At 35.0% G+C, this 139,462-nt stretch overlaps 4 protein-coding genes across 14 annotated transcripts; 2 read left to right on the top strand and 2 right to left on the bottom strand.

The window, feature by feature from the left end:
- Positions 1–14,269: 14,269 nt before the first annotated feature.
- LOC127851910 (copine family protein 1-like) lies at positions 14,270–27,892 on the bottom strand. Of its 2 annotated transcripts, none has more exons than XM_052385881.1 (7): positions 27,764–27,892; positions 19,076–19,296; positions 16,581–16,681; positions 16,150–16,266; positions 15,709–15,840; positions 15,196–15,396; positions 14,270–14,881 (listed from the first exon to the last, which is right to left on the bottom strand). In XM_052385881.1, exons 1-7 carry the CDS (start codon positions 27,784–27,786, stop codon positions 14,771–14,773), a joined length of 906 nt encoding a protein of 301 aa, XP_052241841.1. In that variant the 5' UTR covers positions 27,787–27,892; the 3' UTR covers positions 14,270–14,770. The 2 variants fall into 2 exon arrangements, with proteins under 2 accessions (XP_052241841.1, XP_052241840.1); XM_052385880.1 differs by having other exon boundaries at positions 19,076–19,317; positions 27,764–27,866.
- A 2,932-nt stretch (positions 27,893–30,824) lies between these two features.
- Positions 30,825–45,113, bottom strand: LOC127851909 (copine family protein 1-like). 7 transcript variants are annotated; one of them, XM_052385877.1, is made up of 8 exons: positions 45,008–45,073; positions 44,056–44,110; positions 37,817–38,052; positions 37,235–37,335; positions 36,486–36,602; positions 35,964–36,095; positions 33,672–33,872; positions 30,825–32,701 (listed from the first exon to the last, which is right to left on the bottom strand). In XM_052385877.1, exons 3-8 carry the CDS (start codon positions 38,007–38,009, stop codon positions 32,591–32,593), a joined length of 855 nt encoding a protein of 284 aa, XP_052241837.1. In that variant the 5' UTR covers positions 38,010–38,052; positions 44,056–44,110; positions 45,008–45,073; the 3' UTR covers positions 30,825–32,590. The 7 variants fall into 7 exon arrangements, with proteins under 7 accessions (XP_052241837.1, XP_052241839.1, XP_052241835.1 ...); XM_052385879.1 differs by lacking the exon at positions 44,056–44,110 and having other exon boundaries at positions 45,008–45,113; XM_052385875.1 differs by lacking the exons at positions 44,056–44,110; positions 45,008–45,073 and adding an exon at positions 44,800–44,962.
- LOC127851911 (copine family protein 1-like) lies at positions 41,795–47,966 on the top strand. Of its 2 annotated transcripts, XM_052385882.1 has the most exons (7): positions 41,795–42,204; positions 43,384–43,583; positions 45,025–45,125; positions 45,372–45,488; positions 46,320–46,451; positions 46,704–46,904; positions 47,624–47,966. In XM_052385882.1, exons 1-7 carry the CDS (start codon positions 42,164–42,166, stop codon positions 47,744–47,746), a joined length of 915 nt encoding a protein of 304 aa, XP_052241842.1. In that variant the 5' UTR covers positions 41,795–42,163; the 3' UTR covers positions 47,747–47,966. The 2 variants fall into 2 exon arrangements, with proteins under 2 accessions (XP_052241842.1, XP_052241843.1); XM_052385883.1 differs by lacking the exons at positions 41,795–42,204; positions 43,384–43,583 and adding an exon at positions 44,632–44,770.
- An 11,544-nt stretch (positions 47,967–59,510) lies between these two features.
- LOC127851908 (death-inducer obliterator 1-like) lies at positions 59,511–121,660 on the top strand. Of its 3 annotated transcripts, none has more exons than XM_052385870.1 (31): positions 59,511–59,574; positions 69,994–70,193; positions 72,412–72,540; positions 73,078–73,170; positions 75,429–75,606; positions 76,951–77,134; positions 83,029–83,188; positions 85,215–86,201; positions 86,621–86,716; positions 89,600–91,169; positions 91,423–91,534; positions 92,142–92,337; positions 97,022–97,097; positions 99,067–99,156; positions 101,040–101,149; positions 102,888–103,043; positions 103,978–104,131; positions 105,282–105,441; positions 106,507–106,666; positions 109,022–109,138; positions 109,540–109,668; positions 110,108–110,263; positions 110,809–110,898; positions 111,580–111,671; positions 113,028–113,178; positions 113,615–113,704; positions 114,016–114,211; positions 115,143–115,300; positions 116,166–116,316; positions 116,567–116,662; positions 116,811–121,660. In XM_052385870.1, exons 2-31 carry the CDS (start codon positions 70,011–70,013, stop codon positions 119,474–119,476), a joined length of 8,886 nt encoding a protein of 2,961 aa, XP_052241830.1. In that variant the 5' UTR covers positions 59,511–59,574; positions 69,994–70,010; the 3' UTR covers positions 119,477–121,660. The 3 variants fall into 3 exon arrangements, with proteins under 3 accessions (XP_052241830.1, XP_052241829.1, XP_052241831.1); XM_052385869.1 differs by having other exon boundaries at positions 59,517–59,665; XM_052385871.1 differs by lacking the exon at positions 99,067–99,156 and having other exon boundaries at positions 59,517–59,665.
- Positions 121,661–139,462: the final 17,802 nt, after the last annotated feature.

A 139,462-nucleotide genomic window follows, 5' to 3' on the forward strand; every position in this document is an offset into this window, starting at 1 on the left:
TGTATTCAATATTTCCTGTTTTATTTGTGTTTGATATTGTGTATCTAATAAGATACTGTTGTTAATTTTAAAGTATCCTGGGCCTCTTTCAGGTTGTATATTGTGCAGTTTAAGTTCAACTAGAGAGTGGTCAGTCATAAATCCTGGTTTTATGTTACATGTGTCAATAATGTTGCAAATAGACTCAGAAATTAAAAAATAGTCTAATCTACAAAATATTGTTGGTTTTGTGTTTGAGTGCCAGGTGAATTTGCTTTCATTTGGATATACTGTGCGCCAGATGTCTATCATATTGTAGTTTTCAAGTATGTTATTTAAAATGATTCTATTTTTAGGATGGGTATAAAGGTTTCCTTTCTTTTTATCTATTAATGGGTTCAGGACAGTATTGAAATCACCACCGATTATAATGTTTTTATCTTGGTTATTAATTATAAAGGATTGTAATGTTTCGTAAAATGTGGAATCATCTATGTTAGGACCATAGATGTTGATTAATGTTAATTGTGTTTCATGTATTTTGATATCTATACTTGCTAGTCTGCCAATTATTATTTCGTTAAAAGATTCGACTGTGATCCCTATATTGTTTTTAATTAGAACGGCAATGCCTTGTTTATTATTATGTTGTCCACTGAGATAGATGTCTCCGTCCCATTCATCTTTTAAGGTTTGTGCTAGAGTATGTGTCAAGTGACATTCTTGTAGTAGGCATACACTATATTTTTTTTCGTCTAACCATTTCAATATTTTTATTCGTTTATTTGTGTTATTAATCCCTTTTACATTCAAAGTACATATTTTAATCATTTAAAGAGGTGGAGGGTGATCTAAATGATAGTTTGTGTGTGATTGGTTTGTGTGTGATTGTCCAGTTAGTTTCTATTTTTAAATATGTCCAGTTGCTTTCCATTATAAGACATAAGATGTACATACATACAAGCAGAAAAAGAAAACAAAAAATATGGAAACATGAAGATAAATGTTCCATAGAAATGAAGAAGTATGAAAAATAATGACAAAAGTGAGAGAGAAAAAAAACAATAAACAACTAGTCTCAAATAGAGACACAAAAAGCGCACTTCCGTACACTGTAAATACACAAAAATGAAATAGATATAATTAATAATAAAGAATAAAACAGAACATATGCGATTCAGTGTAAAGTTAACATAGGACATTTCATATCCGAATATTAATGTTTTATTGCTTAGCTATTGTATAATTTCTTAAAATATTTAGAAGTAGATGTTAAAAGTTAATCAGTTAACATTTGAATTATTTTATTTTTTAAAGGGTACTTGAATAATATTTAAGAGTTTATAAGCGAGGTCGTTTTACATGTCATGTGCACACAACAATTACATAGTAATACTCATATGTTGTAACAATATATTTTTATAATATGATAAATGAATCTGGTTAAACAAAAGTTGGTTATATGCATTGGACAATGACATATACGACATCAAGGATTATAGTCATATTCAACAGCAGTTTTTATCAAGAAGCTGGTAAATAGTTTTTAGAGAAACAATTAAAATCAGGCAAACATAGGATAAACATAATCATAAGCACACAACAATTACATAGTAATACTCATATGTTGTAACAATATATTTTTATAATATGATAAATGAATCTGGTTAAACACAAGTTGGTTATATGCATTGGACAATGACATATACGACATCAAGGATTATAGTCATATTCAACAGCAGTTTTTATCAAGAAGCTGGTAAATAGTTTTTAGAGAAACAATTAAAATCAGGCAAACATAGGATAAACATAATCATAAGCATAAATTTTATAATAAAATAGGTTTTTGCTTTCTATAGAGATGGTTGTTTACATGTGGATTAAGGTCTTATACTGAAAGCGTTAAATTGCAAGTAAACAATGTAGATACTATTGATTATTTTGCATAAATTTATTTTTATAAATGCCTGAATTAGTTTTTGTGAGAAACATAATGATATACATTCTCCTGACAAAGCCTAAGTGTGACAACCATGCTACTTTTATTTCCTATATGAATTTTATAAGCCATTTATTATTTCTGGTGTTTGATGTAAATTTTATTAATATAAACTTTCAGGGGAAATCAATAATTTCACAAGAAAAGACGTTTCTTTACTAAATGTGTAGCTAGTATACTTTAGAAAAAGGATTGAATACTCTGGCCAATAATGTTGAATCATACAGTGAAATTTAATATAGCATCTCACTTTCATAGAACACTTTAAAAAAGCTTCATGTGAAAAACGAAAATGAAGCAATTGTATAGAAAAATGATGACAGAAGTTGAATAGTGTTAAATGAAAATATAAGAGATGATCTTAGCTTTACCACTTCCAATACCTTCAAACTTTAGTATTTATCACAGTAAACCCTTAAATGAAATCTTTTTGTGTGTGAAGGTATCTAAGTGCATACATTATTTTTCAAAGGGGACACTGAATGACTTGGTATTGAAATAAGGATTTACAATAAACAGTTTTATATTAATAAATATTGTTATTTTACACACACACATACACATAAAGACCTTAAAATAGCACTTTCATTATGGGAAACTTATTGTCTAATTACATGAGTAACAAATGATATAATCCTGACTTCAAACAGTAACTGCTTTGATGAAAATCTGATCATCAACTTTGTTTGCATATTCATTTAGAGCAAATAATTACATGAGCAAGTGTGTATACATAAACAGAGAGTTTGAAATAAACAAAACACAATTGTGCATAAAGGTTTCTGTAAGGAAATCAATGAAAATAAGATCATTAAATTTGTTTGTATACTCAGTTTCAGCAAACAGATACACAAACGCATGCATATAAATAAACATAAAGTTTGCACAAAAAATACATCATGTGCATAAAGGATTTTGTAAGGATATCAATTAAGATCATAATGTCAAATTCGTTTGCATATTCAATTTCAGAAAAAAACAAGATGTGTTTGTGAAACGCAATGTCTCCCTATATGACGTTTGACCTTAAAGGATGGCCTTGACCTTGACCCTTCACCACTCAAAATGTGCAGCTCCTTAAGATACACACGCATTTCAAATATAAAATTGCTAGCTTCAATATTGCAGAAGTTTTCATAAAATAAGCAATTTGGGCCACATAAATTTGACTTCTGACCTTGAAGGATGACCTTGGCCTTGACCTTTCACCACTCGAAATGTGCAGCTCCATGAGATACACATGCATGCCAAATATCAAGTTGCTCTCTTCAATATTGCATAAGTATTCATAAAATAAGCGTTTTGGGCCACATATATTTGACCTCTGACCATGAAGGATGACCTTAGCCTTGACCTTTCACCACTCAAAAAGTGCAGCTTCATAAGATACACATGCATGCCAAATACGAAGATGCTATCTTCAATATAGCAAAAGTTATTGCAAAATGTTAAAGTTGGCGCAAACCAACCAACAGATCAACCAACCAACCAACAGACCAACCAACAGACTGGGCAAAAACAATATGTCCCCCCACTACTATAGTGGGGGACATGAAAAACACATGAACACAAGCATATACACAAAAGAGAGTTAGCACACATAAAACAACAGACACATGCATACAGGACATTACTAGGATATCAAAGTGTTGTCAAGAACACTCGGCATGATATGTCAAAACAGGAAATTTATAAAAACACACATCAGGTTTATTATATACAAACAACTTGAACACAAGCATATATACATACAGAGAGTAAGCACACAAAAAACAATATCATATGCATAAATGACAATATTAGGATATCAAAGTGTTGTCAAGAACACTCAGTATGATATGTAAAAAAAAACAGGCAATTTATAAAAACACATATCAAGTTTATTTTATACATTATTTTGTTTAATTTTCTGTGACAATATAATCTACAACTATGAACATATTTTGGGAATTATTTGAACATTCTTAACATAAAAACTCACTTTTTATTTTTAATTAGTTACGAGGAATATCAGAAGTAATATGGATAATCAGTTCATGTTGGTTCAGCATCTTTAACTATAATATTATTTCTATACTATAATTCTTATTTAAATGACTGAGGTAAAGTTTTGTTTTGACTACTTTGACAAGAGAAAAGTAAAATAGACAGGTAATATTCCCACTGATCCGAATTAAAAAACAACAACTCAGAGCCTGGTATACGAAGATCAAAACATAAGTCAACATCAAGATAAAACAAATCTCTGTAAGTGAATAGTATTTTGCCAACAAAGATGTCATAAACGTTAAATATTAAGGCCTTTAAGTGAAACTTTATTTGCATGTATTCATGATTTTTTTGTTAGAAAGGGGCGTAACTGTGTTAGCAGAGGAAAGCTCTTAAGCACGTGCGTAGCATGATAGGTAGCTATACTTGGAATGAAAGACACAGTATGTTATGTATCGATATTATATTTAAACATTATTGTATATTATTTAAATTACATGCTAAGTTTTACCCGATAGATTGGTACTAATTTCTGAAAGACATCGTAGGAGTATACTCCATTTGTTTAATGTTTATTTTACAATATTTAACGTTATTGTATATTATTGTATATTATGATTTTTTATTGTAAATTATTGTATATGATATATTATTTGCTAAATACATCTGTTAATTTACACGCAATTAATTAGTTATAATTTCTGAAAGACATCATGGGAGCATACTTCTTACATGGACATATATACACATTGTTTAATCGGTTGATACACGCATGTGATAGAGAAAAAAATAAAAATAAACAAGATGCACAGTTTCTACAAATTATTTACGGTTTGATGGTACCCTGGATCTTTGACCATCGGGGTTTTCAACACAGTCGGAGTACAGTTTTTTTTTTGGCCAAGGCTTTTCCAACCAGTTTTTGAACTCTGAGTGTTTAATTTGCGTTGCATTTTGATTTCCTTTAAACAACGCAAATATTTTCCCTTCGAACGACCACGACTTTTCAACGGTGTCAGGCTGCTTTAGTCGCACGGATGCCAACACCTCTGCATTTAATTTCGTAAGGTCTTCATTTACATAAATTCCAGACCCTTTGAATAATTTTGCCTTTTGTAGTATATCAATTTTTGTCTGTCTCCTCACGAACCTTACAATTACAGGCCGATTTGAGTTGGGTCTGAACTTTCCGAGCCTGTGCGCTATGTCTATGTCATAAGGCTGAATTGGGATTCTCAAATGCGAGTTTACTAGCTCGACGATTTTTTGTGTCACAAACATGGAGGATTGACGGTCCTGGTCCTGTGGAACACCGGCTATTCTGATGTTATTCCGCCGGCTATACTGTTCAGTGTTGTTTGCGAATTCTTCGTGGTTAAGTGTGTCACAGGGCTGTTTGTTCCCTAAAGCTGCGTTTTGCGATTTTAGATCTTCAATCTGTTTGCTTTTTGATTCGCTTTCCTTTTTAAGCTGCTCAATTTCTCGTTTCTGCTCGAAAACGTCATTTTCTAGAATTTCTATACGTCGGATGACGTTACCTAGAAGTTTCTCTTTAAGCTGTTCCACGGTTTCTTTAATAATGTCTTTTATAAATGTTGAGTCATCTTTGGTAAGGACGTTTGATAGTTTGTTACTAATTTCTTCAAGACGTTTGTCTATTGTTAATTCACTTGAATCGCGATTTTCGTTTTTCGTGTTGGTGACGAAAGTTGACATGGTTTTTTGTTTTTTGGGGTCCGGTTTTGATTTTCCTTTAGCACTTTTGGTTTTGTAACTACTTTTGGCCGAGAGCTCGCTTTTCTCAAAAACTGATGTCTCCAGCAAGCTTGTATTCGTAGATGCTTCACTTGCTGTAGACGATAATGACCGCTTGCCTTTATTCATTTGCACTGAATTGAGCGCCCTTTTAGGCGTGAAAAATTGGGGTTTACAACTAACGGTAGATATTGCAGCCTATATCGAGCTGCTTGCACTATTTAATTATTCAATTTTGCTTCTTCAAGCGTGACGATCGATCTGTCATGTAGAGCGTGACGGATGAACGGTACTCGCAAGCCGCTCAAACCCGCTAAAAACCGCTCACAATAGCGCCATTTAGGAAAAAAATACCCCACCCAATGTATTTTACATAGACAGATTACAGTTTATCAAAGTACTACTTTGCTTTCATTTATTTTCACACGTATTTATACATACATTTTTGAAAGTCTGTCCTTATTCACATAATAACACTTTTAATTCTTCAAACTACACTGATTGCACACGTTAAAAAAAATAAAGTCTACATTTTATTTCTGTACTGTTTACACCGGAAACGCATATAAAACTTACTGTGTGTTCTCTTTGGTTTAGTTGCCTTCGTTGTTTGCGCAACGACTATTTGTCAAATTTCTGTCAAATCATCATGAAACGTGGGCAGAACATTTGTTTTCAAATGATATCTCAGCCAAGTTTTGGTCTGTTGAAATACTTGACCCCCAGGGGCGAGGAAGTGTTGCTAATATGGATATAGTAAAACATTGTTAACGCTAAATTGGCCACATATATTGCCCAAGCGTCATGTTGAGTCAAGCACATGATAAATAACCACTGTAGAAGGAATTTAACTATTTTCTGTTATGTCGTTTCTGTCGACTGTTAGTGTGCATATGGATATCTTGAAATGCCATTTTTTAGAAATGAATTCACACAGTGTAGGACCTTATTTTGAGGACAAAATCTAGAATGTAATGTTTTAAAGTGTTAATCCGATTTGGTGTTCTTACTTTATGGAGTCTTTCGTTAGTAAACATTTACTTGTTGAAAAAAATATACAAAAGCATAATGTTTAGAACACCTTTTACACATAACTTTCAATTAAGATACCATTAGGTATATGGGGAGGTTTTTAATTTATCATTTACCAACCCTTTGTAGTCGTATCAACCACTGATTGAACGGTTGGCTGTGATTGCTTAAGTACTAACATAATATTGTGATCTTTTTAATTGTGTATATGTTTGTTTTCTTACGCATGTCCAATAAAAGAACTTAATGCGTAATTGCTAAACCCAGAGAAGTACGTTCTTTTACAACCCATTCAATACATTGTGCAGCATTTATTCCACAAATAATATAGCATATCACTTACTTTCTGGAAGAGTGTATGTTTTTTGTAGAGATTGTATAACACGTGCAATACACCTAAAGCTTGCTAACATTCTGATGTTATTTCTTACTATGCATGTTGATAAATAGACCATTCCAAAATGTATAATTAGACCGCCGCCTACTTGGTTGGGCACTGTCTTGAAAATGCTGCTGAGGGAGGCTTTTCAGCAGGGTCATATAAGCGTATAATTAACAGGCCATAAAGACAGTTATCATGCTGGCATATCTCTTAACTAGGGTCATATCCAATTACCATATGCTCTTATCAAGCAGACATTTTCTTGAAAATTGGGTTTCTCCAGATCTCAGAGTATATCTTACATGAAATTAGCAGGAATTTGAAACCAAAGAAATTGTTTTGTAACAATTTAATATTCAATTTAAATTAATAAATGATGTACAATGAAAACAATGAAAACAATGTCACAATGAACATTCAATATTATACAGTAGTTATATACAGTTGTTAGGTAAAGTATATAATTTTGCCACAGTGTACTTCTAGTAAGTTGTACTTTTAAAACAAAACAATAAATATATACTACTAATGCTCGATTGGTCATTGTCAGTTTGGGTATTACTAAAAGGTACCCCGGGTACTCTTAAGTATACTTACATGTACCCTGGGTACGGTAGATATACTAAAATGTACGCGGGAAATTTAACTCTAAATCGGTCGTTGTCGGCTATTTTTTTTCAATCAATTTTATTCACATTTATGTCAATTTTCTGTAAAAAGGTACTCTATATTATCGAAACTCATACTCAAAAAGCATGTTGATGCAGCTTTTTTAAAAAGAGAGGTTTGTTTAAGATAATTGGTAGCGCGTTTTCTGACAACGGAGTTTTGGCGGGAATACAATTCGGGTACAGTCTATGGACCGGGTACAATTAAGAATATTTACCGCACCCGGAGTACATGTAAGTATACTTAAGAGTACACGGGGTACATGTAAGTAGTACCCGAGCCGACAGTGACCAATCGAGCACTACTTATATTTAACGTATTATTTTAAAAGTTTTGATTACTTGTATTTAGTTCATAACAAGTGAAAAATTTGAAATATAATTTCAGTAAAAAAATATAATTAGTTGTAAAAGAAACTGAATTTAGTAAAGACAACAAAATATTAACATCTGCACTGTGCCATAATATCAAATCATTTTGATGTAAAATACAAAATATTGAATACCCGTTTGTCAACAGCAGTAAAAAGTAACACTACTTCAGTTAAAACAAACATGTAAAAATAATTCGGCACAATCTCTTTACATTACATTTTCTCACACTGTTATCTTTCTGTTTTAAAAAGTCAAACAAATCTTCACAATATATGTATTTTTGATCACAGTTTTCATCACTAAACACTTCAAAGGTCCTTGCGAATTTCATTCTTATGATATCTGTAGCAAATCTGAAATAATTAAAAATAAACAATTCTGATCAATGATTTTGCACACTGGTTAATACCATATGATTTATTAACTTCGGAAATGATATAGTTATGATAATGCCCGATTTGTTTTTACTGATAATAAACTTAAAATGTACAAACATATTTAAACGCATTTTAATACAGGCTTAATACTGGCTGTCATATTGTTTTTGAAAAAAAGTTGTACTTGAACACAGGCTGCATGGGGTTCAAATACTGAATGCAGCCCAATCAAGATATATTTCATAAAAAATGTACAAGTTTTGTTAGTTTTAATAATTTCACTTTACAACTATTTTATCATATTAAATATTCGAATGCGACACATGGAATTCCTTCTATAAATGTACATAGAAACCACATGTATAAAGGAATATCTGTTAAAAGTATGTTACTTTGTGGTGTTTACTTATATGGTAAAATAGTTTTAAAGAGAAATCATTAAAACTAACAAATCTTCTTCATTTAAATGAAAAAAAGTCCGATCAGGCTAAATATTCAGTAATTTAACCCCAGTCTGTTAAATTTTCAATATCAATAACTGGATTACTATTAAAGTTTGCACAAAAAAAATAGTGCATAAGCACTTACCTGCTGAATCTTCAAATGTAGCATTCTCATCATGTACACAAAATAAAAACAAAATGAAAATCACATATTTATTGTTAGAGACTGAAATTACTGTGCATTCACATTTGTCTTGTCCAGTGTTGTATGAACTTAATTATGATATTTTATCTGCAGTTCTGTTTCCTAAGCTCCCAGAGAAGAATGCTAGAATGCTATTAATTAGCTAGGTGACACACTGTGGTGTCCGTTTTATTACTTGTTAATTATACGCTGATGATAAGCCTCCCTCATATGCATATTCCAGTTTGAGCAAACCTTATACCCATCCAGGGAAGGGTGAGTCTGCGATTCCAAAAGCCAAAGATGTAGATAATACCCGCTTCGCCGATGTCGGATAAATAAATTACTTAATGAATTATTTTTAGGCGATTATCACATATTTTGTTGTTAAAATGGTTGTTTAAAGTTGAGATTGATTGTTACAAATAGTATGTTAAAAATGCTTTCGTGTATTTGTTTTGTGTGTGTGTGAACACCTGGTAATCATCGGCGAACATTTGTCGCTCATATTATGTCTTGGATTAGACTTTTTACTTTTAACTTTTTACAAACAATTCACGCATGTATTGTTGTGTTGATTCTAATAGCCGCAACATCTAGCAGATTATATTTAAATAAATACTTCTTGCGCAATTAATTACCGCTTATTGTTTGTAATTGGCCTCAATTGGTAAAACTCTATATTCTATAATCATAATATATTATATTAAGTATGATATTTTTGATACGCTTTCCATTATTTTTCTTATTCTAGCTGAAATCAGAGATAAAAAATTGTTGTTTGGATTTAAATTGAATTGTGTGAGCTGGAATGTCACGTTAAAAAACTTTAAAACTTTAAGATTGATGCAAATAATCAAATGAAAATTATAGCATTTAATTTAATTACATGTTTTTTTAATGTGTCAACGGGTTATTTTTCCTAGATAAATACCTAAAAGTGCATCCTTTTCAAACATTTTTCTGTTGTAACATTAGCTTAACATCTCCCCTAGCAGAAAAACTTTATTTCATACAATTTGCATGACAAACACAAAAGTTGTATAAAAAGAACCAAGGCCATGTCATGACGGCCTTAGAATTTAGAAAGAAATGCATCCGTTGAATAATCGGTGCTCTCTTATATATGATACCGGTTGTTAGGCAGCAGTGTAATGGCGGTCGCGGAGAGTATTCAGGGGGAGATAATTGGGTTATGACTAAATTCTGGAACGGTCTATATGTATCTAAGGAAAACCTGATGATATTATGGTATGCACTCTTTTCGTTTATATTCCTTATTCATCAACATAGTTTTTCATGTTGTTGATTTGTTGTTCAATACCGATCAGAATCATCTCTTGAGTTGAGTGTTGAGTTATTGTACTTCTTCTTTCAAAATAAAAATTGCTTTACATTTATTTAAACCAAAATTGACAGGCTTTAAATGAAATTCAAATATATTTAAGTAACCCATTTTTAATGTAATCTAATTAATAAGAGAAATTGTAAAGTATTGTAAACATGTACACTGAACCTAAATTTTACTGCTACTGTTCCAAATCAAAATCAGTTGACAACGTTTATTCCAAACATCAGGCTTATTTACATTGACATTCTTTTAAATTTACTTCCAATTACTTATTTTATGTTGCATTTAAAGATACAAACGTTCAGATTGAACTTGTTTTAATAATATAAAAGATGTGTTATATGATCGCCACAGTCTTAGACTGCGCCTTTGGTTATTTGTTTAGGATTTGAGATTCAATCTTAGTCTTTTAAGTCACCACATTTAATTCAGTTTGAATTATCGCACTTGTTCCGCCTGATCAAGATTACGTCAATAATATTGATGTGTAAGGTACATGATCGAAATATGTATTTTGTCATTTGCTTATGTCATGTGGATTAGGTCGGTTTTTTGACGCATTAATAGCTGATAAGAAAATCAAAATATTGACACTGCTCGTGAGTCGTCGGGAACGGAGATAATTTTGTAAAGGAATTTTAAAATATGTGCAAGTTAATTGACTGTGCGAAAGCAATTGCATAAAATATTTAGTTATAAATATTTGTTCTCATTAAGGTGTGTAACCAAAATTTGATGTTGTATTATGTTTGGTGTATTGAAAATGTTAGTAGCATATTATAAAAAGAAGTATGTGCAAAAAAGAACAATTAATGCCGATTTATCTATTTTTCTAACTTAGTTTTAAATATGTGTTAAACATTTGCATAATATATAAAGAGCCAACTACTCGATTAAGATATAAAAACAACAGAACATTATTATAAAAGCTTATCTGACAATATAAGCTGTAAGGTTTAAACGGGAAAAATAATGGCAGACAATGTACCTTACTTTTGACAAAATATATATATTGTCTTTATAAATAATTTCTATATTGACCATTTTCTTTTATATTAACTCATAGCATTTTACCTAAACTAACAAGGATAACAAACAAAGAAATGTTGATTTTCCAAACCTGTATACGTTGGATCTTCCACATCATCAAATGTTAAACGGTAATAGCTTCGTACAAAAGATTACAAACAGATTATTGCCCTATATCAGCAAGTTACTTTTGGATTTTATTTTCCACTTCAATGTTCGATGTTTTCATTTTTTATTTTCCTGTATTCATAACATAAATAACCGTCTTCTTTAGATATTAAAATCATAGGCCATGTGAATTAATATCTGGTATTCCTATCGATGAAACACATTTTTAAAAATCTTTTTAGAAAGTAATCTTTGGAATATCTTTTGCTTTATTTAGTTTCTTAGTCATACTTGAAGTCGGAGGCGCAACATAGTTTTCTCTACCTTAGACCGATCTTTGGTTTAAATGTTTGGCCAACAGGTTTGTTTAAAGCTGTGCGTATTTTCTACGATCACATGGTCGCCTTCTTACATTCGCAAATACGTTTAGGTTGATGCGTTGAATGTTATTCAATCAAACGTCAAAAGGACATTGTGCCTTGAACGTTTGTCCGTCAAATGTTGTTCTACTTTGAGTTTTGTTGCGGATAAGCTTTGTTCTACTAACGGGCATAAGTCACATTTCTGTAATTAACAACTAACGGCAACCGCACATAGATTGATGTAGACAAAATAATAAGAACAGTGTAAAATGCAAACATATACAGTTATTTTGCCAAACCATTTCCACAGATACCACAAGGTGCATAACATATTTGGTTATTCTGAGAAGAGGATTTCAAACATCGTATTTTAGCAGTGCTATTGGTTGTTGACAGCATGTTAAACACATGAGTATAGCCAAGTGCTAAACGGAAGCTATTGTAAAATTATTAAGAGAGCTGCATTTTATGAGTGATAGAAACCTTTTTTAAGGAAATGTAACTTGAATAACAGAAACAAGAAAATGGCATGTACAGTTTAAGCAGGTCTTTTTGGATAGTCTAATGTCGGGCATACTGTCAGGAATCTGACCTGATAAAAAACTCCACTTGGGATTGTATCGTGTGTGGATACTAAACAGAAAAAAACGGTTTGAAATTTTTAACGCATTCATATATTGATATGATAACACTACAGTTGTTTGTACGTTGTATCTTGACCTTTATTGGAATCAAATTTGAGTAGTTGGAGTAGTTGGAGGCGTGGTTTCATTTTCTTAAAATATATAAACAAATGCATTCCGATATATAACCTGAGCATTTATTTTAATATTTTCAAAACGTTGTAGACAAAGATAAGTTAGATGGTTTGCACATAGGATCCATATGTTTTGTTGTCCTCCACAATACTTTTTTTAACACCTATTTAACAAATGGCCATTATGGTAAGCGGTACTTATTTGTGAGAAACGTAACTTTCAGCATCAAATAACTGCAGAAAACAGGAGCATTATTAGACGGAGTGTATCGCGTAATATCAAGGTTTCTGGGTCCATGATCAAGGTCCAATTAAGGAAATCAGTCGTGAACACATTGTCTGAAGCATACTTTTTGCAAGCATGGACGATTTTCGAAATAACTTATTATAAACTTTTTGGCCGCAGTGTCACGCGCAAGACAAATTACAAGACAAGGTCACAAAATACCTTGGTCAAATGAAACATTAATCAACCCGTAACCGCCTGTCATTGATTGGTTGGTAGGTCAATTGTACCGTTCAAAATTTTATTTATTTAACCAAATTTAGGGAAAAAACATTTTAAAAAGTTGTACCGATATATAATGTTTAAGCCTAATCTGCTCATGTGCAGCAATTGGTGAATGGCAACGTAGGCCCGGTCTAAAGACCGTCTGTGTTCCAGCTTGCGTTTTCCATCTTGCGACGTTTATTAACTCCATTGAAACGTTGATATAAAATTTAGAATGCTGAGGGGAAAATATGCCCCGTTGCAGGCAATACTTGTTTTTCTTATTTGTTTATAAATAGTGAAAACTTTCTAGAGATTAGTTATTTTGCATTTAAATCAGTTTTCAATATTGTTAATATAACGTGCTTCGAATCGCGTGATTACGTTTTATATATAATAGATGTATATATATATATATATATATATATATCATTTTGATAAAACTATGTCAACAAGTTTATCTATGATGTTAAATTAGACATCAAATGTATATAATTAGTAATGTTGACACACAGCCCGAGATAACTCATCGATTCCTGGCGCTGTTCACTGATGCACTTTAAAAAAGCCATTGAGGATTCAGAACCATGATAAAGCCTTTCCAAGAGTCAGGTGTCATTGATTCACTTATACTGATCTGATGTTTTATTCAAAACCGAAAGATCAACCACTAGCTGACGATGCTGTGCTTCACTGGTTACTTTAAATATTAAAAAAGAGAAAATCCAACCTACAAAGGGAACTTTTTTCAATTTATAAATTTATGAACGAGACAGTGCAACTCTAACTTGTTTTATTTGTAATATTGGGATGACCTACGCGTATTTAGTGGTGTAAACATCGCCAGTTTAAACGATGGAATATTAATAAAATGAAGAAATACAATTAAGTCTCTGTCTTCCCACTTAACTCTGGGCGGCAGTCTGAACTTGTATGGCGCGCAAGCATGTTTTCAATCTACCGCCAACAGTATTAAGCATTCAATAAAACAGCAGACACATTTTTTAATAACCGTAAGAGATATAAAAATAAATCTTGCACTGCTAACCACACAATTGTGTCTATGTCCTCGTACATTTTATAATTGCAAAACTTAAACATGTTTTAAAACAATTAACCAATAAAGATTGCGTTTGGGTGAATTCATATAACCATTAAATTAAAATATTAATGAGTAGCTATTATGCCGTGTTTGTAAGCAAGTGTGCATGTAATGCAAATCGAAGACGTCAATCAAGTTTACGTCTTCATCTACTAGTCAGACGCTGTATAAACTGTATTATATTGTATGAAACACACATGTATACAACATAATTATTTTAACAAGTACAGTATAGTCTAAGATATATAAAACAATTAAAGTATTAACAGGCCAATAAGCAAAATAAATTAAAATCTATTTTTAAACATGTAATTATGACGGTAAGCGAACAGATCGCCACTTATTTAACAATAAATTGTTTTCGCCAAGCCAGCCAGCATGAACTATGTTAAAGCCTTTCCACGAGCCCGTTGTCCCTGATATATTGGAACTGATCCGGTATCTCCATTAGAGCTGCAAGAGCAACCGCTGGTTGAGGATTACGTGCTTCACTCTTTACCTGAAATATTCAAAGAGAAAAATCTGGGAAACTATTGAGGTTCTATTCTAAATCTTGTTGTGAATGTTTTGCGTATTGAAGATTCGCAATAAGAGTCCGCCTAATTAATGAATGTACCAAACTCCGCGTTGACACTGCAAACTTAAAAATAGCAGTATTTGCACCATACGAAAGTATCGGCTCGGTGATTAAAATTCCAAATGTTATTTAAATTATTTTAGGACCATAGATTTTACTTAGTGCCTTTCGATATCCATAGTACAAAGACAACGTCGGTATTTTTCATTATATATTTTAAACTTGATAAATCATACCTTGTGGAAATCCACAAACTGAAAGTTGTCAAATCTTCGTTCTGGCAATTTATCATCAAAGTCGTTCATGACATCCCACGGTCCGTCGCCTACCCCGATGACCACGATGGACAGTGGATACTCTGAGGCCTCTATGATTGCCCTCACCGTGTCCTCTTCGTTGGTCACCTGACCGTCAGCAACGATCACCAGAATATGGTACTGAATAATAGCATGGTAAAAAATTATCTAAGTCGTGTACCTGATTGGTCTTCCTGCATTAAATACTAATTAAAATCATGAATTATAAATGTATACTTGAATCGGAAACAAACAACAAATGATTGCTTACACAAATTGTGCTAATTTCTGATTTTTAACAATCAATTTAGTCTGTCTGAACTTTAAAAGATAATGTTTTAATTGGACAAAGATTGATTAAGGACGGACCCAGCAAAACGAACATAATGCAGATCTCGTCTTTTATATAGGACAAGGCAATTCCATACCTCATGGTTTTAATCATACATATACCTGCTTCTTTTCCTTAACAATTCTAACAGCCTCGTCAATGAGAGGGGCAAAGTTTGTTGGACCACCAAGCTGAATTTTAGGCGTTACAACGTTGTAGACTTCAAGAACTTCCATGAAACCATCGCAGTCTCCCTGCATAAGAACCCAATATTCACATTGCTCCAATAAAATATAGCAATACTGGAACTCCGGAAACACTTTAAGAAGTGAAAATATTTTTAAAATTCGATAGTCATTTATTTTATACCACTTAAATGACTTTTTGCCTATACAATTCATGAAACCAAATGCAACGCAAAGTTAAACATAATCATTCAAGCTTCGAATACTTACTTTTACAACACGCGGAATGCTTATGTAATAGTTATAATGGAGACAGCTCAGCGCTGTCGCTCTTTCAGCTGTCAAAGAATTCTGGATAAACACATCTTAAACACTCACATTTGCCTTGAGGGGAAATATGCCCTTGTCTTTTACAATCCTATCTCCGAAGCCGTACGCTGGTATAATTCCATCGTCATCTAACGGTTCTAGCGTCTCTCCCAGGATACAGATCACCTACAGTGTAACAGACATTTGCATGTATATATATTTCCAAACCAAGCGCATAAGAGCCGATCGCGTTTCTTCAAGGTCAATACTCAATAGTGACATACAATTATCACTGACTGTGATTGTATTCTATACTACGGTAATTCTATATGTTGATTTTTGACGCCACTGTTTTTAAAACTGAAGTCAAGAAACGATTCGGTTTTATTGCGATAGACGTTTGCAAACGAGATTAATGCGTTCTGAAAGAGGACAAAATAAACGTGCATATTTGATGAGGCTGCACTTGGATTACACGTGAATCAATCAAGATAACTCACCTCCTGGTACGGGTTGGTCTTTTTGCTGGTAGTGTCATGTAGACTCAGTCCATGGAATGTGTTCATGCCAGATACCTTGTTGCTCAAAGTGTAGTCAATGCCTTAGGGAAAATATGGAAACCCAACGTTTTGTTAGAATGATTTAAATATAAATGAGGAAAACGATAAGTGAATAATTTTATAAGTAAGCTGAACGAATATTGAATGATAAAATAATGAAAAGCACACGCAATCGCAATAAATAAAATCTTCGCTGCTGTCTATTATTTGACATAACAGAATACCTAGGATTTACAATTTCACGTTTGAAGTACTATTTAACAATTATCAAGCGTGTTTATCATTTAAACTAACAAAATGTTATTAATCTACCAACATTATTATAATAAAAAGTGAAATTTCCTTTGTATAAACAGGAGATCATCACTAAGAAATCATTATTTACTCCATTTTAGGCACGAGACCATTTCTCATACAGGTATATTCATGACCAACACAGTGTAATGTAACGGTTTATAATGGGTATATTTCAGTAAAATGTATATGCAATGTTAAGATGAAGTTTGTGTGTAATGTAACAGTTTATAACATATCGTTTATCATTTATTCTTATGAGTTTATTCTTATGATGGAAATTAATAAGGATAATATGTATATTTCAATAATATGTATAAGCAATGTTAAGATAAGTTTGAGAATTTAATAATACATCTTGGGAGGTATTTACATAATGTAACACTTTTTCTGTTTAGTCATCATTGTCCTAGTAACTAGAGATGCATGGTCACTGGCGAAATACATAGTGGACAACAATGACCTACATTCGACCATATCTGGCGGTCAACATAGTGTTAATTATACACGAACTGCTTATATAAACAGCTTATATAAACAGGTTAAATAAGCCTAAATAGTAAGAAATAGTTTAACGACCAGAAAGTGATGGACATTGTTATAACCCGTTTTAGCTATATTTTTATGGTTATGAGCTTATGTCAAAGTGATAATTAAGGCTGTTTACTCCCTAAAACAAGTGGGTCGACGCCAAGGTCACCATTTTTGTATAAAAGGACCGTGTTAGAACCTCTAGAGGAGCCGAGCCACTGTCGATAGAGAATCGCACAATATGCTTCCCAATTTCTGGCTCCACGGTTAGGTTAGGAAAATACTACAGCTAGACTAAGAAAATAATGTTTAAACTATAAATACAAATCTGATGTTAGGAAATAGTTAGAAAATAAAAGAAATCATTTTGAGAAGTCAGAGACTTGTTTTACTTTCACCAAATACATTGACACTCGATTACGTGACAACAGGACGAAATCAGCAAAAAAAACATGGGTTACCCTCTGAAAATGGTCAATGAAAATCATAAGATTACGGGTTGAAAACCGGTAAAATGGTTAAAAACATCACATTGGGCCCAGCCCTATTCACAAAACATGCTAAGTGTTAATACAATTTAACATCGTACCATCACAATTCAAATCGAACTTCAATAACAGAATATAAAATAGAATACACTTAAATTTCAGCTTTATTACACAATGGTCGTATGCTTTCTAGAGCACCAGCAATGTAACCTTCCGAGCCAAGATGAAATGTAACAGATATCAACTACATATCGTCTATTAGTAAATGCTTTAGAGATATAAAATCGTAAGTGTTAATGTTCAGACAACTGTCATGTTTTATAAGGAGGAATGTGTAATTTTGGTTTAAAAGCATAATGACATAACGCTTTGCACGCGTTTCTATCAATCTAAATACATTGTTTCTTTGGTTCCTACATTTATAAAAGACAAAAGAATACTTATGCCAAACTACTTTGAGCGTGTTCTAAACGTTAAGCACATGTATTTAATGATGACAGTAAACAAAGGGTCGTGAACTTTAAAACTCATATTGTGGCGTAATCATGAAATTTGCGCACAATGTGGGCTTCCAGATCCGAATCGTTTGTAAGAAACCTAAGCGTGGTAAAGCAGAAAAGTCATCATAGTTAAATTGTTTTGTAAATCAATAAAGCAACTTACGAAGTTTGTTTTAGTATTCATTTCAGCAAAAAAATTACAAAAAAAAACACCATATAACTAACATCATACATAACCAAGAAGTAGGCTCAAAATGTATAACTAGTATATTAAATAGCTGGAGTGAAACATCTGGGTCGAAAAGAAATTCATTTGCTTTAACCTGGTTCTCACACATGTAAACCCATGTTCGATATATGTTTGGGATTCTCGTCAATAAAACGTGTAAGCATATGTTAAAGAAAAATTTACAAGTTACCAAATATCAGTCCAAACGGGTCCACTATGAGAGAGGTTGCGTAAAAACAATTTAAACGATCATAAATCAGAAAGAATACTTAATCTCAGTCACGTGTACAGTGCATTCGCTTTAAAATGCTTACTACACCTCCAAAACAATTTACGATGTTTACGCTGGGATTCAATTTGAAAGAAATTCAAAAAGTTTATAATTAATGTTACCAAATATCAGTCCACATGGTTCCACTTTCAGTCGTTTTAGTGCAGAGGTGACTTCGCCCAGACTCTTAAAACGATCGACGATGACATGCAAGTGTTTCTCGTAATCTTCTAAGCTCCCATAGTCTAGACCTATATCGTCCAGATCCACGTCGCTAGCACCCAGAGAGGAGTCCGCTCGGTCTGCCACGAATTGCAGGAACAACGACGGCTTTTTGCTCAATCTTTGAACATGGAGGTAACAGCTATAAAACATGTATCAATTATTTGTTATATTCATTTCGGGCGTGTGATTATGTAGTTATTATCCTCTGCCATAGGCGGTCTGATATTGTTTCTGGCATTGTCCGTCCGTCTTTCCGTCCGTCCTTCCGTCCGGCCGGCACTTGTGTGTCCGTAGCCATATCTTGGAAGTGCTTTGGCGGATTTTATTGAAACGTGGTATGAGTATATATATGGATAAGAGGATGATGCACGTCATATGACATTGTACACCATCTGTTAATAACGGAGTTATGGTCCTTTTTGTTTAATCTATAAACATGTTGGTAAAAACTATTAAACATATTTCAATTAGGTGCTATATTCAGTTCGGGATTGCGATTATGTAGTTATCTGATTGTAAAAATACTTCTTGATAGGATTTTATAAAATATTGTTAAGTGTCCAGTTGTAGATACAAATTATAATCGGCCATCATGTATGTACATATAGCGATAAATAATAATGTGTGCATCACAATTTATGTATAAAACTCCCAAACTAAGATTTGAGTTATAACCGAGAGACAAACATTCTTAAGCGCATTTCTAATGCTCGACATAGCTAATGACATTTGTGATAATGATTAAAAGAAACTAAAATCTAACTGGTTTATAATATGTTGTGTGTTTCATTATAGAAACGAAAATCACTGCTTCAAAATACACAAACTATGATAAATCGCTTATTATCCTACAAAATGATTTTATTTAACAAATAACGACCGTTGGATAAAGATAAGGTTTATCCTACAGGTTGACTTTATCCAACGGCTAGTACACGTACATAGGGACTACTGTTTTTGGCCTTTCACATCTGGTTAAAGGTCAAAAACAGTGATGACTTTTAGACGATTTAGATCTAAGTAGTTAAATGTATCAAAATAGTTAAATAGTTAATTTGCTATTAAAGAACTAGGTTCACTTAGGGTCGAAAATGGCCCTATGGAATATATTAACAAAATTACCTGAACTAATTATTTAATGTGTTTAGTTTTTAAAAACATGTATTTTAATATGAATTGAATGTTTAATTTTCACATCAATATTCCTTTATTAGTGAAAGTTATCAATCCAAATGCAGCAATTCTTTAAAATTTTCAATTAGTTTAGTTGAAATGAAAAAAATCCTGAACCAAACGGGCGATTGAACTAATGTCTCCCGCGTGGTTACCAGACATTTTTTTCCGCGGCGCTAAGAATTTAAACAAATCTTCATATGTTAAAAAAGAGCGTATTTCACTACGCAGCTAGACCTTATTTTACTATACAGGTGGCGAAATTACTTGATTGCTTCATTCAAATTACGGACGCTAATGATGTAATGTCTGCATTTGGTACGAGTGTGTACAGGGGCGTAGCAACCCGTACGCAAAAACGCAGTTGCGTACACATTTAAAAATCGAAGTTACTTTATAATGCATTGTGCGTACACTTAAGGGAAATGTAACGCAGACACCATATTTGAGACAGTATTAGGTCGAAAGTTCCAGCACTCAACCCATCTTGCTATTGGAGGCTAAATATGTACCTCCAATTCGTTAACCACCAGTCCTGATGTCGGAATTAGAAACAAGACTCCTGGCATCTGAGCCCCGGGACATAGCTCAACATTTGCTCAACAAATACGACGTTAACTCGACAAGATTTTAACTACGAATGCATTCCTGACTGACTAATGTGGTTATTTACCCTCGAGGCTTCGGTTAAAAACCATTGCCCGAGCACACTGCTTAACATAGAACTCTGCATAAAAAAGCCGAAAACGGCCATAAAATGGACAGCCCGATTTTACTGGGCTGTACCGTTGGTATAAATATAAAACTTTGCAGTGTTGGTGCCTTAATTAAAATCTATTGGTTTAAAAATATCTAACATTTATAAGAAGCGTTAAGAAGACGCAGTGCTTTACAATGGATGGGCCTAACGCTGTTAAAAAGCGGCGTTTTTATTGGTTGATGTACTTTTAAAAAGCTGGCGCTGATTGGCCGAAATTTCTTATTAAGGATTGCAAGTAGGTCAATCCGTTTAAAAATAGATTTTCCCACGGCTGACGTTGTACTTTAAGAAAAAGTAAACAATAATAGTTTATATGCAAAAATATAAATGAAAGAAAAGGATGAATTAATCCAAAAGAACTTGGAGTTGTTTTTTAGTATTAGATTACTATGTTTATGTTATGTTACTGTACTTATTATTAATTATTATCATTAATATGATGTTGTTATTGTATGTTATTGTTTGTTTTGTTTTTTAAGGAGGAGAGAGAGAAAGAATAGCCCAATTTTTATAAGTAAAGATGGTGAAAACACACATACTGTTGTATGTGGCATCATCATTACCAGACCCACTGTTCAGTATATACTGCAATGGGTTTGTTGGAGTCTTTAGACTTTGTGATCTGTGTTTTAAATGTTTGAATCCAAATAGGACTATTTTAATATAATACTTATAGAAAAAGGGATACACAGATGTGTAGTATGTTTGTGTAACAAAATAATAATACTTGAGGGTTTTCCAGATCACAAAGTGGTTGAACATTGCCACAATATGTTTACATACATAGTCAAGTACCATTTTTATGAGTATATTTAAAGTTTAAACTAAATGCCACACAACAAGATCTAATCATTGGAGAGATATGTTTATATCTATGAACATTAATTAATAGGGATGCCAGAGCCTGATTTAACAGCTCTCAAATGTAGAGTGAAGTTGCATGTGTAAATGCAATTATATGAGAAGGAAAGGAAAAAAGACAATATATGATAACACATAGGGAGTACAACTCTCAATTATATATTAATATTGCAATTGAGTATTGAGTTGTTAAAAAAAAAATATTGAGTACAAGTTTATGTATGTGGCTCAATGTTAAACACTTGCAGACAGGGAATATAGCCGTAATGCTCCAACATAAGACCCTGTCTGTATGGAACTTAAGGAGGATTGGGCTATGGAGAAGAGAGGTCCCCCCAGAGTGGCATTAAAACAATATTTAAAAGTGGGTTCAGTAATAAACCCTTATATGTTAAGGGCAATAACTTACGTGTCTCCAAACGGTCACCTTCATAGGGCTACATAAAAATTAAGAATGCCGGACAAAAACCCTCCCGGATAAAAACCCTCCCGTCAGTTTTATAGGGACCGGACGAAAACCCTCCCATGAATGAACGGGGACGGACAAAAACCCTCCCATGAAAAAAACGGGGGAGGACAAAAACCCTCCCATGAAAAAACGGGACCGGACAAAAACCCTCCCGTGAAATCTGAGCCACGAATTCAAGTACCAACGATTATTTATGAATTTTTAATCCGAAATCGGTCATTTCCGAATGTCATTTCCGACATTTGTATTTTGTTGTCGGTTATCCGAGATATTTATTTTTAACAAAAACCAACATTGTAGACACTTGAGAATACAAACAAACACAATTGCATTAATCTTACACAGTTCACATACACTCCTAAACGTGAATACGAATGCAGTGCCCAACTGCAGCCAAGAAGTCCTGTGCCGTCTTGTTTCCCGACGCTACCTCCTCACATAGGCGTTGCATCTTCTTCTGATGAAGAAGGGTCCCCTTCCGGACTCGCTTTGCTAACGGCTCCCCGTGTTCGTACCGGTACACCTCTGCTTCGGCCAAGGCGTTGTCCTACTGCAGACGTGTGATGACGTTCCACAATGACCAGCACCCGTGCATCGGTAGATGCATTGTCATAGATAAGGAATGACTTGTCCCCATCTGGGTGCGTTGTGGTGTACTGCGGCGGCAATGGGATGCCGACAGAACCAGCTGGCTCTACTGGTACCACGCAACGTTCCTTCCTACGGATGGCCCGCTTCAGACTCTCCGTCTTGCCGATAGCTGCTCGGACCTCAACCGGACGAGTGATAAGTGGTGATAATTTCCATTTTGGATGTGTGCCTTTACACAAGCAAAAATTTATATGTTGCAAATTCACAGTATGATATTTTGAGCAAATGTTGTCAGCATTGAGTGATTTTTTCGGATTAATGAAGTTGCAGATTCACAGTTTGCTATTTTGAGAAAATTTTGCGGATTAATGAATGCAACAATGTGTGAATCAATTGCATTTGTCGGTGTTTAATTGCTTTCACGGGAGGGTTTTTGTCCGCAGTTGCAGATTCACAGTTTGCTATTTTGATATATATTATTGTATGCCATTAACTAGTTAATTGTTATGATTAGCTGATTAGTGGGCCTAAATAACCGAATCATTGACATATTTGACAATACAGTATGCTTATATATTGTCTGCAAAAATGCAATTCAAAACGTTACAGTCAAAGATAAATTAAATAAGTAATTAAGACAAATTAGTTACATGCTAACGAATTGTTAGTTGTTAACAGAATTTTACTTTCATTTTCGCAAAGTTTTCATAAACTTCCCGGAAAGCACGTTTTTTGATTGAATGAGCGTATAACGCGATTAAACGTTGCACTGTACCGTATTGGGTTCAATCTAAATTTAAATTCACTTGTCTATAAATGGACTCATTTTATGTTTTAATTGATGTTGATATTATATCGGATTATCGGATATATATGCACATTAGAAAGCGGTATGTTTACAGTTAATGGATACACATTTTCTTTCAATTTCACGCCCCTGAAAACACAATACACATTACACACAATGGGTAATTTTGTCGGATTAATGAATGCATCACTAAGTGTTAAATTTCTTTTACGGAAGGGTTTTTGTCCGCCTCCGTTTTTTCATGGGCGGGTTTTTTTGTCCTCCCCCGTTTTTTTCATGGGAGGGTTTTTGGCCGCCCATGTTTATTTATGGGAGGGTTTTCGTCCGCCCCCTATGAAAATTACGGGAGGGTTTTTATCCGGGAGGGGTTTTGTCCGAATTCCAAAAATTAAGGGTAAGACAATGTGCTTTACAGTTAAAAATGAGACAAAAACAGCTAAATTTGTACAAAAGGTACATTATTTACAATATGTACAGAACTATATGCATTTATATATTAAAATACATGTTGCCACCCTGGAGGGTTGAAAGAAGGAGAGATTTTTGGAAGTGTAGGCCGATGTGGGTGGGGGAAAAGAAGAGCCAGCAGAGGTGGTGTCACTCAGTTGTACTAAGGGGGGTAATTGTGGTGATGGAGTCTACAATGGTTGTTTCCCCTGGACCAGAGGGAGTGCACGGTAAATGAAAAATAGTTTGTATACTATTGACGGAAAATTGATAATGGTAAGATGTAAAATGGTAAAAAGACCAAATATTACCTAGATGCATTAAAATAAACCCAAAAAGCTCTAATCTAACCAATATTATTATAATAATGCATTCCTGATAAAATTGTTACTTATAAAACACGGTATTTTCGCGAGCAATCAGTGTTGGATATTGGTTAACAAAACATCAAAAAGCCGTACATTCATTTGTCTAAACTGTTTTTTATCGCGAGTTCGATAAACGTGTCAATTACGTCTTCGCTAAAAGCCCCCACTCCCCGCAGTTCGCTAGTTAAATTTTCGCGAGTCAAACAAAACAATGGTGCAAATTATCAAAACTAACCCCTATTTGTTATCATAGAGGTATTGATTTATTGCTTTATTGCTGTGTTTGTTGACACGTTATTTATTACCGTCGACTGTGCGGCATGTTGTTTTAAGTAGTCGCCAGCGCAATTTGGCAGTATGTCACGCGAAAAAAAGTTAAAATGTACAAGTAATTCGATGAAAAAAACACAATCAATTTTTTTCCCAGGTTAACCTTTTGCCGAAAATATAACCGGTTAACTGGTCGTTCGGTAGGTTAACCGGTTAATCGGTTAACCTCTTGCATCCCTAGAACAAACACATTTACCCAGGTACCTTTGCTATAATTAATGTATATGGTTGGATGCCTGTGGCAACCGCTACAGCTGAACGTTCCTTCAGCACCATGCGAAGGGTAAAAACATACCTTATGAACATAATGATAACAGTGAGAATGTCCGGATTAGGTTTGCTCAACATTTATGGGGAAAAAGAAATATCTGCAGAAATTGTTTTGGACATATTTACGCGAAAATAAAAGAAAGCAAATGGGCATTACTTTTTCAGGACTGATCCGACTGAAACAATTATATTCAATTAGCTTAACAAAAATTGTGAAACAAGATACATTGACCGTGATAGGATCAGAATCTTAGGTTTTAAAAAGTATTACGATCGTTTATTCCTTTTCCACAATGTTTTCTAAGTTTTTCATAGTTCTATTTTTTTCGGGAGGGGGGCACAGTTGTTTAAAAATAACTGTCCACAATATTACAAATTAAAATATCTAATTGATGGTGAGATTAATAGGTTGCGATCGAGTCGTCATTGAGATTTTGACACAATAACTCAGACGATAGCGATACACCACTTTTAACCGATTGTAAAAAAGGGTACGGAAGATCGAGTTTCCGGCTCGGCGATCTTTCTTTTCGACGTTTTTTGTCATTATTTATTGCTCAGCCGCCACTGTTATTGTGGGGGAAGCGGCCCAATGCTTACAAATATTGTCGTAAAGTACCCGAGGAGATATCAGGTGAACAGACCGCCGAAATAAAACTGAAATACTGTTGAAAATGGCGTTTTGCACAATCCAATCAATAAATCAAAGCACTCTGACCGGGTCTCGGTGACTTCAAAATATTGTACTAAAAAACGAGTAAAATGCAACCAAATTGCGTCTTCATTTTAATTTTTTTAGGAGTGATTTCCCATACCCCCCTTGTGAGAGGGAGATTACCTCATCCCACACCCTCCCCCGTCGTGGCGCTTCGCACCTCGCCAATGCCGTAGAAATTGGAAGTTGCGTACACTTCATTTTCATCTAGCTTCGCCCCTGGTGTATGTTAACGATGGATTATTATAAACAAAATGAATACATGTGTTGTAATATATTACTCGCATTAACACGGTGAGAATGAATTTTTGAATAAATGGAAAAGATTGATGGCGATGAAGAATACATTTTAATAAGTAAATGGGTGCAGAATTTTCAAGGAATTTTCTCGTCATGGAACCAAACAAAACTTGAAGAAAACAACATGGTAGTAACATAAGTTTGGTGAATAGAACAAGGACCAGTAAATGTTTGACATTTTTATACCAGTGAGTAAAAGTGTGTAAAAATAATAATTGTTTTTTGACCAAAATTAACAATATTGGCGGGGATAAATGCTTAATCATGCTTGACGAGTGAAATAAAAAAGGCAGCATTTGTTTTGTATTTTGCAGTGGTGAAACTAGAATTTAAGTTTGAACCAAATCATCTTTGTTCTACTTGAGTGTGTAACATTTGGAATGCTCATTTAATTTGAATCTAGGCATATAGCAATGTTTTGTCTTTTTACTCTGCTTGTGCGTGGAATATTTGGGACTATTTTGAGTGGCGTTAACGGGGACGATCACAAACAATTTTAATATTACTACGCAATGTTAGATAGAGGATATATGTTGGATTCGAGTGAATATCGATTTTAATTCACGAGTGATCATAGAAAGTACTATTTTACCGAAAACAATGACGTCATTTTATAGTAAAACAGTGAAAAATATCGATAATTTTCACTGTTATTTTTCACTGTTTGATACAGTGAAATATCAGTTTTATTTCACTGATATTTCTCTTTAAACCACCGGAAAGCATTAAGTAAATTCAGTTAATTAAATCTGTTTTTGCTATTCGTTTAGCAATTTAAGACTTTTTTATTGCCTCGGGAACAAATTTAAAAGAATATTGTATAATAAATAGAATACTATGTTAGTGTGATTGTGAACTTGAATTTATCCGACTCGTCTTAGAAAGGCTTACACGGCTCGGCAAGCCCCGCCATGTAAACCTTTCTTCAACTCGTCGGATAAATTCAAGTACACATTCACACTCTAATAGTATTCTCTTTTTATTTTATGTTTTAAAACAACTGAATATAATACTATAACAATAAAACGGACTGTAACGAAAAGATAGTGATAAACTTAAGAAACAGAAATATACTGCAACACAAGAACGTTACATCTTTGATTTACCACTAGAAACACATAAAAGTACAAATATTAGTTTCATCTTCTAAATATCAACGAAATACTTTTTTTTATCATTTATCAATTTACACATATTTCAAATATTGTTTATCTTTCTTCATTATCATCGGATATTATATGATAATAAAACTATTTGATCTGATACCAAAACAATGCAATTTTATAAATGTTCATAACAATTGGTTATTTTATAATGATAAAACTATGAAGGAAAAACATTTCCATATTTATAACATCATTTTGCATAGACACAAGTTCACTATAAACATCGGTCATTTAGTCACAATAAAATGCATTTAACACATTTGCTTCAATAATCATATAAATTATTGCTAACAAGTCCCTAATTAAAGATGAACCAGTAAACATTACCTGTCTTCCGAAGATAATGACATTTTAGAAAACCTATCGATAACGATATACAGAATGAATTTCTTACTTCCTTAATTTAGGTGAAATCAATCACGTTCACGTTTTAAGATTATCTTGGTAGGAGATAACTTCACTCAAATAAATATTTAGCATAAACAACCATGAGCTCTTTAAAGGGGCCTCTTCAGATAATTTTGCATGTATTGATGTTTGTCATGAAATTCTTTATATTTATAAATGTAAACATCGGATCTAAAAAGTTGCAGTAAAACAACAAGAATACAAAAAAAGTTACCCTAAACTGGGCTCGAACCACTGACCCCTGGAGTAAACGTCTAGTGCTTAGACCACTCGACATTCCGTGCTTTTACGATTTGTGGTGTATTTTATACTTTAAATAAGCAATCTTCGTCTAACGACAGAACTCTCCAAATTATTCAATCGTTTTGCGTTGTAGCGCTTTATAATTTTTAAATCGTCAAAAGATGTATATAATGGATATTTCAGAGCATGGTAGATGTTCAGTATTACTGTTTAATCACATATATCATAACTACAACGAAAATATGCGAATCTTAAACTTTTTTTTTATTTTGTCAATTTCCAAAACGTGAAAAGGCCCTTTAAGGTATACACCGTGAAAGTGGAAACATTCGCCCAATGATCAAACGAATGATACGTGGATTAAACAACTTAACATATTTATTGAACAACAAGTGTCATATTTTTCCCCAAAAAACAGCGATTTGGATGTTTGAGGTATACAAATAAGTATGTCAATATTAACACTCATGAACAACAAGATGAACAACGATAATTACAATTTTTATATCGACTCAAAATGGATCAGAACACTTTATTTGGCAATTTAAGTGAACATATGTCTGTACTATACTCTGGACAAGGAATTCTTTAATGCAGTTTATTGTACACAGGGGTCAGGATCACACGTGTTTGACAGAATGTAAACACACCGTAAAGAACATAATTTTTGAAAATATCTCAAGTTTTTGAAATACATTTTCAAAAATCTTTAGTGCATACAAGACTGTTGTTTTTGCTTTTTGTGTCGATATCTTAGAATTTAAGAATAAATCTTTGACTACGTCTGAAATCGGTGACAAAATTTCACGTTGCGTGTAGCATAACCGTAAACATGAATGCGTTACACATCAAATATTTGGCCAAGAACACTGCGGCTTATTCAATAAAGTAATGCTGAAGTATTTTCCGTTGCGAAAAGCAGCATACAAAACTGTCGTTTATGCTCTAGTTGAAATTCTTAAGAAAAATTGTTTTGAAAAGGTATTTGAAGAAAAGCACCACACACCGGTGTGTTTACGTCCATTCACGTTCAATTGAGAACCCCCGAAAGTCACGTGATCCGGCAACCTGGTAGTGTCACAACCATAATTGTGTTGTTTGTCTTAAGAAAAATCAGCGATATCATCTTATTAAAAAATAGTGAAATAAACGTCATTTAAATTCTTTAAAAGTAATACCGCATTTATTTGCTGAAAATTACTTATCTGCCTAAAGACTTCAAACTATAAAATTTATTACCGGTAGACCTTTGGAGAAAACCCACCATACCCATATTCATTCTATACATTGATGTTGACGTCACTACGTTATTGTCACCTCTATACTAAACCGCATCACATTCCTCTTGTTTGGGGAATTATGCTTCCGCCAAAGAAGTCCTGCGTAGGAATTAAAATGTTAATAATAAAAGAACAATCGATTTTTTAATTGTGTATTTAAAACGAAATATTGTTAAACTAAATGTTAATTAATTGTGATTAAATGTGATTTTGAATCTTTATTAAGACTGATAGCGATTATCAAAAGCACGATTACCTGACCTGCTTTCGCTTTCACTTTTCACTCGTAAAAGAAGTGCTACCCACAATTCATTTCGCCTTAGTACACAGGTCAGTAAGACCGGTGTGTTCACAATGTACCCATATTTGTATTTTGTTCATGAGGTCGTTCTGAACCTGAGGTTGCCTTATGTGACGACCCGGATTGTGTACCAGAACTCCTACACTTTCTAGACTGACGGAAGATTGAACGAATTTTAAAATGCAAGTATAGCTGAAATGGCCAGCGCCTGAGTTTTACGTAAAAGTATTTAATATTGGTGTTTCCTTGTTTTTTGGGGGGCTAGGCCGGAGTATCCGGAAGAAACCCTACCTGTCCGGTATGGCGACTATCCACCTATCATACATGCGCTGGGAACGGGGTATTAAGCCCGGGTCGACAAGGTGAGAGGCTCATATGCTCACTGGACAACCTACCATGTTTAAACGTTGTATTACAAAGCAAACTGCGTGCGTGTCTTATCTTGAAAACATGACATCAAATTCCTGTATTGTAGTAAGGGTTTATGTATCCTATATGATCCATATAATCATTAATCAAGTACAGCTTTAACTGTTTCGCTTATCTTATACCATGTTGAAAATATGTTCTTTAGCGTTGTGCAGGATTATTCAATGTCCTACTTCCTTCCTGATGCATAGAATTATCACGTTTAAGATTTATGATCATCGCGATAAGAGATGTTGCCTACGCTCAAAAGAAATATATATTTATATGGTACATATTTATTACCTCTTAAAGTTTAATGAATGTGGGAGTGCTTTCAAACAGTTATATTAAAGAAGTACTTTTGAGTTGGCAATATATAAATAAAATATAACGACATAACATTGAACGTGAAAAAGCGCCCTACAACCGTTAAACAAAGTTTTTTGCTCTAAATGCAATCTTGACTGAATCTTAAAAGCTGTTCAGCGGGAAATGAAAATAAAAAGTTACACCTAAGTGTTGATTAAGTGCTAATAAATATTTATTATTTCAACCCATTATTTTAAAAATATACTCACAGTCTATCTTCAAAGACCAAACTAATATTCTTTATTTGCTTTGTCAGGTTGTAAAAAGGACTTGTTCATAAAATAGCGATTAATGAATTTCCCGATTTTGTGAATCATTTTTAAAAGATAAAAGAACAATGTTCCTAGTAGTGCAAAGTAAAAATACATATAGAGACCTAAACAATTCAATCGTTTATTTGTTTCAAATGGATACAATTATAAAGTATACACACACACACAAATGATTGAATAATTCGGAGTGTTTGAATTATTTTCGTCACGAGTTGAGCGAACACATGTATTTCCAACATAAGCTAAAATACGCATGATGTACTGTACTACACGGGATGGTAGAGAGGTCACCTCGGTAAATTATTTTATCCGAATGATCCGAGTTCGAATCTGGGGTGGTATTCCAGAAGCATCTTAAGTTAAATTTTATTTTTATCCTTAAATTGGGAATTTTTCTTAAGTGTTTCATTTCATACTCCAATATTTAGACATCGAAAATTACATAAAAATAACATCATTATGTCAATGTTATTTGAGGAATACCAAAAAAACATGCATGTGTTTATTTAGTAAAGAAATACAAAACATTGTAATTTTGAACTTAAGTGAAAATATTTAAGAAATGACTTAAGATGTTTCTGGAATACGACCCCTGGAGTAAACCTTTTTGAAATCTTCTGTATGTTAAAATTGGTTTTAAACCTATTTATTTTAGCTCGATTGCATAGAAAGCCTAAGACGTATTTGAAACGTTCTCGAGTCCGTTTCCTGGGACTAGAACCAGTACTTGGTGTCTATGAGGCAGATCTATAGAACGCTCCCACAGTGGGGATTGAACACGTGGCCTCCCGGTCGCCTGGCGGACACCACAGCCATTACATCAGTGCGACCTGCGCGTGTTAAAATAAGTTTCATGATAATACATTTTAGCTCCTTAACTTAGTTCAATAAATGCTTATTAGGCTTTTATTACCGAATAACAAATATGTAAACAAGTCCTTTTTAATAAACATCTGATTGAGAAAAACAAACTTAATCTTCGATACAGAAGGATTTATGTTGTGTTGTTCTGATAAGTTCATACATCCTCGCACTTGAATTAAGGTTCACATTTTGAAAAAATCAACAAAAGGTCATTAAAACCATAATTATACTCTGTATTGTCAACACGCGATATGAGATATGGTTTGATTTACTAAAGAACACAATTTAACTATTCAAAAATGCTTCACTAATCTAAGGTAAAACATGCATAAGCAGTATTGACATAAATATGAAAATGTGAGCTTAAAAAAAAACATAAAGCAATTTAAATATGACTAACATTTTACTGTTAATCGTTCAAATAGCTAATTCATTTTAGTCCGGATTCGAACTATCGACATGATTTGTGTTTTATCACTTATTTAAAAACAGAAAAGAAAGTGTGGGTACACTTATACTATGTCAACAATACGTCAGTATTCTAAAAGAAGATTGTGCCGAGTATAAAAGAAATTCCAATAAAGGAAAAGACGTATTTTACTCAGGATTTTACTTTTGCCTATTTTGCCTATGCTATAAACATTTAGAAAAATAATGCCGAAAAAATCTACAAGTTCACGTCTAAATAGCCAACATTTCGACTTTTAAAACGATATCACGTAAAATGTTTGTAAAAGTTCAAAATGAAACACACTTGGCTTTTTAAACCAACGGAAGACATTGTAATAGGCCAGTGTATTAGTGTATAATTATATTGTAATGGATTGCCAATGTTTGCAATTATTCAGTACTCTTGAATGTTTTGCAAAAATTCATGAACAACGGGTTGCACACTCTGCTTTCCTCCTTATAAAATTGTCATGTTTCACAATTGTACACGTCTTTCATATTGTTCCCTGTACGAATCATGAGCAAAATATCACAGTTTCACGCATTTTCTCGCATTTTCTCACAGTTTCTCAATCAGTTTGTTGTCTCTGATATATTTAACTTGGTCCGGAATCTCCATAAGTGCTGCTAACGCAACCGCGGCCTGAGGATTGCGTGCTTCAGATTTGGTCTGCAAAAATCAAAGGACATGCAAGGACTAGTTATAAACAACCCGTATTTCCAACGAAGTTAAACAATGTTATAAAGGTGTTTTAACAGACTCACGACTTTGAATGTCTGTAAGTATTGATGTAGTTGCTTAAATGTATTTTTCACGCCATCGTAATTATATTTTGCAAAGTATTGCTTGTGTATTCAAATGTTGTTACATGTTCAATTCTATATGTGTTTCAGTTTCAGAGGAATGATTTGAACTGCGTTTGCTACTATCTGCTGCATTAAGCATAAATTGATTAATTTATTGAGGTTCCTAGTTATGTTCACCCGTTAGTATGTTAAGCTCAACGAAGAAACACGTGTTAAGATAAGCTATTCGGGAATCCTTGATCTCCGTCATCCGTCCGTTAATTCCTACGTTTGTCCATCAATTTCATCTTCAAATTGCATCTCTTGAAACGCTGATATATTTTACAAAACCTCAACCAGCCAGGCCAATGACTCTCATATTGTGTATTTGTCATCATCCAGATGTCCTCTACAAAGAGTTGTTATTGTTTCCAAATTATGTTGCCCTGGTTAAAGATATCAACTCCCCTAATGTCACATTTTAACATATAATATTTATAAATTAACCTCAACTTTACTGCATGTGTTTATTCTATGGGAAAAAGCAATTCAGTGTCATAGTTGGTATGCATTAGGGTGGTTCTCTTCTAATTATTAGTCTACTTACTTCTTATAAGTCACAATTGGTTGACATGTTTTAACACTTATACAGCGTATCTTTTTCAAAATATGCCGATGTCGTCAAAAGCAGACCCAAACCATTGAGCCACAGTTTCTGCGGTGTACGTTCAAGGATCCTCAGGGTATTTTTGTTTTCAAAATTAAACTATGAAATATGCTTTTACCGTCTTCAATAAACTACAAAAATTGCCTTCAATAAAATGCAGCAAACCTCCTTGATAAAACGTACTTACCGAATGAAAATCCACGAACTGAAAGTTGTCGAAGCGTCGTTCCGGCAGTTTGTCATCGAAGTCGTTCATGATATCCCAAGGTCCATCACCGACCCCAATACACACGATGGACAGAGGATACTCTGAGGCCTCCACGATTGACCTTATCGTGTCCTCTTCATTTGTCACCTGACCGTCCGCAACTATCACCAGGATATGGTACTGGAAATCACATAAATGTAATTGCTAAAACAGAGAATTTCGAAACTAATACGCTTTTGGGACCCAGAACATGTTATAAGTGGCAGTTTTGATTATAATAAGCATACAGTATGTATTTATATAACGTTTTATATTTGCTTATTTGTATATGTACCTTGTTTTACGAAAATTGAAGCTTTTTTACATGTGTTAACAGTTTTATGAAATTTTGCATATTCACACAATTACGTCTGTTCCATTCTTGACCGACAATCAATTTGTATACCTCCTTAAAGACATAAATCATACACAGTTAAAAGACATGTCTGATACAATAACAGAGTTTGACTACATGTATGATATTAAATATGTATTGCAAAATAAGACATAATTAAATTAGTTTCACAATGCTTTCACTGTTAATATTTTAAATGTCACGTGGCGCGTCGACTTGCAGACCGAGGCTGAACGTGATAACTTTCTTGTCCAATGTTATGCAAATGGTTGAGCATATTGATAATTATAGAGCAGTTGATTGTTATTGTTTACATTGTGGATGTTTGTTATAACATTATTACATTATGGGTTTAATCAACAAATTGTTAAGTAATTATAAAATAAACGACATAATATTTTGTACATTAAGTGAAAAGTTATCAATTGTATTTCGTTTTTATTAAAATAAGGGTTTAACATTTTATAAAAAATAAGGGTTTAACATTAACATCAAAGTAAAGGTGTTGTGAAGACTAGCCATCGATAATTACTCAAAACGAAGATATAACTTAGCCGCAAACTTAATTACATATTTTAAAATACACCGATAATCATAATTATCAACGGGTGTGTTGGTATGTGATATGTTTCATGACAATCAATCGTGTTAGAGGTGTGTTGAATCAACCATTAGATAACGCACTTTGCTTTTTAATGCACTTTGAACAGCAAAGTGCATGACACTATTTAAATGTAATGTAAATGTTATTGTGCATTAAATAATGTTTAAACGTGATTGACAATACTGAAGATTATAATATAAAAGTGAAAAAAACGGACCCGGTGCAAATCGAACTGTCTATCCCTGTATATTGAAATCTTTTCATACATGATTATGAGTGATAAATATGAAGCATTTAATATAATACATCTGTCTTGTTTGTTTTTTCGGAAACATTCTTTAACCCCCTTTGTGGTCAAACGAAAAAACTTGTATTAATCATGTTTTTCCAAACCCTGCTGTACACTCTGTTTAGGACTACGTCATGTTTCATTTTCAGTTCCATTTTACCGCTACCCGCTAAATACGTTAAATGTTTTGATATAAATTTGTTAAACATTAAAAATGCATAGGTATTAAGCATTGTATTATTATGAATAAGCTGGCTAATATATACAGTATTTATTTTTTGGCAATTTGTTTGGACATATTACTTTCAATTTTACATTGTGTTACATCTAATTACATCAATAGTTGAGTATTCGGTGTGGTATTATTCCAGTAAATGACTCTCCTCCGCGAGAAGACATAGAGCTACATGTATCATAAATGTGTTTGCGGACCAGACTCCTGACACCTGTGTTTGTGGCGCCATGTTGTTATTTAGTTTTTGTGTACACAGTATCTGATCATAACGCGATAATGGGCTTGTGCAGAACACTGGGTCAATTTGACCACAGATCTATCAATTAACAAGATTATTGATAGATCTTTGATTGAACACCGCGATATAAATGCTCAAACGAATGTGTCAAAATTTGTTCAAACACTTGAATAAAAACTAGTAGATAACTTCTTTTATCAAGAACATGTATTTAATGTATAGGCACATACAATGGGAAGTCTAAACTTACTACTAAATCTGACGATGTCATCTTGTGTTTATAATATCGAGACGTCGCTGTTATATTCAAACGCTTGAAGGGTTTAAATCAGATGCGGCATGGCGTGGAACTATTATAAATGGCATCACGTTCAGCTTCGTTCTGGAGTTCAGCTAGTCACGTGACTTCGCGCTCTTATCAACTTTTGCGTATTGTGAAAGGGTCTTTTGCTTTAAACTAAGATTCACTGACACAATACGTGTAACCGATATATTTTATAGTTATACCTACCTGTTTCTTTTGCTTCACGATACGAACAGCCTCGTCAATAAGAGGCGCGAAGTTAGTAGGTCCTCCGAGGCGAACGGTTGGCGTGATCTCATTATACACTTCCAATACCTCTAGGAACCCATCACATTCGCCCTGAGGAAAATACATTATATCAGCAGCTTTCATCAGTGCTTATGCTAAATGATACCTTAACTAAGTGTTGTTTTGTATTTCATAGGTCCTTTCTTCCATACATAAAAAACGGATTTTAATACGGATTTCTCCTCTGATTCTTGTATTGTTAACAAAAAAAGCTTTTGAGCTGCTTGTTTACTGTGTGCTTTCTAAATCGACTTATTAGTAAAGATTTTTTTTTTAATGGGATATATATTAGCATTTTGTTTTCGTTAGATTCTGTAATATCACACGTTTCAAAGTCCAAAAATGTGCACGTAAATTGTTAAAGAGCTCAAATAAAGGATAAAGAACAAACAGGAATGGATAATTCGGTACATACAACTATACGGAAGTAACTTTATTCACCTCTTTTTTGAGCGGAAATATCCCTTTATCTCTGACTGTTCGGTCCCCGAATCCATACGCTGGAATGATCCCATCGTCATCCATCGGTTCGAGGGTTTCACCCAAAATACAAATCACCTGAAATAATTATTGAAAATGAGGACTAGTATAAAAGATGTCATCGGGTCTGGAAAATAAAACGTAATATGAAGTTGCAAACAACTCTGACTTATGTAATGTACCAATGAATGTATTTTATGAATGGTTCAAGTAATTATTGTCAATACGGTATGTGCCTTTGAATTGATTTTAAATGGGTAAGCCTGGTTTGTACCCTCAGCTTAATGCCATTTTTAATCTTGCACATTTCGGAGTAAGTATATTGTCTAATATTTAAGCATCTTTATTTCACTTAGTCTAATAATTTAATGTCTTTCACTCGATTAATTTTCATAACTGGTCTCGTATCAAGACGAAACAAATATACGTTGTTAATAAAATGCACTTTTCTATGGCATAATGTGATCATACTATGATCACCATGTTATCCATTTTAAGTTTTTTGTATTATGTCTCTTCTGCCATACCTGTTCAAAATATTGCAGTCGTGTATGTACACACTGCGCGACAAAGTGCTTGGATTTGATTTGCTCAATTGGAGATATCTATCTAAACTAAAAATATGTACTTCTTCAATTTTTATTTTCACCTTTGCAAAAACATACATGTTCATTATAGTTTTATGTATGATCTCAAATAACGTGTTTTACCTCCTGGTACGGGTTATTCTTTTGGCTGGTTGTGTCATGCAGACTCAGTCCGTGGAAAGTTTTTTCGCCAGATACCTTGTTGCTCAATGTGTAGTCAATGCCTGAAGTGAAGAAAACACAGCCGGTATAAAAGATGAAGTCATTTCTTGACTCTCAGAAGACACACTTGGTGTAGAAGGTAAAGTCAGTTCCTGAATTACAAAAAACACACTCGGTATACAAGGTAGTCATTTTGATGAATTTCAGAAAACACAACCGGTATACAAGGTGAAGTAAATACCTGAAGAAAACACAACAGGTGTTAAGAAAACAAATCCGGTAAATGAACAATGAAACTCCGGACACATTTTAATCTTCAAAAGTGTATTTATGCGTTAATCACGTATACTAAGCTATATATAAAAGACAATACAAACAACGATAGAAATAAAATGAAATTTGTTATTATTTGATATCGCCATATTTAATAATAAAAGGTAGGGGATCAATGAATAAAGCGGCTGTAAACAGTGGTCTAATTCAATACTTTATGTAAAACTCGTTCAACATCATTCGACAGAAATATGGCTCTTGATACATTACCAAAAATGAGGCCACAGTTGTCGATGCCCAGCCGTTTCAGTGCCACAGTCACCTCGCTGAGAGAATTGAAGCGGTCGGCAATAATGTTAAGATGATTGCCATGATCATTCGACGCCTTACGTGACTTCCCAAAGGCAACACCCCCGTCTTCGAGATCGCTAGCCAGCACAGAGGAGTCACATCTCTCTGCCATTGCGAATTGCAATAGCAGCGGCACGTCTGGATGTGGCCGTTTTCTAATAGAGACATATCACAGTTTCTTGTAAAGCTTCTAATGGAGACGGCAATCAGAGTTTTGTTAAGCTTCTAATAGTGACGACAATCAGGGTGTTTTGTTAAGCTTCTAATAGAGACAGCAATCAGAGTGTTTGTTAAGCTCCTAAAAGTAACGACAATCAGAATGTTTTGTTAAGCTTCTAATAGAGACGGCAATCAGAGTATCTTGTTAAGCCTCTAATAGTGACGACAATCAGAGTGTTTTGTTAAGCTTCTAATAGAGACAGCAATTGTAGTGTTTGTAAGATTCTGATAGAGACGGACATCAGAGTGTTTTGTTAAGCTTCTAATAGTGACGACAATCGTAGTGTTTTGTTAAGTTTCTACTAGAGACGACAATCAGAGTGTTTTGTTAAGCTTCTAACAGAGACGGCAATCAGAGTGTCTTGTTAAGCTTCTAATAGTGACGACAATCAGAGTGTTTTGTTAAGCTTCTAATAGAGTAGGCAATCAGAGTGTCTTGTTAAGCTTCTAATAGTGACGACAATCAGAGTAGAGTGTTTTGTTAAGCTTCTTATAAAGACGACAATCAGAGTGTGTTGTTAAGCTTCTAATAGTGACGACAATCAGAGTGTTTTGTTAAGCTTCTAATAGAGACGGTAATAAGAGTGTTTTGTTAAGCTTCTAATATAGACGACAATCAGAGTGTGTTGTTAAGCTTCTAATAAAGACGACAATCAGAGTGTCTTGTTAAGCTTCTAAAAGTAACGACAATCAGAGTGTGTTGTTAAGCTTCTAAAAGTGACGACAATCAGAGTGTCTTGTTAAGCTTCTTATAGAGACGACAATCAGAGTGTTTTGTTAAGCTTCTAATAGAGACGACAATCAGAGTGTTTTGTTAAGCTTCTAATATAGACGGCAATCAGAGTGTCTTGTTAAGCTTCTAATAGTGACGACAATCAGAGTGTTTTGTTAAGCTTCTAACAGAGACGGCAATCAGAGTGTCTTGTTAAGCTTCTAATAGTGACGACAATCAGAGTGTTTTGTTAAGCTTCTAATAGAGTAGGCAATCAGAGTGTCTTGTTAAGCTTCTAATAGTGACGACAATCAGAGTGTTTTGTTACGCTTCTTATAAAGACGACAATCAGAGTGTCTTGTTAAGCTTCTAATAGTGACGACAATCAGAGTGTTTTGTTAAGCTTCTAATAGAGACGGTTATAAGAGTGTTTTGTTAAGCTTCTAATAGTGACGACAATCAGAGTGTCTTGTTAAGCTTCTAATAGAGACAGCAATTGTAGTGTTTGTAAGATTGTGATAGAGACGGACATCAGAATAGAGACAGCAAACGTAGTGTTTGTAAGATTCCGATAGAGACGGCAATCATTGTTTTGTAAAGCTTCTAATAGAGACAGCAATCGTAGTGTTCGTAAGATTCTGATAGAGACGGCAATCAAAGTGTTTTGTAAAACTCTCTATAGAGACGGAATCATGGTGTTTTGTAAAATAAAACTGACCGATCTGTCACAAAAGGACAGATTCATTTATTATTAACCAGATGTATTACCTATTACTATTTAATAAAAATGCTTAAAGCTATTTATGGCATTTTCGTCGCATAGGTTTAAGGAAATCACTTTTGCTATTATGATATACGTCTTTATTAAAGGTTGTTGCTATTTAAAAAAAAAGATTAACTCTTAAAATCCGTTCATAAATGACAATACCTCTAGATCTAAGTTCTTATGATACAAAGGCATGGTATATGTTTAGTTTTAAGTACCGTTACAGTTTTACTACTAATGTCGAAGAAATGTAGGATTAAGTAAATGGGTCTACGTATTCATAAAATAGAAAGTAAACTTAATTCCTGTGAGTGTTCCTTCGATTCACATCTAACGCACAATTGTTGGTTAACTATTTTTAAATAAAATGTCTTATTACTAATTTAAATAAAAAAGTGCATAAATATGCTAATTGTGGAAGTATAAAACTCTTGTTTTGAATAACCTGCCAATAATAAAAAAGGTAATAATAGCAGTTTAAAATATTAAAGTTGTAAAATATACATAATACATATTTTAGAAGTCTGTTGAAAAGTATTTGAAAATACTCGATTAACTTCCAGATCTGTATATCTAAATACGATTATATGCACATCGCTGAATATCGCGTGTGGTTTACAAAAGTGGTATTGAATAACATGATTTACAGTCCTCAAACCTACGCAAAATATCTGCGTAGTTAAAGTGTTCGAGTGTTTACATATTTGTGTACGTATGTTATTTAAACCGTTGAACCCATTTGCAATTGTTCTATAGACTTGTAAATAATATTAGTTTGATATCAGTTACTTCTTTAAACGGTGATCGATACAGGGTTATTTATGATTGATAATTAGTATAAACCTAAGGTTACTTCGTAGTATTCAATTACTTTAGCACACTTGTAAGGTATTGTTAATGGTGTATTCTTACTGGGAAAGCTCGGAGTTTATCCAACGAATATATCTTCTGTACATAATTTACCTTCCGCCGACACTATCCCCTAAATCTTGAGCCATTCTTCATTTAAACAATCTTCATCTTTTCTCCATGTGAACAAGAGTATTTAAACACACCGTTCTGTTGTTATTTCCACGTTATAACTCATCAACTTATCAAGGAAGCTTGAATATACGTTCTTCAAATCGAGCACAAGCTTTAAAAAAAAAACACGACGAGTTGTAACACGAGTACGCTTTATTACTGCTTGATAATAGACGGCGAGTTAAACGTATCTTGAATTTTACGGTTGATTATTAATACCCGCAAAATGGTCCTATTCAATAACTCACACACAATTACTCAAATTACTCAAGCGACGAGAATTTTCCAATACTTAAATAATTAAATAGCAAAATGTAAACCACTTGGCCACGTGATTGCGTGTCTGTATTTATATTACACAAATGAATCATAATTGTTGTTAACTTAAATTCCGAATATGGATTAACGTAAGGTCAAAATTGTTTTCAATGCAAATTGTTCAACCGTGAACGGGGTTTAAAAATCTATCAGAATGACTACCGGTATAAGACACTACTGTTGTATATTTCTATTGATGATATAAATACAGAATTTGTAAAAGTCCACAAATATTATCAGAAGAATTGATGCTATGATCCACCAGTATTTTATTTATAGCAATTGAAAAATCTTATACATAATAAGTCTACGTGTCCAACACCTATCGTAATAATGGTCAAAGATGGGATTTCTACCTTGATATTGTTATTACAAGGAAATTAAATCTTATTGAAAACAGGTTTCTCTCTCACTCTTATAATTGACTCTAATGTTGTTTATGTCTTGCCAATAAACGTAATGCTATTAGAGGCAATGAGTTTACATAATCTTAACCTGGACGCATAGGTTAACACTTCCTCAGTCTTATAGAAATTAGTTAATGAGCATGTTTATTTACCTTAAACGCCCACGAATTCTTATGTTAATATCACAGCTGAAGTTCCTGTTATATTAAGAGATAACCCGGTGCAATAAATGATGTATACACTCAATCCGGACTAGATCTGGTGCAATGTCCTGCGCGTTAAGAGAAAGCTAGCATATTGATCAACAATTTACACAGAGAAACCGTATACTTTTTTGGCAATTAACGTTTACTACTCTCAAGACCAGGCCCCGTGTTCACAAAACAGTTTTTGCAATCGAAAATCGATTTTGCTTGACATTGAAAATGGATTTCCATTGTAGTTGATAGGCAAAATGAAAATCGATGTCAGTTAAAATCTATTTTCGATTGCAAAAATGTTTTGTGAACACCAGGCCTGGACTAATTGTGTGTTCTTTATTATGAAGTTTAACAACAATAATTGTGTTGTTTGTCTGATGAAAAATCAGCCAGTATTATATTAGACATAGATAAGTGAAATAAACGTCATTTGCGTTAATTCAACCTAAAACCATTTTTAAATTATTAAAGTATGCATGTACAAAGAGACTTTAAACAAGTCCTTTACACCTCTTAAAATCTGGAGATTATAAAAATACATACCATCCCCGCTTTCTTTAAACTTTTTGTTTAGATAGTATACTTTGTGCGTGATTTATCTGGAAATCAATATGTTAGGAGATGTTTAGTTGCTTCTCATCCGAGACAGATATGGCAGAAAGGTACACTTTCATTCATCAGTATGTTTTGTGCATTCATGAACTGTGTATAAATTGTGCATCTCAATCTCACTTAAACTATATAATAATATAAACGTGATCGATCTATTTATTTATTGTTATATTTTGTTCTTTAGATATACTATGTATAATTGAATTTTACACATAAGAATACTAGTATTATATTTTTTAATTGTGCAAGCTGTCTGTGTGTGTGTGTCTGTGTGTGTGTGTGTGTGTCTGTCTGTCTGTCTGTCTGTCTGTCTGTCTGTCTGTCTGTCTGTCTGTATGTATGTATGTATGTCTGTCTGTCTGTATGTCTGTCTGTCTGTCTGTCTGTCTGTCTGTCTGTCTGTCTGTCTGTCTGTCTGTCTGTCTGTCTGTCTGTCTGTCTGTCTGTCTGTCTGCCTGTCTTTCTGTCTGTCTTTCTGTCTGTCTGTCTGTCTGTCTGTCTGTCTGTCTGTCTGTCTGTCTGTCTGTCTGTCTGTCTGTCTGTCTGTCTGTCTGTCTGTCTGTCTGTATGTCTGTCTGTCTGTTTGTCTGTCTATATTGTCAAGTTCTAGTAACGACCGCTTCACTTTTGCCGGTTCAGTTACAATTAAATTAAGACAATTTAGACATATTACACCATGCGTTAAAATCATATATGTTAAGATTCAATGACCCAAAAACTTCGGCAAGCAGGCATTTAAAATTGTAAAAGTAAATTGTCAACTTGGGTTTATTCTTAAACTGACTGGATTAAAAAAATCAGTTGTTTTCAATAACAATATATTGAGATTAATACCAAAAACACAAATATGAATCAGAACCAAAAATGTATTTTCATTATTACGTTTATATGAAAATTATATATAAACGCTCTATGAGTCGGAACACTTTTAGTGTAGGTCGAGGTAATCAAACGAACATATTTTAATCTTTAAATATATCCAGGGCATTACAGCATAAGCCATAGAAAGAAAGCAGCAAACGCAAGTCGCGCGTTTAACCACTAAAAAATAGGTCAAGTATTGGTATTTTAATTGTGTTGTGGTTTTCAGGCAGTTGGCATTATGCATACGGAAAACCAGAAATATCTTTAACAGGAAGTTGGTATTTTGCGAGCAAGTAAATACCAAGTGTAGATTGTATTTTTTATTGGCTGGACGTTTATAAATGCTCCTTTTTCTTAATATTAAGATCGGGCAAGAAATCTACATCTTCGATAGTACAATGCGAGGAAAACAGCGCAGATGCAGATTCGTGTCAGGGTGCCACCGACGAGTGTGTCGAAGACGAAGGGAAGGGCTTTAACATGAATCCCGACCGATTTGAGACTTTGAAAGAGATAAATGATGTGCTGAAACGACTTAACATTCAACCCTGTGGACTGATTTTTGGTAGCAGCTAAAAATATTCATAAACGATGTCTATAAAAGATTTCATTTAAAGTGAATATTGGAAGCTAAATGAATATTCATAAACGATATCCGTAAAAGATTTCACTTAAAATTAATATTCGTAGCTAATAGAATATTAATTTGCGATGTCTGTAGAAACCATTTCACTTAAAACGAATACCATCACAAATGCGAATTGCATTAAATATGATATTAGTACTTTTGAAGTAAGTCATTCTCTCAAAGACATTTCTTGTTTAAAGAGGTTTCATTTACAAGTTAATGTGTAACTTCAAAACAAAATAACCCGATTATAAAATTATAAATGTATAAACTGTCAATTTTAAAAATCAAGTATTGTTTAAAATTATAATCATAATATATCCTCGAAGGACCAAATTCCGTGGGGGTAAGAATCGATTTTAAAAAAGAAGTGAAAGTTAACAAACACAACACAAAATTGTGTACATACCTTGATGGAAAAATCCTCTATTTACATTTACCAAACCGAATTTGGCAAATATGTGCTTAAATAAATAAGTTTCGGCTTCGTAAAGTAGCCCTGGTCGAAGCTGTCCGCCATTTTTGTGAGAGGACCTAATTCCGGTGACGTCATTCAAAGGGAAATTACTCAAACCTAATGGTGTATTTAGGCCAAGCAACTGCTATTTGTTAGTTTTTCTGTATTTTTTTTAACTTGGAAATATTCTTTATTTTTTTTTATAACAGTCAAAATATATAAACTTATTTACAATGCATTTGTATTTTCATTCGTTGTTTCTTCCTTATCACAACACAAACAGAGTAAAGTGTCACCCCTCCTTAGAGCTCCAACTTATAAATATTCTTTTAAAATAACTTTTTTAACAGTCAAACACATAAATAGGTTAACTTATTTACAATTCATATGTGCCAGCAGTTTATTCTTCATGATCTTCACATTCAGCAATTAATTGCATATAATTGAAAAAATATGAAAAATTAGTCTAAGGGATACGACCAGCAACCTAATAGAAAAAATAGGTTGGCCTAATTGAAAAAACGGAAACTTCCGGTCTACTTGTACGAGTCAACTCCAGCCAACAATGCAAACGGACTGTCACATGTTTAAAAGCGAGTTTGGGACCAAATAAAGGGGGTTTAAAGGGGGCCATGAATTAGGAATAGCAGAAAACATTCAAATTAAGGTATGAGAAACATTATACACGAGTGTTACCTGTTGTGGTCTCATTTCGAGCGTCTTTTCGTAGGTGACAGATGCGTTGGCATCTGTCAATATTTACCGAACTGCGCGTGCGTGACGTCATCTTAACTCTCGCGATACGAGACAAAAACAAATGTCACCGGAATTCGGACCCCCACGGAATTCGGGCCTTCGAGGATAATTCAATCCTATATCCACTATGAATCAAAATGTCGTCTACCTTTATCTTTATTGTAGGCATTGACTACACTTTGAGCAACATGTTATATGGGTTGAAAACATTCAACGGACTAAGCTTGCACGACACGTCTTATCCAAACCATAACCCTTATCAGGAGGTTCGTATTTTGTCTGTCTTATCCTAGTATTAAACTACCTTTTTGATTTAATAATAAATAAATATCATCCGGGTTGTGGTGGTTAATTTGTGTACTATTAACCTTGTACAATTTGGCATATTATAGCCTTCGCTTTTAAGATGTGTGTTACCTACATAAAAAATTATTGGAATAATTTAATTTTTTTTTTAATTCTGATCTGTGCGCCCAGGCTTACTGATGATATATGTCTCTGTATAAACACAGGTGATCGTTATCATGGGCGAGACAATTGCGTCATTAGATGATGATGGTATTATTCCAGCGTACGGCTTTGGAGATGCCATAACGAAAGATGATAGCATATTTCCCCTCAAGAAAAATGTAAGTGCATACACCAATTTCAATCGCTCCATATGTTGCATTAATGTCAGCTTAAATAGATCTAGTTCAACATGTCGCAGTTTACCTAAATTAGCACGTTTAATGGTTTGAAAACGCAATACGTGATACCAATGTGATCTAATAGTATAGACATGTCAAACAAAAACGTTTAAAGGGGCCTTATCACAGATTTTGGCATGTATTGAAGTTTCTTGCTTTATATTTATAAATGTAAGCATTGGATCTAAAACGCTCCAGTTAAAAAAAAAACAATAATACAATTAAAGAATGAAAAAAATAGTAACCCGCAACTGGGCTCGAACCACTGACCCCTGGTCTTTCGCTTAAACCACTCGGCCGTCCGTGCTGATACAATTAGTGATGTATTTTATACTTTATACAAGCAATCATCGTAGTATCACAAAATATAACGACGACAACAGAACTCTCCAAATTATTCAATCGTTTCGCGTTGCAACGCTTTATAATTTTCAGGTTTTTAAATTGTTAAAAGATGCATATAATGGATATTGTTGAGTATCGTAAATATTCAGTATTACTGTTTCCTCACAAATTTCATAACAAAAGCTAAAATTTGCGAATCTGAAACAATTTTTTTTAATTTTGTCAATTTACCAAAACGTGAAAAGGCCCCTTAACTATTTTTCCACCAATGAAACGATAATCGCATGGATGTTTTCAACTGCCTGACTGTCAAAGTCTATCAACAATGTGTTTAACAACAACATTATGAATCTCTGGTGCATATGTTACAGCGCAATACCAATGCATTTAGTGTTTCGTTAAGACATTGGTGGCATTTATTGACAGGGGGAGTGCAAGGGGTTCATGGAAGTTTTGAAGGTCTACAACGAAGTCACGCCTACCGTACAGCTGGGAGGTCCAACAAACTTTGCCCCTCTCATTGACGAGGCAGTTAGAATTGTGAAAGAAAAGAAGCAGGTACATGACATCGTAAAACATTTTTTTATTATTATAGCAAACAAAAGTGAATAAAAAAGTACAGAACATTTTTTCACTAAGTTAAGTCATCCTTCTGTTGAATGATTATGTTAAAACTGTATTTTAATTACTCACACCACCAATCTATATGACCTGCTTGTACATTAATATATACAGATAATCGAATAGCTTTTATATATCCAGTCTCATGACTTTCGATTATTGTCTTGATGCACAATATTGTATCTTCAGTACCATATCTTGGTGATCGTTACGGACGGTCAAGTTACCAACGAAGAGGACACGGTGAGGTCAATCCTGGAGGCCTCTGAGTATCCTCTTTCAATCGTGGTCATCGGGGTGGGCGACGGACCGTGGGATGTCATGAAAGACTTTGATGATAAATTGCCGGAACGATGGTTCGACAACTTCCAGTTTGTGGATTTTCATAAGGTATGTTGGTTAATACAGATTTAAACTCATTGGAGACTTGTCTCTTCATAACAAATTAAGATACTCCACATAATCATAACATTAAGTATAACGAATGAATAACATGGTTTTGCAGATAGAAACATGACATACAGCTAAAGCGCCTTTAAAGAACCATGTAAGACAGTGATGAAAGTTCATACCAATTAAGGGCACTTGTTTTGTTATATTTATGTAATCTTTCAGGTGAAGACGGAACCAGGAATTCACTGGAGAACATTTACCTCTGCAGTTCTCTTGTGGATGCCTCAATATGAATAATATGTTTTGAAATGTTATAGTTGAAGTCAAATATGAATACATTTTTTGAAATGTTAAATATGAAGTCCAATATGAATAGTATTTATTGGAATGGTAAAGGTGAAGTCCAATATGAATACTATTTATTGAAATGGTAAAGGTGAAGTCCAATATGAATACTATTTATTGAAATGTTAAAGATGAAGTCCAATATGAATAGTATTTATTGGAATGGTATTGGTGAAGTCCAATATGAATACTATTTATTGAAATGGTAAAGGTGAAGTCCAATATGAATACTATTTATTGAAATGCTATAGGTCAAGTCCAATATGATTACTATTTATTGAAATGCCATAGGTGAAGTCCAATATGAATACTATTTATTAAATGGTTATAGATGAGGTCCAATATGAAAACTATTTATTGAAATGTTATAGGTGAAGTCCGAAGCCCCTCGCAATTTTCAGACTGCCTTGGCGCTTGCAACTCTTATGGAGATCCCCGATCAGTTTCGATATATCAGGGACAATGGGCTCTTAAAAAGGCTGGCTATAACATGATGACTTCATGGCAACTACATGGTCTCGCCTTGACGTCGACATAACTGTATAGTGCTATCCAATGTGTATATTTATATGTTTGTAAACAAATTCTATCTTTGGATTCATTTATATGAAAATATTGTACATGCTTTGCTAGCCTATAACATGTATACTAAACTTTATTTTTCTCATACAATCGTTTCGTTGTAATGACAATAAAACTATCAATAATCACTAATTGCATAGATTTCACTTATCCATCTTTGAACATCGATCCCAATACTTGAAATAAATATCACGATAGTTTGTGTATGCTTTTGAAAAAAAAAATAATATTCAAGAATACATATAAACAACGGCACTGCATTGGTAACAGTTAATTTTTGAGCTCCTTTGATTTTATTTGTAGAACACCATGCTACTGTGTCTTCCACTTTCTATTATTTGATCAAGTGGTGACTTCGTTGACGCTTATGCTCAATTTATACCCATATCGGTGCTTGAAAAGCACGGGCGGCTTTTTCTCCTCATATCGTTTAACGTTTAGTAATTAATTTATATTCTAGATATCCGCTATAATCTATGTGATTCTTTTAAGAATAAACCAATCAATTGCATCCGTTCTTTCTTCGCATTGGTTGACATTTCTTGTATTTCATCAAAGACAACTACTAATAAAATGTCAATGCAATCATATTGAAGCATACATGAAATTGACCTTAACTTGAGCAACAAACCTAGTGCAATACTTACATCGTTTTCTCCAGAGGCATCGCATCGCCAACTATCGTGTAAACGAGACTAAACGATCGATAATTATCACCGTTAGTAGTTTATTGATTTGCGAAAATTAATTGGGTTTTAATATGTTGGTCTATAAGCTGTACAACTGACAAGAATTCTGCAATGTTGTTTTAGTGTGTAATTGTTCGAGTGCAGCGGTAATTTACAATATTGACATCAGCCCCCATTCCCCCCCCCCTCCCCCACCAATCCCCGAAAACTTATTATTTGGGTTACAAGCTATATTGTCACTCTATTACACTGCGGTTCATTACTTTCATGTTGAGGCACGAACGACATCTCTGCGATGAACAAGAGATGCCTCATTCAAATGTCGACCGTTTCAGTTCCCGGCGTGAAGCATATTGAAACATTCTCACTCGAATATACTAGCTTTCAAATTTTGGTTTAGCGGGAAATCGATTCTGTGGCCCCTGATTTCTGGTGCCAGTTTTACCACTAGTCCACACATTCGCTTAAAATTAATATCCGTTTTTTATAGTATTGATGAAGGTTTTCCTAGCATCTTTAGACTCGACATGTGATTTAAAAGGTAAAACAATATTATGTGTTGCCTAAACTACATTATCTTGTAAAACCATATTGTAAATAATTGCGTTTAATTTTGACAATTAATACATATGCATATGTATATCGTATTGTATCAATTCTTTGTAAAAAGGCTAACATAATATCTGCACACCCTCGGTTAAGTATACTATATTTGGATTGCATACCTATCTTAAGGTAATACAGAATCCCTGGAGGACATTTTTGAATAAACTATATTTAGAGCTGAAATGCTTTGTTACCGGTATTTTAATGAAGTTTATTTGCAACACTTGATTGGCAATAATAATGTATGTATTAAAGTACAGAATATATTGTTTACAAAAACAACAGACAAATTAATTGTTATATCAAATGCGATAGAAAGATATAAAAAAGCAAATTAAGAGTCAGCATTACAAGTATATGTTAAATAATACAATTCCAACAAGATCAATTTATTGACATGATGTTTATAAGCAATCGGTCACCGCCTTAAAGAAGTCCAGTGATGTCAAAATTAACACGAGGATATGAACTCTAAAAACTTAACTTGCTTAAACATGTATAAATAATTTACCCGGAAATTAGATTTTATTTAAAATAAATGTGTTGTCGTTAAACACAAAATAATATGAGTGACACATTTTAATCCATACTAATTTGTACATGTGCGTGACTCTTTTTTTACTTGCGTATATTTTAGGAACGTCTGAAAAAACGCAATAATATTGGGAGTAAAACATTATAATTTTGTGCAACTAAGTCAAACATTAACATAAATCGCCAATTTTTGGAAAAATCTACAACAGCCGCAACATATATCATGTGCGCATGCGCGAAAGCATTCGTTCCTTCAAGTATGTCAATATATTGTTGCGAGAAAAAATATATACATATTGGATAGAAAACAAACATAAACATATACAAATAACGAAAATTGATTTTAACCGTAAATATGACTGATACACTTCGTGTGTTTTTTCACAAAGTTTGACGCTGGACAAATGAAGAAGGGACTCACTGTCAGCAATACCGGAAACAATAATGCGTTGCCGGCTAATACAAGAATCGTAAAAGGGTCATTCCAAAAGGGAGGCGGAAAACTACAACGGGCGAGGCATGGTCAGGGGTGATAACCCCAAAAAAGGGTTAGGGTAAGGGTTAGGATTAGGGGTCGGGTTAGGGTTAGGGTTGGGTTTAGGCTAACCCAAACCCTAACCCGACCCCTAACACTAACCCTAACCCTAACCTTAACCCTCTAACCCCCCCCCCCTTGCGCAATACCATACCATGCCTCGCCCGTTGTAGTTTTCCGCCTCCCATTCCAAAAGAGTATCATGGCAAAATGCAGGGAATGCCGAGGATTTCTTGTAAAAATGTCAACAAGATCATATAGGTGTGCCAAATGCGCTTTTTAACAGAATAATAGTATAAGAAAATTGCATTTCGTTTTACAATACTGCCTCTACATTACACTGTTGTAAGAATTATTCATATTAATATTAAACCCGTCAATTTTTTTTACAGGCAACTGCAAGAGTGTCAGCATTTGCGTTTAAAAATGTTCGGAAATGGATTTCCTGGGCACCATATAACTGGCGAAACGATACAATACTGGCACTGGATATTAGTAATATACGAAATCAATTTATACTCAGAAAGATAAATGTGAACATCGTTTGTGCAAACGTCTAAAACCGTACCTTGAGTTTGTGATCGTGCTCATATCATCAGCATATGAGTAGACAATGCTCATAGCATCACATGTACATATGCCCTGTTTTGTTGAATTCTCCCTCCATAAGGAATCATGCCAGCAAAGAGAAACATCAATCAGGGACGACGCGTTTCGCTTTCATGGTATTTTTAGTTTAAGGGATGTCGCTTCTAAGCGTAAATTCAGTTAAGCGGGAGGTACCTTCCTGATAAACCTGTGCGGATTTGCTAATCTGTGACGACACTTTACGTTCAATCATTAAGACCGGTTTTCCCAGAACGAGGCTCATATTCTTTAAGAGCCGCGATTCGACGGAAACCCAGCAGCTCACCATGGAGTGGCTTAATAGTTAGAACTAATAATTCATTAGATTTTTATGAATGCAGGTTTTAAGCATTTATATTTACCTACAATGTCTGAACAAAATTCTGACTTGTATACAACAGCTGTAGTTGATTGTAGATTAATAATGGAGATGTTGCAACAAATAAGTGTACGGTAAATCTGCACCAAGCTTAATCAAGCGTATTGCACACTAGTCAACCATTTTTATGTTTAAAAAAGTAAAACCACGCGGTTTCAAAATGCCGCTCACACGATCTCGATTATTCGTTGTCGGCTCTGGTACTACGTTTAAGTATTCTATGTGCTCTTCAGTATACTACAATGTACCCCGGGCACGGACTCTAGATGAGACGGATATGAAATGGGACCATATCGGCAAATAGCTTGTCGATACTTTGTCACGTGACCGGTAGCTATCGATTAGCGTACATCGAAGCGCCGAGGTTACACATTTTGATGTACCCACTCACGTCTTTTTTTTATATAATTATTCTTTCATTTCTTGGCCGATTTTGACAAATTATATATCATTAGAAAGCCTACGTTACGTAGTTTTCAGATATATAAGTATATATTATGTTTTTCTTCTAATTTGGGCAGCCCGGCGAGTTATAACTTTAACTTTTGCTAATATCACACCGTTTTAGAATCTATATTTACGGTTGACATGTTCGTACTTTATACCGATTTGAAGCGTTTATATTTGAAGTTCAGTTTTAAAAATTACATCTTGCTTAGGAAAATAGAATTCTGTATACGATAGAAAAATGGTTTTAAAAATGAAAGTAAGTAGAGAATGAATTTGTACGAAAGTATCGCGCGGTCCTAACGAAGAGAACTGATGCTACGGTCCTGGCAATTATGCTTTTGTTTAGATACCGGCCATTTAATTTCCTTTGTCATGATTATTATATTTTTATGGAATATATTGAAAAATTTTGTTCACGAAACATATTTATAAAGCTAATTATTATTGAAGCTTAATAGATTAACGATTTCAGCTCTTGTTTATAACACAAAAAGGGTGTTAATTTTTTATGACGAGACAGCCTATATAGCGGACCCTTTTGATATTTTTCGGCCGGGATTTTTAAGAATCTTTAAATAATTTTAACTAATTGATAATAAAAGGTAAATTACCATTAATATAATTATACATTATAACCTTTTTGAAAATAAACAACACACGATAAATGTTTTGACACCCATTTTATTTGAAGTATGCAAAGCCGAAAAATATCAAGAGGGTCGGCTATATACGCTGTCTAATCATAAAACTAACACACTGTCTGTGTTATAAACAAGAGCTGTAATCGTTAATTTATAAAGCTTCAATAATAATTAGCTTAATTGATATGTTTCTAGAACAAAATATTTCAATTTATTCCATAAAAAAATATAATAATCATGTCAAAGGAAATTAAATGGCCGGTATCTAAACAAAAGCATAAGCGCCAAAACCGTAGCATCAGTTCGGTGCGTTAAGACCGCGCACTATTTTCTTCCGTCTTCATTCCTTACTTTCTTTCATTTTTAAACCACTTTTTTATATCGTATACAGAATTTTATTCTCCTTAGCAAGATGTAGTTTTTAAAACTGAACTCTAAATATAAACGCTACAAATCGGTATAAAGTACGAACGTGTCAACCCAGATTCTAAAACTCCAAACGTTCGGAGCGTTACGTACAAATTAATTCCTTATATACTTTCATTTTTAAAACCATTTTTTTCTATCGTATACAGAATTCTATACTCCTAAGCAAGATGTAGTTTTAAAAACTGAACTCCAAATATAAACTCTACAAATCGGTATAAAGTACGACCATGTTTACCGTAAATATAGATTCTAAAGCGCTTCATATATATTTTTATATCTGAAATTTACGAAACGTAGGCTTTCTAATGATATATAATTTGTCAAAATCGGCCGAGAAATAAAAGTAAAATTAGAAAAAAGACGTTAGTGGGTACATCAAAATGTATAACCTCGGCGCTTCGATGAACGCGAATCGATAGCTACTGGTCACGTGACAAAGAATCGACAAGGTTAAACGCGCTGGGGTAAAACATACAATGTTTATTTCTCGTGTTTAACTCGCTATACATCCATTAATAACAACGGAAATATACTAAACGTTATATTTTTTGAAAGAGGAATAAATAAGCAACAAGATAACGTATAAACCAATAAAATCGGATGATTAGTTTTTGCATAAAGTTGAATTTACTACAGTAAAGGTCAAATACTCGATTCAACTCCTGTCATTATACGCTCCTTGTCCCGGATAAGGATAATATACGCTTTAAGGCATCCTGCCATACTCCGTTGTAGTTTATTATCCGTACCTCGGGTACTGTATGGTATAGTTAAGGTTACCCGAGGTTCTTTTAAGTAGAACTAGAACAATTGAGACGCTGGGGCTAAAACCTATACAGAACCCGCTCAATTAAATGCATGCCAGATACTAGTGCTCGATTGGTCATTGTCGGCTCGGTACTACTTAAATGTACCCCGGGTACTCTTAAGTTTACTTAAGTGTACCTCGGGTACGGAAAATATACTTTCACGTACCAGCTAAATTGGTCGTTGTCGGCTTTTGTTTTCAAATTGATTATGTTCCCATTTATGTCAATATTACGAAAAGGGATATATTTATTATCGAAACTCATACTCAAAAATGAAAGTTGAGGCAGGTTTTGTTTTGTTTAAAGAGAATTTTGTTTCGTATTCCGTACCGCGTTTTACGACATCGGACTTAGGGCGGGATTGAAACTCGGGTACAGTCTAAATTTTCCGGGTACGTTTAAGTTTATTTTCCGTATTGGGGTACAGGTTACTGTACTTAAGAGTACCCGGGGTACATTTAAGTAGAACCCGAGCCGACAATGACCATTCGAGCGTTACTGGTATATCATAACAAGTAAACCGATCCGAATAACAGGTTTAAAAAAGGAAGTGGCTAGAGGTACGGATCCGTATCTCTAGAATCTGGTTCTAGAGGAACGGATCCGTATCTCTAGCCAAACCACTAGGTTTTTGCTATAGGTACGGACCTCCCGTTATCACATATTGTGTGCCCTTTTTCAAAGTTAAATTGTTTCACACTTATGTAAGATCGATAACAACAAAGTATGTACCATAATTTTTAATGAAATTTTGGAAAATGATCGTCGCGTCAGGATGCTTACTTGGTTTGTGGATGAAAGCATTTCAACTGAATGTGTCAGTGGAGATAGACTAGTTCGGGAAACAGATATAACTGTAACTGCGGACACTGTTCATCTTGCGGCTAGTGAACAAAATTTGGACATTGTTAAGTGTCACTTTGAACAAGCATCGTGGGATCATGTGACGACAATTATTGAAAAAGCGAAAACCAGGCATTGGACGTGTAAAGTTTGTGTAGAGGCATTAGAGACAAGGTGTGTGTGTTGCGATCTCTGCCTATCCTGGCTACATTATCATTGTGCCGCTCTATCAGCTGTCCCCAAGAAAAAGTTTTGGTTCTGTGTGGACTGTGCAATCTTTTGATAACCGGGAAGGGGTGGTTGTTAAAAAAGAAAAAAAAAGAAGAAAAAAAACTACAGAAAATCATGTATGATATGTGTTTATTGTTCTTGTAAAATATGTACATTACACTTTAGTACGATACTCTAATGCTTTGTAATTAGGTTTTGCTCGATGTTCTTTTTTGTTGCCTTCATTCATGAACATTCATTAACATTGGTAGATTTATCAAGTTTTGTCAACATATAAAGCTTTTTATTTTTAATCTTAATACCTTTAAAATAGTACAGTTTTAAACTTAAGATTTTTTTACTAGTGTAATTAATATGACTCTGATTTAATTTAGATCAAATTAAAGTTTTCCAGAAATTTAAGCTTTTGCACATGTAAATGCACAGTACACATTCTCTATTATCACTTATATTTCTTATTTATAAAAACAACTTAATCAATATTAAAGTATTCCCAATGATATTCGATCAGACAATTAAAGTTCAACACATTTGTATCTACAACCTTCAAATGCGTACATTTCTTCTTTTATTCATTTACTAATCTCTTAAATTACTTCCATCTTCATTTACAAATCTCTTAAAATTTCTATTTTTTATTAAAGAGTCTATGTATCCATATTTTACCTTACACTCAAATAGATTTTATATTTTCTTTACTTTCGGACTTTATTTTTCAAAATTAAGGGCCATGGACAAGAGCGCCTCCACGTGGTGTGGCCTGGATGTATTCTGACATAAGTGCAATTATTAATTTAAAAATATACTTGTAAGAATTATTATGTTGCACCTCATATGGTCACTATGTCAGACTATAACTGAACGCTCTCCCATCCCTGAGACGACAACGCTTTCACTTAAGTGCAGTAATAGATTATACTATATACCATAACCGGTGTTTCTGGGTATGACTAAAATACGAAAACAGTACTGTTTTCGCGTAAACAGTACTGTTTTCGCGAAAACAGCAACATGCACCGAAAACAGTTAGAATTTCCAGCTTTACAGCGTGATAGTGGCGCTAAACTATGATTTTGATTAATGTTTACAACAGTACGCAAAATGATGCTTTATATTAATTATTTCTTTTTTACGACAAGCATGTTATTACTGTTTTAAATGAAAGCATTATATAATACGAGGACATGATACCGAAAACAGTAACATGTACCGAAAACAGTTAGATTTCCCACCTTTACATCGTGATAGTGGCGTTAAACTATGATTTTAATTAATGTTACCAACAGTACGCATTTAAATGATTCCTTATAATAATTATTTCTTTTGTACGATAAGCATGTTGTTACTGTTTTAATTGGAAGCATTATATAATACGAGGACATGATAGCGAAAACAGTAAATTTACCGAAAACAGTTAGATTTCCCACCTTTACATCGTAATATTTCCGTTAAATCATGATTTCAATATATGATAACGTTAGAAAGAAATTGAGCGAAGATTCAAATATGTTCAAGACGGTACCTGTAATTAAGTCAATGGTTATATAAAAGAACACATCATCAAAATATATATTTTATTAATGAACACATGTTAAATATTGGTATTTTTGGTAGAGTAGACAAAATTAAATTAAATGTTTTACATGAAGACATTATGGGAATAAATAACATTTCATAATACATGTAGATGCATATTAATTATGACGTTCGGTATCGGAACGTGTTTAAAAGTTTAAACATGTGCTGATCGCAACGACAATCAAGACAACAGCTTAAAAGTCACATGCCTATAAATAATCCCACCATAAGGGAATTTTAATCACAGCATAAAGAAAAACATTTCATGCATAATGTGTCGACAGTTAAGGCAACAGCTTGACATCAAGTTTTAAGGTTTTCTTTTTGCGGATGGCGTTCTTGACCGCTCTGCTCGTTTTCTTTTTCGTAGGCAGGGTTTTTTACCGGCTGAGGGTGTTTTGATCAGTGTTCGTGATCCATCAGTGGAAACCACTACATTTGGGTGAGACTTCCCGTAGTCACATAAGAATTTTTTTATTTTCCGTTCTCTTTGTTCTTCTGTTAACATCTCCCAATGGTCGATGGACATATTTTCTGGTCTCATTTAACAATAATTGTAACCATAATCACTATCAAAACCCTGATTGTTTGTCAAATTGCTTAAATAATTGTATGTCCTTTCAAATCAACGATTCCATGACAACAAAATTACAGTAAAAAGCACTTCTGAATGCGTGTGTATAATTGAAAGGGATACAAGCATGATAATATGAGTCGCGATCTGATAAAACTGGGCATAATGCATGTGCGGACTGAACAGGCTAATCTAGGACGACACTTTACGCACATGCATTATGCCCAGTTTTATCAGAACGCGACTCATATAATCGGCTCTACGTTGAAATGCTTTAACACAGAAATTTGCTAGCCGTATCTTTACATATTTTCTGGTCTCATTTAATAATAATTGTAAACACAATCATTATCAAAACCCTGATCGTTTGTCAAATTGCTTAAATAATTGTATGTCCTCTCAAATCAACAGATTTCATAACAACAAAATTACAGTCCAAAATTATTAGTGCGAATAAATATAAAATGTACAATTTAAAAAAACGAGTAACGTAAGCAAAGGATATAATTCCTACAATACATCTGGCATTTTACGTTCATTCGCATGTAACATACCGCAATTACTCTAAGTATTCTGTTAATATTTTTGGTGATTCTTACTTTTCGGACAGTACATTTTAAAGCGCTATTTTAGCAGATTTCTTCCCTATTTTCACTTATCAGTCTGGTGTCACTTCGATCAACATTTTTATGACCGGATTAAGATAATAATGCAGATAAATCCCTTGGGGGCAATGGCACATTACAGTTGCGTAATTGGATTACAATAACATGTATACCGGTATTAAACAATGGTTTCACACATGACAGATAACTGTGACAATACACTCCAAAAAACGTAATGAACCCCTATATTAATACAAACAATTGAAAGTGTTTGACAACGACTGATGAACAAACAATTAATTCATAGGTTGCATATTTTGTTATTTTAAAGTAACAACTTTCTGTACAATAATAAATGATGTGAAATTATTTTTACTAAAATGCAAATACATTAAAAGTAAATATAGAATGTGAAAGTCTTGAATATTTTATAGTCAAGTACAGATGTCAGTACCGCGCAAAATTCTTTGCTATTGACAATTAATTATTAACGCATGAAAAATAAGTCGTTGTTGAATTACACAATTATAGGAAAAATACGGACTATAAATATTTAAGTATATCTCTTACCTCACACAGAATACAGCTATCCGTACATATGAACGAACACACGTTACACTTGTCAATTGCCATTGTAAGTCACTCACACGTTATCACAAGGAATTTGAACAGTATTAAGAAGGATTCAAGACTGAACTTCCAACTTTTTATACCCAACGATTATGGAAATGTGATAACAACAAACAAATTATACTTATCATGTTCTTTAGTTTTTCTCTAATTACAATCCATTAATGATCTCAGTTTGATATTTATAGAAAATGCAACACAAAAGAACACACGAACCGCTACTTTAATCATACATTGCCGACTTTGCAAACTAATATATTAAAGCGATCAATTATAACACCCATTTGGTATGCTGTTTGTGGTTTCTTGAAATAGTAAATTTCATTACAAATGAATAAAATAGTATTGGTTATGTTTTATCGATATCTATTTCTTGCTAACATGTTGAATACATACTGTTTTCGTATATTTGTTCACTGTTTTCGGGCGTACATTTTACCGTTTTCGTATATCAAAAAAAGAAAATGAATGTGGATTTTTTTATTAATATAAATTTTATTAAAAAGTTTTAACATATATGTTGAAATTTCTTTAAACTACTATTTTTTTTTTAAAACCATGCATAGGAAAAAGCGATGTTTTACTCTTAATATTCACTGTTTTCATATAATAATACACTGTTTTCGGGCGTACGTTTTACTGTTTTCGTATACCAAAAAAAAGAAAATGAATGTGGATTTTTAAATTAAAATCATAGTTTAACGCCACTATCACGATGTAAAGGTGGGAAATCTAACTGTTTTCGGTACATGTTACTGTTTTCGGTATTATGTCCTCGTATTATATAATTCTTTCATTTAAAACAGTAATAACATGCTTGTCGTAGAAAAGTAATAATTGATATAAAGCATAATTTTGCGTTCTGTTGTAAACATTCATCAAAATCATAGTTTAACGCAAAATCATAGTTAAACGCCACTATCACGCTGTAAAGTTGGGAATTCTAACTGTTTTCGGTACATGTTACTGTTTTCGCGAAAACAGTACTGTTTTAGCGAAAACAGTACTGTTTTCGTATTTTAGTCATACCGGGTGTTTCTTGGTTATTATCGCTGACCTGAACAATGCAAACAAACGAGTCCCGCCGAACGTATAAAGTGCATTTCATTTAAAATTATGGTACATACTTTATTGTTTTCGATTTTACATAAGTGTGGAACAATTTAACTATGGAAAAAAGCACACAATTTGTGAAAACGGGAGGTCCGTACCTGTAGCAAAAACATAGTGGTTTGGCTAGAGATACGGATCCGTACCTCTAGAACCAGATTCTAGAGGTACGGATCCGTACCTCTAGCCACTTCCTTTAAAAAATGCTGCTAATGTCGCTGAAAAAGGATTGTATTATGCATTTTGCCCAACTATCTTTTGTTGGGCTGCTTACCGCTATTGTAGTATATTCAATCAAACTTTCAGATGCCTGAGCCTAAAAAAAATAACACCGTTTTGAAGTAGTAGTGGTACGACGCCTTTATCTTGCCTTCATTTTCTCTTTAGGTTTATTCAGTATTTATTTTGTCACGTGACATATTAAAATGGCGAAAAGCATGATGTTGTTGTGAAGAAATGACATCAGAAATGTGCGTTTTGCAGGCGTAAAGAAAGCATGCGTTCATGTTTGACGGTGTTGTATAAATGTCGTACTAACCATTTGCGAACTGCATGAATGTGGTGTGTATACTATCTGGCGTTTTGCAAATTTCATTGAAATTGATTTTCTTTTAGTTGTAAAACGAATTGCAAGACTTGTGACTAACACATCGTGACAAGGACAAACATTTGCAAGGGTATGATGCAAGCTCGATTTATTTTACTTTGATTTTTTCCCGTGTAATGCAGCAATATCGAATCATTAATTGAATGAAACTGAATATTCAATGTTTCCAGTGCTCCAGCCAGCTTTTCAAAATAGAGGGGAGCTTCCCCAAAAAGGGCACATTTCACACGTTATTTTGGAAAATGGGGCATTTGGTTATAAATATACTTAAGTATATACTGTGGTTATACTTATTAATTGTAAGCGCTAGTGCATTGGATGACTTCACCAATTGTATGCTGTTCTCATTTTATGCACGGATTCTAGATTACACGGATAAGAAACGGGACCGTTACGCCAAATATCTTGTCGTGTCTAAGTCACGTGACCGTGTCGTAACTATCGATCTTTTATCGAAGCGCCGAGGTTATAAATTTGATGTACTCACTCACGTATTTTGTTAAATTATAGTTTCATTTCTAGGCCGATTTTGACAAATTATATATCATTAGAAAGCTAACGTAACGTAGTTTTCAGATATATCATTATCTATTGAGTTTTTCTTCTGATTTCGGCAGCCCGGCGAGTTATAACTTTAACTTTTGCAAATAACATACCGTTTTGGAGTTTTAGAATCTAGATTTACGGTTGACATGTTCGTACTTTATACCGATTTGTAGCGTTTATATTTGGAGTTCAGTTTTAAAAATAACATCTTGCTTAGGAGAATAGAATTCTGTATACGATAGAAAAAAAAATTGTTTAAAAACTAAAGTAATTAAGGAATGAAGGCGGGAAAATGTAGCGCGCGTTCCTAACGCTCTGAACTGATGCTACGGTCTTGGCGATTATGCTTTTGTTTAGATACCGGCCATTGAATTTCCTTTGCCATGATTATTATATTTTTTATGAAATATATTGAAATATTTTGTTCTAGAGACATATCCATAAAGCTAAGTATTAATGAAGCTTAATAAATTTACGATTTCAGCTCTTGATTATAACACAGAAAGGGTGTTAATTTTATGATGAAACAGCGTATACAAATGTATAGCGGACCCTCTTGATATTTTTCGGCTTTGCATACTTCAAATATAATGGGTGTCAAAACATTCATCGTTTGTTGTTTATTATCAAAAAGGTAATTATGTAAAATTATATGAAAGGTTATTAACCATAAATTATAAATTAATTAAAATTATTTAAAGATTCTTGAAAATCACGGTCAACTGTCTATGCATGTATATTGAAATATCTTTATAAGTTAACAGAGTTATAAATATATAGAATTCTAAATTAAAACACTGTATTATTTGTATTTTTCGGAAAGATTATTCATACACTCTTTATAGGACTACGAAATGACGGAGTTTTTTTACCGGTACCCGCTAAATACGTTAAATGTTAAGTATTAGATTTTTTTAATGTTTAAAATGTACATGTATAGGTATTAAGCACTTATAATTATTGTGATTTAGCTGGCTGACATCTATACAGTATTTAGTTTATGGCAATCTGTATGGGCAGATGACTATAAATGTTTTCAATACGCTACATATCTCATAAACGCAAAATTTACATTACTCCAAGAAATGACCACTAATACCACGAGAAGACATGGAGGTATCATAAAAAGTGTAATCTGACCAGACATTGCCACCTGTGGTTAGGGACCAATATACAAGTATAGGTCCCTGCTGTGGCGTATGACACCATAGTGTTATTTAGTATTGGTCGGCACAGTATCTGATCATAACGAGATAATTGGTTTGTGCTGAACACAGGGGCAATAAAACCACAGATCTATCAATAAACAAGATTATTGAGATATCTTTTTTTGAACACCGCGATAAAAATGCTCAAACCATGGACTCTAGAATACACGGATAAGAAACATGGCAACATTCTCAGAATCATCACTGCTATATGTGTAATCACCTAACAATTCGTCTAAAAATAATTTATATATTTGAGTTGAAGACGATGTACTGTTGTTTAAGTCTGAATAAACTATCTGTCTGCCTGTCTAAATCCAAGCCGTCATCGTCCCGGTGAAAAAATCTGATTTTCAATAGTTGGACATGATGCCCTGATGTCAAAATACGAAATGACCTGCGTAACACGGACCGTGATTTTCAAGAATCTTTAATAAATTGACAATTTAAGGTAAATAACATTTCAAATAATTATACATAATTACCTTGTTGATAATAAACAGCAAACGATGAATGTTTTTGACACCCATTTTATTTCAAGTATTCATGCAAAGCCGAATAATATCGAGAGGGTCCGCTATATACGCTGTTTCATCATAAATTTTACAACCTTTCTGTGTTATAAACAAGAGCTGAAATCGTTAATTTATTAAGATTCATTTATAATAAGCTTTATTGATATGTTTCGAGAACAAAATACTACAATATATTCCATAAAAAATATAATAAGATGGCAAAAGAAATTCAATGGCCGATTTCTAAACAAAAGCATAATCGCCAAGACCGTAGCATCAGTTCAGTGCGTTAGGAACGCGCGCTACATTTTCCCGCCTTCATTCCTTAATTACTTTGGTTTTTAAACAAAATTTTTTTCTATCGTATACAGAATTCTTTTCTCCTAAGCAAGATGTAATTTTTAAAACTGAACTCCAAATATAAACGCTACAAATTGGTATTAAGTACGAACATGTCAACCGTAAATCTAGATTCTAAAACTCCAAAACGGTATGATATTTGCAAAAGTTAAAGTTATAACTCGCCGGGCTGTCGAAATCAGAAGAAAAACTTAATATATATTGATATATCTGTTTACTGCGTAACGTAAGCTTTCTAATGATATATAATTTGTCAAAATCGGCCGAGAAATGAAACTATAATTTAACAAAAGACGTGAGTGGGTACATCAAAATGTATAACCTCGGCGCTTCGCTGTACGCTAATCGTAAAAGATCGATAGCCACGACACGTTAAAACGCGCGGTGGTAAAACATAAAATTTGTATTTCTTGTGTTTAACTCGCTATAAATCCATTAATAACAACAGGAATATACTAAACGTTATATTTTTTTGAAAGAGGAATTAATAAGCAACAAGATAACGTATAAACCAATAAAATCGGATGAATAGTTTTTGCATAAGATTGAATTTACTAAAGTAAGGGTCAAATACTCGATTCATCTCCTGTCAATATACACTCCGTGTTTTATGTTATGATATTACAATCAGTGCACGCGTACTTTTGGAAAATAGGGCATTTGGTTATAAATATACTTAAGTATATACTTTGGTTATACTATATACTTATTAATTGTAAACACTAGTGCATTGGATGTGTGTGGGGGAAGGGGGATTTTGATATTTTTTGTATCACCTATCATCATTGAACTGCATGTTAATCTTTCAGGTTCCAGTTTCAGCATCAGTGGCCTTTTAGAAGAAAATAAAATGAAGAAAACATGAAATAAATTCAGGGGTTTCACTGGGTCAAAAAAACGTTGTGACTGTCACTACTTAAATTCATTGCTTTAAATAACTTTGAGCCAATGCTTTTCCACAATAATAATATTAATTAAAACAAAAATATATATTGACAAATTTAAAGTCTAAACAATGAATCAATGTCACCATGAAGTAGCATCCAATTCTGGAGATTAAAATGAAACATTGTTATTGTTAATAATAGGATATATTTATTTCACAACACGTTATTTCAACTAATGTCAACAACGTTGACAGTTTTTGTTAGGTCGCGAAAATATATGACAATATCAACATTACATTTTACTTGCAGAGTGATAAATCCTCCTTCCAAACAAGTTCTTTATTTGTTGAAATTACAGTGTTTACAAGTTCAGAAATAAAATCCAAACACAAATATGTTTTCCATGCCGTAATTTCGAACTAAAAATTAACCGCATATTCGCATTAAAAAAAGATGATTAATTTTCAAATGTTAATAGGTATTTTGAATTAAAATCACTATTTTTGCAAACAAAAAAGTATAGCCAAAGAATTCAGAAGTTTAAAAAAATCAATAGTGCTGAGTTTGATTTCATTCGAGTGTGATTGTGCCTAACCAAGTGTGACCTCAGAGATAATCTTTCACAGCATGTAACTATCGTCTGCAACAATAGGCGAATTAGTGATCTGATAACAAACCATGCCCTTGGGGCTTGTTTGTTCACATTGGGTTGACTTAATACACCCCAGGCAGTCATGTTATCAGTGTATTCATGTCGATGTTTCTGGCGATTTATACGGCCTGAAAGCAGGAATTTAGAGATCAAAAGGGCATTTGACAGAAAAAAAGAGGGGCGCTTTTTAAGTGGGCAAATTTTAGAGGGGCGCAGCGCCCCTCTATTCATTGCTAGCTGGAGCACTGGTTTCCATAGGGTTCGTGCACAATTAATTCGAAGCTAGTCAACTCGTACCTAAGTCAACACGTACCTTGGGTCAACTCGTACCGGATTTGGTTAACTTGTTCCCGATTTTTGGTTAACATGTACCCGCACTAGTCAACTCGTACCCGAATTGGTCAACATGCACCCTCCTAAAAGTTATTTTTTATATCAAAGATGTGAAATATGTTTTTTTTTTATGTTTTTGATATGATTATAGGTTATAATTTTTTTCTTGCTTTTTTGTGATTTTTTTTCAAAAGTAGACAGGTTCATTATTTTTCACACTTGTATAATAATAAACAACGTGTTTGCCGTGCCTATAACTGACATGTGCTGTAATTTTCGGCGTTTTGTTTGATTAAATGTTGACTAATAACACCTTTATGACAACAGGACCGTTGGCAATTTGTTAAACAAATTGTTTGTTGTGCATCTAAAATGACACCTGCAGTAGTTGTTGGCATTTTCTTTAATGACATGTTTGATTGAAAACACCGCATGAAGACATAACCAACCAAGGTATGATCCACTTTGAAGTTAAATATTAAAATAAATAACGGTTTTCTAATTCCAGTTACCGGTAATCACAGTTAATTATTGTATTATTTGACTGTTATTATCCCCACGCTTTTTGAAAAAAAGGTGGGGATATTGTGGTTATCTCCGCCGTCCGTCTGTCTGTCCGTCCGTCCTGGCCACTATCTCCTCCTACACTAAAAGCACTAGAACCTTGAAACTTACACACATGGTAGCTATGAGCATATGTGCGACCCTGCACTATTTGGAATTTTGATCTGACCCCTGGGTCAAAAGTTATAGCGGTTGGGGTGGGGCCGCGTCAGAAATTATCACACATTTTTTTAGGTTATTTTACATTTACTTCTTTATTTCTACACAGATTCACTTCAAATTGATACTGGACCTCTCTTATGACAATACGGTCAATCTCAACCATGCATGGCCCCATTCCCAACCCTGGGGCGCCCCGCCCACATAGGCCACACCCACCAAAAATTTCCATTTACTATAATTTTTTCATTTCTACACGGATTCACTTCAAATTGATACTGAACTTTTGTTATGACATTAGGGTCAATCTCAACTATGCATGGCCCGAATCCCAACCCTGGGGCGCCCGCCCACATAGGCCACACCCACCAAAAAATTCCATTTACTATAATTTTTTCATTTCTACACGGATTCACTTTAAATTGATACTGAACTTCTCTTATGACATTAGGGTCAATCTCAACTATGCATGGCCCCATAACCAACCCTGGGGCCCCGCCCACATAGACCACACCCACCCAAAATTGCCTTTACTATAATTTCTTCATTTCTACACCGATTCACTTCAAATTGATATTGAACTTCTCTTATGACAATACAGTCAATCTCAACTATGCATGGCCCCATTACCAACCCTGGGGCGCCCCGCCCACATAGACCACACCCACCCAAAATTGCCTTTTACTATAATTTCTTCATTTCTACACCGATTCACTTCAAATTGATACTGAACCTCTCTTATGACAATACGGTCAATCTCAACTATGCATGGCCCCATTACAAACCCTGGGGCCTCGCCCACATAGACCACACCCGCCCAAAATTGCCTTTTACTATAATTTCTTCATTTCTACACCGATTCACTTCAAATTGATACTGAACTTCTCTTTTGACAATACGGTCAATCTCAACTATGCATGGCACAATTACCAACCCTGGGGCGCCCTGCCCACATATGTCACACCCACCCAAAATTGCCTTTTACTATAACTTCTTCATTTCTACACCAATTCACTTCTAATTGATGATGAACTTCTCTTATGACAATACGGTCAATCTCAGCTATGCATGGCCCCATTACCAACCCTGGGGCACACCTAGGTCAAACATTCGGCGTGGGGATACGCGTCGGCCTCTGCCGCGCCATTTCTAGTCTTTTATAATGTTTCCGAATTTAACAGAACTTAAAAGACTTCAAATGACAATTAAATTTTGCTTTAATTTGTTTCCTGAATAAGTATTTGTTTCTCTTTTAGTTTTATATGAGTAAATCCCGAAATTACTATAATATATAAAGGCTTTACAGATTGGCTTTAATCATTAATCATTAATATCTTGAAACGAAATATGGACTCTGTGTTTCGTGTCTTGGACGTAATTTCATTTATGGTTTATTGTGGATTATAATTTGTAAGTGTTTTGTTTCTCTTTAAATCCGTTGGTTTTTACACAATAATCTTAAAGGGGCCTTTTCACAGATTTTGGAATGTATTGAAGCTTGTCATGAATTGCTTTAAAATGATAAATTTAAACATTGGACCTAAAAATCTGTAGTAACAAAAAACAAGAATACAATTAAAACACGGAAAAATAAGTAACCCTCAACTGGAGTCGAACTTCTGACCCCTGGAGTCCTTGAGTAAAAAGTCTCCCGCCTAGACCACTCGGCTATCTGTGCTCATGCGATGAGCGGATGTATTTTTTACCTATATAAGCAATCCTCATAGTTTCCCAAAATATAACCACAACAACAGAACTTTCCAAATTATGCAATCCTTTCACGTTGCAAAGCTTTATAATTTTCAGGTTTTCAAATCGTCAAAAGATGCATATAATTGATATTTTAAAGCATGTTAAATGTTCATTATTTCTATTTCCTCACAAATATCATAACTTAAACAAAAATGTGCGAATCTGAAACAACTTTTTTTAATTTTGTCAATTTACCAAAATGTGAAAAGGCCCCTTTAAAAGGGCCATCCAACAGATTTTGGCATGTAGTGCAGCTTGTCATTAAAAGCTTTATATTGATAAATTTAAACATTTGAACTAAAAATCTCCAGTAAAAAAACAAGAATACAATTTGAAAAAAGGAAAAAAAGTAACCCTCAACAGGGCTCGAACCACTGACCCCTGGAGTAAAAAGTCTCCCGCCTAGACCACTCGACCATCCATGCTCATGCTTAGAGCGGATGTATTTTTATGCCCCCGGATCGAATGATCGGGTTTATATTGTTTTTGGCCTGTCTGTCTGTGTGTCTGTCTGTCTGTGTGTCTGTCACTAAACTTTAACCTTGGACATAACTTTTGCAATATTGAAGATAGCAACTTGATATTTGGCATGCATGGTCATCTCATGGAGTTGCACATTTTGAGTTGTGAAAGGTCAAGGTCATCCTTCAAGGTCAAAGATCAAATATATGGCTTCAAAGTGGCGCAGTAGGGGGTTTCTGACAAACACATCTCTTGTTTATTTACCTTTATGAGCAATCCTCGTAGCATACCAAAATAAAACGACAACAACAGAACTTTCTAAATTATTCAATCGTGTGCGTGGCACGAGGCTTAATAATTTTTGGTTTTCAAATCATTAAAAGATGCATATAACAGATATTTAAGAGCATGGTAAATGATCAGTAACATAATTACTATTTCCTCAAAAATATCATAACTAAACGAAAATTTGCGAATCTGAAACAACTTTTTAATTTTTTTAATACTTTTAAATGTTATATAATATTTTGTATAATTGTGCAATATTTTTTTTTGGTATATGTGAATTTCCAATTCACATATAACAAAACAAAAAGCATTAAATAGCACATTCAGGCAAGTATATATAAGCCCATATAAAAACTGACAATCACAGCAGACCAAAGGTAGTTATAGATTTAAGGTAAAAGCAGATTTCATGCTAAAGAAAATAATACTTTAATCATGAAAAATGTTCATGGTAAAAATGTTCATAGACTGGCATCAAGCACATAAAGACTGACAATATTTTGAATACTTCTTAACCAACACAACCCTAATCTATAAACAAGAGCAGACAACTGTATCAAGCATTTTGTAAGAATTATGTTCCCTTTTTATACTTGAAAATTTGGTAAAGTTTTGTGGTTAGGTCCACTTTATTCCAAAAGTATCAAAGCTATTGCTTTCATACTTGCAACACTTACTAATTATAATAAGGGGAATGTGCAGGCAAAGTTTTGTAACTCTGACTGGCATTTTGACAGAATGATGGCCCCTTTTATATTTAGACAATTGAAATTTTTGTGTTTTGGTCCATTTTACTCCTAAAGTATCATAGCTATTGCTTTCAGAATTGGAAGGCTTGCTAACTATCATAAGCGGACTGTACAGGAAAAGTTTCATGTTGGCATGTTGACGGAATTATGTCCCTTTTTTGACTTAGTAATTTTGAATATTTTGTTAAATTTTGTGTTTAGATCCACTTTATTTCTAAACAGGAAAAGTTTCATGTTGGCATGTTGACGGAATTATGTCCCTTTTTTGACTTAATAATTTTGAATATTTTGTTAAATTTTGTGTTTAGATCCACTTTATTTCTAATCATGAGGGTACTGTACCTGGCAAGTTGAATTTGACCTTGACCTTTGAATGACCTTGACTCTCAAGGTCAAATTATTAATACTTTGACAAAACAACACTTACCTGACATACCACAATGGACTCCACCCAAACCATCCCCCACTCCCCACCCCAGAATCCCCCCCCCCCCCCAAAAAAAGTAAATATTGTTTCCCTTTTTCCCTTATTTTTAACCAGGTTTTCCGAAGGAAAAAACTGGTTATTAGATTGGCGAATGCGGGCGGGCTGGCTGGCGGGCGGGCGGAACAAGCTTGTCCGGGCCATAACTATGTCGTTCATTGTCATATTTTAAAATCATTTGGCACATTTGTTCACCATCATTGGACGGTGTGTCGCGCGAAATAATTACGTCGATATCTCCAAGGTCAAGGTCACACTTTGAGTTCAAAGGTCAAAATTGGCAATAAATGAGCTTGTCTGGGCCATAACTATGTCATTCATTGTGAGATTTTACAATTATTTGGCACATTTGTTCACCATCATGGGACGGTGTGTCGCACGAAAGAATCACGTCAATATCTCCAATGTCAAGGTCACCACAACTTAAAATAGATTAATTTTGAAACAAACTTACAAAGGGGGTTAATTTTGTTTGTTCATTTCAAAAGTTCAGTTTGAGTTGTCTCCCTTAATCAGATTTTTTTTCACAATGAAAACCTGGTTTTGTGACAATTTTGTCCCTTGTTGAAAGATCATCTAAGAAATGACCACACCCTCACATTATACCCCCCTCTCCACCCCTACCCCCCCCCACCCTAATTTTTTTTTGAAACATGGTAAAAAAAACACAAATATTTATTTATTTTATTTTTGAAGGACTGTCCAACCATCCAACCCAAGCTATTGCTATCAAACTTGAAATAAAATCTTATTTGTTTATTTTATGTCTTTGCAAATGTTTGATAGATTGTGGAAAATATACATGTACCTGAAATCAGAATGGTCTATAAAGTACAACTTCTTTAAAACATAAGTGATCAATATGTTTCAATTATGGTCCTCTTTCACTTAGAATATGAGTATATTACCTTGACCTTATTGAATATGAACAATTTCCCCATGATGGCTTGCGTTATACTGTACTGTCAAGCACTCAAGTAGTCAAGCGCGTTGACTTCTGACAGCTCTTGTTATATGTATTGCATCATGCCATGTTAACATTCTGGTTTAAATTATAGCTTGGGCTATTTCACCACAAAAAAGTCATGAATAAACTAATATTTTATGATAATCTGAAAAATAAAATGTTACTCTCAAATTATTAAATTTTGTTGTACATGGTGTGCCAGATCCACGAATTAAACAAAAACCCATAGGAAAAGGACTGACACAACTTCTTCATTTTATTGCAAAATCATACATTTCCAAGATTTGATTTGTTAAAACACCTGGCATTTGATGCTTGCAAATATAAATAATTTTACAGTACTTTGGTCATTTCAGGAATTCCTTTGTTTGCAATGAGCGGAACTTTGGCGGTGAGCGAAACTGAATACGATAGCCAGAATTTAGAGCCTAGGACCGAAAAGCCTACGTTATTGGTTCCTGCTTTCCAGTTGCCAGAACTTGTTCACAGAGAACCAGTGAATAGTGGGCACCAGTCTCAGAACATCAGTGATTGGGCATTTGATGCAAATATGGAGGTCAGTATTTGAATCTTTCCATATATGGCATTAAATTTAAATTTCTTGCTGGAAAATAAAAATATGGTTTTGAACAGTTATTCCAGTCCCAGTGGTGTAGTGGATATGATGTCCGCCTAGCGATCGGGAGGTCAATGGGTCTTATCCCCACTGTGGGAGCGTTTTTTAGATTTCCCCCATATACATGTGTACACCAAGTAGTGGTTCTAGTTCCAGGAAACAGACTCAAGACCGTTTCTAATAAGCCTTAGCAGGGTTTTACATTCATGTCAAATTTTAGGGATCCCTAGGACTCTACTAATAATTTATTTTCAGGGGACCTGTCAATAAAAATGGGGTCCCAATAAATATGCTGGCTGTGTCAAAGTCAGTTAGTTAAAAGTATAGTAATAGATTATTTACGTAAACAATAGCAAAGATTTAACACACACGTATACAATTAAAGATTGTATTTATTTTTATATTTTAATCTTGCTCTCCAGATAATAAGCTATCGTAACCTCAGTAAGCTTTTCTTTCATAGCGACATAAATAGCTCACACTTACGCAATGTAATCTCAATTCGGGACTTTGCACCTAGCAACATCAGGTGCGCGATAACACGATTGGTTGATAAATCAACAAGCGAGACAACTCTTACATCCTTCTAGAAAATTATGTACTGCAGTTGTCTTTCAGAGTTTCTTGTTGATAATATGAGAGCCAATACGTCAAAATGATTGTGCGTCCCATGGGACGCAAATTAACAATATTTATTAATATGACGGTCCTGACTGGCATTTTTTGCGTATTTGACGCAGAATATCACGCCCCATAAAACCCAGCTTAGGCTTTCTATATAATCGAGCTAAAATAAATAGGTTTAAACTAATAGTTATTGGCTTTGTTTTTAGTTAAACCCGTTTATAAGTTACTCGGCTTGTCGGGCTGTGCTGGGTCCTAACAATCGATACCTGTACAAGATATTCCTCTTTGTAAGTTCATCATCTCAAAAAAAGGAAATAAAATAGAGCATGGTGCAATCCTGTGCTGTTTTTGTCCTGTACACTATTTTAAAATCATTATTCATGGTACATCAATTTTTGTTTATTTTAATTTAACACGAAACATAGGAGAACTCCTCATAGTTTTTCCAAAACCAGAAATTGACAAATTTATGTGTCCACAAAAAAGTCATGGTTTTGAATCACCAAGAAATTTCATGCAGAAAAACTGGGGGTCTTCTGCTATATAAAAAAGGCCGTAAAACCATCATATAGCAAACGGACCCAATGCCAAACGGAAATTATTACAAAAATTCCCAAAACATATAAGGCCATAGAAAATAAATAACTAGATTCTCATCCAAATTTTGGGGAAAATTGGGGCGGGCTTTATTTTTTACTTTTTATTTTTATTTTATATGTCAGACCTATATATTAAGTAATGAAATGTTCACGAATTTGTTAGTTTATATGCATAATGCCTATATGTATGTATGTATGTATGTAAATTTATATAGAATAAAAGAAATACATTATCAAAATTTGACTATTATGTTTTATTTTACCCTTTTAAAATCATGTTTAACATGTTCTGACATTCAATAAAACATTGACTACACAAAGTATTAAAAAAAATACAAATCTGTAACAGAACCCTTTAAATTATTGTTTCAGTACGACTTAATATTGATTAAAACCTGGTATGCATGGAGATTAATGTGAGGTTTCAGGGGTGTCTCCAATACTAAAGTAAATAAAATTTCCTAAACAGCCGACAGCTTGACTAACTGTATCATCGGGTGACACCTGTGTCAATTCTAATTTATTTCGGCCGACTAGGGCACAGACGATTTTCGGGTGGTCAACTTTCAATGATGGGGCTTGATCATACGAACCACAAATGAACTCATGTACAGGTCCGCGAGAGTTAAAGTTTCAGCACATTTTGACACCCCGTACCAATCTTTTCCGGTTGTAACGCCGTTTCTATACCTCAAAATAAAAAAAATTGTATTGTTGTATGATTTTTTTCCCAAATTGCCAGGAAAATACCTGTTGGGTCAATATTTGTTGATAAAAAACACCCAATTTGTCCTTTTTGTTGATACAAAATTCCCAAATTTGCCACTTTTATCGATAAAAAAATCCAAATTTGACCAGACTCCTTTTCCCAAAGTGGCAAGAAAAACCCCTGAAAAATATTAATGATTAAAAAAAACTCATGCTTGTTACAGGAAAAGAATCCATTTAGTGGCTTTTCTGAGGAACATCTCAGCAAGTTAGACGAGGTCCTACAGTCGGCTAGTGTCCAAGAGTTACTGCAGCAGTCTGGACCAGACCTGGGACTGCTGAGTCTAGACCAGGTTTAATTTTAACCCTTTACCACTTAGATACGTATTTTGACGTGTTTGTAGTCTCTTAGAAAGTTTAATTTAAGACTAAATTCATACTAAATTCAAGTTTCAAAGGCTTAATTTTCAACCCTTAGGTTCTGATTAGCAGCAAACAGCATAAAACCTGAACAGACTGCGAGTTACTTGCAGGCTGTTCTGGTTTTATGCTGATTGCAAAAGCCATTTTCACTTTGCTTCTTATGGGGGAAAGTGTTAAATTATAAATCTGACCATTAAGTTCATCTCCCATCCAGCGCTATTAAATAAATCTTCATAAATTGGTGTATAATAATATTAAAAAACACTTTTATTGTGAATTTTTATTTGTTAGTGGACAACAACAATACAAATTTCCTAATTTTAGTGAAAAGTGATGCAATTTTTCTCCATCCAAGGGCCTAGGCTCCAATTTTCAAAATGGTGAAAAAGAAACAAAGAATACCATTGTTTATAAAGCACATTAATGGTTTTCATGTACATAATATTAGGAGAATTGTTTCATTCCAGTCGGACCACCTTACTGCTACGCCCATTGGTATCCCTGGTGACGACCAGCAGCCTTCCACTTCAGCTATGCACGATGGGGATGATTTGTTAGCGGTAGGTTGGGTGGGCAGTCATTCCATTTGATTGCTTCAGGTTGTTTTCACTGCTTTTAATATATAAAAGTCTTGCTCTTGGAAATTGGGGCTTAATGCATGTGCTTAAAATGTTGTCCCAGATTAGCCTGTGAAGTCAGCACCAGCTAATCAAGGAGGACTCTTTCTGCTGCAATGGTATTCTTCCTTAAAAGGACACCTCGTCTTTGCAAAAATCCAGTTTAGTTGGAAAGTGTTGTCTTAGATGAGCTTTTGCAGACTGCACAGGCTAATCTGGGTTGACAGTTTACACATAATTTATTTTATGCTTTCCGGTGGTTTATAGAGAAATATCAGTGAATTAAAACTGATAATTTCACTGTTTCAAACAATGAAAATTATCAGTGAAAATTATCACTGTTTATGTTTAATGACGTCATTTTTTTAACGAAATGAAGCAAAATTCTTTGGTTAAACTCTTTTACAATGCATATAAACTGTGAAAAAAGGCATAGAATAAAAAGAATATTTGTTGGGTTTGGTGGATTATCGATTTTAATTCACTCGTGATCTTATAAAATATATGATCACTCGTGAATTAAAATCGATAATCCACCGAATCCAACAAATATCCTCTATGCTTTAAGCCCCATTTTACCAGAGTAAGGCTCATCTAGAAATGTGTCATGCAATCGTACAAAATTGCAATGTTTTCAAATACTTGTGTGTTGTCAACATTAACTTAAGAAGAGAAACACAAGTTCAAACATGCGGGTCTGATCAATGGAATAAATGAGCAACGCTCTGTGAAAACTGGGTTTAATGCATGTGTGTTAAGTGTCGTCCCAGATTAGCCTGTGTAGTCTGCACAGGCTTATCAAGTACGACACTTTACGTTTTTATAGTATTTTCTTTTGAAGGAAGTCTCTTCCTTACAAGCCATCCAATTTGGTACATGGTTGGTTTGTAAAGGTTCTGTATATAAAAGTGATATTATGCGCATTTTTAACCAGGTTTTCCGAAGGAAAAAACTGGTTATTAGATTGGCGAATGCGGGCGGGCTGGCTGGCGAGCGGGCGGAACAAGCTTGTCCGGGCCATAACTTTGTTGTTCATTGTGAGATTTTAAAATCATTTGGCACATTTGTTAAGCATCATTAGACGGTGTGTCGCGCGAAAAAATTACGTCAATATCTCAAAGGTCAAGGTCACACTTTGAGTTCAAAGGTAAAAAATAGTCATAAATGAGCTTGTCTGGGCTATAACTATGTCATTCATTATGAGATTTTAAAATCATTTGGCACATTTGTTCACCATCATGGGACGGTGTGTCGCACGAAAGAATCACGTCAATATCTCCAATGTCAAGGTCGCCACGACTAAAAATAGATTTATTTTAAAACAAACTTACAAAGGGGGTTAATTTTGTTTGTTCATTTCAAAAGTTCAGTTTGAGTTGTCTCCCTTTATCAGATTTTTTTTCACAATGAAAACCTGGTTTTGTGACAATTTTGTCCCTTGTTCGCTGTTGAATTGAGCTGAAAAGAATTAACAGGGCAAAAGAGTTAGTTATAAAATGTGGTAACTGACCAATTATTTACAACTCATCTTGCTACTAGTTGTTTATAAAAAATATATATTATATTCAATATTTAACATGACTGTCTCAGTCCTCTAAGCCGAGCGGAACTGTCTTTTTATTAGGATTGGAGTTAGTGTTCGTCTGTTGTATGAACAAATCTGCACTAAAACTAAATTTAGATTCACATCGTACATCAAATAATTATTCAAATGCATTATTTTTCTCTTTCCGGGATATTGTTTTAGTGTGTTGATGCTGCATTAACAAATATAAGTGTATATGATGTGAAAACATCAAAAATAAACAACGGTTGCGATAGACACCTATAAACATAGCATATACTGTTAGATGCGCATGATATCACTTAAATATTTCCAGACCATATAAGTGGATAGGTATTTTGATTTTGCATTTTCTGGAGATGTTCACATTCATATGTTTGAGTGTTCGTTTTGGTGACTGAACAATTTACACACAAAAAATGTGAATGTATTTAGTGACACATATATTAGGGTTCATTATGTGAAATTCAAACTTTTATTTGTTCATTAGTTGTCGGGAGTAGTTCAAAAGTGTGTTTTTCACAAACCATGTGTTTATTCTGGTCAGAGCAACACAAAAGTCAGTGTATATTTCACCTTGAACAAATCTTTGTTTCATATTCAAATTTTCAACATCTTGCCATCTTGCAATTTTCAGGACACCTTATTAAGTGTGGTGTTCTCAGACCACGGTTACTGCATGAACCCACTGCGGGCCCCAAAGCCTGCGCCCGTGATCAATATGTCTGTTAAGCCTGCGCCTGTAGTGGTGACCCTAGAGCCATCCAGCGTGGATACCCAGCTCTCTATGCTGCCTACGGCACTGCTGGCGGGAGGTAGGAATTGGGCTGGCATGAATAAAATGTTTGTTTGAGATTACGCAATCCATAGCAAGGCAGTTGGGAAGCTGATTTTGATTTGGGCCATAGATTTTGCAAACACATAAAGCTAAAGTGATGACATTATATTTCGATTGTGAACTGCTTAATTTTTGTTATAAGGATCACAGCGTTCTTTTTCTTTCTTTATAAAATACCGGAAAACAGCACTTTCCCAATCAGGAAAAAACAAATTTCCCAAATGCTGTAAAAAAAATCCCAATTGAAGGTTTAAAAAAAAAAAGCAACGTTTAGTTAGTTTCTCTAACCCTGGGTTAGGGTTAGGGTTAGGGTTTAGGGTTAGGGTTAGGGGGTTGGGTTAGGGTTAGGGTTAGGGGGTTGGGTTAGGGTTAGGGTTAGGGTTAGAATTGATTCTAAGTAAATATAATATTGTCAACTTGACGACACTTGGTTATCAATTTTGAAGTATCTGTGAGCAAAGCAAAACCAATATCCCAATGTGAAGAATACACGACGCAAATTTTCCCAATTTCGAGGCTTTTCGCGCAAATTTTCCCAGTTAGGCTGGTACCTGTCCTATTCCCAATTAGCAAACACAAATGCTGGGCACAGTGGGTCAAGGTAAAAAATTAAGGTCACTGTTAGTTAAACCAGAAACATAGTTTCCATTCAAAATCAAGGTTTTATGTGTTTCTCATAGAATATATTTCAAATAAGAAGATTGGTTACTTACTTGATAGCGAAAATAATTACTACACAACTTTTATTTGAGATTCTCTTGGTCAAAAGGTACATATTTTTCCATATTATGACTTCAAAATTCCCCTGTCAATGTCCCACTCAATGTCAGCTAAATTTGGAAAAGAAATTAAAGTAATGTTTTTTTGTATAATTATGTTCTCACTATTGTCATCAAACCAGTTTTGAGCGTCAATAACAAAGAAGAATATGTCCATTTGGTCATGCATATACACAAAACATGATTTCCCTTTCATCTTAAAATTCCCCATCAAAATGGCCTGCAACCTTTCCTGCAAAGGTTAAAAAACACTTTATATGTATCAAAACATATTGCAACATGCTGCTTTGGGGAGTATTCTTTGTCTCTATTTTTACAAATTATTGTTTATAATAATAATCACACACGTGCATGTAGATGATTATAATACTGATAATGATGTAATAATATTTACATAAAATTATGCCATTACGTAAACAAGCAATAAAAAAAAAGTCCGGTATTTTGGGGAATACTTTTGCACATAAATATATAAATATAACATCTTATATCTTAATTCACTAAAGACATTTAACAAAGCTCACCCCCGTCCTTTCCATCAGACTCGGCCTCGGATGCAGAGCAGGCCGACACTTCTGTGACGGATGATTCCCTGTCGTCTCCAAGAAAGTCTGGCCGGGTACCGATTCGGAGCAAGTTTGCGGATGAGGATTGGATAACGGGAAGTCCAACGAAAGGTCGCGGGCGAGGACGAGGTGCCATGCTTTCCTCACCATTTGGAATGAGGTATTCACTGATGACTACACATATAACTATATAAGAATTAATGAAGTATGACATGTTTTGTATTATTCCATAGCAATAATTTAATTTAGAATGTGTACCAGGCAATCCCGATTTCTTATATTTTTACTTGAGGAAAAACATGTTTATGTTCATATTTGTAATGCCCCCGGATGGAATGATGGGGATATATTGTTTTTGGCCTGTTTGTCTGTCATTGTATGTGTGTGTATGTCCCAAAACTTTAATCTTGGTCATAACTTTTTCAATATTGATGATAGCAACTTGATATTTGGCATGGAAATGTATCTCATGGAGCATTTCATTTTAAGTGGTGAAAGGTCAAGGTCATCCTACAAGGTCAAAGGTCAAATATATGGCTTCAAAGCGGCGCAGTAGGGGGCATTGTGTTTCACAAACACAGCTCTTGTTTTTAGCTCTACTGGCCGAAGGCCTGAAGAGCTTATGTCATGGCGTGGTTTCCGTCGTCCGTGCGTGTGTTAGACTTTTTCTTGTTTATGCAATAAAGTCCACAGTTTTCATCCGATTCTTTTCAAACTTGTTCAGTGTCTTTATGTTAATGAGGACTCAAACCCTATTGAAAATGGGTTACATCAGAGTAAAAAGTCCAGTATTATCTCGCCTTGAATTTGAGAAAATTGTGAAATAAGGCTTGTTTACGCAATAAAGTCCACAGTTTTCATCTTTTTTATGTGACAAAGTCCATAATTTTCATACAATTCTTGGCAAACTTGCACAGTGTCTTTGTATCAATGAGGACTCAAACCCTTTTTTAAAAAGAGCAATATTGAAGCAATAAGTCCAGAAGGACTTCCCCTTGAATATGAGAAAATTTTGAAATCCTGCTTGTTTACGCAATTAATTCCACAGTTTTCATCCAATTATTTCCAAATTTGCACAGTATCTTTATATCAATGAGGACTTGAACCCTATTGAATATGAGCAGTATCAGAGAAATAAGTACACAATAATCTCCCTTGAATTTGAGAAAATTCTCCTTGTTTGCGCGATTAAGTACACAGTTTCCATCTTATTCTTTCCAAACTTGCACAGTGTTTATAGCAGTCAGAGCTACAGATAAGCTGCGTATTTGCATAAATACGCAATCAAAAATAGGTGGATACGCAATTTTTTTAAAGTCTGTGTGTACCAGTACGCAAAACAAATCGCGGATTCCCAATTCGAGCTGCCTTCTATGCGTAATGAAAAATCCCATTTTGTTTTGGCCATTTTGACTCGAGTCTTAATAGACAAGCGTTTGTTTTATCTGGTAACATACAGTCAAAACCCAATGGCTCGAACTCGTCGGGACCGGCAACAATAGTTCGAGCCATCCGGAATTTGAGCCATCCAATTTCTTATAAACTTTTGTTTACGAACAAGTCTGCAGTACATTTTCACCTCCAGTTGAAGAGTACACATATTGCTTAAACTCCGTACTACTTCGCACTACTTACTGCTTTTGAATTAATAAGTCAATAAGAAACAGATATATACTTAATACTTTAATTTACGAATATTTTTAAACAGTTACAAATACAATTAACAAATAGCATTTAGAAAATATCAGCACGTTTTAGCGCAGCACATTTTAAGGGTACACAGAGCACTGAAGAACAAAACATGCATCAGCACTATATACACATTATTTACATACGAGACAGCACTACATTTCTTTATTATTTATATCTTTTTGACATAATGTCCGTTTGTTTTGCGTTCCGTAGCTGTCGTCAAGAAACGAATCTTTCAATGCCATCCAGTTGAGACTGAAGATGATGTGAGTTTTTGCACTCCTCGAGATATTTTCTGATAACGTTAATGGCACCCATGGCTGACTTCGCGAACGTCTTTGGTGGTGGATTGGATGTGGTCTCTTCTTCGTCTGATGATGCAGCATCTCCTACCCTTGTCACCATATCCCGGAGGTCTTGCAAAATGTGGTCGTCGGCTGTGTCTTCGGTTGCTGGGAGATTACTGTCGATGCTTAAGTAGTCCTCCATTGTTGCAGTAGATCCGAATATTTCTGCTAGTCTTGCCAGTGGAATATCATCATCTGGGTCGTCCGGCACTTCATGGTACTCCTTGTCGTCGTCGTCGATGGTTTCTTCTTCTTTCCGGAATCCGGCGTGTTTGAAGCAGTTCTGGATTGTAGTAGCGGTCACTGATTCCCATGCTCTTTTCATCATTAGTAGTGCTTGCAGAATGTTCACTTTGAGTTCCTCGTCGTTATCCTCAACTCTGAACTTCTGTGTAAGGATCTGCTTCCCGTACTGGACTTTAAGATTTTTGATTACCCCTTGGTCCATGGGTTGGGTTTTACTTGTTGTATTTGGTGGTAGGAACACCAGCGTTGTTGCTTTGAGGTTGGCTACATTGGCGTGTTCCGGACAGTTGTCCACCACTAACGCTATTTTGCGGCTGTTGCCATGGTGTCATCCAGTTTATGGACCCACTCTTGAAAGACAGATGACGTCATCCATGCGCGTTTAATTGATGCATAACGCACAGGCAGAGATTTCACATTCTTAAAACATATTGGTGCTTTTGATTTACCCAGCACCAACAACGGGAGCTTGTCGCTACCATCCATGTTTGCGGCCACCATGACAGTCAGTCTTTCTTTGTTTGTTTTTCCACCATGACACTGAACATTTTTTATTTCCAGAGCTTTGTCGGGGAGGGCTCTGTAAAAGACAGTGGTCTCGTCTGCATTATAAATGTCTTGTTCACTGTATGTAGACAGAATGGTTTGTAGATGACGCTGCCATGACTCAAATTAATGTGTGTTACAGTCAACAGAGTTAGCATCCCCACTGACTTTTTTAGCAACGATGCCGTGTCGTATTTTAAATCTGCACAGCCATCCAACTGAACCGGAGAATTCATCATCCGGTATTCCTAATTCATTTGCATATTCTTTTGCTTTACATTTTAATGTTTCTCCATCTACAGTTGAGTTTTTTGCGCGTTGGTTTTTAAACCAACGAACGAGTGCTTCTTCAAGTGTGGGCCATTTTGATGTACGGGCAAGTTTTTGCTCAGGTTCAATTCTTCCAGCGAGAACTTTAGATTTTATCTCTTCTTTATTTTTTAACCATGTTGATAGTGTATTACGGGGAACTCCTAATTCTTTGGCAATTTCTGCTTTTGTTTTTTTGCCACTTTCAACTGCCAAAATGGCTTCATATTTGTCTGTGTAGCATTTTACGTTCAACTTTCTTTTTGTCCCTTTACTTCCTACAGCGGATCCCTTCTGTATTGCTGATCTAGATATCCACCCGGATTGGGTACCGGGGCCTTCTCTAGATTGCTCAGCAAGAAGCGATTTAGCGGTTGCAGCCATTATGCCATACAGCATCTACGAGAACGCCAGCTTTTATACAAAATGTCTTTTACTCAAATCAATTAACGATTGAGTTTATGACATGTTAGCAAACAGATGTTAAATCAATTATTGTGTGCCTTTAATCAGGCAGTCCTAATCGATTAACAGTTTATGCGACCGGTGTTACATCAATTTGTGCGTGCCTTTAATCAAACGGTCCTAATCGATTAACACTTTTTGGGACCCGAAGTGAGTTCGAGCCATGAAAACTGTAGCCGGGACTGTGAAAACAGTTCGAGCCATCAGATAATTCGAGCCAAGCGAGTTCGAGCCATCGGACACAATTTTATATGAATATATAGGCATAAAAATCAGTGCTTTGATGCGAGTTTGAGCCAACTGGAAATTCGAGCCAAACGAGTTCGAGCCATGGGGTTTCGACTGTATTTACCAATCGTTAAGATGATAACACATGCGAGTCAAACACAATGGCGTCTCGAGGCAGACGAAAAGTTCGGCAAAAAATAAAAAAACAACATATAGATTCCTTTTTTCGTGGTAAATAAATCTAAATCTAAAACAATTGCAAAGGGCATAGTGAATGACATTATTAACTCCATGTTTTGTTCCGTGGACATCTGCGGTTGTATTTTTGATGAACTTGTTGATGGGGTGCACATGGGGCTGGAACGGTGTTGGGATAGTATAATTAAGTGTTTTTAGACCGAAAGTGCCAAAAAATAATTTTTAATATAATAATAATAACAAGGGTTTCAACTAAAAAAATTTTTTTTCTGACAGCCATCAATCACAGTCCGGTTAAATTGCCAAAAAATAATACAAATCAACAACTTTGACATGTGCCGTAGCTAATACATAGCTCTATCTAAAAACAATAACTTGTATTGCAATTACCCAATTCACTTGTTTGTTTTGGTACAAATACCCAATTATTTTTTTATATGAGCGGGTATCATACTTTTGGATACCTAATCGTGTTTTCCATTCTTTCATTCCTATAATGAAGGGTATTACCCAATTACCCCAAAAATCTTATCTGTAGCTCTGATAGCAGAAGAGCGATTCAGGCCCTCATGGGCCTCTTGTTTTATGTTTTGAACACTTTGGTTTAAAAAGGATGAAAGTATTAATTATTTTCTATCATTTTGTAAGCAGTATACAATCAAATTTCAAGACCGAACATTTGATCCTTCGTTATGACTTTAGTGCATCTTACAGTAAGATGTTCCTGAGTAATTCCATGTGAATTTCCACCCAGATGTTAGTTTCAAACGATGTAATATGTTGACTGGGACAGAAGCCAAATTAAGGTTTATAATTTTTGTTGATTGATGATGTTGAACTTTCTTTGAATGTGATTTGGTGTTGATGCTTTCCTTTCTTTAAATTGCATAAGTGTTGTGTATTCTTTGTAAATATATCAAGTTTAAGTCAAGTAACAAGTAATGATAAATTCTTATAAATGGTTGTAACCTATTTTTTAATTGACAACGTTTTTCTTATTAAAGTGGTATGATGTTGCTGTATTCTGTATGTGAGCCTTATTCTGTGAAAACTGGGCATAATGCATTTGTCTAAAGTGTTGTCCCAGATTAGCCTGTGCAGACACCTTCCCATTTCATGTTTATTTTGTATAAAGGAATTCTTTTCCAAACACAAATCCAGTTCAGACAGACAGTGTTTTCCTTGATTAATCTGTGCAGACCTCACAGGCTTTTCTGGGACAACACTTGACGCATTTTCATTACGCTTATTTTCCCCAGAACTAGGCTCAAATTGATTTGGTGTTGGTGTTTCCTTATTTCAACACAGGGATATTTTAAAAGTCAAGTAATATGCGGTTTTCAAGAATTATTTCCAAATTGTTGTTAGTTGACAACATTTTGTTTACATTTTTAATTTGATGAGGTGTTTGTTTAATCATGCTTCACGCTGGTGATATGTTTTAAGTCAACGATCCATGCTGTCAACATGCTGGTGTTATGTTTAAGTCAACAATACATCCTGTTGACATACTGTTGTTGTGTTTTAAGTCAATGATCCATGCTGCTGACATACCAGTGTAATGTTTTAAGTCAACGATCCATGCTGTTGACATTCTGGTGTTATGTTTTAAGTCAGCGATCCATGCTGTTAACATACTGTTGTTATGTTTTAAGTCAATGATCCATGCTGCTAACATACTGGTGTTATGTTTTAAGTCAGTGATCCATGCTGCTGACATTCTGGTGTTATGGTGTAAATTAATGATCCATCCTGTTGACATACTGGTGTTACGTTTTCATATCGGTCAATAGCGATACATCGCTAATGTTATACTTGTTATGTACAAACCGACGTAAAATGAAATTTGTATTTGTCAACGATCAATGCTGTTGACATACTGGTGTTATGTTGTAAATCAATGATCCATGCTGCTGACATTCTGGTGTTATGTTTGAAGTCAACGATCCATGCTGTTGACATACTGGTGTAATGTTGTAAATCAATGATCCATCCTGTTGACATACTGGTGTTATGTTTTAAGTCAACGATCCATGCTGTTGACTAGGACCAGTACCCGCATCAGCGATGCTAAGCAGCGGGACCTCGCCGAGAAAATCATGCTGGCCAATCGCCAGGCCATGGAGGCAGAGAAACTGCTGTCAGAGTCTACTGGGTCTGATGGAACCATGTCAGACGCCACGGTGAGTGATCATTAAATTTCTGTTTTAATTTCTTGGCATGGTCACATTTGTTTTATTAATATATAATTGATCATCTTCAAGTTTTTATGTACATAATTTTCCCATAACATAACAAATTTTTTCGCAATTTAGCAGCCAGGATAGCGTTGTATCAAATATAACACGCACAAACTTTTAAATTTGAAATTTGGAGGTTTAAAAATGCGCCTAAAAAAACTTACGGTACTTAAGGGTAAACCCATTACCACTTAGATACATTTTTTTACGCATTTGTAGTCCCTTAGAAAGTTATATTTAATTAAAGACTTTCCTTACAAGATTCAAGTTTTCAATGCGTCATTTCCAACCCTTTGATACTGATGAGCAGCAAACAGCATAAAACCTGAACAGACTGCGAGTTTCTCGCTGGATGTTCTGGTTATATGCTGTTTGCACATAGCCATTTCCTTTTTGCTTCTGAATGGGAAAGTGTTAACTACTTATTGTTTTGTCTATCAATATATTAGGCGACTGACAGAAGACGTACATTTTGCTAACCCCCCCGTTCTCACAGATCTGCTACTTTATGACAATCATCCTGATCAAGCCTCGATCGGAAAAAGGTTTGGATCAGGGCAAATCGAGGCCGATTGGAGTCTAAATCTAGCAATTTGGCAAATTATTGTCTTCATTTCGAGTTTTTCTTTCTTTTCTTCTTTTTTCTTGTTGGCCACGATCCCGCCACACTTGTTTTGAGCATGTTCAAAATAAGGGTGGCGAGAGCGTAGAGCTCTCCTATCATGAAGACTATAGCGCGATCATACTGCGCTTATGAAGACTCCACTACGTTTCTCCTGCGATTTGTCTAAATCGGCCACGTTTTTGGCCATGCTTTGATCGTAGTAGAAACGGCGTCTATGTGTAAACAGGGGGGGTAACAAAGCGCAAGGATTGTCCCAAGATTGTCTTGCGACAGCTCTTGTTAACTGAAGTGCTTTCTGAATCTTGAACTCTTAATAATTAGAAGCTACAAAAAAGTGGAGAACAAGTCCTGACCAAATTGTTCTCTTTGTTTTGTTTTCAGAACCATACACTGTTATGAAATGGTACTGTAAAACAGTAGTGCTTTTTGAACGTTTGTTAAATATCTTAACAAATAATCTAATTAAACAGTGGAAGTATTGTGAAATATTAGATCTGAAGGTTGGGCTTTGTAAGGCCTAAATTAATAGCGAAACAAATTAAAAAAACAGAAGAAAAAAGTCAGCTTCAAAGAAGAAATTATAAGAGCCAAAACACTTTCCCTTTACACAATTTTTTTCGTTCTTTGTAAAGTACCAGTAAAAGCACTTTCCCAATCAAGTTTTTATGCTCCTGAAGAAGGGCATATACTGATCGAACTGTCCGTCCCTTTGTCCGTCTTTCCGTCACACTTTGCACTAAGGTTTTGAAAAATGCTCATGACTTCTATGTCGCTTCAGATAGCAACTTCATATTTGCATGCATGTGTATCTCATGAAGCTGCACATTTTGAGCGGTGAAAGGTCAAGGTCATCCTTCAAGGTCATAGGTCAAAAAAACAAATCCAAGAGAAGTTATAAGCTTAAAAGGGAGATAATTATCTGTACCTGCTAAATTATATATTTTTTTTTAATCAAAGCGGCGCAGTAGGGGGCATTGTGTTATTGACAAACACATCTCTTGTTTTATCAAAATGTCCAATTTACGTGCAATAAATTCCCAAAAGGAAGGAAATGTGTATTAATTTTTTCCAAAATCACATTATATGCAAGTGAACAAATAAAATGTGCACCGCAAATGAACATTTTAGAGAAAATGTATTGAAAATAATATTTAGATGGGTTTGTGAAATAAAGTACCAAGCAATTAACAAAACCCATAATTCCCAATTTGAAGATATCATGACACTAATTTTCCCAAGTTCAGTGTTTTTGCGTTATTTATTCCCGATTGGTGACGTACAGGTACTGTTCCCCATAGGGGCTAAACTAATTGATGTTTTACTATATTAAATGTAATGTTTCAGTCTCCGGTGAAATCCCCAGGTAGGGGTCGTGGAAGAGGCAGGCCAGTTCAGTCTCCGAAGGGTGTCATTCAGAAGTCGTCGCAAGAAGAAGGAGAGGAAAGCGTAACTGAAGAAGTATCTGAAGACGAAAAACAGGAGGAGGATAAAGAGTCTGAGAGTGAAAAGGAGGAAGTGGAGAAGAAAAAGAAAAAATCACCCAAGGGGAAGGAGAAGAAGAAAAAAAAGAAAATGGGGAAGTATGAAAAGGACAGTGATTATTCAGAAAGTGACAGTGGAAAGAAAGAAAAGAAGAAGAAAGGGAAAAAGGGGAAGAAAAAAGAAGGAAATGAGAGTGATGAGATTGATGAGGAAGTGGAGAAAGGGAAGAAGAAAAAGAAGAAAAAAGGAGTAAATAATAGTGATGAAAGTGATGATGAATCTGAAGAGAAAGGGAAGAAAGGGAAGAAGTCAGGTAAAGGGAAGAAGAAAGGGAAAGGGAAGAAAAATAAAAAGGAAAGTAAAAATGAGAAAGAGGACAGTGATAAGTCTGAACCTGAAGCGGAGGAAGAAACTAACAAGAAGTCTCCAAAAGGAGGGAAGACAAAAAAACTAACAAAGAAAGAGAGATTAAAGAAACTTAAAGAGGCTAAAGAAGCTAAGAAGGCCAAATTACTTGAAAAGAAGAAGGCAAAATTGAAACAAGGTAAAACTAAAGGGAAGAAAAGTGGAACAGACACAGAAGTGACCCAGTCAGATACATCACCGAAGAAAAAGTTGGGAAAAGTTAAGAAAGGTGTGCCTGATCCAAAGGAAGAATCCATTAAAAGTGATAAGAAGGAGCAGGTTCAAGTGTCACCCAAAAGAGGAATAGCCGTTGAATCTGATGAACCAAAAGATAGTCAGAAAAATCTGGTTGGCAAAGCTACAGAGAGTGAAAAGGACAAATCTGAAATTTCCAAGACAACTGCAAAAATGCTGAATGTGGCAGATACAGCTGAACCTAAAAAGGTAACAGTACCAGTCTTTGTGGGGGTCAAATTTAGGGGCTGAAATTAGGCTCCATTCCCAATCTCAAATAGAATCTATTTTTCCAAATGAATGCCTAAAACTCTCAAGGTTTCACAGAAAAGTAAACGTTTATCTCCCATCCAGCTCTAAAACTTGAACCATAGTTAAATATATAAATTTAAAATCGCTTTTAATCAATTTAAACGTATTATAAGCCAAAACATAGACATCAGTTTCCCATTTTTGGTCAATTTCACACATTTTTCTGTATATATAAAAAGCCCTGACCAATGCCCGAAATGGTGAACAAATACACTTGTTTTATGCAAAATAAAACAATTTTCCATGTTGATAATTAATCCCCTCGAAGAGTAGATTTTGTTTCTATATAAATATTGCATGCGTAAATCCTTCTACAGATTATGACTGCTCGAGCTGCAAAGCGGAAGATTGCGGAAGGAGAGGCCCTCTCACCTGATAAAAAGACAAAACTGCAGACAGATGAAAATAATCAGGTACTCAATAAGACAAAACTTCAAACAGATGTCAATAAGCAGGTACTTAATAAGACAAAACTTCAGACAGATGTAAAGAAGCAGGTACTTACTAAGACAGAACTTCAGACAGATAAAAATAAGCAGGTACTTACTAAGACAAAACTTCAGACAGATGAAAATAAGGAAGGTACTTCCTAAGACAAAACTTCAGACAGATAAAAATAAGCAGGTACTCACTAAGACAAAATTTCAAACAGATGTAAATAAGCAGGTACTTACTAAGACAAAACTTCAGACAGATGTAAATAAGCAGGTACTTACTAAGACAAAACTTCAGACAGATGTAAAGAAACAGGTACTAACTAAGACAAAACTTCAGACAGATGTAAATAAGCAGGTACTTACTAAGACAAAACTTCAGACAGATGAAAATAAGCAGATACTTATAAAGACAAAACTTCAGACAGATTAAAATAAGCAGGTACTTACTAAGACAAAACTTCAGACAGATGTTACTAAGCAGGTACTCACTAAGACAAAACTTCAGACAGATGTAAATAAACAGATACTTACTAAGACAAAACTTCAGACAGATGTAAAGAAGCAGGTACTCACTAAGACAAAACTTCAGACAGATGAAAATAAGCAGGTACTTACTAAGACAAAACTTGAGACAGATGAAAATAAGCAGATACTCACTAAGACAAAACTTGAGACAGATGAAAATAAGCAGATACTCACTAAGACAAAACTTCAGACAGATGAAAATAAGCAGATACTTACTAAGACAAAACTTCAGACAGATGTAAATAAGCAGATACTTACTAAGACAAAACTTCAGACAGATGTAAAGAAGCAGGTACTTACTAAGACAAAACTTGAGACAGATGAAAATAAGCAGATACTCACTAAGACAAAACTTCAGACAGATGAAAATAAGCAGATACTTACTAAGACAAAACTTCAGACAGATGTAAATAAGCAGATACTCACTAAGACAAAACTTCAGACTGATGAAAATAAGCAGATACTCACTAAGACAAAACTTGAGACAGATGTAAATAAGCAGGTACTTACTAAGACAAAACTTGAGACAGATGTAAATAAGCAGGTACTCACTAAGACAAAACTTGAGACAGATGTAAATAAGCAGGTACTTACTAAGACAAAACTTCAGACAGATGAAAATAAGCAGATACTCACTAAGACAAAACTTCAGACAGATGTAAATAAGCAGGTACTCACTAAGACAAAACTTCAGACAGATGTAAATAAGCAGGTACTCACTAAGACAAAACTTCAGACAGATGTAAATAAGCAGGTACTCACTAAGACAAAACTTCAGACAGATGAAAATAAGCAGGTAGTCACTAAGACAAAATTTCAGACAGATGAAAATAAGCCGATACTTACTAAGACAAAACTTCGGACAGATGTAAATTAGCAGATACTCACTAAGACAAAACTTCAGACAGATGAAAATAAGCAGATACTTACTAAGACAAAACTTCAGACAGATGTAAATAAGCAGGTACTTACTAAGACAAAACTTCAGACAGATGAAAATAAGCAGCTACTCACTAAGACAAAACTTCAGACAGATGTAAAGAAGCAGGTACTCACTAAGACAAAACTTCAGACAGATGTAAATAAGCAGGTAGTCACTAAGACAAAACTTCAGACAGATGAAAATAAGCCGATACTTACTAAGACAAAACTTCAGACAGATGAAAATAAGCAGGTACTTACTAAGACAAAACTTCAGACAGATGTAAATAAGCAGATACTCACTAAGACAAAACTTGAGACAGATGTAAATAAGCAGGTACTTACTAAGACAAAACTTCAGACAGATGAAAATAAGCAGCTACTCACTAAGACAAAACTTCAGACAGATGTAAATAAGCAGGTACTCACTAAGACAAAACTTCAGACAGGTGTAAATAAGCAGGTACTCACTAAGACAAAACTTCAGACAGATGTAAATAAGCAGGTACTCACTAAGACAAACTTCAGAAAAATGAAAATAAGCAGCTACTCACTAAGACAAAACTTCAGACAGATGTAAATAAGCATGTACTCACTTAGACAAAACTTCAGTCAGATGTAACAAAGCAGGTTCTCACTAAGACAAAACTTCAGGCAGATGTAAATAAGCAGGTTCTTACTAAGACAAAACTTCAGACAGATGTAAATAAGCAGGTACATGTACTCACTAAGACAAAACTTCAGACAGATGTAAATAAGCAGGTACTCACTAAGACAAAACTTCAGACAGATGTAAATAAGCAGGTTCTCACTAAGACAAAACTTCAGAAATATGAAAATAAGCAGCTACTCACTAAGACAAAACTTCAGACAGATTTAAAGAAGCAGGTACTCACTTAGACAAAACTTCAGAAGGATATAAATAAGCAGGTACTTACTAAGACAAAACTTCAGACAGATGTAAATAAGCAGGTACTCACTTAGTCAAAACTTCAGACAGATGTAAATAAACAGGTACTTACTATAGATAAATGAATTATGCTGCAGAGGTACACAAATTTTAGATATTTTATTTTCTCTAAACTTTGTAAAATTTATACATTATTGATTACTGTTTAAACTAAAAAAAAGTCTATTGGCTCCATCATCCACAGATTTAGTAACAGTTTTGTTGAAATTAATTTAAAGTTGCATGGTCAGTCAACCAATGGTTATGTGGGTCTTTGTTGGGTGGGTGGGTGGTTTGTTGATTGGGTTCCTTTCATATTTTGTGCCCACCTTGTAAGTGAAACATCCCTGGGAGGATTTCAATATGAATGTGTTTTGTTATTCCCTATGACAGAACAATATGGCTCAAAGAATTCAAGGGCAAAGGTAGAACTTACAAAGTATTGTTTGTTTTCCGTCTTATAGGAACCAGAGAAGACAACTCAAAGTCCATCAAGAGGTGATCAAAATATATTTGCCTCTCTGACGGGGGACCTTAATTCTGAGGTCAATAGTGCAGGCCAACCAGATGACAAAATTGGAGGCACTGTTGATTCTAAAGCAGTTTCTCAGGAAGATAATCAAAGTAAAACAATAGAGGAATCTGAAAGTGCTATACAGATGGAAAATAGTGTGAAAATAGTAAGTGATGTCAAAACAATTAAAGAAAGTGTAAGTGATTCAAAAGCTGAACATGAAAGTTCAGTACTGAACAAAGATTCTGGAAGTGGTTTGGACAAAGCTGGTGAACATCATGATAAGCATAGAAGACATTCTCATGAACATAAAAACTCCACTTCTAGTGACAGAAGAGGAAGCCATTCTCACAGAAGGGATTCCCACGGTCATGATCGAAGACACTCGCACGATCGAGATCGTAGGCCCTCTGGTACTTCCTCTCATAGAGAAAAAGATAAAGACAGACATAGGGACAAACAGGGTCGAAAAGAGTCTGAAAGCAGGGATAGGGAATCGTCATCAAAAAACGAGAAAGTGCTTAAGAGAGAAAAGTCAAAGGAAGAGGAGAAAAAGGAGGTTAGTGCTGTGTCTACTAAATCTGGAGACATGGCGAAGAAGGTTGTGAGTGGTAAAGTGAAAGGCAAGAAATCCAAGAAGAATGATGATTTGGCTATTGATTCATCTATGGTGGATTTATTTAAGCCTGATAATTTACCGGCAGTGGAGAAAGAAGTGACTGCTAAGAAGGAAGTGAAACCAGTTGAAAAAGTGCTTCAAAAGGTTAGAGAGACAAAAGTTAAGTTTCAAACTACTGATGCTGAGAAGGGTAAGAGTGTTGTAAGTGTAGAAAGTTCGAAGTTAAAGGATTCAATTGGTGTGGAAGTCATTAATGTCAAAGAATTATCAGGTCAGATACAGGGTGAAACAATTATTAGTGTTAAAAAAGCAGATGAACATGAAGAAAAGAGTGTTACAAAAGAAGGAGAACAAGTGAGTGAAAACAAAACTGCTGACAATTTGAAAGTTGAGCATGAAGCAAGTGCTATTAAGACTGAGGAGCAAACAATGGAGGTGGATTCTGTTGGAGATATTATGGTAGATGTAGAAAAGATGGATGAAGTTTTTGAATTACAAAGTGAAGTCAGCAGTACTTCAGAGTTGGCTGTTAAACAAGAAACAGTGACTGCAGAAAAGGCTGAGAGTAGAGAGTCCGAACAAATGGATACCAAAGCGGAAAAGCAAGTTGATTCAGATGAGAAATTAACTATGAAAAAAGATGAAAAAGATGTGGAAATAGCAGAGGTTAAGAGGGAAGAAAAAAGTGTTCAACCCGAAAAGAGGGTGACAAAACCATTAAATATGGCGGACTTCTTTACTGAAAGGCGGTTAAAAATCAATGATCCAAAAGCTCCTAAGGCAGTTGCTAAGCAGAAGGAAGCTGTGGTGTCAGAGAGCGAGGCCTCCCCAAGTGGAAGGTCCAAGCGAAACAAGGCCAAGGGACTTGCAGAGATCTTGAAGAAAGAAAAGCTAGGCAGTGGTATGTATCCGTATATTGTGTCTGATTTACTACAACATAGTAGACATGCCTGTTCTATCTCTAAATATGACGTTCTTTTTTCCCCAGAAACAAACTTTCCACTATTTTTCCCGATTTGGGGAAAGATTGTTATAATAAGGTAATTAAGGAAGAAACTGTGATGTTATGAGGAAATCACTGTGCTTAAAGTGAATCCATTGTGTTTTAAAAAGTGGTCCCTGTTCTGTAATTTTTTGAACCCACTGTGCTGTAGATGATGAAGAGGAGGAGGAGGAGGATTCTGATGATAGAGTTGATGACGATGATGAAGACTTTGAGGATCCGACACAGTTATACTGCATCTGTCGTCAGCCACATAATCAGAGGTAAGATGGGAACTATTTTTTTACTGTAGGTTGCCAGATGGGAAAATATTATTAGTTCTTTCAGCAATTTGTTTTTTGCCCAGTTGGGAAAAGTACTGGTACCAGCAAAATTGGGGAAAATGACTGCCAAATTACCAATTGAAGGTTACCTTAAAATGATTTTTTTTAAATTGCAACATTCAATTATTCTATTTATCCAGCTTATGAGTTGATCGTTAGAAAATTTATCATTATAACACTCTTGCCATAATTGTATAGTACTTGTTTATAAAAGAAAATAATAAGTTATTAAATTTAGTCAAAACAATGTGATTTTCCCAATTTAAAGGGCCCCATTGTCAAAATAATGAAAATAGTGGGGGGAGTGGGTTAAAATTAGAAAGCATGCCCCTTTAATGAGGAGAACACAACTCTGAATAAGGATAGAAAATCTCATTACTGTATTAAGCCTTGCAACATAAACTTATCTTTTACCGTAGCATCATGTAACCATAGCAACATGTAACCATTGCAACATGTAACTATACTGTCATGTGACCATAGCAACATGTAACAAGAACAACCTGTAACCCTAGCAACCTGAATCAATCTTGCTCCTCATTACCAGGTTCATGATTTGCTGTGACAAGTGCGAGGAGTGGTTCCACGGGAAGTGTGTTGGCATCACGCAGGCCCGCGGGGCTGAGATGGCCAAAAACAACGAGGAATATGTTTGCCCGCAGTGCATGGGCAAACCAGAAATCGAAAAGGCGGATGTAGGTAGTGCGGCTGACCAGGAATCCTTTGAAAAGATGGAAATGGAGGTAATGTCATGTGAAACAGTTCGGAGTCATTGAGATTCCTTGGCTCTTTTATTTTAGTGTTGTGTAAACTTTTTTTCCAACATGCATATTAACAGAGCTTGTTAGAGAAATCAAAAGTTCGTCTAAAATTATGTGTAAATGCTGTTTCAGGGCTCTTACTGGTTTAACATTTTGTTTCGCCAACCATTTTCACCAGTTTATTTTTTTCCTCTTGTTCTTTGTTAAGCAAGAAAAAATAGAAAATCAGTTTTCTCCACTTGTTTTTACAAATTGAAATATATTATAGCCACTTGTCTATTTTTTTTTGCATCAGGCGACAATTGAGAAGGGAAGCAAGGGCCCTGCTGTAGGTTATTGGCGAATTACTGTATATAGAGAATACTAGGTTAGCGTTGAATACAAAGAAGTTTATGTTGCGTGGCTTAGAACGCCGGGAGCGCGAGCCTTGGCGAGCGCTTTCGGTGTTGGAGCCAAGCAACATAAACTTCTCTGTATTCAACGCTAATCCTAGTATTCTATTTATCCCATTTGATTTTTTTCAACGTGACATTTAACATAAATAGATCTAATAACCTTAACAATAATTTTAATTCATTCTTAAAAGCGCTTAAAATCTAACGAATGTAACCCTGCGTAGTGATATAAATGTATTTGTTTTGGTAAGCCAAAATAGTCTTTAAAAAATTCACACACAAACAGTAAAACGAGTAAAAATATCACCATATGCCTCGATTAAATTTCACGCAGCATGCGAATTATAACACATTACGACTGCAAAAAGAAGATTTTACTTTACTATAATGCATTTTATTTTCGAAAGAAAATGATCAAAATCCTATATGGCGGCGATTGCTCCTGACAAAATGATGTTGATGTCATTATACATGTACACCATCGACGACCTTGACAATTTCGACGAGTAAACAGACAATTGCAGCGACTGACACTTTATTTGACTTAATATACAGGGCAATACGTTTTCCGACTTCGGACGACGAATTTAAGCGCAGAACGTGTTTTTTATATAATGTTATGGGTATGCCGTGTGTGATCCGATGCATCAATGGTGCCCATTTTCAAATCATTTCCCAGAGAACAGGGAATGACAAAAGTACAAACAAAAACCAAAACCCGTTCGAACTAGTATCTTACCTTAATTATCCTTTAAAATCCATCTAATAATCTATTTAACTCAATAATTGACGATTTTTCATCTAGGGTCTTCAATAATTATTTTAGCATATTTAAATAAAGACCCTTATGCCATCATATCACTATATTCAAATGAGAACTCAATAAACTTTCTTCTTCGTCACATGCTACGTCATGTACTCTATGTACATTACTGCTGTTAAAATGAACCGGAGCAGTTTATCAAATAATAGCCGTTGGTAAACTCCGTTGCATTTGCAGATTTCTGCATACAAACATAATTATGTTTAAACTTGCACAATGTTTTATTTGTCTATAGTAAATGCCCTTATTGTACAAGAAAATAATTTAATATATAAATACAGAAAGAATGGAAAACATTCCATTACACAACAGATAAATGAGTGGATAATACCCGTGTACAAAATGGGACGTTCCGAATTCCAGTGTGGTGCTATTTTTACCATCTTACATGTATACTTTACACAGCTCCATGCCTAACGTGAATTAAATTGGAAAACAAATATTGCAGATTATTTATGAATTGTGCGATATTTGTATGGCCTTTTGTACATTCTTAAATGTCAAAAGTACATGCATGGATTATAAACAATGCACATTACACGAAATAAGAAAAATGTGATAAACTGACAATTCAAATATGTCGATAAACAGTACATGTGCATGTGAAATAAGTCGCGTTTATAATAAATCGTGAAAAAAAATGGGGAAAATTACGCAATAAGTATGTCATTTCATCAGGGTTGGCATATTGAAAGGTCAATTGAGTACTGACCTGGCCGGCAGTCAATACCCACGGTCAATACTGGTCATTACTGATCTTTACTGGTCTTTACTGGTCAATACTGGTCGATTGAAAATTGTAGCATTTAAACATTACAAAGGAGCCATTTTATATTAAATCAATAATTATTCTGTAATTGATAAACTTTTTTCTGAGTTATTTATTGTAAAAAAAATCTTTAAAGCTGTAAAAAGTTACTTCTTTATTATTTATGGAAACAGCCTCAAATATATAAGGAATAAGGCAATATCTTTATCTCAGTGTATCACATCCGTTACTAAAGTATTATTAATATTGTAGGTACAATAGCATTTCACTTATATATTGATATATCTATTTGATAAGCAGATGGACAAACAAAACTCTTGTGTATTCTAGGGTTATAAATCTGGCCTCTTAGTTGGTAATAAAATGCATGCAGTGTTATGTCTCTGATATTGACAATTAAGCAAATCTGCCCTTAGGCTATTTCATATCACTCACACAAAAGAAGATTACATTGTACTTGCTATGAATTTAATAGTTACTTCTAACTTGTTTCTTTTCTGTATTAAGAGGTTTTTTTTCCCTTTCATATTAAAAAGTTCAATTGGTATTCAAATGAATAAACAATCAAAGTTCTTGATTTGCCAACAAATAATGTTTTCCAATTGTGGGTCTACTTTCTTTTCAATTATTTTTTTCTTTTAATAATTATTTCTTATTATGTTTTTAACCAGGTTTTTAACCAGGTTTTCTGAAGGAAAAAACTGGTTATTAGATTGGCGAATGGGGGCGGGCTGTTGGCTGGCTGGCGGGCGGGCGGAACAAGCTTGTCCGGGCCATAACTATGTCGTTCATTGTCAGATTTTAAAATCATTTGGCACATTTGTTCACCATCATTGGAAGGTGTGTCGCCCGAAATAATTACGTCGATATCTCCAAGGTCAAGGTCACACTTTGAGTTCAAAGGTCAAAAAGGGCCATAAATGAGCTTGTCCTGGCCATAACTATGTCATTCATTGTGAGATTTTAAAATCATTTGGCACATTTGTTCACCATCATGGGACGGTGTGTCGCACGAAAGAATCACGTCAATATCTCCAATGTCAAGGTCGCCACGACTAAAAATAGATTTTTTTAAAAAACAAACTTACAAAGGGTGTTAATTTTGTTTGTTCATTTCAAAAGTTCAGTTTGAGTTTTCTCCCTTTATCAGATTTTTTTTTCACAATGAAAACCTGGTTTTGTGACAATTTTGTCCCTTGTTTATTCTTATATCAATAAAAATTAAAGTTTTTTTCACTATTTTGTTTAAAAAGTATTTAAAGAAATCAATGCAAGAATACATGACAAGTAAGGATTGTGTCCAAAAGGTGCCATTTAAGGCCCTATTATCAGTTTTGATTGCCCCAACCTGTATAGGCAAGAAGACTTTTAGAAGACTGTGGGGACAGTGGGGTATGAGGAACAACGCATACACAGTAATTTACAGGTTCTTGTTGAATCAAGCACAGAATTATCTGAGCATCAAAATTCATTAGAATTGAAAATAAGTTCAATCAACCAGAAAAATCCAATTGACCAACTTTGACTTATTTGTAAAATTTTGAGAGATTGGCCTACAAATTGCATGAACAGGTATAAAATAGTGAGTATTAATAGCTTAAGACATTATTGGCAACATGTCTGTTTAATTTATATTATCAATATTGTTTAATTAGGCATGGAATATAAATTAAAATATGGGGTAAAGTTCAATCGACCAGTATTGACCAGTAATGACCACTTCGGGAGTATTGATCGGGGCGGTTTAAACCGGTAAAAACCGCCAGTTAAAACCGGGGGCAGTTGATTGGTGCCAACCCTGCATTTCATGACGCCATCAATCAGCTGATTCATTATACGGATGGCGAAAAAATATGTCATTTGACTAGATTTAAAAGTTGAAGGTCGTATCATTTTGAAGCTAAAGTTTTCTCGACTTTATTTCTTATGAAAAATCATTCAGTGCTAAAGTAAAAAGTAGTCCGTGCACGCGACAGGTATATCCCTCAAGGTTGAATACAGGCTAGTATATTCCATAAGGTGTTATACTGTCAAAGTCGCGTTGAAAATGGGATAAATATCAATATCTTATTTATTGAAGGATAATTGCATCAATTTTTTTTTAAAAGACTGTCTAAAGTTTGTTTCCAGGGCTTGTATTCACCAACCAAATCTTAGACTAGACTCAGACCCAAGTAAATCTACTTCAAAGTGAGAATATCTACAGGCTGATCATAATGCTTAAGTAATGCAATTATAGGTATTTAATGACATGCTAATCCTCACTTTTAACCCTTTACCACTTAGATATGTATTTTGACGCATTTGTTGTTCATTAGAGAGTAACATTTAATTAAAGACCTTTCTTACTGTATTCAAGTTTTAAAGGCTTCATTTCCAACCCTTAGTTACTGATGAGCAGCAAACAGTATAAGACCTGAACAGAATGCGAGTTACTCGCAGGCTGTTCTGGTTTATGCTGGTTGCAAAAGCCATTCTCATTCTTCAAGGTTTAATTAGTTCTTATCCATTACAGCTTTATGTCAAATAATATTCTTTATTTTTAGACTTAGGTCTTAGAATTGGTACGTGAATGCATGCCCAGGACTTGGTGTCTTTGGGGAAGATTTTGAAAATGCTGACTTACTTGTTGTAATGTTAACAACTGTTATCCGATGATGTACCTTGTTTCACATGTAGGCCGAGACATCAGATGTCTCAGAAGTGAAGCAGGGTTCGTTTACCACTCAAACAGACGGAACAGAAACCACCGACAGTAAGTTGTTATGTGTGTATTTTACTTTCTCATTCCAATCATATAACCTGTAGAGAGGAAATAACACCCCCTTGTATAGAACAAGTGGTATTTCCACCTTGCTGACATCAGCAAAAAAACATATGATATATACTGTAAACGTATAGAAATTCGTCGGTATGAAATTTCGTGGTTTAATAAAAAACAACTAATTCGTTGACACGTAATTTCGTTGATTTCAAATAAAATCAACTAATTCGTTGATACGTAATTTCGTGGATTTCAAATTTTCGAGGAAGAGTGACCGTCATAATAATTAAACTTTCATTAAAACAATCTGAGTAATAACGAAACATAATCTGCTAATCTGTGTTGACAGCAAGACTTGAGGTTAATGTGCACTGAAGCATAAAAGTGTTGCCGATAATTGTCGATAAGAGCGATAAAGCGGCGCACTCCCTAATTGCCATCAATGTTGTTTTGACAATATTTGCAATTATCAGCGCAATCGGTCCCCTGGTAGTAACAATTGAGTAATAAGGTCCCCAAAATACACGTGTGAAAACCGTTATGTCTCTTTTAACTTTAATTGGCGCTTATTGACATAATTATGTGATAAATCTGAGAACTGTAAATTTGACGATGTTACGTTAAGGAGAACAAACGTTGATGTACAGTTAAAATACCGTGCTTGATTTCGAAAGTATTATTACCCTAACACTTATCAAGACAACAACATATTGTATTAACTAGCATATCTAAATCAAACAATCATAAACATCTTCGTTAAAACATATATAATTTACGTCAAATGGGTGGAAAATAACACCATTTTCAATCCGGAAATATTTTAATTAGTCAAGATATAGTGTAATGTGACCTACTGAAGTGAAGAAACTATTACAAAAATATCTCGGATAAGCGACAACAAAAGAAATTGTCGGAAAGGACATTCGCAAAATGACCAATGTCGGATTAAAAAATGTATAAATAATCGTTGGTACTTGAATTCATGGTTCAGCGGACCAACGAAATCAATGAAAATTCGTACTACACGAAATTTAATGGTTTTACAGTATTTAGTCATCCTAGCTTGACCGTGACATTGATCTGTCTTTATAAGATTTTCACATTTTAATTTACAAAAAACAGAGCCTTTCTCTGGGAAAACTTGGCTTAATGCATGTGTGTGATGTACAAAATGTGTGTGATGTACAACATGTGTGTGATGTACAACATGTGTGTGATGTACAACATGTGTGTGATGTACAACAAGTGTGTGACGTACAACATGTGTGTGATGTATGTGTGTGATGTATGTGTGTGATGTACAACATGTGTGTGATGTATGTGTGTGATGTATGTGTGTGACGTACAACATGTGTGTGATGTATGTGTGTGATGTATGTGTGTGATGTACAACATGTGTGTGATGTATGTGTGTGATGTATGTGTGTGATGTACAACATGTGTGTGATGTATGTGTGTGATGTACAACATGTGTGTGATGTACAACATGTGTGTGATGTACAACATGTGTGTGATGTACAACATGTGTGTGATGTACAACAAGTGTGTGACGTACAACATGTGTGTGATGTATGTGTGTGATGTATGTGTGTGATGTACAACATGTGTGTGATGTATGTGTGTGATGTATGTGTGTGACATACAACATGTGTGTGATGTATGTGTGTGATGTACAACATGTGTGTGATGTATGTGTGTGACGTACAACATGTGTGTGATGTATGTGTGTGATGTATGTGTGTGATGTACAACATGTGTGTGATGTAACATTTTGGTACTTTTTCATTCAAAGCAAGTCTCTTCTTAGCAAAAAATCCATTCTAGGCGAAAAGTGTAAACGCTGATAAGCCTATGCACGAGCTTATCTGGGACAACAGATTTTGCCCTCGCATTAAATCTTGTTTTCTGGGAGTGAGACTGAATTTGTAAGATCACTGTGATGATCTGTTTATATTTTCAGATGGAACAGTGAAAATTCCACAGGTGCGAGTGATAAAAATGAAGAAAGTTGACATAACTAAAGGGAAATTAGATCAACCTGTTATTAAAGGTACTCAAGAATTCAAATTCAAAAGCATACTTGTAAAATTGTAGTTGCTTTGGTTAAAGAAAAAATAGGAAGGTAAAATTTGATCCTGCGATAACTCAAAAAGTACTCAATTAAGGTTGATGAAACTGGCATGTGCAGCCCTTTGTTGACATGGCTTTTAAGCAAAGGGATGCTTCAATTTCCAGGTCAGGCCATGGGCCTAATGTATTATCTGTTTGTGTTCGTTACAGGTCTGAAGTTATGTAGAAATTAGTATAGGACACATACAATTAAAACAAAATCAAACACTTTTCAAATGCAGGTATTTGCCAATAAGGGATTTTATTGGCCAAATATTACAGCCTTTTACAGGCTGTTTCCCAATGGTTTATAAATTCAAAGAATTTGCTTTTTCGGTTATGTTTTGCTGTGGTGACATAAATAATAGATAGCAAAAAGCTGCAACCTACCATAAGTAAAATGACGATGAAACTGATGGAGATCCTGTTCTTACTACAACAGCATTCACTCTTTCCCACTCTGAAGCAAAGTGAAGATGGCTATGTGCAAACAACATAAAACCAGAACAGCTTGCAATCAGGATTCATGCTGTTTGCCAAAACTCATTATCTAAGGGTTGGAAATAAAGCCTTATGCAGAGCTCCAGATAAGGATTTGTGAAATTAGTAACGGTACTGCCACTGGCAGAAAGAAAAGGAGTAACGCTTAAACTCAATTAGTACCTGTACTACCATATCCAAAAATACAGGAAGTACTGTACTACCCGTGTTCTTGGATATTGAAGGGTGTATAACTGACTTTACAGAAACATTTGCAGCAATTATAATAAATATATGTAGCTTCTTAAACAGTTACTGTATTAGGTTTTCCATTCTGAATTATGATGCAAATACAACTACACATTACAACTAATGACTAATACTATTTCTTCATTTTTCTTGACAAGAAAACACAAGCCAACTAGTAAGCTAAGTAAATGAACACTTATTTCACTTTCTCATTCGTTTCTCATCATGTTTTCTAACGTTTTAAGCCACCGATGCAATCAAATCGTTTAATATCGGGGCGACAATGTCTTTTTCTGGGTTTACATATTTAATGTCAGGATGGTTAGACGACACCGTATGTAGCCATTATATGACAACAAAGTGTTGTTTTGAACCGCTTTCGGTTAAGCCGGCATTCCATTGCGCGCAGACATATTGTTTTTGACAGATTTACAAGTTACAGGAAACCACGCGACAGAATAGACATAAATATATGAACCCAGTCTACAACTTTTCGGTAATTTAAATTAACGAAAAGCGTTGTTAGGTTAGGGACCAATAAAATAAATCACGCCGTGCTGACGCAGACGTATCGGTACGGCCAGATTGTTTTCGTAAATGCGTAAAATGGATATTAATGCCGTTATTTTACGTCCAGTTTATAAAAATAAATGCGTAAATCTTCATGAAAAAGGCGTATTTACGCCTGTACGGCCCTTATCTGGAGCTCTGCTTATGAACTTGAATCTTGTAAAAATGTCTTTAATTAAATTTAATTTAATAAGGCACTACAAATGTGTCAAAATACGTATCGAAGAGGTAAAGGGTTGACCAAATTTGGGACTGCTGTTGGGTGTGTGACAAAGCTCTTTTTTTCCAAATAAAAAATAAAATAAATTATTGTAGAGTTAAGCATTTTCTTTTATTTGACCAAGTTAACTACTTTTTACCTTAAGGTTATGATTTCAAGAATTAAGATATTTGTTTCATTGAAATTAAATGCATGTAAACAATCAACACAAAATTCTGGGGGGGGGGGGGCAAAAATGGACAAAAATATGCAATGTGATAGTTTCTAAACCTGTGGCTCAACTGAATTTCTTGTATTTGATCCAGATTCTACTCCAAAAGCGAAGAAATCAGAAGGGAGTGGCACACCTAAGCTGGCAACAGATGAGGATCTGCAAGAGAAGAGGAAGAGGGTGATTAAGATGGTGAAAGAGGAGGTAAGAAAGTTCGGTTACATTGAACCTTAGATGGTCAAAGGGCAGGTAAGTAAATTATGTTACATGGGACCGGAGATAGTTAAAGTGGAGGATAGTAAGTTACATTTAACCTTAGATTGTCAAAGAGGAGGTTAGTAAATTAGGTTACATTGAACCCTAGATGGGTAAAGGGGTGGTAAGTAAATAAGGTTACAGTGAACCTTAGATGGTCAAAGAGGAAGTAAGTTAATAAGGTAAAATTGCACTCATTGACATGGTAAAAGAGGAGGTAAGTTAATGAGGTTTCAATCCAAAAAGATGGTCAAAGAGGAGGTAATTAAATATGGTTACATTGCTTTTAAGCATTTTATCATTTTCATCACAGAAGCAAAGTTAAATTGCTATATTGCCTATTCAGGGCAACACTGTTCCAAGTCTATTTTGCATAATTGTTCAGGAATAAGAAAACACTTGCTTTTATGTATACTCTTTGAAATCTAACGCATATTTTGGGTTATATCACTGTTAAATATAATTTCAATATGTAATTAAACATAAATGAAATAATATTACAAATTATAAAATAGATATTAAAAAGTATTGGAGTTCAAACAGTTTTCCCACTATGAATTGTAGCAATAGAAAATTTTGGTTTGGTGAAACTTGCAGTCTGTTCAGGTATTTTTGCTGTTTGCTGGCAATCAGTCTTTGGGTTGGGAATGAAGCCTTTTTAAACTTAAATTATCTATGAAAGTATGAAAGGTGTTCTATTAAATATAATTTTCTAAGGGAATACAGACGGGACAAAGTGGGTTTCTGAGTGGTAAAGGGTCACTTTAGCGTTGGGCTACACAACACGCTGACTGTTAAGTCCTTGGTTTATATATCTTACTGCTGTTTGCCATGCAATATGAATTTTGTGAGGGGTATACTAGAATCACACTCTCTGTCAGTATGTCTGACTGCAAAACGTGTTTAAGTTTGTGGCCCAAACTATATAACATTTCTTAATTGATCGAATTTGAATTTGAATATGTCATTCACCATCAAGTATGGATTTGTAAGCCATATTGGCTATACATCCCACTGTTGGATTGCGCAACACTTCACTTATTTCTTAAGCTTTTTATTTTTTAATTTATTAATGATCCTTGATCTGGGAAAACTGGGCTTAATGCACATCCCCACATGCAAATCATGGATGACACTTTCTGCCCAAAACTGGATTTTCCTTTCATAAGAGACTTCCTATAAATTAATTTTTTTATAAAAGATAAAAGCGTTGTCCCTGATAAGCTTGTGTGAACGTTATGCACATGCATTTAGCCCTGTTTTCCGAGAGCACCATTCAGATGTGTCACATGCATTTAGCCCTGTTTTCCGAGAGCACCATTCAGATGTGTTACATGCATTTAGCCCTGTTTTCCGAGAGCACCATTCAGATGTGTCACATGCATTTAGCCCTGTTTTCCGATAGCACCATTCAGATGTGTCACATGCATTTAGCCCTGTTTTCCGAGAGCACCATTCAGATGTGTCACATGCATTTAGCCCTGTTTTCCGAGAGCACCATTCAGATGTGTCACATGCATTTAGCCCTGTTTTCCGAGAGCACCATTCAGATGTGTTACATGCATTTAGCCCTATTTTCCGAGAGCACCATTCAGATGTGTTACATGCATTTAGCCCTGTTTTCACAGAACATGCAGTAAGCCCTGTTTTCACAGAACAGGACTCATATTGTTTTAATGTTTATCAGACTGAACAGAAGGACAAACCAAAGCATGTTTCCATAGAGACGTGTTTTGCGTGCCAGGTGAAGTCACCGCGGCGAGGCTCCCTATACTGCAGCGAGGAGTGTCAGGAGACACATGCAAAACACAACATACCAGAGGGAATCCTCAAGAAAAAGAAGGTCTGTTTAGTTTAACCCATTCAGCCCTAGGGTTATATATATGCGTCCAAATAATATACAGTGGAGTTCCTAGCGTCGTATTTATGCATCCAATAATCTAGAATGTGAATTCCTATTGTCGTTAACATAAACCAACGTAGATGTAGCTCTGAATGCCTAATGACTTTAAAATACGTCTGTTGAAATACGGCATCCTCAAGAAAAAGAAGGTCTGTTTAGTAAAGTCCATTGCGACTCAGATACTGATGTTGACCCATTTGTAGTGTCTTAAAAAATCAAATTTAATTTAAGACATGTTAAAATAAATTAAAAATCGGAAAAGCTTGATTTCCAATCCTAAGATGTGAGCAGCAAACAGCATAAAACCTTAACACCACTTGAGGCACATGCATTAAGCCCAGTTTTCTAAGACCGTTGCTAATATTATCCTTGTAACAATTAATTGCTCTATAAAGTTATGTTCTTTGCTTAAAAACAAACAGGGCAAGGCATAAGTCAGAAAAAATGTTGGATGAAAATGTTCCTCTTTTGTTCTCAAAACCAGTATTTACCTATCAGTTTTTAGACTAAGTCTAAAAAGTAAATTATCTCTTTGTGTTACTGTACGACTTGAACCTAAGCAAGTATAATATTAAATACACTTGTGTTCTCAATTTTGACCTCAAAGGATGTGAAAATCATACTTAAATGCCAAAGGTCAAATGTCACCATGAACCAACTTGTCTGGACTTTTACTTTGTCGTGCAGTTTGAAATAACTTTCAGAGCAACCTTATTGAGGCCCCATGTTGTCCATTACAGTGTGTATCTTAATATCAAATTTTGTTCTGAGATTTGGCCACATTCCAAATCTCAAAATGTGTATTTATTTTTCCCAAATGACGGTCTAAAATTCCCAATTGAAGGTTTTAAATAAATAAATGTCTGCCATTCAGAGCAAGAAGCCTGAGCGTCACATTGCAGTGGTAGAGCGGGGAACGGGTAAGACTCTGACGGGAGATAAAGCGCCGGCTGAGAGCGAACTCACCACGTGGCTGCAGGATAACCCCACGTATGAGGTGCTGAAATCTCACAACCTTCCTGTCGCAAGTAGGTGATGGTGTTTTCTATTTTAAGAATTTGTCTTAAACATTTAGCAGTACATGTGTATGATAGGAACTTTTATGTGTTTGTAGTCCATTAAAATAAAATTGAATTTAAGACCTTTTTTACTAGATTCAATGCTTAAAGGCGTCGATTCCAACCTTTACTTACTGATGAGCAGTGAACGGCATAAAACATGAACAGACTGCAAGTTACTCGCATTTTGTGCAGGTTTTAGGCTGGTTGCACATATCTATTCACATTTTGCTTCTGAAGCTGTGATTTTTTTGCCCCAAATTACAGCCTCTAACAGGCTGTTTCTAAATGGACAGAGTAACATTTTTTTCCCAAAAATCTGATCAAAATTTCCCAAAAGATGCCAAACTTTTGCAATAAACTAAATAGTTGGTTTATTGAGTTTAATATACAGAAATATAATTATGTGGTCCATTTTTTATATAAATAAAAAAAAAAGAGTTTAAAATGCACCTTTAGACATATTAAAAATAGGAATACAATTATTTATAATAATATTAATAGTGTTTCACGTTTTTTCCCCAATCCAAACATAAAGCCCCCAAAAATTACTGTAGGGAGAATGGGTACAGACCATACTGTTAAACTTTTACGTTTTTTTGTTATCAACTGCCCAAGGTAAAATATATCCGTCCTTATGTTAAATTTGTGAATTAAAATCTTCTTGGTTATGGACAATCCCACATAAGAGGTATAGAGTAGGTGGGTGTATACTTCTTCTACAATAATTTAGTTTGAAACATTAAAATGATGTAGATAAATATTTTGCATATTGTAGAAAAGAATGATTTTAATTAAATTTTATATTTATTTTGCAACAGTTCTTAGACGGGTATGTGATTTTTTTCTCTTTTGAGCATTGATTTCCACTCTTTTATTTCTAGGATAATATACAAATAGTTCTTTGGTAAACAAATTAGCCATGCTATGGGATAATGGGGCTTAATGCCTGTATGTTATCTGGGACCACACTTTCCTCTTTTATGAAACTTTTTATAGCCTGTGTGAACTGCTCATGCTAATCTAGGACAACATTATTCAGATCAATTAAGCCCATTATTTTCAGAGTAAGGCTTTATAAATATATTTGCTGATGCCCATCTTTGATTGTCCACTTCAGAGCCTTTAGTTACGCCAGAGAAATCCAGTTCTAAGTCTTCATCGGGGTCAAGCAAGAAGTCTTCTAAGTCAGAGCCATCCAAGTCTGACAAGAGTGAGTCTGGACCTGAACCCATCAGACTCAATGTACGCAGCGGGCTCAGGGACGCCTTGGCTGCAAGGTACGTGGAATTATACACTCAGGGACGCCTTGGCTGCAAGGTACGTGGAATTATAACTCAGAGACGCCTTTGCTGCAAGGTACGTGGAATTATACACTCAGGGACGCCTTGGCTGCAAGGTACGTGGAATTATACACTCAGGGACGCCTTGGCTGCAAGGTACGTGGAATTATACACTCAGGGACGCCTTGGCTGCAAGGTACGTGAAATTATACACTCAGGGACGCCTTGGCTGCAAGGTACGTGGAATAATACACTCAGGGACACCTTGTCTGCAAGGTACGTGGAATTATACATACAGCCTTGTTCTGGGAAAACTTGGATTATTGCATGTGCAAAAAAAAAATAACCCAAGGTGACCGGAAACTGTAATTAATAAGGTTGAAATGTACCAAAGTTGATAAGATCCCTAGGGTATTATTTCACGTTTGCAGTTAACATGATGGAATACAAAAAAGAGCTTTCTCTTGGAAAATGGGGCTTAATGCACATGCATAGTGTCGTCCCAGATTAGCCTGTGCAGTCAGCACTGTCTTATCAGGGAAAATACTTCGCTATTTTGTTTTAAAGGAAGTATTTTCTAAATGAAAATCCACTCTATGTCGAAAGTGCCGTTTATGAATAGCCTGTGCAGATTGCACAGGCTAATGATAACTACAGTTTGCACACAAGCATTAAGCCCCATTTTACCAGCGTGAAGCTCAAATCTACTGAGCAAGTGGCCTTTCTATCAACACGGAAAGTTGTTGTTTGGCAAATTAAAAAACTCTGCAAAATTTTCAGGCAGTCAAGAGAAGGAATATATTCATTGCTTATATTCACAATTAACCCTTTCAGTGCGGGAACCGAATTTTGAAGTCCTTTGCAAACAGTTTGGATCCTGATGAGACGCCACAGAACGTTGCGTCTCATCAGGATCCAAACTTTTTGCTATTCTGATAGTATTCTTTGAAAAAAATCGAAGAAAATGCTAATTTTAGTATTCAGCAGACAACATTTTAGCAGAAGACAAATTACCCAGCATGCAAAGGGTTAAAGGCTAAAATAAAATGTTGTTTCTCACAGGGCTGCGAAGGCAGATGACGTTCTCCTATCTAGCAGTGAGATCAAATCTCTCGCCCTGTCCATCGAGGGCGAGCTGTTTAAGTGTTTCAAGGACACGGACTCAAAGTACAAGGCCAAGTACAGAAGTCTGGTCTTCAATATCAAGGACCCGAAAAATAACGTAAGTCTGGTCACAGGCCTTTCTCTGGCCTTTTTGGGAAAATGCAATTTCGGGATAAGAATTTTTGGGGTTGATAAGTCCACTTATTGGGGAAATCCAAAAAAACACTCTTTATAACAATTCAAATTATAAGAACACAATCACATAAATTATAAATAAAGTTAATTCTTTCTAAAAACATAAAAACCACCTGAGCCGCCAAATTCAGTTTTAATAAATAGTCAATACATACTTAAAGACTTGTTAGAGTAAGTGTAAAGTTTTCACTAACAAGTTTTGCAGGTAGCGTGTTTGTTGAATTGTGACACTATTTTATATGAAGACTTCAGCATCTAAGTATAAAAGATGCAGGGAAAATACAAATACAGAATTATTTCACCAAATACAATGTGATTAAGGTTATTTGTATTGGAAACAATACTTGCTGGCTGCGTTAGACTGGCCTTTTAATAAAAAATGAGAACTATTAAAGATTTTGTAATGAAACACAATGTGTTGGTACCGGGTATCTTATATCCAGGTGTGTAAAATTCCACTTTTCTGCTTGCATTGGCAGAAATAGTAATCCTGGCGAAATACTCGGCACATCTGGCAACCCAAATTTCAGATCAGTTAGAGTTTTTATTTGTAACAAGTGGTTGCCTAGAAGTGACTGGTAACACTGTGTCCTTGCTGCGTATTGTATGATTTATGTAAGGGAACAATGGGGCCAAATGGATGTGTGTAAAATGTCGTCCCAGTGTCCTTGCTGCGTATTGTATGATTTATGTAAGGGAACAATGGGGCCAAATGGATGTGTGTAAAATGTCGTCCCAGTGTCCTTGCTGCGTATTGTATGATTTATGTAAGGGAACAATGGGGCCAAATGGATGTGTGTAAAATGTCGTCCCAGTGTCCTTGCTGCGTATTGTATGATTTATGTAAGGGAACAATGGGGCCAAATGGATGTGTGTAAAATGTCGTCCCAGTGTCCTTGCTGCGTATTGTATGATTTATGTAAGGGAACAATGGGGCCAAATGGATGTGTGTAAAATGTCGTCCCAGTGTCCTTGCTGCGTATTGTATGATTTATGTAAGGGAACAATGGGGCCAAATGGATGTGTGTAAAATGTCGTCCCAGTGTCCTTGCTGCGTATTGTATGATTTTTGTAAGGGAACAATGGGGCCAAATGGATGTGTGTAAAATGTCGTCCCAGTGTCCTTGCTGCGTATTGTATGATTTTTGTAAGGGAACAATGGGGCCAAATGGATGTGTGTAAAATGTCGTCCCAGTGTCCTTGCTGCGTATTGTATGATTTATGTAAGGGAACAATGGGGCCAAATGGATGTGTGTAAAATGTCGTCCCAGTGTCCTTGCTGCGTATTGTATGATTTTTGTAAGGGAACAATGGGGCCAAATGGATGTGTGTAAAATGTCGTCCCAGTGTCCTTGCTGCATATTGTATGATTTTTGTAAGGGAACAATGGGGCCAAATGGATGTGTGTAAAATGTCGTCCCAGTGTCCTTGCTGCGTATTGTATGATTTTTGTAAGGGAACAATGGGGCCAAATGGATGTGTGTAAAATGTCGTCCCAGTGTCCTTGCTGCGTATTGTATGATTTATGTAAGGGAACAATGGGGCCAAATGGATGTGTGTAAAATGTCGTCCCAGTGTCCTTGCTGCGTATTGTATGATTTATGTAAGGGAACAATGGGGCCAAATGGATGTGTGTAAAATGTCGTCCCAGTGTCCTTGCTGCGTATTGTATGATTTATGTAAGGGAACAATGGGGCCAAATGGATGTGTGTAAAATGTCGTCCCAGTGTCCTTGCTGCGTATTGTATGATTTATGTAAGGGAACAATGGGGCCAAATGGATGTGTGTAAAATGTCGTCCCAGTGTCCTTGCTGCGTATTGTATGATTTATGTAAGGGAACAATGGGGCCAAATGGATGTGTGTAAAATGTCGTCCCAGTGTCCTTGCTGCGTATTGTATGATTTATGTAAGGGAACAATGGGGCCAAATGGATGTGTGTAAAATGTCGTCCCAGTGTCCTTGCTGCGTATTGTATGATTTATGTTCGGGAACAATGGGGCCAAATGGATGTGTGTAAAATGTCGTCCCAGTGTCCTTGCTGCGTATTGTATGATTTATGTTCGGGAACAATGGGGCCAAATGGATGTGTGTAAAATGTCCACCCAGATAAGCCTTTGCAGTCAATATTAGGGACAACACTCGCGGCTTATATGAAATGTTTCATTTAAAACAAATTTCTTCTAAATGAAAATCAAGTTTAGGCACATGCATTAAGCCCAGTTTTTGTAGAACAAGGCTTCTATCATTCCAATTTTTCATAAAGTTCTGGTTGTGCAGGGTTTATTCCGGAAGATCCTGAATCACCGTATCCGGCCCAGCAAGCTGGTGCGCATGTCAGCTGATGAACTGGCGTCCAAGGAGCTGGCACAGTGGAGGGAGCAGGAAACCAAACATGTAAGTGGAGTGAGCAGGAAACCATACATGTAAATGGAGGGAGCAGGAAACCAAACATGTAAGTGGAGGGAGCAGGAAACCAATTATGTAAGTGGAGAGAGGGGGTAACAAACGTGTATTTGGAGGCATGGGGTAACCAAACATGTAAGTGGAGGGAGCAGAAAAACAAACATGTAAGTGGAGGGAGCAGGAAACCAAACATGTTAGTGGGGGGAGCAGGAAACCATACCTGTAAGTGGGGGGGAACAGGAAACCAATCATGTAAGTGGGGGGAGCAGGAAATCATACATGTAAGTGGAGGCAGGGGGTAACCATGAAACTGAACATGTTTTCTCTCATACTGTTACCCACAGTGTTTTGTTCCATAATGTAACCAACTGTGTTTCCTTTTTGCATGTCAGACTCTAGAGATGATCAAGCAAGTGGAGACCTCCAACCTCAAGGAGCCTGTACACCTCACCAAGAAGACTCACAAGGGAGAAGTGGAAGTGGAGGAGGAGGATGCTGACCTCTCTGCCCTCGCTGACGAGGTATGTAACTTTGACCTTTTCTGACCTTTCACCTAGTTATAAGCACTACCTTAGATTCAAATTTAAAGAAGATACAGTGAGGTGGTGCTAATAGAAAAGGAGGGCCAAACCTTACAGTATAACCTCGTCTTACATGTGTTGTCTGTCTTCCTTTGTGAGTTGTCAACTGGGTAACATAAGGTCACAAACTAGGTCAGTAGGTCAAATAAAAGAATTAGCTTGTGATTACTACACAAGTCTTCCCTTTTAAAAAATCTTTATAAAATTTGCTCAGAACTTGCATCATCCTTTGATTGTCATCAACTGGGTGCCTAGGTAGAAAACTAGGTCAGTTGGTCGAATGAAAGAATAAGCTTGTGAACACTACACACGTCTTCTCTTGAAAAAACCTTGATGAGACTTGCTCAGAACATTTATCGGTATGGCCTTCTTGCTTCAGGTGAAGCCCGAGACAACGAAGGTTGAGTTGAAACCTGAGAGTGAAAACCTTCCGGACAGCACTGATGATCATGGCAAGCACCTGTTTGATGCTAGCTGCAAGATCTGTACGGGAAAACTGGTCCTTGGACCGGAAACAACCCTGTCTAAATCTCAGGTTTGTGAAGATCAATTACCCAATTTAGCAAGGCAAAATACGTTCTGTGAAAGTATTGAGAAGTTTTTGAGAAAACAAAGAGGTTTAAATCTGAAAGATTTATGAAGTATTTGGTAAGTTTTTCTTTAGTCAAAACAGTAAATGACAAAGTTTTTTTAATTTAAATGTTATTTGAAAAGAAAAGTGTGTTCGACTGGTATGTCTAAGACTGATGTGTATATAAGGGGTCAACACTTGCAAGGCTTCACTACAAGCATTTGCCCATATTTACCCTTTCCAACTAGGAAGCAAAAGGAAAATGGCTATATACAACCAGCATATAACCAGAACAGACTGCAAGTAACTCAGGATTAGTTCTGGTTTATGCTGTTTGCTGCTCATCAGTATCTAAGTGGTGGAACTGAAGCCTTTTAAACTTGAGTTTAGTAAGAAAGGTCTTAAATTAAGCTTGATTTTTTAAGGGACTACAAACACGTTTAAGTGAGTATCTGAGGGTTAAAGGGTTAAACAGTACGATAATACAAGCAATCATGTTGTTTTTGCAGTCTGGGAAACCAGAGTCCTCCCCCATCAAAGCTGTGACCACAGAAGCACCGGTAGAGAAAGAACTAACCAAGGCTGAGAAAGACTTACAGGTAACCATGGCAGCTAGGAATGTAAGAAGGGAATGTGTTAATTTCATCCTGGGTGCTACAGCAGGAAGGGTATATCAGTGCTTCAGCTAGGATTTGAAATAGGTTTCAGTTAAAACAGTGTTTCTATTATGAATAAAACTAGTTTCACTGTGAAAAGCTAGATAATTTATTTAAAACCTTCAATAAAATGAGGTTTAGAATAATATGATACCCCCCTCCCATCCCATGGTGCAAAAAAAGGTATTATGTGACATTGAAATAAGAAGGCACATGGTACCTATCTGGACCAATAGGGCGATAAGACCAAATAATCATATGGGAGGCACAATGCTGAGCCGTTCCATTTAGCTTCCTAGCTTGAGCTCTGGTTTATTTAGGGGTCACTCTATAGTTGAGCATAAAGGTTGTAAAGCAATCTTCTTGGACATTTCCTAACCGAATATTTGAACCTATTGATTACTTAGTGTGCATGAACTGTAAAAAATTCGTGGAGCGAAATACTTATACATCTGTAACGCAAATTGATTGAAATTTCAGTTAATTATGTCGTCCCCATAAACTATTCAGTTTCTGGAGTGAACTTCTTTGAGGACGTTACATTTCAATTTAGCATATATAATCAACATGAAGTGCTTATGTCCTGTATCCTGGTTGCTAGGCATGGATTTTTTCTGTTGCTAGGCAGAAGAGGTTGTCAAGGAGGTCCTCAAGGCCATTCAGAGGGCGAAGGAAGACGCCCGCAAAGAGGAGATGGAATCCAGGGTCACTGTCAGGTGGGTTGGAATGGAGGTTGAATATTTGTGTACCTAACAATCAAGTATGTAATCAGTGTTCTCTGGAAGCAATTGCTGCCAGCAATTTCACCGGTTAATAACAATCTTTTCCCCAAAATATCAATTGAAAACAGCGCAAAAAATACCTGTTTTAGTTCTGAGTTGCTGGCTACTTTGAAAATGTAACTGGCTTCTCAAATGTGTATGGAGAACTCTGATGTGAACTACGTCATTGTCACCACTTTGTTCAAATTTTAACAATTTGTTAATAAACCATGGCTCAAGTTGAGAAATTTATATTCTTTGGCTTATCTTCATACGAAGGCTAAATTCTTCATACCGTTGAGCTGATTTTTGAGAGTGACAATTTGACCAAATACACTCAAATCTTCCAAATATATATGTAAACGAAATATATAATTATTCTCCTCATAAGGAAGCATTCAGTTGCCGCCTTGTCCGTTAGTCTTAATTATGATTTTGATTGAATGTTGTTTGCATGGCCTTGAATTGTATTCCACCAATAATCGTTTCTGTCCTACTTTATGTCTGTCAGTGCTCTTATTTGGTTAGTTGGTCTGATTTCTTGTCCTTCAATTAACTGTTCAACAATTGTCCAAAGCACTAGAACATGATGTTTATAAGGATTAAGACCTTGTGGCAGAATGTTTGGCCTGCTCATATTCAAAATGGCAAATTCTGACACAATACAGCATGCAGAAAGAAAGTCTCTTCATAACATAAATTCAGTAAAAGCGGAAGTGTGTCGTCACTGATTAGTTTTGGCACAGGCTATTCTGGGATGACACTGAGGATATTTTTGGATTCGGTGGATTATCGATTTTAATTCACGAGTGATCATAGAAAATAATTTTATATTTTATATGATAAGGAGTGAATTAAAATCGATAATGCACCGAAACCAACAAATTTTCTTTTTATTTTATGCTTTTTTCACAGTTTATATACATTGTTAAAGAGTTAAACTAAAGAATTTCGTTGGGGAAATGACATCATTTCGTCACAAAAATGACGTCATTTAACATCACTGATAATTTTCATTGTTTGAAACAGTGAAATTATCAGATTTAATTCACTGATATTTCTCTATAAACCACAGGAAAGCATAAAATAAACTTTATGCTCATGAATGCAGTCCCATTTTCCCAAAGCAAATTGGCTCCATAGTTGTTCAGGTCCCATGTCATTGAGTTTTTCTTTCAAAGGAAGTCTCTTCTTAACACAAATCAAGTCTAAGCAGATATTGATATCCCTGATTAGCCTACGTGGACTTTTCGTTCTTGCATTAAGCCCTGTTTCCCATAGCCAGGATTGCATTTTCTCCATATTGTTCAGGTCCCCTGACTCGGCGTTAAGTTCTGGGCTGGACAAGAACACAAAGTTTACCCCCATCGGTCCTTCACTCTGGAAGGGCTGCATTTACATGCAGGACGTGTCCAAGTTTGTCACCTCAGCGTACAGGGTTACTGGGCCAGTAAATCATTTGGTAAGTTTTGTTTAAACCTATATATGTTAGCTTGATTGCATCCAAAGCCGTATGATTATAACAATACTGTCAAGTCCGTTTCCCTGGTAGACCCAACACGTGGTGGTTTTGGGGAGATCAAAGGAACGCTCCCACAGTGGGGACCAAACCCATGACCTATCTCTCGCCATATCCACTATGCAATGGCGACCTTAATTGGTAATTTGATTTTCTTGTTGGCCTAGCATGCTCTTTAACTCAGTTGGTAGAGAGCTGGACAACACAATATTACATTGTTTCTCTTGATTGAGAAAAATGTATTTGTCTGTAGTTCCTACTATCAACTTGTAAAAAAAACGTTTTCAGCAATTTTGCAAACGAGATTTTCAGTAATGAAAAAAATCCCTGTTATTTGTTTTAAAAACTCCCAGCTCTTTACAAAACAATCTTGTTTCAGGCCCTGCCAGACACTATCTGTCTGTGTGGCAGGATATCCCCGGAGCATGTGTGGGACTACCTTAATAAGATGAAGCAGTCAGCAACCAGGGTATGTTGCCTTTTCCTTTATATAATCATGATGCCTTCATTGTGGACTAATAGTAAGCTACTTATCTTTATTTCCGCATAGTTTACTTTGACAAACTTGCGCTGTTTAGTGATGTCATTTGTTTATGAATTTGTTATTGTACTTTTTCCATCCCAGGACAATTACCTTAATTTGAAATCTTAATTACAGGGTTATCATGTCTCTTCTTTCCAACTTATTTGCTCCTGTTAATTCCCTAGATTGCTACATAAAAATTCTTGATTTCTGTTCTCAGATACCAATATTCCAATAATTTTCGTTCACTTTTTCAGGATATTTGCGTAGTACGTTTCATCCCAGGCACGAACGAAGAGAAGGCAGCCTACATCAACCTATACTCATACCTTAACAGTCGCAGTCGATGTGGGGTGGTGGAGAACAAAGACCGCATGATCAAAGACTTCTATATCGTACCCCTGGCCTCTCACAGCAAGATCCCCAGCGTACTGCTGCCGTTTGATGGTCCAGGCAAGTCCCTTCAATTCTTTTCTGTTCCGTCATTTATGAAACAAATTAATACATCATTTGTAGATCAATGTATAACTGGTATTTTAACTGCCATATTGTTGACATGTTGGCATTCTCTTGACAAATGGAATTTAATTTGATTTACTAAAAAACTATATTTGTATGCCCCAGATCGAATGATCGGGGCATATTGTTTTTGGCCTGTCTGTCTGTCATTCTGACCCAAAACTTTAACCTTTGTTAAAGTTTTATAACTTTTGCAATATTGAAGGTAGCAACTATATATTTGGCATGCATGTGTATCTCACGGAGCTGCACATTTTGAGTGGCGAAAAGTCAAGGTCAAGGTCATCCGTTAAGGTCAAAGGTCAAATATTGTATTTTTCTTTCCTAAAACTTTAACCTTCGTTAAAGTTTGGTCATTACTTTTTTAATATTGTAGATAACAACTTGATATTTGGAATGCATGTGTATCTCATGGAGTTTCAGGTTTTGAGTGGTGAAAGGTCAAGGTTATCCTTCAAGGTCAAAGGTCAAATTTACGGCTTCAAAGCGGTGCAATAGGGGGCATTGTGTTTCTGACAAACACAACTAGTGTTTGGAATATGCTAATGCTAATATAACTGATGTATTAATAATAATTTAAAAAAAATTAATACAGTTGGATTTAGACCTGGATTCTAAGGATTAAAAATTCCGCATTTTGCAAACCAGGCTTTACCTAACTAAACTTTAAATGCTATCTAAGTAATACTCAGTTTTCAAAATTATAAATAAATGGGATACAACTGCTTTTTCAATTTTATAAATTTCGATCAATGGTGACTATAGATGACTACCCATTACAATTTTTGTATTTGTTTCTTTTTTTTTAAACATGTGGCTTTTGTAACTTTTGTGACGAGTGACATTCTTCAACATCATTTCACAGGGCTGGAGGAGAACAGATGTCATATGCTTCTTGGGGTGATCATACGGAACAAAGTCTCGCGACACGAATCCTCTAGAAGTAAGACATCATCGACATCAAAGTCGGGACATCACAGTCAGCACCACAAGTCAGCTCTGAAGTCCGCGCTCAAGGATCCTGTAAGAAATAATTGAAAAAATCGCCACATTGGTGCAAAAAGGCACCATGTGCCTTTTTTTTCAATGTCATATGGAACCTTTTTGCACCAATGGGGCGATATGCATTTGTTAGTTTGCTCTCTTTTCAGTTCAACTCAGGGTGAGTTATGTTATTGCTGTTCGTCCATCTTTGCAAACAACGTTTCTTTGTAAACGTCTGTGCATTTTCAAGAAACTTCATTGTTATTATAGTATGATATTCTTATTTAAAGCTATTCAAATTCTAATGATCTGTTGAAAAAGGTAGTTCGCCAGAGCTGAACATAGATTAAAAAGCAAGTTAAATAATTATCCCCTGAAGCCCCAAGTGTCTGAGGTCTTATATCTGGTATAACAATTGCGACCCTATTCAACGTTTATTTAGAGAATGCACCTGAGGTAACAATAATTGAAAAATCATCAATTTAACAAATATTTGCCATTTTTGGGGATTGCAAAAGGGAACCCTTGCTGCAGAAATCGGCTCAAATAAATTCACGGCACAACGTGCATCCATTTTTAAATTACCAGAAGAAACACATGGAGGGAAACGAATTTTTTAGTCCAGAAAACGAGCCATTTTAGGATTGAAATAATTTTCGTATGCCCTCAACTGCAGTCATCTATATTAACAATTAACAGTTAATCCAAGAAATCTCAGATTGCTTGACACCTATAAACAAGTTCAAGCCTGCCTTTATAAAAGTCCGGTTCAAACTTTGCCGGTGCAAGTCTTGTGCTAATTAAGATGACTGTTTGTTCACAGATACAGGTATTTTTTCTCAACGCTAAAACGTCCACAATTTGATCACTGCATATGGTTCATTACCATGTGTGATGCTTTCAGATGGAGACCTCCTCAGAGAGCACGGAGAAATCGTCGGCGTCAAGTTCGCCAAAGTCTTCAACGGGAAGCACTCCGCAGACGTCAGGCGATAAGAAGAAATCCATTTCGTTTGACCCCATTATTAAGGAGTATTCACACATCACTGATCCAGGTACTGGGGCGAGAATAGCAAATGGCTAACTTGTAGAAATTTTTTAAACAACCATATGGCTTTAATGTGGCTATTTAAGTGATGCACGGGCATTTGAAAGGTTACAAAATATTGACTCTAAAGTATATTAATAATAAATGCCTGAAAAGTAATTGGTATCATGACCTTTGATCTTGAATTGGAACATGCGTCCAATTCTTATATATCTCCTTTATTGATGTGGTGCCTATATATGCCTTGTTTGTTTTAGAAGAGAGTTACACCCCAGGCAGTGATGACCCCATGGACTTAAATGCCCCTTACGATCCTGAAAAAGAGGCACATAAGGGGCCACGGGCCAAGAAAGGTTCATTCTCTTGCTTTGTAATTTATATAAAAACAGTTGTCCCACACGCTGTGTGGTCATGTATGCATTTATTTCACCTGCCACTTTAAGGCAAACCTTCCATTTCTGATCTTGCCAAAATAATGATTGTAATATACTATTATTTCAGACAAATCATCAGACGCTGTTACAAAGATGATCGAGAAAATTGCTCAGAGCAAGAACCCTGCTGAAGCAACCGCAGCCATGGTCGCAGCTTTAGCAACCACGACGAAATTTGGTAATCAGCGAAAACTCCTGCTGGAGTTGACGAAAAAGGTCGATGAACAAAAGAAACTTTTAGAACAAAAACGAATCTCTGCAAAGCTAGGCCAGTCTCCGACAGCTAGTGGGTCTAGTCCGGCTCAAGGTGTTGCACAATCGCCGTCACATGGCGCTGTCCCAGCGCCGAATTCCGGGCTTACCTCGAAAGATCCGAGAGTAAGAGCCCACGCGGCGCAGGCCCTAGCAGCTGCATCATCGGCAGCAGCGCCAACAGACGATCTGGAAGCGATGGATATCGATCTCAGAGACCATACACAGCGTTTGCCCCAGCCTAGTGCAGGGATCTCATCTGACAATCTACTCGTCACTTCAGGTGCTTCGCAAGTGTCATCATCAAAATTAACAACATCGATGCTAAAAGAGTCTGTGTCGTCGTTGTTGGCCTTGACTTCAGATATTACGGCTTCTTCAGAAACAAAATCTTCGTCTTCCCTACAGTCATCAGATCTTGTTTTAAAAGATTCAGTTATTGATACTGGTGACAAGAAGCATGTTGTGGACAAATCATCCATTGATGCTAAGATAGAAGAAGAAGAAGCCAACATGAAGTACGATATTGTAATAGCATTACAGGCTGAAATAAGTGGAAAAAATGAACAACCAATAGATACTCTCAAGAAAGAGGTTAAAGACAGTAAAAGTCAAAGTGAGAAATCAACATCTAAGGATGTTCCAAATGTGACTTCATTATTCAAGAATCTGGCAAGTTCTGATTCTAGTGCTAAATCTAGTATTAATTTACCAACAGCCCTGATGTCCTTGTTTTCCAAACTACCCGGCTCTGTTGAAGAACCGGATTCAAATGCTTCTAAACTTGTAATACCAGGGCTTGAAGATTCCACCGAATCAGCTGTTACGGTTCCTACGGAAACCGACACGGACCTAAGAAATTCTGAAAAAATAGAAATTTCTGAGAGAAGACAATCAAAGTCGTTCCTTGGCTTCGACTACGATTCAGATTCCTCGAGTGGAAGTTTTGAGGGATTTGATGACGACGGGACAAAGAAATTGAGTCCAAGAAAACGACGACTTGTTCAGAATACTTCAGAAAGTATTGAGGTTCATACGGACAATGCTAAAAAAGCTGCTGATGTTGATCTTAGGAGTCAACCTGAAGTGGAAAGCACCAAAGACGAAGATCTTCGAACCGATCCAACTGATATAGATCATCGTCCAACGCTATCATTACCACCTGGGGTATCGCAGGCGTTACAATTCCAACCTTTCTTGGCACCGAACCAGCCCCCATCCACTGGCGAAGATTGGGCACCGTCACATCCTATGATTGCACCGCCTATTCGCTGTAATGAAAGTGTCTCAGAGTTTAAAGGAATTGTTCATCCGCCTCCTGTGCCCTTTGATCCGCCACCGTTACCTGCTGAGCCACCAAAACCTAAACCACCAGAACCGCCCGTGAAGAAGAAGAAAACTGGAGAGGAACGAAATGTGGATGAAAATGAGGAAGAAGAGTATATGTCTCGAAATAAGAAGAAAAAACTTAAGAAGATGAAAAAGAAAAAAGGTGAACTTCTCCCTAGCGATGAAAGATTGAATAAAATTGTTTTAGAAATCGCTAAAAAGAAGCCTATGACTCCTCCGCCAGTACCCCCAGCAGGGACCCGAATGCTTCCCGGTCCCTTTTCTATGGCTTCTTCAATGCATGGTTCGCCGTCACCAGCTCTTTTGCCAACGCCACCCCCAGCCCTTTTGCCGACACCGCCATTCTGTGGACCTCCCCCGAATGTTTGGGGGTCGAACATGGGGCCTACAGGTTGGACTACTGGGGCAAGTATTGCGCCAGGTATGCCCAAGCAGGCCCATTTTCCGCCTGATATGCCTTCACACTTACCATCCCCAGGCTTTCTGCTGGACCCATCGCGTTTTGGTCCTGGACCCCCTATGCCAGGTCACACCGGACCTCCGCCCGGAATGCAGCACGGACCTTTGTCCGGGAATCCTCCGTCGTTATTGGATCTCCCCCTTACGGCACCAAGGCCATCGCTGATGAAAACCATGGGCCAAATGCAGTCCACAAGTTCCAGCCTAGTGGCTTTCGATTCAGACGAAAGCAAAGACAGTGTACCAACTCCAGCCATGTCTTTTGACCTCGAACTGGTTCCATCCAGTGAAACTCAGTTTGAATTCGGACCAGCATTGCCGGTAGCGTCATCATCGTCTTCAATGCAAGCAAATACGACCACTGTATATACCGATTCGGCAGCCCCTCCCACTCCAGACAGTAACAGCCATCATCGACATCACTCACACAGTCGGAGTCATTCAGGAGACCGTAGTCATCGTTCTCACTCGCGCGATCGGGACAGAAGGGAGCGTGACGGTCGCAGGAGGGACAGACACGACTCGTATGACAGGGATCGTCACCGGAGCAGGTCACGTGATCGGGGATCCTCTGATAGGCATCACAGTGGGGCACATGGGTGGTCACATGATCGACAAGGTCGGGATCGCGGTGACAGACGACATGGACAGGGAAGACATTCAAGAAGATAATAATCTCGAACTTTGAAGTCACAGAGAAAGTATTGCACACTTTTTTAATCATACGATGTTGACTCTTTGTTTCGCACCTATTTAGGTAATATGGATCGTCACATGGTATTGATCATTTCATAAGACGACATTATCATGTAAGACATTTGATCATGTCATAAGACGACATCATCATGTAAGACATTTGAGGACGTAGAAAGCACATTGCATATACTCGTTTATAGGGCAACATCTCAGATAACATCGCAATGTTAATTAAAAAATGTAGCCTAGGACATTTTCTCCAAAGAATTGTATTAAGGTTTGTGCTTCATTGGACGCTTAATCGAATCCAAGAATTAGAAATTTTAACCACAACTTTCCATTGGAAAATGTGAATTCATACCCTGGTTATATAGACAATAAATTGTTCAGTTTGAATAATGTATGGAGTAAAAACAACAGAAAATGATGTTTTTGATATAGGGTTCTTTTAATATAAAGGTTTAATGGATATAATGTTATATTTACTTGTAAATACTGTATTGTTGTGAACTTGTTTATTCATTGATTTGTTATTGAAAGATATGGTGTGTTAATATTGGTTAGACCACAATTTTGGGGTAACTATCGTGTTTAATACACTTTGCGGTTTTAACGATCACTTTTACTGTTTTTTTAAATGCAAAACAAACTGTTATAACGTTTTATGTTGTATATACTGTAGAGTTTATTTAGAAAATTGCATTTTTTTGCCACTTTCAAGTATTAAATGTTTCATTTGAAATAGAAAAAAAATGTTGTTGATGTTAACTTAGAATTCAGTCATTGTTTTATTTACATTCAAACTCGTGTTACAGAAGTCGACAGAGACAGGCAACATACGAAACTGAACTCAAATGAATACTTAAAATATTTTCATTTCTTTCAACGATATCACAATTGTTTTTTAAATTATGCACTGAATCTAATGCACTAACTACAAAAATGTCTCTGTCCCAGGAAGTTGAAGGCTTTTAGCATTGCTTTTGTTCTTCTCTTAGTACGTCACAAGGCTTTTAATCCCTTTATAACTTAAATATGGAACTTCAGTGTGGATTTCACTCAAACATCCTTAATGTGTAGATTATTGTAAAGAAAGGAATAAGTCTTCTGACGAGTTTTGGAATAACTATGGCCCCGTTTTAGTCCCATACTGAAATTTGTTTTTCAACTCGTTTATAATTATTAGTTGGATATCACTCAAACTGTCGCAGTGTGATCATTGGAAAAAGAGATATGCCTGCAATGCGTTGAGGTAGAACTATGACCCTTTGTTTGTGTTTCAACTATACCATACATAGTCCAACATGTTTTGTTGTCAAATCCTTAAACTACTGGATGGATTAGTCTCAGATTGTCTCAGCCTTAATGTGTTTGATGATCAGTTTTGGCTAAAGTGCTTCTCTTGTCCTCGTGTCCACTGTACATTTATATATCAGATGTGTATGTGTCGTTGGGGCATCCATGTCTGTGACACATTCTGGAAAACAATATTGAACATGCGGCTGTATACATATTTTCATTTATGCAAACCATTAGTATACAGTTTTGTATTTGTTGTTTGCGAATTAATTTTAGGTTCTTATCGAATTGTTTTGAACATTTGTGTATCATAACCAATTGTGTGATTTCAACAATGCATGTTTTTTGTAGCCGCTTTTGTGTTTTAAATAATTGTTGTTGATGCTATGCTAAAGTCAGTAAGCTGTTACTGACTGTTAGACCAAAAATTAACATTAATCTTTTGGATATTATTCGCTTTTTGGAAAATTGCATACTGCTCGCATGGGCTCTGATAGTACAGTGAAGATACGATTTTGGAATGACGTACAGTGTTTTTAGTGATTTTTAGTAGTTTTTAAATATGGGTCGTGCTCTGTGAAAAGGGGGTTTAATGCATGTGCGTAAAGTGTTGTCCCAGATTAGCCTGTGAATTCCGCACAGACATCAGTAACGACACTTTCAACCTTAACTGGATTTTTGCTTAGAAAATACTTTCTTTAATCAGAAAATATCATAAAAGCGGATACAAAACAAAGGCTATGGACCGTGTGTGTTAACACCACAGTAGCTTCTAAGAACAATCTACAGTGTTTTAATATCCGATGGGTTAATGTCTTAGAACCTTGTCTGACAGTAAGAAATAAAATACTGCACACTTTATGACTGTGTTTTTGTTGAATTATATACGACAATATAAGTTACAGTGATTGTATATCAAAATTAATAGCATGTGAGTAAATTTCATTTGCCGAACTGAATTGTATAATTATGGAAAAACATGTTCATCATATGGTTTGCCATGAGGTTTTCAAGCTGCAAATGCTGCCTTACATACAAAATCATTTTTAGGGAGAGTTCGTGACTTAAGGATCTAGCAGTAGCCCTGTATTATGCAGAGGAGTTTTAGGTATTGAATAAATGTTAGTCATTTCATAATGCTGTATCTGGAGCGGACTGACTTCAAATATACAAACAAAAAATGCAGCAAAATCACTTTAGTAGATAGTAGAAATATAGGTGTATTATATAATTTAAGAGATTACCTGCCTAAATATATAAGGAATTTGTATTATCCGACTAAAGATACTGGCTGTGAATCGTAAACACCGAATCAAAATGTTTGAAAAGCATCTGTGTGTGGGGTTGTGCTTGGGGAGGACCTAGAATAACCGGATAATTTTTCTGTACGGTCTGGTGACAACATTACAAACTCAAATGCGCTTCAGCGGGTATTGAACCTGACTCGCCTAGGTGAGACGCGCGTGTATCAATATCTTAGCTAATCTTGCAGCCGTACTTTCGGAACAGAGACAAATGATGAAATTAATATTAATAACATGTTTAACTCGGCCCATATATGCATTCATCATGAATGTCTTCAGCGTTCCATTTTTGATTAGTCCTGACCATTCTGATAACTACTTTTTGTAAGCGTGGGATGTCGTTTTTGTCGTTAAAAGATAGCAAACATAGCGTTTAGTATTTTCGTTAAATGTTTTATAAAAAGACGTATTTTTTCCCCAAGAACAAAACTTATCATTTACAAAATACATATAAAAAAGGAAATATGTAACAATGATCATTAATCAATTGAAAAATAAAACAAATACAAATTTTGGCCGCTACCATTATTTGTTGCAGACAAACACAAATTAAAACATTCACTACAAACATGCCATTTATTTAACTTACTCAAACAAATTTAACACGCGTTTAATTGAAGAAATGACATATTTGCTTAAAAGAAGAACTAAGGACACATATTCACAATACATCTTGTCAAAGCAAATACAAAATAGCAACTAATACTTTAAAATCCAAATGCTTTCCTTTGTTGTGCCAGTCGAATAAATAATAATGAATAGCAAACACAAAGAATTAACATCGGCACAGTATAATTCTTCATTCTAAAAGAAGATGATTGATTAATGTATACCATGCTAAGACATGAACATTTCAACTTGTTTAAATGTGTGAAATCGCAATTGCACATAAACAACGGTTATGTCTCCAAAGCTTAAACAAAAGGAAATGTCTGTTTTCACCTGAAAATAAAATAAAGACGTCTTTAGAAATACGTCATAAAACGTTATTTACACATGTGCCTTAATAATAAAATATCTTTAAATTAGTATTCAATTATTGATGAGAATTTAGATTAAAAACCAAGATAAAACAAAAACATCAAAACCACTCTAAAAATAATTCATTAAAAAAGTTTTACCTTTACAAAAACAAATAAGATGGGTTTATGTGAAGGTGTGCCGGAATGCAGACGGAGACGAATATCTGAGCTTGGTCTTATCAAGCTTAACAACCCATTCTTCTTTTCAATAAACACGCAGACCAATGACAACAGGACCACTTGCACAAATCGTTGGTACATCAGCAATAGAATGGGTGTAAAAACAACAAATAATGAAACATGTGTTTTTGTTCATGCCTTACAATGCAACTAACCAACCATTTTGCCAGGAAACACATGGTGTACAAGCTGATGGTACAGGATGCTGTCCCACTGATATTATACAGATCAGTGGTTACAGGAAGCAACAGAGCATTATTAACACCACTTATATATATCTCCAAAAACACAAAATCTGTCTATTTATTGTATCAGGCACACGAATTTTGGATCAATGTGATAAATCTATGATTAAGTACAATAAAAACCAACAAGCAACATTGATTGTATATTTAGGATGCAATATCTGATGACGGGCATACAATGTGCAAATCAATTGTTTATCAAATACAAGTTGAAATCATGCGAATGACTAAAATATAGCAATGAACAACAGATAATACTATTTAAGCTTATCTCTCTCTCTCTCTATCAATTCGTTCTATGAATCCCTCATCACTTCTTTCAAAATAAATGGCGTTAGTACATGAGAAACACTATCATCAATTGTAAAGTGCGCAAGGGTTTCGTACCTATAAATCATATTACAACACTCACCACACATTATACCGATTTAAAACGGTGTTAATTTAAATGCCAATGCAAAAAAAATCAAACTCAAAGTTTAAAGAACAAAAAAAAAAGAAAAAAAATCAATATGAGTCCTACAGTGGCATCATATGTTCCAACATTTTTTTATCATTGTACAGATCCGGCTACTTAGTCAACCAGAATTGCCAAACAATCTTGTTGTCAGCGGGCAGGTTATTTTAAATTCTTCGGTTTCGTTGCTACTGTTTTTGTGTAAGATGCATTGTCTGAGTTCTTAAAATATCAACTACCAAATATAATAGTGTTCATTTACAAAGCACTGGATTTTGAGACTTTTATGAAGAACCAGTTTCATTGAAACGTTGCTTAAATTTCAACTTTTAAAAGCAATCTGCATTCAGTGATAAATGTTTGGAAACTGAATGGATAGTTCAGTGTGCAGATCTCAACAATTTTTAAATAAAGGCATATACTGTCTGTATAAGGTGTAGATTATGCAATATTATTCCATAAAGTATTTAAACTTCTTTAACAACATAAAATATAAACGTGGTACATTTAGTGCCATATTATACAACTCATTTAAATACATAATAGCGAAAACTGTGTTTTATCCCATTTGCAGATTAAAACATTTTATTAGTTTACGTTTATTTCATAAATGAGAGCACTTGTGTTGTCTGTTTTGTTACAAATACGCGATCAACGTTATGTTATACCAATCATGAAATGAAGAATTGGCCTACACAACAAACAGGGGCAAGGAGTATAGAGCTCTTCAAACGATCAAATAATCAGTATCGGTATTCGCTAAAGTTTAAGTATTCACATTTGATTTTGGATAACGCTGTCAGAGGTTGAATCACTACAGATGTGACTATATTAAAAAAATCAACGGTAAGCAGTGCTCAGCAATCTATTCGGGAGAACGGAGTTTTACGGTAAACGGCAATAACTTTGAAGAAATAAACATCCATCGGCCCCCTTTTTTATGCAAATTAATGTCGGAATGTTATAGAATTATATAGGAGTTTTATTCGCGCAACAAAAGTGTCACACGGTTAACGAAACCTTTTTCAGGATAAAAGAGTTTTAATTTTATTTCTGGATTACGTTGTCGTTTTTCTAATAGGAAAATGTGATGCACCCGTCGAACAAGCTGTTATACAAATTAATATAATAAATCTGCGTTATTGTTCGTTGTACAGCATAGTAATGTGTATGCCGTAAATCAAGACTATTTGTGTTTGAAGTATATATGCAAATACCAAATAATCAACAAGGGGAAGACCACCGTCATGCGTGTCTATAGTATAGTTCACTTCATTGTAACATGTTGTATTAATATATGCACAACTATTTCTGAACTTGATATATCATAAAACAGTCTTTGTTAAGTCACTTGTTTAACAAAACGTGTACTATATGACATTAAAGCAGATACCTTTACAATACATTGTTTTATCCTATTACCAGATGAAAATCAATAGTATAACAACGATCGTATAAACATGAGCTTTATACTATCGCTATTTTTAGATCAGATTTGGGTTTTTCCAAAAATTGGAGAATCTGTTTCTGTCAACTACGGAAAGATAAAATCGTCAAAAAGTGCGATATTTGATAATTATTAATAGAAAAATGTAGGAAATAATAGGATAAATAGAATATTATGTGAGTTTTGGATAAAGATGAAGTTTATCATGCTCGGCACGAACCATGTTAGCGCTCGGCAAGCCTCGCGCTACATCGGTTCTAAGCCTCGCATGATAAACTTGATCTTTATCCAAATCTCACATAATATTTTCTATATTCATTATAAGCATAATTTACCAAAGGCCTTTAGGAAGCACGAGAGAATCGAACGGTTTATGCATCTGGGTTTTGTCCGTGGAAAATCAGCATAAATTTCACACTTAAAGCAACAAAAGATCACAAACTGTAAATACACTTTAACATCATAGCATCTCCGTCTTAATTAAAATCGTACAGTAAGCTCATGAGGCTATCAAATTGAATAACAAACCAATTACTCAAAGGTGTAACACTTACAAGGGTCACACACTTGAAACATTCTGACTAAAGATGGAATGAAATAAACACAGATTTGAATTAAATCACTAACTGCTCTTATAATTTTATAATGCATCGTCATAGAGTGCAAAGTTTAAAAACTACAGACTTTTACATTAAATCATCATGTGATATATTATATGCGATAAATTAATCACGTTCAAACGTATGCATGTCTAGTTTGTTATTCCGACTTATAGCATACCAGTGTATTCGTAGTGCTGGTCAGTTTATTTAAAATGAAAAAAAACTGGTTTCGAAGCGAGGCAGCATTAACATTACTCAAATTATCAAATACATGCTATTGTGTTCCATATATCCTTAAACTTAACGCCTTTCAGATGATAAAAAATAAGAGAGCTTTATGTTAAGTTTGTTAATTGTATTCTGGTGTAGGAGACGGGATTTCAGATACATTTAAATACCTCATTACTTATATGTCGGTATTGAATCATCTGTTCGCAGTTCATTTGATACTACAGAGCCGACGGTATTTATCTTAAAATAAGTATAATAAAAACCAACAGGCATCGTTAATTCGCTGTATGTTCAGGATGTCAACGATCAGTTATTTAAACGAAGTTTATGAGTGTTTGTCTTTTTTGACATTTTATAAAACGCTTCCACGTTGATCGAATGCGCTGCGACAGATGCAACATAACTTTGGACTGTATTGAAATAATTAGGTAGTTTAGTTAATGTTACCAAAAGTAATTAATATAATTTGATATTAAAGTATGTAACGAATCACAATATATGCACAATATCATAGAACAATTAAATATTACGCGCGAATATTACACACTAATATATTACACGTGATATGTTGTCTATGATAAGGTAAACATAAAACAGTGGTTCTATTTATTCCGTTAGAATTTGAACAGCACATAAAATGTGTAGTTTCCACATTACTGATTAAGGTTTGCACTCTAACAAGACCAATTATTTTAATCAACAGATTACGCATATAATATACATTTTAAAGATTTTGATGTTTAAACTACGAAAACAAAATATAAGAATTTTGTCAAATTCGATGCATCTGTTGCTTTGTCGGCTCAATCAGTTGTTTGTTTTGTATAAGGCATAAAAGGCTTTAGACATTGATTACTCAAACAGATTTGTTTAGTGTAGCTGTTAACACAAACGATTCGATCGTTATGTTAAGTTTGTTTTCCTTTATAATATGTTTTCAATTACTGTTACTGGTGATACTTGTAATCGTGCAAATGTTGTTTTATACTGATTAAACATCATTTATACTCATCATTGCACATCAATTCATATTACTGATAACTTTATCGATTGCGTGTGGTCTTTGTGGTGTTCCAACTTTGCTTCCAAACAAATATAAAAGTGATGTTGAATATTTTATATTATGTTTTTTAACTTAAACCAATTTCGATTGCATTTGACACCTGTTCCTGGACTCGACCTTGTTAATAAAGCGATATATGATATGCGGCTAATTGTGGAAAAACTACTTTACTACAAAGTTATAACAGCAGTCAGTATATAAAGTTAAACATTCAATCGACTGAAGGTGGGTTGGCAATACGGTGAGGGGCTCTATGTGACTGTGTAGTAAGATTGGCGATCCAGCAATCGTTATATATCGCTCAGTAAGATTGGCGATCCAGCAATCGTTATATATCGCTCAGTTACTTGCTTATGACTATGATTAATTAAACATGACTTGTTAAACTTAATTGTGCAGTCAAACATTTGAACAATATGATGTTCAAATACGCAAAACAAAATTCCTCATTAAAACATATACAACATATTTGGTATTTTTCGTGTTTGCTCTAGCTCTCAGGATTATTCCGTTCGGGTTTTCAATGTAAATTTCTTCTAAAACGTGTTTTTTTTTAATGATTTCACATTTCATAGGGCTTTGTCGATGGTATTTGTGTTAAGTAATAGTATTTCTAATGTATCTATATCATGTAAAAAAATAAAGTTGTCGTGCTTCTTTTTGTTAAAATGAGGTATGTCGTTCTGTTGTATTTTGTACGTTACCTTTTATAATCTCCTATTATGTACTCGGGTTTGCATCTATGCTGTTATATACTTGATATGCTGGTTATTTGGTCTTGCTATTGTGCATCTGATAAAATGGTGAAATAGCCCGGCCCTCATACAGGCTGAATGTTGTTAAGTTAAAGTGCAACAAGAGAATGATCGGCCATGAAACCTGGTTTGATGCTACTGTTATCGATAATATTGAATTGTGATTCTGATATATGAAAGTAGTCTAGCCTGCAAAATATAGTTGGTTTGTTGTTTGCATGCTACGTAAACTTGCACTCTCTCTAATGTATTTAATGTATGCAAAATATCTAAAAACAGATTACAGTTTACAATTATAATATACAAAAAGGGCATTTTTCTTGTCATATAATGGATAATCCTCGTTGTTGACGTCTCCGCGAATTATTATCGGGGTCGGGACGAAAACGATTATTAATGTTTTTTGTGTTTCGTATATTGTGATGCTAAGGCTCCTTAGTTTTCCAGCAATTATATTTTCAAAGTTGCCGACCTTACTATTTGAGTTATTTGTTATCAGAAGTGCAATGTCTTGTTTGTCTATCTTTGTATGTCTTTCACTCTCGAAACTATCTGGTTCCCCAGGTGGCTAGCATCCTACCACGATGTAGTAAAAAATGAAAATTAATTTATAATTTACAATTAATGTTTTGATCATTCTAAGTCGCTAGATTAATTGCTTAATGGCATAAACATACACTATATTCCAGCTACTTAAATATCAAGTATAGTGTATCTTATTTATAACCAAAATGCTGTTTTTGAAGTTCTCACACAGATTCGACCAAACACTGGTACCGACGAGTGTATCGTTTGTGTTGCAGAGCCGAACATTCTGTCGATATGTCATGTGAACATAATTATCTGCACTTAATGGTTGGAGCTTTATTAAACAGAGAGCATTTAAATTGTACATGACTTGTTTTTTCGGCTGTGTTTACAGTATATACAATTGATCAATGTATGACTTCCTCTATGTTCAGGTAACATGTTTTCTGAACATTTATCATTGTGTTATTAATAAGCGTTGTAATTGCTTGTTACATTAATACGGTAATTCGTAGTACGTAATGTGTCAATCTCCACGCAGAGTTGTCGTTCCTTGCTCTTACATACAACTCTGCGAAAGGCTCAGCCCTCCATTTTGTCTATTAAATAGATAAAACCGAACAAACGCATTCAACGTATATTTGATTGGATATTTAAGATCGCATGCATTAAATTAAGAAATATGACTTTTAAATTTACGATAAATCGTGCAAAAACTTGCGAGTTTTAATGCAACTATTTGGAACTAATTTATTGCCCATTTACGCAGATGGAATCATTCCACGCACTTCACAAATGTAAACAATTGAACATATTATTTTTGAGTGACGTTAGGAATTGCTTCGACGTGTGTATGTATGTTGGTTTCTTAACATAAAAAACCATATCAATTTTATAATAATGAATTAAGACTGATATAAGATATCATGGTATGAGATGGTTTTCTTTAATGCAGTGAATGCAATGTATCCGTCGTGCAAGAGATTGTTTAGTATTCTGTAACCTCAATGATGAACGCTTGGAATGATCATGACATGAATGAGACGCTTTCATAACAATAGTCTGTTCTGAGCCCAACACAGAGGTGAATGTAATGTAACCGTCGTGCACGAGATTGCGTAATGTGTGTGTTTAAATAAATAAAATCCACGCTTACATAAATTGTCGCTTTAATAATAATATTATTTTGGCAATCGCTATTCGACATGTATTAACGAAACACTCAGCCAAAAATGGACAAAACGGACGGTTTAAATGACATGCGATTCAAAGTGCATAAAACACTTCAGATATTCAAACGTTTTTAAACAATAAATCGATCGAAAGACAGGAATTATAAAATGCAAAGCGTTAAATTCACAGAGAAGTCGTGCAAAAAACGATTTATACGTAATACACAATACATAAAACACGTTATTAGTGTTAATCGGTTTTAAAGTACATGCTCAAAATGACTGACACGAATTCAAAGCTGCAAAACGTGAACTTATATTGCTTAAAACTAAATATAGCCTAGATTGATTCGATCATTACTTGTGTGTAAATATGTAAATAAGTAGGCTCTTGTGTCGTTGCATTCTTATAGTGTATCTTATGAAAATTCCCGTGTATAATAATGTTGCTAATAAAGATTTACGAAAATAATAATGACATCAGACAAAATTAATGAGTATGAATGTTCATGATTTATATTTTAAGAGCTTGCACGAGTAAGGCTTGAACTTAAGGTTCATGGGGGGGATAAAATTCATTAAAACTTCGCTTTGGTTTTTCTTCATTGAATGTGGTACAATATGGTCAAACTATATATCATTTTAAAGCTAAATACGGATAGAATAACATAAACACATTTTTGACATTCAATATTTGTGTGCTTTATTCGTATTTTGGTTTAAAACCAATACTTTTTTACACTAATTTACAAAATCTCAATCTAAAGTTAGGAATGATATGCACTACCTTAAGTTGAAAAAATACAAAGCTATATACATATACAATGTCAAGTTAGCAACATTTCACAGAAAATTATTGTCATAAAACAACAAATTAGTTTTTATTCAACTGCCTTTTTTGGATAAATATCCTAAACATAGTTCTAAAAATAACTAAAACGTAACTACTTTTTAACAATCCAGGTATGGTGGATAATAAGAGTCGCAATTCTATTTCAAAGGCTTAACAATTTTGTTATTTACCTCTAAACCAAATTGCAAATTTTAAACCATCTCAAATTGAAATAGATTGCAGACGACATATAAAATTGTAAAGGAATATAAAGAAATTGGCAAAACGATTGATTTTATATTTCGATTCCTTATACCCATTTGAAAGCGTGGCCATCGCTGTGATCCGTAGAAAAACGTGCAAAACAAATCGGTCGAAACCACGTGCAGTGGTGAGAAAACCGGGTATGTGTATACACATACCTGAGATAACACATGCTTATTTTGACAGTTTGGTGGCAACTTGTAAAACAACTATTAACATTAATCAGCAAGAGATCGCACTAAATAACAGAAATGACCGCGTAGAGATATCATCACTTACCCTATTTGAAATAGTTTCCAGCTGAAAATTGTCCCCCACACGTCTTTTTAGTTAATTTGTATTGTTTTTCTGGAGCCGAAGTGCATCTCACAGAATATCCAACCAACTTCCGTTGTTTTCACTTTCGTTATTAAAAACTCCGTTTAAAAGAATTATTACTACTTTCAGATTGTTAAAGCGATGTATTATTATATATTATCAATAGAATAGTATACCGTGATGAATTGAACGGAGTAATCTAGATCTTTCTGTCAGTCTGTAAGCGTACTATTTTATGCGCAATAATAAAGTATATGTGATTCGACAACGATTGTAAACATTGGTGAAATGCTTCTTACATAGTTATTCTTTTGAGTGTTTATGAGGTCTGATCGTGCAGTTTGCAAACATCAACGGAAAGATTACAATCCAATGCATTTGTCATCGTCAACCGTATGGAATGTCAATTAGGCGATGAGTGAGTTTTTAGCATGTTTCTTTCTATTTTATTAATTTAAAAATGGCTGCCCCCATGGTGATGAAATGACATGTGTTCGAGTTTTGATATTTCTAGATATGCAAACTTTTTTTACTATTTAAGCGTAACTTGCCCTCGTCAATGTCGATATCATTCACTAGTTATATAATTTTCCGCCGAAATACGTGGAATAAACATGATTCAGATTTTTGAAAATAATGTATATTTTAGTGTTAAAATCTCTTTGTATTTTGATTGATTTTGTGGATGTTATGATACGTTGATGTACAAAATTGGTAGCAGTTTGAAGGAAAAACATCCATTAAAGCATATATGTATACATTATCAATGTGGCACTCTTCCTTTAGTCAAATTTGAGTTGAATGCTAGGGGTCCCACATTTTTCAAAATGAAGCCTCTACATGAACCTTAACCAGAGCTGTTTGCCACCAGACAGTGCGCATGAGCGGAAACTCCAAAGTGTAATTAATTACAGTGAACATGCTTATAGGTTTCCTCCACAAAACTAGATCGCAATCCTGTGAGCTACTTTGAAAGCAATAAGGGTTGTTGTTTTACAATTCACGAATAATACATTTTCGTTAAATAATAATTCGTACGTTTACTCCTTTTATTTTTATTCGTTATCGCACATTTGTTTTAACAGTGTGGAACGATAAAGACAATGTAGTTCGATCATGTTATTATTATTATTATTAATATTATTATTATTATTATTATTATTATTATTAGTAGTAGTAGTAGTAGTAGTAGTAGTAGTAATGGTAGAAGTAGTAGTAGTAGTAGTAGTAGTAGTAGTAGTAGTAGTAGTAGTAGTAGTAGTAGTAGTAGTAGTATAAATAGAAAATATTATGTAAGTTTTGGATAAAGATCAAGTTTATCATAAGAGGCTTAGAACCATGGCAGCGTGAGGCTTGTCCAAAACTCACATAATATTATATTTATCCTATTATTTCCTTTTTCCATTAGTAATTATCAAATATCGCAGTTTTTGACGATATTTTCCCATAGTTGACAAAAACAGATTTTCCAATTTTTGAAAACCCCAAATCTGATCTAAAAATAGCAATAGTATAGAGCTCAAGTTTATACGATAGTTGTTATACTATCGATTTTCATCTGGTAATAGTATACAACAAGATATACGGCGGAACTACCATGTGCAGACGGCTGCAATCCGTTGTTGGTAAGCCACTAAATATCCGTTTCGGAAAAAAGAAAAATGCAAATTAGAAATAGACGATTGAAATGAGATTTGACATCTTGTTCGATTTTGGATCAACACTTGCATCGCGCATTTTCCTATTCAAGAATAAAATTTGTTGTTAAATTTAAGTGAAATTGTTTGTGTTGGTGCTAATTGTTCTACTACTACTACTTCAACTACTACTACTACTACTACTACTACTACTACTACTACTACTACTACTACTACTACTACTACTACTACTACTACTACTACTACTACTACTACTACTACTACTACTACTACTACTACTACTACTACTACTACTACTACTACTACTACTACTACTACTACTACTACTACTACTACTACTACTACTACTACTACTACTACTACTACTACTACTACTACTACTACTACTACTACTACTACCACTACTACTACTATTACAATTACGACTTCTACTACTACTACCAGTACTACTACTACTACTACTACTACTACTACTACTACTACTACTACTACTACTACTACTACTACTACTACTACTACTACTACTACTACTACCACTACTACTACTACTACTACTACTACTACTACTACTACTACTACTACTACTACTACTACTACTACTACTACTACTACTACTACTACTACTACTTCTACTACTTCTACCACAACTACTACTATTTCTACTACTACTACTACTACTACTACTACTACTACTACTACTACTACTACTACTACTACTACTACTACTACTACTACTACTACTACTACTACTACTACTACATTTACGACTACTACTACTACTTCTTATACTACTACTATTACTACTACTATGGAGGATATTTGTTGATTTTGGTAGATTATCAATTAAAAATCACTACTGATCAGAGAACTAAACAATATCACGAGGAGCGCAACCATGAATGAACATGTTTGCAAATTGATCGCTGAAGTAAATGTGTGTTCAATTTAAATGATAACTATTTCCTGCTATACCGTGTTTGTGTCCGGTACTTCCCTGCTTGTTTTGCGATAAGTGTGTATTCCCTAATTGTGTTCTTGTGTGGATCTCAAATCATGTGAGACATGATTATTTCCTCGTCCGTACAGATTTTAACCCAGCTTTTCATGTTACAGTCTGTTTTATCAGGTAACTGCTCATTTAGATCCTATATCCTATTACCGATGTATAGCGTTTGAATTTTTACTTGTATTTCTTGGTCGTAATAATAAGTTACATCAACATTATTTATCACAATAAACATATTCCCTCTAGTACTGTCAACCAATAGGTATTTTCTACCGAAGCAATCACATATAATTGCCGTGTTACTTATAACTTTCGGTTTGAGTGTGTTTCCAATATTTGTCTAGGTATATTGTGTAAAGAATATCAAATTAATGGCCTTTTTACGGATGGTTTATTCAGACTTTTGATTACGAAACATGATGTCATGTACATAAAATATACAATGTTTTTTAGGATTGAGTAGGGAAATGTTCGGTATCAATGTTTCGCATTAGCCAGTGACAGTTGATGATATATTATTTCCGCACATGGACAAAGAACTAAGATGTCCTGCTTAACTTCATACCAAAAATTGGACTTTAAAATACTGTTTTGTTTACTTCCCTAAATTTATTGAACAAGATTCACTAAACATACCAGTGATAAAATATGTAAAGTCATCTTATATTATATGCTAACTCTGGCCTGTTGAAAACTGCTTTCATTTGCTCAAGGCGAATATTAAATAAAAAATATTAGCCAGATCGTGCAAGTTACGAATGAAACACACACAACTGAGAAATCTAGTAAGCGATTGTATTGCAGTAAAATGACATATTTGTTATGAACAAAAACATTCTTGTTTTTGTCTACTGACGTACTAACACGCTACTATATATTGACTGTCAGTACAAAAGGGTCTACACCAAGACCACAGTGGGAGGCCGATATCCAAGGTTATAGTACCTAAGATTTTAAAGGTGTGTGCGTCGAATAACGAAGTGTCAAATTAAGCATTATTTCCTTCTGCCGAGCCATAACCTGTGATTGTAAATATCTTATACATTTTCTATTGTTTATCTAATACAAAATCGTTCACAGGTTCCTGAACGCCCGATGAACTTACGTCATTTTCAAATGGATGTAAATGTAAGAGTTATAGTCGTAATTGTACGTGCTGCTTATAACTTCTGACACTTAATTACATTCAAGACATGCATCTACAATACACATTTCTATGCAGATACATATAACATAAATTAATCACCATACAAAACAACATCACAAAAAAAATTAAGAACCAAGTGCTTACTGAAATTATAACCGTGCATGAAGAACATAGCCATGTTAATATTTAGAAGCATATATATAAATTGCGATCGTTTAACCCTTTTCCAAGATGGACTAAAATTGAAATAGGGAAATGATTAAAAAGGTAATATTCTTAAAAAAGTATGCACAGCTCATTTTCAATATCGTGATTAATAAACATATAGTATTTTAACCACTTATACGACGCAGCACACGCCGGACGTGCCAGTTAGCGGCATTGTTTGTACCACTGACACGCAACGATATCTCGTAGTAATCTAACGCCTCTTCATAGTCTCCTTCCATTTCATAGCAGTGCCCCAACAAGTTAAGTGCAGTCTCTCTGTGATACATGTTGATTAGATTTCCTATATCACATATATAAGACTCCAAGACTCTTAATGCATGCAGCTGATTTTCACGTTCACCGAGTCCTCCATACAAGAGATACTGCAGATAGTGTAGAAACGGACGAGTATCAACCTCAGCACAGTCCATCCAATCTTTTTCAATGTATTTTCTCTGTGCCACTTCCTCTGCAGTAGTATTGCCGAAAAAACTTGACACAAAATGCGAATGGCGGTTTAGTAAATACTTTGTCATTTTGACTTGATATCAAATTAGCGAACATCTCGATATCGCGGTCCTCTGATTTAGAAATACATCCGCATACAGCTTGGACCCTGCTGTGATACCTCCTCTCCACATCCTCCACTACTCTGATTGCCGCGTGAATATGTCCACTACAGTACAATATTGAAGCTAACTTTAAATGACTAGAAGCTACATCCGAGTTTAAGGTATATTGGACACGCCTTATGCTTTCACTGCCTAGAACGTTTTGTAGTCGCAAACGGTTAGATGTTTGAATAGAAATTTGTAACAAGAACAGACGTTTAATAAATCTTAAAGGAAATGTTTTCAATCTTGCATTTGTGGGGTATTCAACACACGTGCGTAATTTATACATTACTTTTTTTCAAACGTTGTATAAGAACTGTGTACAAGCTTGTGTGTGCCATATATAAAATCAGTCAGAAACCTTTCCGAGTAGTCGAAATTCAACAATAAGCTGATACTGTTTCGTAAGCATACAGGCCCAAGTTCTCGAGTTTTTTCGAATTCGAAATATATCTCTCTTTTAACCGACTTCCTATGTTATCTTTACCCATGCACAATATATCTTGTATGTTGCTCCTTATCATGGAGTCTATATAAACTAACACGTGTCTCTGCTGCACCTTTGAGAGCTTCCCGTCGAACAAGTTCACTCCTTTTATTATATAATGTGGGAGCCTTCCAAATCGAAGGCTGTTCTTTAATACGTGTAAACAAAGCCGAAGAAGAAACATAAGGTTATGTTCGCACCACAGACGCGGTTGTGTTCTTTCTATGGTGAAAAACATAATAGTTTTACAATTATAGCTCGTTATAGGGTCTCCAATAATTTTAGCAAATAATGATTTTTTATTAGTTTTAAAACAATGTTACATTTTATTTGTGTCAGATTTAAGCTAAACATCAGCATTCGTTCAATTAGGTTTGGGGACAGTCGCCATTCTTCGCGCTTGTAATCACTGTCCGGATGACCTGCTGGTACCAGGAAACACGGAGCTACCAATGCAGCCTCTAGTAGCTTGACAGGCGGCCAGTGTATACCTCTACATCTGTCTACCCAGTGTTGTATTTCAGGAAGAGGTTTTGGAACGATATAGGCTACTACTATATCCCAGTTAGGGATATAACTCACAGAAGGTCCATTTTGTGTTAACTCCCCGAAATCTCTTCTAAAACCATACGCTATATGTTGTTTATAACGTTCAGCGCTCAACAGTACCTCCCCAGAATCTGTCGTCGCTAATCTGTCATCCCATATCGAATTACGACATCTTACGTCACCACAATTAAAACATATATCACACGAAGTCGTAACCGGCTAAGCCGTGGATTGTCTGATATCTTCCAGCAAGTACTGGTGTGGAGGTGTGATGTCGTCTTGGAGCATCATATAGTTCCATATCCCGGCCTCCCAGTCTCCCCAGACTCTCATGATACTCACGTCGTTGTCACTGAATAGGAGATCAATATCAGAATGGAGACCAGGAATGGTGGTCCCTTCCGATTGACTCCCAAAATGGAAACAATTTACATCCCTGCCCCACAATTTATGATCTATATCGTGCATGCATTCTCTCTCCAAGAACGTTTTTCTCCGCTCCATAACAGTATCCTTTCCGGCCCCTATGTCATCAAGAACTTTCGACATCTAGATAGACATGGCTGTAAAGTGCTCTGGATTCTAGAGATACGAATATTATTTCACTTTTGATGAGTGGTTATTATATTTTATTTATCTTTATCATGTTGGTAAATACATATTCTAAATATCCAATATTGAATATATGACTGATAGACATGTGGGTTATAATAAAATTACACTTTATAAATGTGACTGTTTGCCAGAGCTTCTTGTGTAATACTCTTGTATAATATTGTATCAAACCCAAAGTGGGTGTAACATATGAAACCAAGCGTATTCCTAGTATTTGGTATTATATATTTAGGTATTATTATCTCTCTGTCTCTCTGTCTCTGTCTCTCTCTGTCTCTCTGTCTCTGTCTCTCTCTCTCTGTCTCTGTCTCTCTCTCTCTGTTTCTGTCTTTCTCTCTGTCTCTGTCTTTCTCTCTGTCTCTGTCTTTCTCTCTGTCTCTGTCTCTGTCTCTGTCTCTGTCTCTGTCTCTCTCTCTCTCTCTCTCTCTCTCTCTCTCTCTCTCTCTCTCTCTCTCTCTCTCTCTCTCTCTCTCTCTCTCTCTCTCTCTCTCTCTATTTATTTATATGTGAAATGGTAAACATGTACGCGAGAACATAAATGAGCAGACACATATGTTTCAGACAAAATACACATACCAGAGATTAAAGACCGTTTAATCGTAATTTTGTCACAATTTAGAAATGTGTGTTGTGATGTGTTGTTGTTTTATCAAACGGAACATACATGTGATCGAATGTTAATTTGTTGCCTGTATTTCATGTTTGTCAGTTTGTTTGCTCGTCCATCCGCACCTCTCCGTGACAGTAGGTCGTTCAGTGCGTGTGTCGTGTCTTTCTGCGTATATGTCTGTCAGTCTATCCGTCCGTTCGACCGAATGATCGCCTAACCGTCCGTCGGGATCAAAAATATATTAACACAAACTTGTTTGTTATACCTGCATGTTTGTTTCAAAGTTTTGACCCCTCCTGTTGCTCGGCCGCTTTGACGTTGCCAACTCAAAACACGATTTTCTGGCACTAATGGTTTCCCCCTATTGGAAAGCATGTACCGTGATTACTCAAAGTAAGACACGTAAAACTGTTCAATACAATCCAAATTACTGTGTATAAGCGGTTTTTATGGTTATTAACAAAATGTAATTGTTAGTTATATGCCTGCTCTCTGGCTGCAAACGAATATTGATTTATGTTCATCCCATTCAGACCGTGCAAAACTGAAAAGTATAATATCGCAGAATAGATAGATGATGCATATTGACACAGTATTAAAGTGTTCCGCTTGTGTATCAATCACGTACCAAATAAAATATTGGGTATAATTTGTTTTTCTTAGAAATTACTGAACGATCAGCGTGGATGATTTTGGTACTTATCAACAGTTTGGTGTTCCGATTAGAAGGAAGTAGTTGGCATTTCCTACTTATCGGATCAATGAACCGTTCCTTATTATAGCAAAACTATACACTTTACGCTTAATCAATTTAATTTTAATACAATCTTATAAACACTGTCTATATAACATCAAGCTTTTGTGTACTCTACGTTTCAGTGGCGTAAGAAAATCATAACATTTCAAAATTACATCAAAGTTATTGTCTCGTACATAGCCAATAATATTCTGTCGCAAATTCAACGCATATTTAACAAACGTAGATATCTTTTTTGATATACGATGACATATACAGATAATTGCAACCATTCGTGGAAACAAAAAACATCACAAACCCTGTTCTTGGACCCCGATTCCCGAGGCGAGGCAGACATTTTCCTTTGGACTTTTCCAAGTTTTTCTTACAGCAACATGTTCTTCTTCTAACTTGTGCAACCTGAACGGTTCAAGAAATAAGAATTATTGCCTTGCGATCAGAGATACAATTACGGTGTTATGTTTTTTATCAAGTCACATACGACAATTAAATACAGAGACATATTGTTAAGAGCTATATATTTTCACTTCTCAGCTTACATGGTACATAGAACAACCTCCCCCCTTTACATTATTGCAAATATCAATATA

Source organism: Dreissena polymorpha, chromosome 11 (assembly GCF_020536995.1).
Source record: "Dreissena polymorpha isolate Duluth1 chromosome 11, UMN_Dpol_1.0, whole genome shotgun sequence".
Classification (NCBI taxonomy): Eukaryota; Metazoa; Mollusca; class Bivalvia; order Myida; family Dreissenidae; genus Dreissena; species Dreissena polymorpha.

Coding starts and splice junctions, on each gene's coding strand:
- LOC127851910 (XM_052385880.1), bottom strand. CDS start 27,786: ATGTCATTATCTTCGGAAGACAG. Junction 19,318..27,763: donor TCATTATCTTCGGAAGACAG/GTAATGTTTACT, acceptor CATGTTTTATAG/CTGTTACCTCCATGTTCAAA. Junction 16,682..19,075: donor ACCATGTGGACTGATATTTG/GTAACATTAATT, acceptor ATTTTCCCTAAG/GCATTGACTACACTTTGAGC.
- LOC127851909 (XM_052385872.1), bottom strand. CDS start 40,550: ATGTACAGAAGATATATTCGTTGGATAAACTCCGAGCTTTCCCA. Junction 38,053..40,506: donor ATAAACTCCGAGCTTTCCCA/GTAAGAATACAC, acceptor TGTCTCTATTAG/AAAACGGCCACATCCAGACG. Junction 33,873..35,963: donor TCGTGAAGCAAAAGAAACAG/GTAGGTATAACT, acceptor TGTGATTTCCAG/TACCATATCCTGGTGATAGT.
- LOC127851911 (XM_052385882.1), top strand. CDS start 42,164: ATGTTTAGTTGCTTCTCATCCGAGACAGATATGGCAGAAAG. Junction 43,584..45,024: donor ACCCTGTGGACTGATTTTTG/GTAGCAGCTAAA, acceptor TCTTTATTGTAG/GCATTGACTACACTTTGAGC. Junction 45,489..46,319: donor TATTTCCCCTCAAGAAAAAT/GTAAGTGCATAC, acceptor ATTTATTGACAG/GGGGAGTGCAAGGGGTTCAT.
- LOC127851908 (XM_052385870.1), top strand. CDS start 70,011: ATGAGCGGAACTTTGGCGGTGAGCGAAACTGAATACGATAGCCAGAAT. Junction 99,157..101,039: donor AGATCAACCTGTTATTAAAG/GTACTCAAGAAT, acceptor TATTTGATCCAG/ATTCTACTCCAAAAGCGAAG. Junction 113,179..113,614: donor CTGGGCCAGTAAATCATTTG/GTAAGTTTTGTT, acceptor ATCTTGTTTCAG/GCCCTGCCAGACACTATCTG.